We start from the raw sequence: 142,818 nt of genomic DNA on the forward strand, positions 1-142,818 counted from the left end.
CTCACAGATAGCAGGGGAGGCCAGTGGCTTTCAGGATTACTGGAGACTTACTGGGCTCTGGGAGAGGCCCAGAGGGAAACCCAGCTCTCCCTGGGTAACACTAAGGTGAGGAGCTAAGTGCCATCAGGTGTGAACAGTTGGCCAGGAAAGGAGCGAAGGTGAACTGGAGCACAGATCTGCGTCATTCATGGGATGAAACAGGTTCGTGTCACCTCCTATCCCCAGAACCAGCCCCAAGGCAAGCAACTTGTAGAGCCCTCTACCAAGGCCACAGGGGTAAAGCCTTGTACCAAGGCTACAGATATGGAGCCCTGCACCAAGGTCATCTCCAGAACTGATCGAGCCCCATAGCCACCATTACCATGAGCCTCCTGGATCTACTAAACTGGCCATCTCCCTGGCTGCATTTTAGGTAAAAATACCCACCCTATAGCACCTAACCAATCACCTAATGCCACCCTTCCAACAGGAACTTTCTTTGTCTTGAAGTTATAAAAATTGGCTCGTTGTTGTTGTTTAGCCCCTAAGTCATGTCCAACTCTTCGACCCCATGGACTGACTACAGCATGCCAGTCTTCTCTGTCCTTTACTGTGTCCCAAAATTTGCTCAAATTCCTGTCCATTAAGTTGGTTATGCTATCTACTATCTCATTCTCTGCCTCCCCCTCTCCTTTTGCCCTCAGTCTTTCCCAGCAACAGGGTCTTTTCCAATGAGTTGGCTTTTCCCACCAGGTGGCCAAAGTATTGATGCTTTGGATTCAGCAACAGTCCTTCCAATGAATATTCAGGGTTGATTTCCTTTAGGATTGACTGGTGTGATCTCCTTGCAGTCCAAGAGACTCTCAAGAGTCTTCTCCAGCACCACAGTTCAAAAGCATCAGTTCTTTGGTGCTCAATCTTCTTTGGCTTCCCTGGTGGCTGGCTTCCCTGGTAGCTCAGGTGGTAAAGAATCAGCTTGCAATGTAGGAGACCTGGGTTCTATCCAGGTCTGGGTCAGGAAGATCCCCTGCAGAAGAGAATAGCTGCCTACTCCAGTATTCTTGTCTGAAGAATTCCAAAAACAAAGGAGCCTGGCAGCTGCAGTCCATGGAATTACAAAGAATTGGACAAAACTGAGCAACTAACACTCACCCACTTACAGCCTTCTTTATGGTCCAACTCTCACATCCACACTTGACTGTTGGAAAAACCACGGCTTTGACTATATGGACATTTGTCAGCAAAGTAATGTCTCTGCTTTTTAATATGGTGTCTAGGTTTGTCATAGCTTTCCTCCCAAGGAGCTCGTGTCTTTTAATTTCACGGATGCAGTCAGCATCTGCAGTGAGTAGACCATGAAAGTGTCAGCTTTCCGTTGAGCCCACTGTTCTAACAGCGTCTCCCACTCTAATAAACTATTCTATTCTCCTCTCATTCTGCCTCATGTCTGGAAATTCTTTTCCAACCCATGCACAGGCAACACAACTCACATTCTCTGTCCCTCAGACATCATCCCTCCTGCTTCTCCCCAAGGCAGACACAGGGCTGGCAACTCACTTGGGGGCAACTTGAGGGTTTGGGGGAAAATCAGCAACCTCAAGCCACGGGCAGGTGTCCTGGAGGAGATCTGCCTGGATATGTCTCTTGGGGGTGTGGCCTGAGTATATCTGCTTTCTGGACATGTCCACCCGGCTGTCCTTCCAGTAACTCAGACCCTGACCAAAGCCCAAGCAGAAATCGGGTTTCAAATCTGAGACTGATGCTGTTGATCCACACTGTTGCCCAGGCTGGAAGCTTCCTGTCTTCCTTGACCCTGCTTCCTCTCTCCATATCTCCCCATTTCCCCCTCATTCTCACCAGTCCCTCTCTTCTCTCGGCACCACCCTATCTTCCATGCAGGCTGTCATCATCTCTTGCACAACTTCCATAGCATCCTGCCATCATCTCTTGCACAACTTCCATAGCATCCTGCAATGTGTTACCCAACCTGGATTTGGGTCTGTTTGCCCTGCGCACAATAAAGCCAACTCTAGGCTGTGGTTGTTTTTTGTGTTGTTTAGTTGCTAAGTTGTGTCTGACTCTTTTGCGACCCCATGGACTGTAGCCTGCCAGGCTCCTCTGTCCATGGGGTTCTCCAGGCAAGAATACTGGAGTGGATTGTCATTTCCTTCTCCAGGGGATCTTCCCAACCCTTGGATAGAACCCACATCTCCTGCGTTGCCAGGAGGATTCTTTAACACTGAGCCATCTGTAAAGTATAGTCATTTTGTTTGGGTTTTTTTTTTTTTTTTTTGGTTTTGTTTTGGGTTTGTTGTTGTTGTTAACAAAGAGCTTTATTTTCATGTTCTGATTTCTTCATGTCCTAGGTTCTGCTAACAACCTTGATTCTTGCACTATTGAGTATGTCAATAGTCACAAATACATCACCTTGAGGAAGAAGCAAGTAGCTTTTTTCTAAAGTCCACTGGACACAGCAGGAAGGTGGCCAGCTCCCTGACCCCCTCACCCCCGACCACCATTTCTCTCCTTCTCCTGGTGTCTCCATCCCATAGGAAGGATCCAGGTAGGAAGCTGAATCTGAGCACTACTCTCCCATTAGGCCGTTCTCATTCTTGGATCCATCTTGGGGAGCCAAGAAGGGTAATTCCTTTTCCCTGGTTCTCCAATGGAGAGTCTTAACACCAGCTGATGTTTCAAAATCAAAACTGTTAGGTAGGTAGAACAGGGAAAAGGAGTCTAAAATGGCGGTGGCTAAAAGGCAAGGAAGGGAAAAGCCCGCGGAAATGAAACAAAGGTCTGAGGACCAGAGTGAGGACCTCGGGTAAAACAAACAACACTCCTGCTGGCCCAATTTACACAGGACAGGCCCAGGGGGAGATAAACATAGAAATAGAGGAGCCAGAGCCAGCTCTCTCCCTCTCTCCTGCGCGCTGGGGCACTCTTCTCCTCGTGTCTTTAGATCGAGGTGCCCTCACGCCTCAAGATGGATTTTCCTGCTATCTTCTAAATAAAATAGAGCTGTAACACTGAGCTGTAACACTGATTTATCTAAGCGCTATAACACGGTCCATTGGCGACCTGAGAGCTATAACAGGGTCTATCCAAGACCTGAGAGCTGTGACACGCCGAGGGGGCTTTAATGTCCGTCACTCCAAATCTTTGTTGTGACGAGACAAAGAATCGAGGAACATACACTTGTGTGACCAAACCAAACCAAACACCTGAAAAGCAAGGCTGAATGTAACTGTCTCCAGTCAGGTCCCATTTTCATTGCCTCATTGTCATTCTGAGAGGTTTCTCCTTACCTGCCATCCTGGTCTGTCTCATCTTTCACATTGGGGAAATTACGTAGGAAGAATTACCCAAAACTAGAAAATAACAGATTCGAACCCTGTGGAAATTGCCTGAGACTGAACTCTGGGGAGTTGGGGGTGCAGCGAGGGGGTAGTCGGTGGATGCCAGAAAATATAGTGTTTATTGCAGATGCCAAGTAGGGAGAAAAGGCAGCTCATGCTCAAAAACCCTAACTCCCTGAGGTCTTTCAGTTCAGTTCAGTTCAGTCGCTCAGTCGTTTCCGACTCTTTGCGACCCCATGAACCACAGCACGCCAGGCCTCCCTGTCCATCACCAGCTGCTGGAGTTTACCCAAACTCCGGTCTTTCAGGGGAGTGTTATTAAAGGCAACAGTAGGGATATGGGTAACAGGGTGCCTGATCAACTCTCATTCCTCTGTACTGACTGGTGGTGAGATAACAGGGTGATATTTCAGGAGTCAATACCATCAACCAGCTGGTCCCAACTGGTCTGATGGGCTTGTGATCAGCAGTTTCTTTCTGGTGGGAGTCAGGTTTCTATAAAAACAATTCAAGAATGTGCATCAGATTTTGTTATCTGTGTCCTTCTGGGTGGAACTAGAGGTTCTGTGACTCTGCTCTATCGCTGATCTACTGTTTGAACTTATCACCAGTTCTCCTGGCCCAACTACAACTCTTTGTTGCTACACGTTCACATCCTTTTCAGAGATCAATCCTTGAAGCTGACTTTCTGAGAACTCGGAGGCAGCCTAAGGGACTAAAGCAAAGTCTTTTACTGCAAGGAGTTGGAGCGACAGGGGGTGAAGTGGGATCATACACCTGAGAGGGTCCCAAAGGGCCCTGCTTGGCTTCATATACTGTCTAGGCTTGTGTCCTGTGGTCCTTCATTCTACCCTCCTTGCAGCAGCCAAGGGGATCTCTCTAAGAAGCAGATGTAATCCTATCAGTTTCTGGCTTAAAACCCTTCCCTGAGCCTCTTCTGGCTGCTGAGATGTCTGCGACCAGCCTGGAGGCCCATTTGGAGGGAGCATGTGAGCAGGCCCAAACCTGTTCTGCAGCCTGAGGGGCAGGGACACAGCCCATTGATTGCCTGAGCTGCTGCATGGGGCACACCCAAGGACCTGGGGCAAGGGCAGGCTGGAGGCTGGCCTGGAGATGCCCTGTGACACCCTGTGCTTTCCTCTTGGGCTCTTTATGTGTCTGGGCTATGCCCAGGGCTCACAAACAAAGTTGTTTAGCAGCAGTGGGGGAGCAAAAGGGTGATGGGTAAAGATCAGACTCTCACACAGAGTTTAGAAAGCCCCTCCCCAGAGCCCCCCACTGTTGTCCAGCCTCATTTCAGCCAATCTTCCGCCCTCACCCCTACACTCTCACGTTAATACTTTTCTCCTGCTCTCTTTGCCCTCCTGCCTTTGCATGGGCTCTTGGTTCTTAGAAGTCTCTCTTTATATCTGCCTTCCTTCCGCCTCCTTTTTCCTGGCTACCCTCCTCCTCACTACTGAGGCCTGCTAAAATGTCACTGCCTGCTGGAAGCTTTCTCTGACACGGTCACACAGACCAGGGCTTGACTTCTGGCCATGGTGGTGGTTTATAGGCCCAGCCTTTGGAGACAGACTGCCCGGGTAAACTCACTGTGGCACTTGATGCTATGTGGCTTGGGGTGAATTATCTTCTCTTTCTGTAATTCAATTTCTCCATCTGTTAAATGGGAATGCAAGACTTAAGTCTGTTGTGAGAATGATGTGCAAAGTGCTTAGGTCAGAGTAGTAAAAAAGCATGATATGTATGTCTTAATAATTACATTTCTACTCCTATCACATTGCTTCCTAAATGCCAAAACCCCATTAGATTATAGGAGGTATGTGAGGATATCTGAAAGCATATACATGTTGTTGATTAACGATGGTTATCTTTGGCTTGTGAAATCAGGATGTGCATGTGACCACGTTATGTCGCTTTTTCAAAAGTGTTATGCATTAAGCCTATACTGTGTTTGACATTTAGAAAAAGGTGATAAAATATTTTAGACAGGCAATTATTAAAAAGAATCAAAATACTCAATTATTTCTACACTATGGTTACAAATACGTGTACAGAAGCAAAGACACAAAGGAGCAGAACAAGAAAACTAATATGTATTGGGGTACAAGATTGTGAGTAAATTAATTTTCTTTTAGAATGTCCTGGAATTTTAGTATACTATCATTTCTTTATAAATTAATTAAAATCAGGAGAACAGACAGGAAGCAAAAGGGAACTTTCTCTACAAACAGAAGAGAAGAAGGGAGAGACACGAAACTGCACATCGTGAGAGCTGTGAGTTAAGTTTTATCTGGGGCAAAATGAAAACCATAGTCCAGGAGACAGTCTATCAGAGATCTCTGACAAACTGCTCTGAAGAGGTAAGGGGGGGAGGTCAGGATGTATGTAATTTTAGTGAGGAGAGCAAGGAGAGGCGGCCCCTTCAGCTAAATGTCCAATGGCTGCCTAATCCCACCAAGCAATTTACCAGCCCCGCCCTCTAACGTGCCCCCTACCCCACAGTACTCCAAAATAGTCAAGGGGCCAGAAAAATCCCCCACCAGCCAATGGGCAGAAATTTCACTACTCCTGTACATGGACACACCTCACATTATCATCTAATAAAGTAACTTTTGGTGGTCATTGGACTCATTAGCTGCTCATAGATATTCCATGAACACATACATCTAATGATAACAGACAGAATTATGGGAAGGACATGCACAGTAGAGCACCTTGTTTTATAACCTGCAACTATCAATCAAGACTGTCAGTCAATGACCCCCTGGATTATGCAAATGACCTTGCCTTAAAAACTCTGTACCTTAGCTTTCCAGGACCATTTTCTCTCTTGGTGTGGCCCAGTTTTCTCTTGAGATGTTCTCTCTGTTCTTTCTTTCAGTATTGTCAGTAAACTTTCTTGCAGTAAGTAAGACCTTAGATTCTTCTTTGCATCCTTACCAAGAACTGAGGCCCAAGGAAGGAGTCGTCCCCAAACTCTCCTCCATTAATGGAAGCAGCACTCACTTAACCTTGGCACAGATCCACACAGTCCAGCGTCGCCCTATGTCATGGAGCCTGGCACAGCTTTTCAGGACAGCACACCATATCCTGAGTGCATTAGTGCTGGGCAGAACGCACATAGCATGGGCCCCACTCCCACCCAATCCTGGACGCAGGCTTTAGCTTGGCTTTGCATTGCCTTGTATTAGCTTAGCATGTCCTTGTAGCTCACCAGTTATGGTAACTGTACACAAAGAAGTGTGGGGCGTTGAGTTCTAGGCAAAAAATTGTCTCAATCACTAAGGAAACTTGGAAAGTGGCTTACCATCTCTGAACCTAATCCTTCATCAGTAAGACTACTGCGATGTTTCAAAAGATAGTATGTGTGAAATGCTTGGCATACAGTTACTCACAATTGCCCATCATCATGATCATCTGCCTTTTGTGTTGACAGAGGGGAGCTATATGCACAAGTAGCACCTTAACCGCAAAAGTTTCTGCCTCCAGGCCTCAAGCGGTAGTGTTGGAGAGAGGGTGATGGAGTGGGGTGTTTGAAATGCTGGGAGAGACTTTCCAGGAGAATTTCACAAAAAGAGGGGCAGAGCCAAGGCAAATAGGAGGTTATCAGAAAGGCAAGTCCACTCTCAGGGCATTCCTCGGAGCAGTGCTCCTCCAGCTGTGCTTGTGAAAGAATTCCCCAAGGACTATAAAAGCACAGATTGTTGCGCCTCCTTGAGCAGAGGTTCCTTTTTAGCTGACTCAGGAATGGGGAGCCAAGGATGTGTATTTCTGTCCAGTCATTGGAGAAGGAAAGCTGTGACATTCCCAGGAGGGACTTCTCCCCCTTAGAGACACAGGCCAAGGCAAAGCAAACAACCGTCCAGTCTCCTGGCTTCTGCCCAGTATGTAAAGAGCAACCAGTTTTTTCCTTTTACAACACAGGTTAGAAATTCCAAATTCATTTCAATAAAGTAGTCTAGAAAGAACGTCTATTTCAATATCTCTCCCTTCTGCTACACGGCTCTCCTGTGGAAATAAACAATTTGAATCTCTTCAGTCATCAAACTGGTGTCTCTGTTAAAGCCAGATGCTGATGGTGTTAGGTTGAGAAGAACCACACCAGATTTGGACCCCTGGCAGGACACCCCTCCCTTCCCTCCTCGGGACAAAGTGCTTGGAAGTATGCAGAGCATGAAAGAGGTCACAGAAGGTAAAAGAGGCCTACAGGCATAAATGGAACAAGGTGACCCAGAGTGGAATGCAAACCTATAGGTCAAAATGTCTATGTTAAGAGAAATTGGGCAAGCTGGAAACCAAAAGCCAAAGTCAAAACCTTGACTGAAGAAAAGCAAGTAGATTTGATATTTTAATCCAAGCTCTTCTTTCTTATTGTCTTGAAAAATTGTTTCCTTAATTGGAACCCAGACCCCTAAGCTGGCATCTTCAACATTAAGAGCAGGGACTGGCCTTGCTACTGATTTGACTTTAAAATCAAATTAAACTGCAGAAGCAACACACTTCATAAAATTGGTATTCTTTACCTTTATAATTATTCAGATATTATTAAATATATATACAACTTGTATGAAGTGAAGTGAAGTGAAGTCACTTAGTCGTGTCCAACTCTTTGCGACCCTGTGGACTGTAGCCTGCCAGGCTCCTCTGTCCATGGGATTTTCCAGGCAAGAGTACTGGAGTGGGTTGCTATTTCCTTCTCCAGTGGATCTTCCCAACCCAGGGATCGAACCCAGTTCTCCCGCATTGTAAGCAAATGCTTTTACCATCTGAGCCATCAGTACAACTTGTATAATATACCTAATAAAAATAAAGATTAAATATATATATACATCAATTTGGGAAAAAATACTGCAGAAAAGTTCGATTTCCTCTCACCAAGTTGCCCATCTGAATAGAATGGGCCTTCTTGCCTCTGCTGACCTCTAGTGGTACCAGCGATCATGGTTAAAAGGAACAGAAAAAGCAGGTGGAAATAGAAGAGGGAAAAAAGGACATGCTTCTTGTGGAATGCGTTCAGTTCAGTTCAGTTCAGTCGCTCAGTCGTGTCCGACTCTTTGTGACCCCATGAATGGCAGCACACCAGGCCTCCCTGTCCATCACCAACTCCCGGAGTTCACTCAGACTCACGTCCATCGAGTCAGTGATGCCATCCAGCCATCTCATCCTCTGTCATCCCCTTCTCCTCCTGCCCCCAATCCCTCCCAGCATCAGAGTCTTTTCCAATGAGTCAACTCTTCTCATGAGGTGGCCAAAGTACTGGAGCTTCAGCTTTAGCATCATTCCTTCCAAAGAAATCCCAGGGCTGATCTCCTTCAGAATGGACTGGTTGGATCTCCTTGCAGTCCAAGGGACTCTCAAGAGTCTTCTCCAACACCACAGTTCAAAAGCATCAATTCTTCAGTGCTCAGCTTCACAGTCCAACTCTCACATCCATACATGACCACTGGAAAAACCATAGCCTTGACTAGACGGACCTTAGTCGGCAAAGTAATGTCTCTGCTTTTGAATATGCTATCTAGGTTGGTCATAACTTTGAATGTGTAAATTGCCCCAAATATGTGTTAGCTAGAAATGCAGTTTAGACCACTGACACGAAAACTTATTGATTGGTGGTAGTTAAATACGATTTCTTCTTAAACAAATGGTTGCCATAGTTGCAAAAATTACAGCTATGTTCTAAACATATTACCTGGGAAGCTACTTGAATAAAGAATCGCAACCTGAAAAAAAAAAAAAAAAGAAGAATCTCAGCCTAAATTTGCAACTTAGGAACTGCCTAAATCAGAACTGAAGGCAGACCAGTAGCAGATGCTACGTGGAGGCGACATTGGTTTGTATCATAAGTGCTGTTCACATCCTGTTTTGGAGTTGAAACTGGAGAAGGATATGGACCCAAGGACAACAGTTATCAAAAGTAACCAAGGCTGCCAGGGAGATGGGGCGGCGGAGGCATTCCGTTCCAGGCACTATCTCCACGGCACTGAAAGGACCAAGGTCCTCATTCTACAGCTAAGGAGATAGAGGCTCAGAAAGATAAAATGTGCTTGTCATCCAGCCGGCAGAGCCAGATCCCTGTTCTTTTTGATGCCAAAGTCTGTGCTAGAGTCTCCACATGCCTCTCACCCTCACGGAAGAAAGGAAGCAGACCATGAACTGGGGTTTGAAACTTGTACCAAGGCCACCACCACTGGGAGAAAGAGAGGGTCTCAGACATAAAACAAGCAGAGACAGAGTGGGAAGGTGGACAGGGCAGCCCGGGACTTCGACTCCTGAGTAGATAAAACACAGGACATGGGCAACATTTGGGACCTATTTGTACCAAAAAAAACTATTCATTGCTAATCTGAAATGCAGATTGAACTGGCCATTTGGATTTTTATTGGCTAAATCTGCAACCCTATTCTTGAGTATCTTTTGTGTCTGGTTAGTTTGAGTCAGAGGCAGAGTCTTGAAACTGTCCTCAATAAGCAAATGTTTATATATGTTTATATGTGTGATATATGTTTATATGGCTCTTATATGGTATAGACAGCAGATAGGGGGTGAAAGGAGATTAAACATTCTCAAACCTGCTGAGGGTCACATTCTATGACCCAGTCTTGGGGAGCTAAGAGTGTGTTTGTTTGCAAAGATGAGTAAGAATACAAGGCCGGGTCTAAAATATCAGTGGGCACATAGATATGTGGGATCTTGTTAAGACGCAGGTTAAATTCAGCAGGTCTGGGGCTGGGCTTGAGACTCTACATTTCAGCTCCCAGGGGATGACCACACTGCTGGCCTAGGGCTGCACTTCAGTGATATGCGTGAGCCATGTGGGTAGTTCAAGAGCACGCTGCAGATGGAGTCATTCATACCACTATGAGCAGGAGGCAGTGGGGGCCCATGGCTGAAGTCTCAAGAATCAGTGCTTCAGACCCATCTGCTGTGTTCTGCCACAGTTACAGTCAAGCTGTTGGTCTTAATCATTCACTTTTGGCAACAGACACACACAGCACTGTTCAGCCAGAATTGCTGACCCAGGGATGTTATCTCTTTTCTGTCAGCGATTTCTGCAGTGGTCAGACTGAGCACTTGTGGACTGGTGGGGCAGAACATTTATGTTCCCACAGATACCTGTGTTAAAAGGTGCAGAGAACTCATTTCATCTTTCTGCCTCTAGAGTAAAGGGACCCCTTTCCCACAATCCCACTTTTCAATGCTTAATTCTTTTTGAGTTACAGGGAGCAGGACTGAACTGTGGGGCCAGAACTACAGAAGCTGCTAAGGGTCAGACCCTCCTGCAGGAGGTCCAGGCGGGCATTTGGGAGCAGAGAGGCTTCCCTGCCCAGGGCCAGCCATGAGGCTGCCATGGATAATGCGTCCCTGTTGTTTTTGCCCTCCCGCCTCATATTTGGCCAACTTGGAGGCAAATGTCATCTTCAGTTCTTTATTCCTTCCAGGTTTGGAAGGAGAGAAAAACTGAAGTTTATGAAGGGTCACTAGCCTGAATTCACCATTGCATTCACACGCTTGTCCAATTTTTAATTTTTGTTAAATTCATTTCATTTGTGTGAATAAGCATCTGTCTTTAGAGTTTATAGACAAACCAGACGCTGCAAGGGTATCTTCTTACTTTTCTTAATGTGGATGCCCTGATTAAACAGAAGATGATTTTGGAAACTGTTCAGATAATCTTTCATGTGAAAAAGGCTTTGTAATTCCATTTCCCAGGAGAGACTGGGGCTGGCCCTCCCTTTTGGCAGATGCGTCCCTGGAGGCATCATCCGCTTCACTGAACTCCGGCATTCCTTCCAAACCCTGACTCTTCTCTCTGCTTGTTTCACACCTGAGTACCTAAAGCCATTCTCTATGAAGCCTTCTGGAAATAATAAATGCAGCCAAATTGTAGTTGTAAATTTGACCACAAAGACCTGAAAGGAAAAACAGTCCAATAAAACTAGATTATCAGATTCTTTTGCAATTGTAAAGGGACAACAAAGTCATTTAGACTATTGGGAAAGAGCAGCTACTTCTAGGTGTACATTACAGCTCTGTGAATAGGTGATCCAGCTTGAAGCGGAACTTGGGGGCCATTCTGCACACCCCATTCACTGTACTGGTTCCCTGTTACTCACAGTCTAATAACAATGCAGGTACTTCCCAATCCTTGCGCTTCCTCTGTTACTGAGATTGACAACAAGCATTCCTGGTCTAGGCAGATCAAGATTCTTTTCAGCCTCTTATTTGCCCTATGACTGTGGAAAATTACTTTAACTTCTCTGGGACCTACCTTCTAAGACAGTTGTTAAGAGGTGGAAACTGTCTAGAACAGAGCTCGACACACAGCAGGCACTCAAAGACAGTAGCTATTATGATTATGGTGTCATTGTAAATAGCAGAGGCAAGGGAAAGAGAATTCAAGAGAAAACAGAAAGTAGGGATAAGTGAGGTAAGCCAAATGCCCCTATATCCTCTGAAAAGGCTACTGTCTCAAGCAAATAGAAATCTAGCCAGAAGCTGACCTCTGTTTACCAGGCAGGACTGGGGATACCCCAAAGGAGAACAAGCCACATAACCTCCCCCCGAGGACTCCCACAATTATTATTTTAAGCAGATAAGGAGAGAAGCATTCCCAGAAAAAAGAGCCAAACATGTTCTTCTTGACATAAGAGATGCCATCTTGGGCTGAAACCATTTTGTGGTCCAAGCTTAGCCACAATGATTACCCTTGAACAGGTTTCCTTGATTAATAATCTTAGGGGACCTAAATGGAGAAACAAAGGAACAGCAGACAAGAAACAATAATTCAGTGATAAGACACAGTCCCAGTTCCTTCTTAAGGGATAAATATTACACTTTGATACATTTCTTATAGTTCTGTAAGAACTAAGGCCTCCACCCGGGTAGAAGATGGTATAATAACCACCTGCTGAGAGCCCAGACTGGTTGGAACCTAAGAAATGATGATGGTGACTTTTGTATGTGTGGCCATGCTGTAGGGCATGTGATCTTAGCTCCCCAACCAGGAATTGAACCCATACCCCCTGCCTTGGCAGTGTGGGATCTTAACTATTGGACCCATCTTAACTTAACTTGTCTTAACTAATAATGGTCTTAACTATTCCCAACATTGCAAGTCCCGATGTTGATATTTTCTGACCCTCATGACTTCTATCAGCTAAAGCCTGGTCTCTGGCAACCTCTGCCCAATTCTACGCTGAATGATCTTCTGCTCAAGCCCCTTCATGAACATGTGTGCACCCTTAGCTTAAAACGTCCATAATATTGCAGTTCAGGGACACACTGCTTTGGGAAAGATCCCTAGTGTTCTTCTTACTGGGAGACACTGCAAGTAGTAAATTCTTCTTTCTCCCGGGCTGTCACTTGACTGTGTCCTTCGGCTTGACACCCACCAAGAAGGGAACAGCAGATGACCAATCTGTCGTGGTAGTCTGAGCATGGGTTGGAAAAGAATTTCCAGATGCAGTATTTGAGAAGGGAGTGAGTTTATTAAGAGCAAGAAGCAGAGATAATGAGAGCACTGCAAATGCAGTGGAGGCAGGGAAACCTGACGCATGGGCTATGTGCGTGTGTGGCAAGTCCCTTCAATCGTGTCTGAGTTTTTGTGACCCCACTAACTGTAGCCTGCCAGGCTCTTCTGTCCACGGAATTTCCTAGGCAAGAATACTGGAGTGGGTAGCCATGCCCTTCTCCAGGGGATCTTCCCCACCCAGGGATCAAATCTGGGTCTCCTGCTTTGCAAGCAGATGCTTTGCCATCTGAGCCACCAAGGAAGCCCAGGGAAGCTAGAAGGGTGGCATTAGAAGATTGGTTAGGGCGCTATGGGGCGAATACCAGGGTGGGTATTTTTATCTAATTTGGGGTCAGGAAACCTGCTGGTGATGGTCAGGAGGATTTTGGCATTGATTACAATGGGGTTCAATCAGTTTTGAAGATGACTTTGGTTCTGGGCTCTGCATCTGTGGGCTCTGCCTCTTGGTACAAGGCCTTGCACCTGTGACCTCAGTATGGGACTCCACAAAATCTGACTCCAGGTGGGCTCTATTCCTTTAGCTCTAACCCTTGTGTTCTACAGCCTGTGCTTAGTCATGCTGGCGCTGCACCGTCTATAAAAGAATGTTGCCTGTAACCTGAAGTACGCAGGATAGCCCATTCTCAAGGCTCTGACCTTTAAAGTATGAGGATTTTCCATTCGCAGAGATAAAAAATTTATAGAACAGAGAACAACATTTGTCTCCTTGGAGATTTATGGTAACACTGTGACCAGACCTACATAGACAGCTGCAAGAACAAAGGCTTTTACCTCCCTCTTGGGGTCTGGTCGGCACCAAGGAGGTTGCAATCACCAGCCACACTCCCATCCCCCTTGAGTATAAAAGAACCCTGAATTTTAACTTGGATAAGATGGTTCTTTGGGAAACTAGTCCACCATCTTCTGGTCTGCTGGCTTTCCAAACAAAGTCCCCGTTCCTTGCCCCAACACCTCATCTCTTGATTTATTGGCCTGTTGTGTGGTGAGCAATAGGAACTTTGACATATAACAGTAACACCATCACCATTACTAGGAAAATGGATCAGCTCTCTCTTCCTGCTGCTGAAATTCAGCCTCTGTTCACCAGTGCCAAACAGAAATGCAGAGTCAGAGTTCCGGCTGAGATAGAAAAGAGTAGCTTTTATTGCTTTGCCAGACAAAGGGGGCCACAGTTGGCTAACACCCTTAAGACTGTGTGACCCACCTTGGACGGGGACGTGAGTTTTATAGTGTTCAAGGATCAGGGAGTAATCAGCTCATGGATAATTCTTGGATCGACTGGCCACAGGGTAAAGTTTCAAGCATCATCAATTTTCTGATTTTAACCAGTTTTGGGTCTACATTCTTGCGGTCAGCAGTTTTCACCTGGAGGGGTCTGCTGCCTATAAAACAACTTAGGAATGTGTGTCAGGCCTTTATCTAATCTTTCAGGGAGCTGTGAGTTTGGGGATTCTGCTATGTGGCAGAATTATAGTTCAAATTGTTACCAGTTCCCTAGTCCAACAGCTATTCTTTGTTTCTACATCTTCCCATTTCCCAATCATTAACTCTTGGCTCAGCATTTTACTTCAAAAGACAAGGACACAGGGGCTTGTCACAGTTTCATTCCCAACCTGGGCCACAGATCTGGAGGACCTGCTTATTAGAATGCCCTCACCAGAGGCTGAGCCAAGCAAGGAGGTCCCTGCAGGCCTGGACTCAATGTTATCAGAGACCATGCTGAGAAATGAGATGGGATAATCGCTCCTCAACAGTATCTGGATCTGTTTTATGATGTGTTTGTGCTTGTGTTTTATGTCATTTGTTGTTAACTTTGGAAGAAAAAGTGTCTTGGCCCTGGCAGGAGCAAGCCTGGCTTCTCACCCTCAACCCAGTCCCAGGTCTGGGAATCTTGGTCCTTGGGCTTCTCAGGGCCTCAATTTCCTCACCTGGACAGATGCAAATGATCATATGTCTCTTGGAAGGTTGCTGAAAAGATGGAATCATTAATGGATATAGAGCTCCTGGAAGAGAGCCTGGTCTGCAGAAAACGCCCGGTAGATGTTCTTTTTTCTCATGACCTTCGTCTAGAGCAACCTCTAATCTCGAAGCAGCATATATGGTTGGAGCCTGAGGGACCCTTGATCCCTGATACATCCGTACCTATTTCCTGATCCTGAAATCCCTTTTTGATCAGATAACGCTTTTACCACAGTTAAATATGAGGCATAAAGGACACACTGCAGAGAGAGGTTGTGTAAATCTGAGAACTAATTGTGAAGGGGAAAAGGGCTGAAGTTGGAGAATCCAGGAAGAACAGGATCCTAGCTGGCTTCTTCGACATGGATGGCTGTGTGCACAGGGTCCTGCAACCCAGGGTCGGTGTCAGCTCCATGGGTCCTGAAACCCTGCTGCGTCCTGCGTCAAGTGCCTCTGGGGGGTCACACAGCAGGAGAGAAGCTAACCTTTGTTAAAAACAAACAAGACAGAATTTCCCCTGATAGTCCACTGGTTAAGACTCCGTGCTCCCAATGAAGGGGGCGTGGGTTCGATCCCTGGTTGGGGAAACTAAGATCCCATATGCGGCACTGTGCAGCCAAGCACAGATAAATAAATAATAAAAACAACCCCCCTCTCCCACCCCCACAAAAGAACAGGAAAGAAAACAAGACAGCTTTGAAAAGAAGTGACATTTTGACACACGCTGCAACACGGAGGAACCTTGTGAACATTATGCAAAGTGAAAGAGACCCCAAAGGACAAATAATGTATGATTCCAGCTGCTACTGAACCAAACTTGGATCTGCTCGCTTTTAAGCAGTAAAGCCAATCTACTGACACTGGGTTGCAGGGAAGAAAAGTGCAGTGCTTATTTTAAGGCGCCGGAGGAGTCTAGGATAACTCATGCTCTAAAGGCCTGAACTCCCTAGTGGGTTTCAGGGAGGCTTTTTTTTTTTTTTAATTATTTGGCTGTGCTGGGTCTTAGCTGCAGCACACTGCCTCTCAGTGGTTAAGACTCTGTGCTCCCAATGCAGGGCACTGGGGTTCGGTTCCTGCTCAGGGAAGTAGATCCTAAAGTGAGGCATTTTTAAAGGCCAGGTGGGAAAGGGGAGTCCCAAGGTGTGTGATCAACTCACGTACAATTTTCGGATTGACTAATGGTAAGATATAGGGTTGTGTCACAGGGATTAACATTATCAACCCTCAGCCTCCAGTAAGTTTCAGGATTAAGCGCTCATGGTCATAAGTAGTTAACATCTTCCATTTGATGAAGGTTTTAGCATCTGTAAAATAACTCAGGAAAAAATGCATCAGAAACTGTTAGTTAGGTACTTCAGACAGGAATTAAGCAGAGAACCTGGGGGAGGGGGTGTCTGTCCAGGGAAGTCCCTATAGGGTCCTATTCTGTTACACACTCCATGACAACCCACTCCAGTACTCTTGCCTGGAAAATCCCATGGCCGGAGGAGCCTGGTATGCTGTGGTTCATGGGGTAGCTAGGGATCGGACACAACTGAACGACTTCACTTTCATTTTTTACTTTCATGCATTGAAGAAGGAACTGGCAACCCACTCCGGTGTTCTTGCCTGGAGAATCCCAGGGACGGGGGAGCCTGGTGAGCTGCCGTCTATGGGGTCGCACAGAGTCGGACAAGACTGAAGCGACTTAGCATTAGCAGCAGCAGCAGTGAGGTACCTAGAATAGGAAAACTCATGGAGACAGAAAACATGATAGTGTTTTCTATTAATAATGCTATTAATTTCTATTAATAATTCTAATAATACTCCAGGGCTGGGGTGAGGGAGATGGGGAGTTATTAATGGGTATACAGTTTCAGTTTGAGATGATTAAAATTTTCTGGGAATGGATAATGGGGATAGTTCTGATTCTCTGTATGCTGAGGCCCAAACAAATAAACAAAAATAGGCTTTCATTGCAATAGGGGAAATACATAGCCACCCAAAGGAGACATTCTCATTTGTCAAAATTCTAGACTTCTGAAACGGGAGAGCGAGGTTGGTACCAGGATCTCCAACCAGCATTCCCTGGGGGAGAGGACAGGGACTCACAAGGCCCTGCCCTCTGTCTCTTGGGACAGGCTGAGTCCATGACCTTCACTTGCCCTTCTTTTTCTGTCCAAAGCTAAGACTCACAGGTGTGGGGCATAAGAGGTAGGATCTTGAATGTTTCTCGGGGGGTCATTGTGATCTCCAAGGCTCACTTGCTTGGGCACCCAGAGTTACCCTACTAGCTTGTGTAGCAGGCCCTGGGCCCAAAGAGAGCCCTGCAGAGAAGGAATTATAACAAAGACATGAAGTTGCACTTAATGGGATCATCATGCAATGAAAATTGCTCTGGCATCAAGGCTGAGCTTTTGTCAGTGCCTTTGGGGTACTTGCCAGGTTGGGCTCAACCCTACGGCTTGTGTTCAAAACCCATGAAGCAAAACAAGGCAAAACCAGCTTGGAGCCATGGGAACCCAGCCATGCGATGCTCTGCTTCTCAAGGCAGGTGCCAGGACAAGGAGTAAGGACCCAGGAAGTGGTTGTTTTTAAAAACAATCTAATGAGGAAAGGATTTTATCTTTCAGTGTAAAAACCTTCCAAACAGAATTACTTACCAAGACCATGCAATGATCATTAAAAGAAACTGGGTTATAGGTTTGAATATTCCCCCAAATAATTTCTTTTTCTTTTTCCTTAATTTCTATCAGGACAGACTCTTTGCTTTGGCGGAAGTCAGAGGAAAAAGTCATCCCACACAGACAGGGCCAGGCTTCTTCTGAGCACCCATTGTTCCCTCTCTTCTTCACCATCTTTTGGCCACGGCTGCCCAGGTCAGGGATGAGAAGGGGCCCATTTGCTAAGTGGGATCCCTAGGTTGAGCTTTGACTGGCAGCAGGGTCTCAGGCTCCACCCTGACTGGGCGGGGGTGTTGACTGGCCTGGGTTGTCATAACTGATGAGCAGTCTGTCGTCTGAATGGGCAGGAGGAAAGGATGGGACAGGGTGTAGCATGGGAATGCTCATGTCCTGTGGTTGGTCCTGAGGAAACCGCAAGAAGTCTGATGAGTCATTAAGTCATTTCACAAGTCAGGTCATGTACCGAGGTGTACACGCAGAAACAGATCCAGTGTGTAGCCTGGGCAGACATCCCAGTAGCAGTTTAGGGCTCGTAAAGTTGTCTACCTGAAGTCATTGGCAGGGGCCCTGCTCCAGTCCAGAGACCGCTGCCCCCACGGGAAGGCTTGGAACATCACCCTAAATAGCTCTTCATCCCTCCCCCAGCAGAGCCCTGGACTGGGGTTGAGTTTCAAATTTCACAACTTGGGAACTTAATAATCACCTTTAAAGAAAGTATATCAAGGCTAGGGAAACTTTGGGTCAATCTGTATAATTATTCATCGGTTATGTTTCCGTGTGGCTCAGATGGTAAAAAAATCTGCTTGCCGATGAGGGAGACCCAGGTTCAATCCCTGGGTCAGGAAGATCCCCTGGAGAAGGGAACGGCAACCCACTCCAGTATTCTTGCCTGGAGAATCCATGGACAGAGGTGCCTCGTGGACTACAGTCCATGGGGTCACAAAGAGTCAGACACGACCGAGCAACTAGATTAACTAACACTGCGTCTAATCTCAGTGTCATTGTAGTTGGAATTGTTCAACCAAGGCAAAACCTAGCCTCAGGTGTCTCTGTTCAGTGGAATAAGGTTGTCTAATCATCCACGATTTTTCTACTGCTGCAAAATGTTTTCTGGACACTCTCTGTCCCCCATGCTTCCTCTTAGGATTAACTAGTGTCACCATCATCTTACTCCTGATTTGTCGTTTGCCACTTTTTTCTGTCCCCAAAACTCAGAATCATTGTGGGTGTTGGAGAGATCCTGCCCTCTCAAATCACCACTCACTGGCTTCCCTCAACTTGTAAAGAATCTGCCTGCAATGTGAGACCTAGGTTCGATACCTGGGTTGGGAAGATCTCCTGGAGAAGGGCAAGGTTACCCACTCCAGTGTTCTGGCCTGGAGAATTCCATGAGGTCACAAAGAGTTGGACACGACTGAGTGACTTTCACTTCCACTTCCCTTAATGGTCTTGGTTTCGATGCAGACAGCAAGAACAGTGCCCTCTGTAGGCCTCTGCCTGAAGAATTTCATATCAGTGTGTGTTGACAGTGTTAATCACTCAGTTGCGTCTGACTGAGAAGGCAGATTGTTAACCATCTGAGCCATCAGAGAAGCTCTTGTTTTGTTTTGTCTTCGTATCAACCTCCTCTTTATTTACACAGAGTAGTAATTTAATAAAAGTTGTAACTATCATCCACAATTGACAAGCTTAAAAATTTATCACACATCAGAATGGCTTTTTTTAAATTGCATTTACTTGGCATTTGCTGCTGATGACAATATGGTTTTGTTCTTTTTGGACACATTACTCCTAGAATCTACACTTAGATTACTCCTAGAATCTACACCATTTGCTTTGCTTCGACAGGAGCCAGTGAGGCAATTGGTTTATTAGTGTGCCATCCCAAGACTGCTGCCTTTAGAGTTGCAAGACGTTCCTGACAGCCTCAACATAGTGGCTATCCGGGGGCGGCTTCCTCTGACTCCCAGGCTGCAGGAACTTCTTAATGGTAGGAATGTTGCTGATTCTTGTCTTAAATTCCTGAAATGAGAAATAGTAAAATCAGGCTCTTAAGAGCAGTCACAACCTTTAAGGGAGCCCAAAACTTTGTTACAAGAGGTAGAAAGCTTAGATCCTCCATTGGTGAGGCCTAGAATGTTGAATATGTCACTCCCTTGAATCGTATTTGCTGGGTATTCCTGAGAAAGTAATACAACTGCAGGCCTGTTTGGCATAAGTGAAATTTTCTTAGTGAAAAATCATTGACACCGTTAGGTAGTACATATCAATAACTCTAGAAATTCATATTTTTTGAAGTACCAATTCTTTTCTAGAAATTAATTATAAGAGAATAAGTAAGAGTGTGAGATAACTATAAGAATATTGCCACAATGAAAAATTGGAAATAATTTATATTTCTTGGAAAATAAAACTATATAAATTATGTTATATCCCTAAAAGAAAAAGGTCAGTAATTTTTTTTCATAATTTAAAATTATTTAATGATATATGTGGTACATACGACATAAAAGATTGTAACCTAAAGGTGGATAATGCGCTGAGACATACTCCTAACTGCAGACCTACATGCCACAGTTTCTCCCAGACTTTTTAATGGGTATTTTTTCCTTAAAATGATAACATCAATGTTACTTGATATTCAAAATGTTTTGAACTGCTTTCTGTGGTAGTAGGAATAAAAAAGAGAAAACAGAAACGGACATACCCCAATGGATTTATTTATTTATTTATTTTTTCCCAATGGATTAAAAAAAAAAAAAGCAGGGGGAAGATTTTGGCTTCTCTTTTAAGAGGCAGTTTGTTCCTTCCATGAACCGTGTTCTTTCCTTAAAGCTCTGGGGGTGGGGGTGGGGGTGGGGGTGGGGGTGGGGGGGGGGGGCGGGGACCGGTCATGGCTTTCAGCGCTGGACAAACCGAGGGTACAAACACACATCTCGGATGTGATACCTGTCCAGAATCCAGGTTACGAATCGTTCCAAGCCCAGGCCATAGCCGCCATGTAGACATGTGCCATATAAACATACGGAACGCTTCACAAATTTGCATGTCATCCTTGCTCAGGGGCCATGCTAGTCTTCTCTGTATCGTTCCAATTTTAGTACATGTGCTGCCGATGAGAGCACAGGTCAGTAATTTTAAATGATATTTTATATATAAAAGAAAAAAGGAAGATCCCTGTATTGACAGGGATTGTACTGCATTGCATTGTTTAGTTAAAAAAAAAATAGCCCAGGCCAGAACACAATATACACAATTTTCCATTTTGTGTGAGAAAGTGGGAGGAGGGGAGACAAACATATAACTCATATTTCCTCGTATCTGCATAAACACTGGACAGGCACACAGGAGCCAATAAAAGAGCTTATAGAGGTGAGAATGTAGGAGGGTGGTGGTGAGAATGAAATTTCACAGTTTATGCCCTTTTTATATAAGTTCTGATTTTTCAAAAAAGATGAGACTCTCCTGCCTAATAAAAATAAAAGAAAATAAAATTATATTGCAGAAGAATATGTGTTGACTGTAAATATATTTATGATAAGTGAAAAAAATGTTAAAAGCAGGCCACAGAACGATATTTAGCATGATGCCATTTAGGAGGAAATGTAAAATAAGAGGTCAGGAAGTCTAATGCATAACCATTTGGTTGGTTGGATTATAGGTCTTTTTTTGGGGGGGGCGGTTATACAAATGTCTTATGTACTTTTGTTATTAAAAAGTGTTGCTCTGGAACTTCCCTGGTGGTCTGGTGGTTAAGACTTTGCACTTCTACTGCAAAGGCACAGGTTCGATCCCTGGTCGGGGAACTAAGATCCCACATGTTGTGTGGCAAAGCCAAAAAAATAAAAAATGCTATTCTTGAAGTACAAAACCTGTGGTCACCTATTAGAGAAAATCTTTGTAAGGAACTGAAACAGAAGCTAGGTAAGGTCTGGCAGTGTCAGGATTCAGAGAGAGGTCTGAGGACTGGCAGTGTAGCAGGAGAGAGGCAGGCACATAGGCACACAGACACACACACAGACACACACACACACCCATATGTGTGTGTTAGTCGCTCAGTCGTCCTGACTGAGCAGAGGCTGTACCCTCTGAGCAGAGGCTCTGAGCAATTGAGGGCCTTCATAGCTCAGGTGTTCAAGGTGGATTTAGAAAAGGCAGAGGAACCAGAGATCAAATTGCCAACATCCGTTGGATCATCAAAAAAGCAAGAGAGTTCCAGAAAAACATCTACTTCTGCTTTATTGACTATGCCAAAGCCTTTGACTGTGGATCACAACTGTGGAAAATTCTTCAAGAGACGGGAATACGAGACCACCTGACCTGCCTCCTGAGACATCTGTATGCAGGTCAAGAAGAAACAGAACTGGACATGGAACAACAAACTGGTTCCAAATCAGGAAAGGAGCACATCAAGACTGTATATTGTCACCCTGCTTATTCAACTTCTATGCAGAGTACATCATGGGAAATGCTGGGCTGGAGGAAGCACAAGCTGGAATCAAGATTGCTGGGAGAAATATCAATCACTTCAGATATGCAGATGACACCACACTTACGGCAGAAATCAAGGAAGAACTAAAAAGCCTCTTGATGAAAGTGAAGGAGAGTGAAAAACTTGGCTTAAAACTCAACATTCATAAAATGAAGATCATGGCATCTGGTCCCATCACTTCATGGCAAATAGATGGGGAAACAATGGAAATAGCAACAGACTTTTTTATTTTGGGGGGCTCCAAAATCACTGCAGATGATGACTGTAGCCATGAAATTAAAAGATGCTTGCTCCTTGGAAAAATAGTTATGACCAACCTGGACAGCATATTAAAAAGCAGAGACATACTTTGCCAGCAAAGGTCCATCTAGTCAAAGCTATGGTTTTTCCAGTAGTCATGTATGGATGTGAGAGTTGGACTATAAGGAAAGCTGACTGCCGAAGAATTGATGCTTTTGAACTGTGGTGTTGGAGAAGACTCTTGAGAGTCCCTTGGGCTGCAAGGAGAGCCAACCAGTCCATTCTAAAGGAATATTCATTGGAGGGACTGAATATTCATTGGAAGGACTGATGCTGGAGCTGAAACTCCAATACTTTGGCCACCTCATGTGAAGAGCTAACTCTTTGGAATAAGACCCTGATGCTGGGAAAGATTGAAGGCAGGAGGAGAAGAGGATGACAGAGGATGAGATGGTTGGATGGCATCACCGACTCAATGGACATGAGTTTGAGTAAGCTCTGGGAGTTGGTGATGGACAGGGAGCCCTGGCGTGCTGCAGTTCATGGGGTCACAAAGAGTCGGACATGACTGAGTAACTGAACTGATTGAACAGATAGCATCAGGGGAGGAAAGGGGACAAAGTGGTCTGGTAGGAGCTGGAGAGGAAAACAACACAAGCAGACCCATCAGCCAGGAAAAACACTCAAAGCACCACAAAAACAGAAAGCATTAAATGTTCATGGTAGAAATCAGAATCTTCTTTCTCCTTCCATAAGGATTTATTTCCTAATCATCCTATTCTGTGAGCAGGAGACAATTACCAAAATGAGTGAAGTAACGATTTTTAAAACAGCCTTTTTAACTTTCTTTGGAGATTGGCCTGGGGGCATATTTCGTTTCAGTCTTTGTGTCTGTTCCTGTTGCCCTGGACTCTGGGTGGATGCTAAAACTCTACCTTTAGCAGAGGAAAGTCGCAAAGAACAGAACCATCAAGTTCTTCCACCATTAAAATAGCTTCCAGGAGCTGTATGTCTGCCCAGCTGAATTTGTTGCCAACGAGAAAATCCTCTCCGTGGTCTTTCAAAATCTGCAGAAAGAAAAATAAAGAATATCAAATAAAACTAAAGACTGTTTTGCCTGGCTAAACACTTAACAAAAGCATGGGGTTTTTTGTAGAGATCAAATTTACTTAAGAATCTTTTTCTTGATAATCTCCAAGAATGCTTGCAAGGATAGAATGAAACTAACACCTTTACGTGTGTGTGTTAGTCACTCAGTTGTGTCTGACTCTGGACTCTGTGGACTATAGCCTACCAGGCTCATCTGTCCATGGAATTCTCTAGGCAAGAATACTGAAGTGGGTAGCCATTCCCCTCTCCAGGGAAGATTTCTGACCCAGGAAGACTGCTGGATCGAACCCACATCTGTGAGAATCACACGACTGAGCGACTAACCCTTATATATTGCCGCAATCCACACAATCTTCTTGGAAATTTGACAGTGACGATCAAGACAATTTGGGTGGTGAAGTGCTGGAGTGGAACTCCTGTTACGAGCCTAGAGCTGGTTAAGTAAAACTGTACCCACCAGCAGAGAAGACATAAAGGTCATAATTAACTAGAATCTGGCTACTACACCACAGATAAGGTACCAGTGGGATACCAGAAGCTCAAACATGAGCCTTTTCACCATCCAGTGAAAAACAAATATAAAAATTCCTCAGGTGCTGCTTTGAATAGCAGATGTAAAATGCACAAGTTTATTCCATAAATAAGAAACAAAGGTAAATGTTGTTATTCAGTTGCTCAGTCATGTCCAACTCTTTGTGACCCCATAGACTGCAGCAAGCCAGGCTTCCCTGTCCTTCACCACCTCTTGAAGTTTGCTCAAACTCATATCCATTGAATCAATGATGCCATCCAACCATCCCATCCTCTGTCATCCCCTACTCCTCCTGCCCTCAATGTTTCCCAGCATCAGGGTCTTTTCCAATGAGTCTGCTCTTTGCATCAGGTGGCCAAAGTATTGAAGCTTCAGCTTCAGCATCAGTCCTTCACTGCCCTTGGTTTATTCCAATTTTGTTTGGTTAGAGGTTCCATAATTTTACATCATTTATTTGGGAATCCTTATTAAAGTTTTGGTCCAAATGCAGTACAGCACCAACACAGCTTCTGCCTTTTAAGATTTCACTCTTTACTCTTATCAGCAATGGGGAATGTCACTGTCCCTGATCCCTGCAGCTGGGAGGTAGACCAGGGGACTTGCTGCGCTGTGTATGCCCCTCCCCCATATCTCGCCCTCTCCCCACCCCCACTGCTGCCTGGGCTCAGGGGGAGGACCCGGGGGCGGGGACTTGGGAGGGTCACCCTCGTAGATGTCAGCCCCGCCCTGCTCCGCTGGAGGATCCGAGCTCCCAGCTGTCACAGACCCTCACGCTGGGCCTCACTGCCTCGGCCAAACTGGATCCCCGCAGCCTACCTTTTCAAACACGGGAAAGTACCGGGTTTTAGCTTTCTTCACGACTAAAGCCAGGCTCTCCTCTTTTTCCTCCGGGGGTTTGAACGCAGCCAGCGCCACCATCAGCATGAGATCCAGAGTGCCGTCAGCGTACATGTCGATCCTGACAAACAGCGAGAACTCTCAATCCAAGAGAAACCTTTGTGTAGGGGTTTCCTGATCCACTACTTTTTTTTTGGTGTGACTAGCAAGTATGGAAAACTCAGCAGTGGCCACAGGACTGGAAAAGGTCAGTTTTCATTCCAATCCCAAAGAAAGGCAATGCCAAAGAATGCTCAAACTACCGCACAATTACACTCATCTCACACACTAGTAAAGTAATGCTTAAAATTCTCCAAACCAGGTTTCAGCAATATGTGAACCATGAACTTCCAGATATCAAGCTGGTTTTAGAAAAGGCAGAGGAACCAGAGATCAAATTGCCAACATCCAATAGATCATCGAAAAAGCAAGAGAGTTCCAGAAAAGCATCTATTTCTGTTTTATTGACTATGCCAAAGCCTTTGACTGTGTGGATTACAATAAACTGGAAAATTCTGAAAGAGATGGGAATAGCAGACCACCTGACCTGCCTCTTGAGAAACCTATATTCAGGTCAGGAAGCAACAGTTAGAACGACATGGAACAACAGGCTGGTTCCAAATTGGGAAAGGAGTACATCAAGGCTGTATATTGTCACCCTGCTTATTTAACTTATATGCAGAGTACATCATGAGAAACGCTGGGCTGGAGGAAGCACAAGCTGGAATCAAGATTGCCGGGAGAAATATCAATCACCTCAGATATGCAGATGACACCACCCTTATGGCAGAAAGTGAAGAACTAAAGAGCCTCTTGATGAAAGTGAAAGAGGAGAGTGAAAAAGTTGGTTTGAAGCTCAACATTCAGAAAACAGATCATGGCATCTGGTCCCATCACTCCATGGCAGATAGATGGGAAAACAGTGGAAACAGTGGCTGACTTTATTTTTCTGGACTCCAAAATCACTGAAGATGGTGATTGCAGCCATGAAATTAAAAGACGCTTACTCCTTGGAAGGAAAGTTATGACCAACCTAGACAGCATATTAAAAAGCAGAGACATTACTTTGCCGACAAAGGTCCATAGTCAAGGCTATGGTTTTTCCAGTAGTCATGTATAGATGTGAGAGTTGGACTGTGAAGAAAGCTGACTGCCGAAGAATTGATGCTTTTGAACAGTGGTGTTGGAGAAGACTCTTGAGAGTCCCTTGGACTGCAAGGAGATCCAACCAGTCCATTCTAAAGGAGATCAACTCTGGGTGTTCATTGGAAGGACTGATGCTTAGGCTGAACCTCCAATTCTTTGGCCACCTGATGCGAAGAGCTGACTCATTGGAAAAGACCCTGATGCTGGGAAAGATTGAGGGCAAGAGGAGAAGGGGACGACAGAGGATGAGATGGTTGGATGGCATCATCGACTCGATGGACATGGGTTTGGGTGAACTCTGGGAGCTGGTGATGGACAAGGAGGCCTGGCATGCTGTGATTCATGGGGTCACAAAGAGTCAGACGCGACTGAGTGACTAAACTGGACTGAACTGAGATATTAGAACAGAAGACTTATTTTTTTTTAATTATTGAAGTATAATTGATTTACAGTATTGTGCTAGTTTCAAGTGTACAGAAAAGTGATTCAGTTATAAGTACATAAGATATATTTATTTTTTCCTTATAGGTTATTACAAAATTTTGAGTATAATTTGTAATAGGTCCCCTGAACAGGTCTCCGACCACAAATCCAGGAAAATTTTTACTGTTGCAAGTCTTCATTTTAAGTTTACTCATTTCTTGCAAAATTGCAATATTCCTGGGAGAAAGAACCCAGCCATGCTCAGCCAGGCCTAGCACAATGCATAGCACAGAGTGGATCCCTATGGTGTAGAAATGCAAAAAAAAAAAAAAGGCCACAGATCTTCACTCTTCAGTATTTGTGATAAAGCTTGGCAGCTCTCCCATTAGTAGATGGGGTCTGCTGCTTGGGCTGACCTCATGGCTCGATTTGACCGCTAGAATGAGGTCCCAGTTCTGAGCCCAGAAGCTAACAGCCTGTGTGCTTTCACTCTCTCTGAGAACCCTACCTGGCTGCAATAAGAACAAGCTTGGGAAAAGAAGACAGAGACAGGTGGCCACTTGCTCACCAACTGATGGTCAGCCAGCACCCCAACCAGATTCTCCTTGCTGACTACCAGTTGACCACAGACCTAGGAATGAGTCCAGCCAAGATACATTAAGCCTGGCCTGAAAATGCTGACACCCAGATGACCTATTGACTGGTGGCGTTGTTTAGTCACTCGGTCGTATCCAGCTCTTTTGCAACTCCATTGACTGTAGCCTGCCACGCTTCTCTGTCCATGGGATTTCCTAGGCAAGAATTCTGGAGCGGGTTGCCATTTCCTTCTCCAGGGGATCTTCCTGGCCCAAGGATCAAACCCAAGTCTCCTGCATTGGTAAGCAGATTCTTTACCACTGAGCCACCAAGGCTTCCCCCATAGACCAGTGAGCAATAACAAGTCCTTGCTGACTTAAGTCCCTAGGCTTCATGGTGACATGTTATATAGCATTATTTGCAGGAATAGGTCATTGATACAATGCTCAATATTTGTTTGCTGAATCAGTCATTGCCACCTTTGTGCAGAGTAGTTTACGAGATCTTTTTATGAGAACAAACTTTGTTAGGAGTGGGGAGAGAATATGAGAATGTCGAATGCAGACCTCTGTGAAGAGTAGAAGGGGCATCCAGGAGCAGGTGTTCAGAGCATGCGCAAGACATACTGGGGTAGCACAAGCACCTCCCCTTGTCCCCTTGTCTCCTCCCCTCCCTCCAGGGTGAAAGGCTGCATCTGATCTGGGTCTCGGTGTAGGAAGGCAGAGCTTGGTTGCCAAAACCAAATATTGGCACGGGCATTCTGGTACCTGACTGTCTCCTTCGGGTCCTTCCCATGCAAGTTGTACTTGGCAGCAAGGTAGCTGAGGATGGCTCTTGTCTGTGTCAGCTCCATTCCATCAATTTCAACCAGAGGCACCTGGCCGAAAAGCAGGCGTCCATCTGTGGTTTGAGCGAAGAGATTAGGTTAAGAGACTCTCCCTCCATGGTTGTGGTCAGCCTGCAGGAGGGTCCACTTCTAATTTTGTTGAGTGATTCTTAGTTTTCATCCAAAGGGATGAGTTTAAGACCCCAGTTGCTGAGGAAATGCCTACCATTTGTTTAATGGAAAATGTGAGATTTGCTTGATAGGTTCATGGGTTTTTGCATGTTGGCTAATCGTGGTTATTTAAGGCTTTCTACATTTGCTCTGACTGAATTATAGTATCAGTGTTTTTGGTTTTCAAAGTTTCAGGTGTATAAGAATCACCTGGAAGAAGTGGTTGTTAAAAATACTCACCCCACCCTCCAGATACTCTGATTCAGGGATGGAGTCTGAATTCTTTAAAAAGGACAACAGGTATCACTCTAGGTCTGCACGGCAACGGGATGGATGTGACAGCAAGAACCCAGGTCCTGGGCCCAAATGTCAGCTTTGGCCCTTCAAGCCCTGTGACTTTAAGCAAATGACTTATCTGAGCTCCAGTTTCCTTTTCTCTAAAATAGCTGTAATATCCACCGAGCAGGATTTTGAAAAGATGAAACATCATAACATAAGTAAAACACTGAATACTGTCAACAATCAAGGTTCAGTAAAATCAAATTTTTCTTCTTTCTGAGTGAACTGCCTGTATAAATAATGCATTTAAAGATGTACTTTTTCATGGAGTCCTGAAGGAATGAGTAGCCTTTAAATTTTCATTAACACCTGTACATTAATGAGAATAAGGAATTTTATCCAGAATAGGAGTCAGATTTCACTAGTGCACTGGCAAAGGCCACAGTTCATTTCCCCAGCTTCCAATAGTTGACCTAATGAGATGTGGGAATGTGGTGGCAGAGAGCTAGCACAGGCACCGTGGCAGCTTTCCAGGGAGCCAGTGTCCCTGTTTTGGAGAAGGCAATGGCACCCCAGTCCACTACTCTTGCCTGGAAAATCCCATGGACGGAGGAGCCTGGCAGGCTGCAGTCCATGGGGTCCCTAAGAGTTGGACATGACTGAGCGACTTCACTTTCACTTTTCACTTTCATGCATCGGAGAAGGCAGTGGCACCCCACTCCAGTGTTCTTGCCTGGAGAATCCCAGGGACGGGGGAGCCTGGTGGGCTGCCGTCTATGGGGTCGCACAGAGTTGGACACGACTGAAGCGACTTAGCAGCAGCAGTGTCCCTGTCCTGTGAGGGTGATGGAGGACTTCAGACACGTCTTTCACTTCTCTGAGCCTGTTTTCTGATCTGTAACAGTATCTGTCCTGCCCATTTTACTGAGTTTCTTTGGGCAAGATGGTACTTCAGAAATATCAATACTATTTTTAGTGGAGAGACTATGAAACCTCCATTTGCTAAGACAATTCTACATTTGTCCAAAACTGAATAAACATCTAAAGCTGAGCTCTATGTTGCTGTTTATGAATGATGCAAACAGCCATTAGAAATGATCCCTGCTTCTAGGAGCTGATGATCCTCTTCAGAAGAATTGAAGAAAGTCTCAGATCAAGGACACAGGAGAGGACCTTTGAGATCATTTAGTTCAGTTTGTTCATATTATGTACAATGCACTGTGGAGGCCAGTGGGGCAAAGTGACTTGCTCGGACCCAGAGGGAACAGCTAAGCCGGCAGAAGGGGGCCTCCTGACTCTCAGTCCAGTGCTCTCTCTGGCTGCCCCTGCTTACAGATGGCAGCAATCCCCAGGAGACTGTCCTCAACAGCCTCACAGACCCAGGGAGGGATGGAGGGTTCCCTAGGATTTCCTGCATTTCTAGGGAATGCTAGGAATGCTAGGGAAATCCCTAACATTTCCTGCCAGATTGATCATGGAAGAGTTTATACAACAACATCCATTTATTTATTCAATGCATAGGTATTTAACCACTATTATGTGACTGTCCTTATTTAGAGTAAAATGGGGCAGAAATGAAGAGGAAGAGGGGAAGAGGCGCTTCAGAGGGATTCTATCTAGATAATAAAGGTCCTGGATGAAAATTAGGGAAGGGCTAAGCAGGTCTTCCCTCTCCATGAGATTTGCTGGTACTCTGCAGTCAAGACAAGAAAGATTCTCTTACTGTATGGCAAGGGGACAGGATGAAGAGAAATGAAAAGTCCTGCCCAAAGCCATGCCGTTTGTAAATGGCACGTCAGCTGATGATTCGATGAAAGTCTTTCTCAAAAAATAATCTCTGGTAATTTCATGACTGCTCATCAACAACAATAGGGACCCTGGGTTTCCTTAGATAAAGAAAATAACATTATGGCTGTGAGAAGTAGGACTGGAGAAGTATCAGTCTTCTCTCTTAGTGGGAGAAAATCGGGGAATTGTAGGGATTAAGAACTTCTTCCGAATGTAATCAAATTTGGATCTTTTCTATAGTTTTGATTCTACAGTTGTGACCTGGTAAAATGATCTCTGTTTATCTACTAAAACCACTAAGAAAAAGTGAATATGAACCACGAGAACCAGGGAATATGTTAGATCGAATTCACCCACCCTTTTGTTCCCTCTCCTCTGGCCCGCTGGATCATTGTGAAGAATCCTTGAAGGCTTCTCTGGTGGGATGGGGATTACTGAACCAGTTGGCACTGGATCAACCCAGGCTGTCGCTGAGTCGAGGCCAGAGTCATAACCTACCTGATACATTTTTACAAGGCTAAGGAGGCAGAGCCGATGACACCTTTAGCTCTATGCTGGGGGCACAGTGAACAGTCAGTGTTAGCAACCCTGCTCTGTGCCTTTTCTAATGGTTGTCATGCTAGAGTTCTGTGCTGAAACGAATATTCCTGGGAACGTATCTTATTTTATTTTTCCCATAAGATAACATTGAATAAATCTAGGCTCACCCTTCTGCAGCTTCTCGTATTGTTCTCTTGTTTCAAGAAATTCCTCTTCAAACTAAAAAAAAAAAAGATACATTGTTATAGACCTAAGGTGAGAGAAAGAAAGAAATGCTTACAGTATAAAGTTCCCAACAGCTTCTAGAATGAAAATTTTGTAAAAAATAGTTTAAAAAATTAGCACTGGTTCAAGAATTTGTTACTGAGAGGATACCCTCCTTTAAGTGGATAAGTGTGTTTTCATCTCCTGCATAAACATACAAATTCATTTTCAAATAAAAAATCACCTTGAACCAGAAAAAGAAAAGAAAGAAAGAAAAGACCACAAAGTTATCAACTACCATGTGGCTGAAAACTCTGACAGACCATGTATGTAAGAGTAGCTTAGGCTAACATGGGACTGGCAGCCCTTCTTGGGTGCTGCCTGATTAAAGGACCCCCAAGCCCCCATTCATATTTTCCCTTGTCTGCATCTTAGCTCTGCCTTCTCTCCAAACTCTTGCCCTTTCCTCCAACTGCCCCCTGATTTCTCCTCTTCCCTTTCTTCTCTTTTTTTCTTCTCTCTCTTCTGCATCCTCCTCCCTCCATATCAGGTCAAATTAGGCATTTCTTTTTGTTCACGTACTCAGTGAAAGGGACCCAAAGATCATTATTCAGGTAGGGGTACCATCATTTACTGATGGAGTTTCCAGAGCTTTTGTGGGACAGAGTGACTTTTTGTACACCAGACCTTGAGATGGGGGTTAAGATAAGGGGAGTAAAATAAAGCAAAATAAAGAAGATCCAAGTGCGTGTTCTAGAGGAAGTGGCATTCAAATAGGGACAAGGGAGTCTACACCTGCATGAAACAGAACAATTCCAAAGCAGTTGTAAAAAATCTATGAAAAAGTCAGAGAGAGGGTTAAGAAAAAATACTGAAGTTAGGGAAAGATCCCTGTGGGGTAGGCCTTTAGGAGAAGGGCCAAGGGTTGGTGGGCAAGCTGCAGCTGGGGCTGAGGTTCCAGTGGACAGCCATGGGTAGAACAGGACTGAAGGGCTGACCAGAGTTGGAAAGACCCTGGGAAATGAGCTGGTCTCAACTGAGAGAATGATTCAAATGTGAGTCTCCTCTCTCTCCTCAATCTGTGATCCTCCAAGATCTTTCCAGGCTCAGGAAGCTTCCAGAACACCTCCCTAGGCTTCTCCCTTCCTACCCCTGTTTAAGCAGAGGACTATGAGCCCACCTTCACCTCAGGAAGGCAGTTGGAAAGGGAAAGAGTGGATACAGCTTGAAAGGAACCATCCTGACTTTTGAAAGGTGAAGAGGACCACTTCAGTCTCACCCGGATTACCCGTCCTTCCATTTCCCAATCGGGAACCAACCTCCACACCAGCTGCAGCCAGCAGCCAGCGGATAGACTCCATTCTGCCTCGGCCGTGGAAGTACCAGAGCTTGGGTTTGGCCGCCATGAGTGCTGGCTTGGGTTTTCTGAAGGGCAAAATAAGAAAATATATTTAAAAGAACAAACTAGCACAGACTACATGGTGTATCTCCCCTTAATCCCAAAATTGGTGGAACAAAACTATTATTTAGGGATACATACATAGGAGGCAAAAGTATGAAGAGAAGCAAGGAAATAATTATGACAGACACAAGATGGTGGTTACCTCTAGTGAGGAGAAATGGGAGCTGTGATTGGAGTCGGGGTATGGGGGTTCTGGGATGCTAATAACATTCTGTTTCTGAAACAGAATTAGTAATTAGCCATTATAATTAATTTTTAAACTGTATAGAAATACGTTTGCACTTTCCTGTGTGTACGCTCTATCTCACAATTTAAGAAATAGGGAAGGAACAAACAAACCAGTTAAGCACCAAACTGCCCCGCACTAATGTGCTAGCCAGGATCCCACTTAAAGTGGCTGCTTTTGCTAACAAAACTCGCAAGGAAGTAAAAAATCAGAATAACAGTAGTCAGTTTATGATGGGAAACATAACTGTTAATACCCACAATCCTATGAGAACAGAGTCACTTGGGTTCTCAAAGTCTTGCAGGTTTTTGAAGCCATTTCCCCCACAACCAGCCACTTCTCTGCGTTGGATTTACGGTTTAACTCTTGGAGAAGTTTGATTCCTTTCCTGCTGTCTTGCCACTTCCTGGGCACTGCCTATGTTCGATTGTCAAGATTCATTCCTTTTAAACTGCCTGGTTAGCTCCTGCATGAGAATTTCAAGAGCTTCTTGAAAACCCACCACTGTATTGTCCTGGGAGACACAATGATTAAAAAGGTACCACAGTTCTGATTAGAGAAGCTATGCTTAGGTCTAGCAACTCACTACTAACAAACCTTGAAACTAATTGCACAATAAACCGAATGTAGAGAAAATATGAGAAAAGGAGACGGTGACTATGTCTTCTTAACCTCTCTCCAACAAGATAACTGCTGAATCCTCTGATCTCCTGGAGTATCCCTTGTAGGATGATTAAGGACCAGATAGAAGCAGCCCCTCACACTCTTAGAAATCAAAAGGAGGAAGGTGCAGCCACACAGATGGTTCCTGTGCCCGGGACATTCACATCCAGATGGCCAGCTTCCAGACCCTGATCATGTGTCAGGAGGCAAATGAAACTGGCAACTGACAAATGGGTCCTGGCTCAGAGGACCCCCTCCAGGTCTGCAGGCATTCTGCAGCTTTCAGATAAAAATCAAGCAATACTGGTGAAGTCGAATGCCAGTGTCTCACTTGGGAAGCTCTGTCTCTCCTCTCTCTTGGGTGCACAGCGCTCCCACCATTTGACTCCTCTCTACCTGCCCTGAGAAACAGGGATGAGGATGTAAGTCAAACTGGGGCTGCTCTGAGGTTGCTTCCTGTCATTCTGTCTTCCTGAAATGTTTGGTCCAAATTCTGTTTGAAATAAACCCAATGGGACAAAGGAAATCCTGGTAAACCTCTTTTTATAGTGATTCTATTCTGCTCCCCTAGTTAGCCAAAGTTGAAAGCTACCCTTTGGTTTAGAAACCGTGGATCTAAATACAGTCATCTCTGGTAGCTTCCAGAAAGCTGTTTCTGAGCAGTGGGTGCTAAAGTGTAGGCTGAATAGTCTTTCTTCTGTCTGGTTATTCTCTTAGTGAGATGAAAACTCACAGCCCTGGACTGCTCACAGGAGATGGGCACCTCATGTGGCCACTGAGTGTCATGACTTGGAGGCTCCAGATTATGTGTTAATTCTTGTCAAGAGTGAGCTACCAATGGTGCCAATGATATAGAACTCTCTCAGACAAAAGGACTGTAAGCAAAATGCCATTCTAAACGTGTTAGGAACGGGACAAGCTTCTTGCTGGCATCGCAGTCCACATTCGAAGGGATGTAGAGATATGTGCTTTCGAGGTGGAATCAGTGAGAAGCTGCAAACTTTGGACAAGTGGAGAGCAGTCTGGCATCAGGAATGGAATGAGGGGAGAGTCACTGAGTGAGAGGGAGGCCTGGGCTCCGTTGAGTGCAACCTCCTGGATGTGGGTAACAACCCCTCGGGCCTGTCCAAGAGAATGAACATTGAGAAAGCTTGTGACTCGCTGTAGGACTTTGTGGGGACTTCTGGGAACAGACCCCCTTTCTCCTGTCCTCTGTTGTCACTCCTTTCTGAAGTACCTAACTAACGGCATCTGATGGACATTCTCGAGTTGTTTTATAGATGCTAAAACCACCACCAAATGGGAGAAACTAACTACTTGACGATCATGAGCACATAGGCCCCAGACCTACCAGAGCCTGAGGATTGATAATGTGATACCAGCCCCCGCCCTCACCTGGCCTTTAAAAATGCTTTGCTGAAATCCATCGGAGAGCTTGCGCTTTTTGAGCACTAGCTGTCCTGGACGCCTCGCTTGGTACCCTGCAATAAGTGCCACTCTTTCCGTCACCACAACCCAGTGTCAGTAGATTGGCTTTACTGAGCATAGGCAAGTGGACCCAAGTTTGCATCTGATTCTGTTCATGTACAGCCTGCTCTGTGTTAGACATGGGGTTGGATGCTCAAGCAGAAGTGATAAGTGAGTGTGACTACTCCCGTCTTTCAAAGGCTGGGGGCTCTGCGCTTTAGAGTCACGAGTCCTCACTATTGTACAACCTTATTCCATCTCTCTAGGCCTCTGTCTCCTAATCCTTAAGATGGGGGTAGTGGTTGTATTCCCTGCCTCAGAGAGTTGTTGTGAAGACCAAGGATTGAAAAAAATTAATAGATAAAATACATACCATAATGTCTCACCCATATCAACTAGAGTCTTCCATGCTTCTTTAATCAAATTACAGGTGGATGTGGTCTTTTCTTAGAATTTTTTATGCTAAGATTGGCTTGTTTTATACATGATTTATGTTTGTCACAAATGCAACTGATATTTGTAAAAGAGAGGTAAAACTTCAGGAAATTTGACCAGATATTGCAATAGAAGATATTTAAAATGTAAAAACTGGTGTGGTTTTTGCCTTCATTTGTGATTATGAGGGTAATTGGAGCACGTATATGGTTTGCTGCTGTAAGGAAGTGTATTTGGGAATTTTACGTGACCCTTTGTGTTCACAATTTCCCTCCCCGGCTCACTTATTTCTGCCTGACCCACAAACATTCTCAAGATGTGTAGGAGGTTAAAGGATGAATCACTCCCCTCGCCACCACTACCTCCAAGTCTTCCCTGGTGCCCAAGGGAACCCCCAAAGCCCAGGGTTACAATGAAGGAGAACTCATTTTAGATAAACAGGACCATAGCCTGCAATCTTACCTTCCAGTTCAAAAGTCGGAAACTTTTTTTCTAGTTGTTAGTAACCAGGCCGGAGAAGGCAATGGCACCCCACTCCAGTACTCTTGCCTGGAAAATCCCATGCATGGAGGAGCCTGGAAGGCTGCAGTCCATGGGATCGCTGAGGGTCAGACACAACTGAGCGACTTCACTTTCACTTTTCACTTTCATGCATTGGAGAAGGAAATGGCAACCCACTCCAGTATTCTTGCCTGGAGAATCCCAGGGATGGGGAAGCCTGGTGGGCTGCCATCTCTGGGGTCGCACAGAGTCAGACACGACTGAAGCGACTTAGCAGCAGCAGTAACCAGCCACCACTTCTTATAAAAATCCCAGCAAGTGTTCACGTGCCCCACTGATGGCTGCCTCTAGCCAACCAGCCGCTCTTCCTCACCTCTCAGCCTGCGCTCCACAACATTCCGAATTGGGCTCTCAGGTGAATGATGGAGTCTCAACAGGACTCTGATCCCCACCCAACCCGTCCCAGGGGGTCTATTCTAGAATAGCAGAGACAGACAAGGGGCCCAGTACATCTTACGATCTCACACCATAGCCCAGGATGAACTGCTCCCCTGGATTCAACACCACAATATATTAAACTCCTGGTAGGCAAGAGTCATGGCATAGTTCTTCCATCTCCTGCAGAACCAACCTGGCACTATCCGAGACACATGGCAGCTGTTACCTCAATGAGGCATATACGGAGACCAGTTTTTTCATTTGTTAAGGTTTCTGTGTTTGCTCTTTCATTCTTTCAACGTTAAATGTTTATGGATCTCCTTCTATGGCTACAGTCCCAGGTTGCACACTCCAGTCATACAAAGATAAATAAGATGTGGTTTCTGCCATGGAAAACCTTATATGTAGTGATAAACATATCCAGACCCTGAAGAGGTAAGTCAGAATAAGTGTTTAAGAAATGCATAATATAGTATCTCAGGGACAGAGCCTTACAGATTAGGTATATATAAAAACGTTTGGTTCCTTCAGCCCCACCTCTCCCTACTCCCAAAGCATTATAGATTAATGGCCTAAACCAACTTCTTTAGTCCTTTATCCTTGACCTCTAATGAATTTCAATAAAGATTAATTTCAAACCACAACTTGGTAACACAGAGGCCCAAGTTTATGCTTCAGAAAGTAAACCCCATTCTCATTGTTTAAAAAAAAGTACATTGTCAAAGCTTGAAAGAACAGGTGTGATGGAAATATTCATCCTGCTCGTGGGAAACAAAGAAGCCAAGAACAAAAGAATTCTTTCTGGATTTCATCCCAAATGCAAACAGCTCTGAGAACACAGCTTGCTGAAAGAACAAGATCCTGAGGGGTCATGCTGAGTAGAAATTCACTCGCATCTCTTCAAGTCTGCTTTTTATGTTGACCTCGACTTACAGGTGTGTCCTGAATTAAATACACCTTGTTCCCAAAGTAGACTCCTTGCATGACTTCTTTTACAAAAATGATTTTTTAAATTTATTTATCTTGGCTGTGCTGGGTCTTTGTTGCTATGAGAGCTTTTCTCTAGCTGTAGGGAGTGGGGGCTATCTCGAGTTGTGGCGTGAAGGCTTCTCACTGTGGCGGCATCTCTTGCTGAGGAGCACAGACTTTAGTGCACGTGGGCTGCAGCACTTGCAGCATGTGGGCTCAATAGCTGCGGCACACGGGCTTAGTTGCTCGGTGGAGGGCTTAGTTGCTCCGCGGCATGTGAGATCTTCCTGATCAGGGATCGAATCCATGTCTCCTGCATTGGCAGGCGGATTCTTTACTGCTGAGCCACCAGGGAAGCCCTTCATACATGACCCTTTTGACATTAGGAATTGAGACTCATCTCTCAGGGGTGTTGAACTTCTCCTGTGTGCGGCTTTACCTGAGGTGAGCAGGGTTACGCATATCCCACTTAGAGCCCCACCTGCCCAAGGCAAGGTGGGCAGAAAAGCAGTCATGATGGTATGACAGCCTTTGGATATTTGGTGTGCGGTCTTTCAGTAACAAGCATGCCCTAAATTTCTTTTTCTTTTTCTTTTTCTTTTTTTTTTTTGTGATTGTAAATTAAGCAATGACTGATGTGATAAACAGAAAGCAAAACCCACAAATTTAAAAAAAATTGCACTTACCAGTATTTAAAACTTTGCTTTTCGAAAGGTATTTTTTAACAAAAAGAAAAGGCAAATCGAATATTGGGAAAAATTATTTACAAAGCATACCTGATTGAGGAACTCATCCAGAATATATAAAGAACACTTATACCTCAATAATAAAAATAAAACCAACTGGTGTTGTCCAAACCAGTGGACAAAAAAAAAAAAAAAAAAAAAAAAAAAAAAACAAAACCCAGTGGGCAAAAATTTGAGCAGATAAAACTAAAATTAAAAAAAATTTTTTTAGAAAATGTGGAAGAACATGTATCCGAGTCAGGCCCTGGATACCAGGAAAAGCAACGACCTGTGTCTAGATTTCAGCTCCTCTTCTCACCTGAGTAAGTTTTTAAACCTCTCTCAGCCACAGTTTCCTTATGGTCCCTAAATCATTTGTAGTGGTAGAAATGTGATAGTGTACAAACTGCCAAACATAGTAAGGACTCAAAAATTGGCACATGCGCCCGCACGCACACACGTGCACACACACACACCTATATCTCCAGATGGTAGCAACAGTCACATGTGAGAAAAAAAAATCAGTGGAAGTGGAAGGCATTCTTTAGAAGAGTGTTGTTGTTTTCTGCTTTGCTTCTTTGGCCGTGTGGCATGCGGGCCCTTAGTTCCCTGACTAGGAGCTGAACCATGCCCCCTGCTGCGGAGGCACCGAGGCCTAAACACTGGACCACCAGGGAAGCTCCTACAAGTGTGATTTTGGACCAGCAGCATCAGCTTTGTCTAGAAACTTGTTAGAAATGCAGAATCTCATTTCCTGGGCCGGATCTACTGAATTAGAGGCTGCATTTTTCACAAGACACCCCCCCCCACCCCCTGCCAGGGGATTCATTTGTACACAGGCAGACCCTGGAGAAATTGAGGATTTGGTTCCAGACCACAGCAATAAAGTTAATATTGGAATAAAGTGAGGCACACTTTTTTTTTTTCGTTTCCTAGTGCATATAAAAGTTATGTTCATACTAAACTGTATTTTTTAACTGTGCTATACCATTATGTCTAAAAAAATGTACATAGCTTAATTAGAAAATACTTTATTGCTAAAAAATGCTTGCCATCACCTGAACTTTCAGCAAGTCATAATCTTCTTGCAATAGTAACATCAAAGATCACTTATCACCATAACAAATTAATAATAATGAAAAAATTTGAAATATCACAATATTTACCAAAATGTGACACAGAGACACAAAGTGAACAAATGCTAATTGGAAAAATGATGCTGACAAACTTGCTTGAAGCAGGGTTTCACAGAAATTTGTGAAAAAAAGTAAAAGAAACAGTGCAATATCTGCAGAGCACAATAAAAACGAGATGTACCTGTACTAAAATTAAATTGAGGAGCCAGAGCTAGAGTGAAAGCCAAACTAAACTACACCTGGGGCTGAGGGTGTGGCCCCAGGTTCTCCCAGGGTTTGCTGAACAGGCACGAAATGCAGAATCTGATGTTTAAAAAGCAGGCTGAGCAAATGGTGATGTGCAGGAGGGTGTGGGGCCAGAACAGAGAAAAGGAAGGCGAGAGGTAATCAGGCAGAATTCTAAATCCATTTCCTATGTTGAATCATTTACACTGGCCCCCTTAAAGAGAGGAATCCCTAGAATGCAAGGCCTCCTCCAATCTCCAAGATTAACCAAGTATCAGGTGTGTAGATTCAAGCCTTGGGCAGATCTGGAAAAACAGATGTCAGTTTCTTCAACTGTAAAATGAGGAGCTGGTTCAGAATTCAATCATCTTCCTTTTCTCAGCTTTAACAGTCTTTCTAATCTTACTTCTTTCTCCCTATATTCATTCGCCCTGTACTTCTATCTGCTGAACACACATGTTGGGAAATCAGCCAGTCTTTCGAGGGTGGTGGGTGTGAAATTCTGCTGACAATGTTAACAGTTGTTCTGGATGATTTAGGCATACCAACGCACATTTTCCTTGATTTCAGTTAGGCAAAAAGCAAGCTTTTATTGAATTTTCAAGATAATGGAAGTTTTGAGAGATTAACTTAAGAAGTTGCCAGTTTTAGCAGATGTTTTGGGCCAGAATACAAGAGGCGAATCTATTATCACTAGAAATATCCTTGACATTTATTCTGCTTCTCCAGTGGATCAGAACTGTTTGCCTTCATGACAAAGCAGGGCAGCGCGTGGGATCTTCGTTTTCCAGCCAGGGATCGAACCTGTGCCCCCTGTACTGGGAGCACAGAGTCTTGAACACTGGACCCCCAGGGAAGTCCCTGGATCTGACACCTTAATTAGTTGGATTTGACATGCTATCAGAGGGAAAGTCTCCTACATCGAGCCGCCCCACCCTCACCAAAAGAGCTGTAGCTAGTGTTTACGTGACATTTTAAAGACACAAATAGCTAAACCCTATTCCTGGGTGGGGCGGGAGTGGGGATTACTTATACGATGATGAGGGAGGTAATTTTGTTCCAAGTTCACATGCTAAGCATCTTCTATATTTCAGTTACAGAAATGAAATTTCCTTTGCATTAAAGTCTAACAGATTGATTCATGTTGACGTCTTCCCGCAAGGCTAACGAACTTACTTAAATGAAAAGTATAGCTGAGCGAGGAGACTTTCATCCCAGGCTCCTTGGAGGATAAACAAAGTGAACCACACATGGCCCACTGCTGTTAAAAACTGGGGCAAATTCTAGAAAAACCTGTGTCAGGGTTTGACTTAGAGACTCTTGCTTTCAACTTGGCGCCATCCCCTGGGGAAGCAAGACCCCAGGGGAAAACCCCACTGTCAGATCATTTGAACTGAATCTTCCGAGCATACAAGGGGCGCAGGAGGTTGAGTTTACCTGTTAGGCACCCGGCACAGGGTGGGTGATTTCTGTGTTCTTTTCAGCTGTGTTCAAAACGATGCAATTTGTACAAGGAGGAGAAAATGTAATGGCTCAAAAATTAATAAACGCTTAAGTTCCACCAAGGGCGTTATGTTCGTCAGTCAACTGAAATACCACTTGACTCTTACATACTTATTTTTGAAATTACACTTAATATGTAACACAGTTTTAAGGGCATTTGATGTCTGACATTATGCACATTTCATGCACCGAAATGATAGTCTTCAAAGGCCTTGTTTAGATGTACATTTGCTATTTCATTTTCATTTGTGTATCTACTCTGCAGAAAAAAATACCCGTTCCTTTTGTTTGATATAGGCAAGTTTAGAAATAGTCATTACTGCAGAGCAGAGAATGGAACAGCATTTTAAATCGACTATACTTCGACAAAAATAAAAGGAAATAATAGTCATTAAGTTAACCATAAAATTTAAAAAATTTCTGACTACAAGTGACAAACTGGTCACAAAATAAACTATCCAACTAAGCCTAAAAAGAGCGGATAAGAACTTCACCACTAACCTTATCTCTTCCTGGCTCTCCTCTCTGGGGTGCTTCAGGGGGATTAAGTGAGGGTTTATAACCCTTTCCTTTGTAATTGAAAGCTCTACCCCCTCAAGAGATTGGCCAATGAGCATTCCAGTTTGTACATACCTCTAGGGCTTCACTTTACATCCGTTGTTTGGATGTTTGATCAAGTTACTCAAGTAAGTAGAAAGAAAGATTCCACTGGCTCATTCAACAAATATTTACTGAATACCACTCTGTGCCAGGTACTGTTTTAGCCCCAGGGTTATGTATGTCAGACTCAATTCCTGCATTGGTGGTAGTGCTTACATTCTAGTTGGGGAAGACAGGCTGTATGAATATATAAGCAAATAAATGCAGGGTGTTCAAAATAATAATGCCAACAATGTATCAGATGATTATAGCTTATGGATAAAAGAAATCTATGACAACAGTGTTATAAGGGGTAGGACGGAGGAATTATAAGCAGTTATAAGGTACCTGAGAAATCTGTATGCAGGTCAAGAAGCAACAGTTAGAACTGGACATGGAACAACAGACTGGTTCCAAATTGGGAAAGGAGTACGTCAAGGCTGTATATTGTCAACCTGCTTATTTAAACTTATGTGCAGAATACATCATGTGAAATCCCAGGCTGGATGAAGCACAAGCTGGAATCAAGATTGCCAGGAGAAATGTCAATAACCTCAGATACGCAGATAACACTACCTTTATGGCAGAAAGCAAAGAACTAAAGAGTCTCTTGATGAAAGTAAAATAGGAGAGTGAAAAAGTTGGCTTAAAGCTCAACATTCAGAAAACTAAGATCATGGCATCCGGTCCCATCCCTTCATGGCAAATAGATGGAGAAACAGTGGAAACAGTGACAGACTTTAATTTTTTGTGCTCCAAAATCACTGCAGATGGTGACTGCAGCCACAAAATTTAAAGACACTTACTCCTTGGAAGAAAAGTTATGACCAACCTAGACAGCATATTAAAAACCAGAGACATTACTTTACCAACAAAGGTCCGTCTCATTAAGGCTAATGTTTTTCCAGTGGTCTTATAGTTGGACTATAAAGAAAGCTGAGTGCCAAAGAATCGATGCTTTTGAACTATGGCTTTGGAGAAGACTCTTAAGAGTCCCTTGGACTGCAAGGAGATCCAACCAGTCCATCCTAAAGGAAATCAGTCCTGAATATTCATTGTAAGGATTGATGCTGAAGCTGAAACTCCGATACTTTGGCCACTTGATGAGAAGAACTGACTCATTGGAAAAGACCCTGATGCTGGGAAAGACTGAAGGCTGGAGAAGGGGACGACAGAGGATGAGATGGTTGGATGGCATCACTGACGCGATGGACATGAGTTTGAGTAGGCTTCAGGAGTTGGTGATGGACAGGGAAGCCTGGTGTGCTGCAGTCCATGGGGTCTCAAAGAGTCGGACATGACTGAGCAACTGAACTGAACTGATAAGGTACCTACATCACCTGTGAAGTGATACAGTGTTGTTGGAAGTGGCCTTAGTGTTGTTGTATATAAATATTACAAACTTCAGAACAACTACTAAAACCAGAAAAATACAAACTATAATTGACATGCTAAGAAAAGAGAAAAAATAGAATTGTATAACATGCTCAATTAAAACAGAGAGGGAAGAAAAAGAGTAGAAGACAAAGCAAAAACAGCGGGGGGCGAAGAACCAAGGCAACAAATAGAAAAGAGTCACACAAAGAAGAAAAGAGTAGAGATTAATGCAACCACATCAATAATCAGTTTAAATGTGAATTGTCGTGGTCTATGCACAAGTTGGAAAAGAATCTCCAGACATGAGACAGAATGCGAGGAGTATAGAGTTTATTAAAGCAGGAGACACTGTTAGAACAGCGGGCTGGCTCAAGGAAGAGCTGACTCCTTTCATGGATTAGTAGCCAATTTTTATAGTCTCAAGACAAAGAAAATTCCTGCTGGAAGGGTTGCATTAGGTGATTAGTTAGGGTGCTATAGGGTGGGTAATTGGGTGAGTATATGTTCCTAATATGGGGTCAGGGAGCTGGCCAGTTTAGATCAGGGAGGCTCATGGCAATGGTTACTGTGGGACTTGGTCAGTTTGGAGATGACCTCCACCTCTGTGGCCTCCATATAAGGCTTTACACCTGTGACCATGATACAGAGCTCCATATGAATGTTGTAAACATTCATGAGTGGATTTTAAAACAAGACCTTATTTTTGGTTTTCTGCAAGAAATCCACTTTAAAGACACAGATTGGTTAAACAGAGAGATTGATGGTGGGTGTCAAGTGCTTTGAAGAAAATAAAATAGGTTGATGAGAAAGAAACATGGGGTGTGGGGTTGGGCCAGAGTTCATGATCAGAAGATTCCCTTAGTGGGAACGCTGAAGCTGATGAAACAAGGAGCCTGGTACGGAATCTTCTGGGCAGACAATTTGGGTTAGAGAAATAAAATGCACATGCAACAAAGTGGGAACACCAGCAGGTATGAGAGCCTGGGCTGGTGGCCATTTGCTGCAGACCCTGCCCCCTGGAATTCACCTTCTGCTGTTCCTCCCCCGGGCCCTTCCATACCCGCCCTCCTCAGGGACCCAGGCAGTAGTGTCTCGTGTTCCTTTGGGCACCCAGTCTACCAAAGCCCCTCTAAGCAGCTTATGTTGGGCCCTGGGCTCATTAGTTGCTGCGCCTCCTTCTCTGACAGATGCCAGAACCTTACACCCTTCAGCTCCTCCTTTTGTCCCAGAGGACACTGGAGCCCCCACAACTGCCCTGTTTATCTGCAGGGTGCCCTTCCACCCCGTTGGCTGAGCTGCTGTGGGGTCTAGCCCGTGGGCCTCATGCGTCCTCTCTGCCCTGTCTCCCTGCCTCACACGGCTGGTGCCTTCCTGAACACAGCATGCTGACATCTTTGAGGACAATCATCCGCTGCCTGACCTCCTGGCTCTTTAACCAGAGTCTGGTGGCTCGTGAAGCTGGGACGGTGGAGGCTGTTGAGACTAAAAGGTCTGGACCCCCCAAAAAGGTTATGAGAAGGCCAGGAAACTGCACCTGTGAAGGATGGGGGAGGGGGAACTTGTCTCCAACATGGGAAGTGAACTGAATGATTTAAGGTCGTGTAACCCTGAGCAGCAGAGAAGGCAATGGCACCCCACTCCAGTACTCTCACCTGGAAAATCTCACGGACAGAGGAGCCTGGAAGGCTACAGTCCACGGGGTTGCTAAGAGTCAGACACGACTGAGCAACTTCACTTTCACTTTTCACTTTCATGCATTGGAGAAGGTAACGGCAACCCACTCCAATGTTCTTGCTTGGAGAATCCCAGGGACGGGGGAGCCTGGTGGGCTGCCGTCTATGGGGTCGCACAGAGTCGGACACGACTGAAGCGACTTAGCAGCAGCAACCCTGAGCAGAGCAATGTGGGAACCTGTCTTCACTGGAGGCAGCTTGGCCTTCATCTTTATTTTCGCTAATCCTCCAATTCAGCGCTTCCTGACTGGTTGTCTTCTCCAAGAGCCAGCCTTGAGGGCCCCCTTGTGTCTGAGAGAATTAAAACCCCCAAAGCACTGTTTGCACAATGGCTTCTGGTCTGCTCGAATAACATTATCAGGCAATGGCCCTGGGTATTGAAATCCCAGCCAGTCATATAACAGCTGCCATTTCCTGCTGTCCTACACAACTCAACGACAGAGATCCCTGGTTGGTACCAAGTCAGTGTCTGCTCCCATGTATAAATTAATCTCCAAGTGAGGGTGAAATGTTTGCCCTCACTGAAGCGTTGGAAGGGAGCAATCCAAGACCGCCCTTGCTCTGACACCAACTGCAGGTTCACGGTGGTGGTGGTTTAATTGTTCAGTCGTGTCTGATTCTTGTGACCCCATGGACTGTAGCCCACCAGGCTCCTCTGTCCATGGAATTCTCCAGGCAAGAATACTGGCGTGGGTTGCCATTTCCTACTCCAGGGGATCTTCCTGACCCAGGGATCACACCCATGTCTCTTACTTCTCTTGTGCTGGCAGGTGGGTTCTTTACCACTAGCGCCACCTGGGAAGCCCACAGAGTGTCCCCCAAATGGCCTCATACCCGAACAGTCTGCTGGAAAGACTCACAGAACTCACAGAAAACGGTCATACTCACAGCAACGATTTCCTACGGAGAGGACACAGATGAAAATCGGTCAAGGGAAGAGACGCACAGGACTGAGTCCAGGAGGGTTCCAGGCTCGGAGTGTCCAGATGTCCTCATTCGGCAGAACTGGAAGTCCAGGGTTTTATTGGAGGTCCATCACGTGGGCATGACTGATCACCCACGTGGCTGATCTGTCTCCAGCCCCCTCTAGAGTGGGGCTGACACCACATGACCCAGAGCCCCGCCCTACATCCCATGGTTGCTGTGACTCAAAGCCTATGCCTGAAATGATAGAGCCGTTGTTATCTACCTGGCCCAGGGCCTCTGGCAAACAAAGATACTCCTATCAGGCACATCTCCGAATACTAAATGGTAAGAGAGACTCCAAGGCTTAGCGATCAGCTTCCCGAAGCCAAGGCCAGACCTGTATGTGGAGAAGGTGATTCTTTCCACACCCCCATCCCCACACCTATTCAGTTTCTTCTTTTTGCTCCTTTGCTCCCAGGAGGCTGGTGGGAGCATCAGCCTGGACACCAGTGCTGCCCAGGCCTGCCCGATGATGCACGTGCTGCCAGCCCTTGCTCCTTCAGCAGTCGTAAGTATCTAGTGATGACTGAGTATTCAGATTGTGAAAATGTGAAGGCAGAAAACCATCTCCACCATCTCTAATAAAACTCCAAGGGGCTTACATTGATTGTGACAGGCATGAAGGGTCATCTTGGGACTGTTTTTTTACATCTGGGCAGAAATCCTTCTTGCAGTAAGAAATGAGTGTGTTTTCTTTATGAGACATGGATCAAATACTTGCCTTTCTCCAGTTTTTAAATTTCCAAGTATTAGCTACTCTCAAGTGGCAATTTTTTCTTTCCTAAAATTACTTCTGCTATTGATGTATCTATCTTGCCTACTGCGTGGTGACTTTTTTCTAAAGCAGGGCTCTGTTTTAGGGTTCTGCCTTCTGGCACCCTGCCTGGCACATAATTGGAGCTCAATTAATATTTAAGACACAAGTCAACACATGTTTAAAACAGTACTAATAAGTCATACTTTTAGTTCTGAAGTGCGAAAAAACTAGAAGCCTCTAAATAACCATTTGGGTAATAACAGGATAAAAGTTATATATATTCCTATTTTCTTACACTTATGTCAAATATAACTGGAAGGATATACAAATGATAATGATGTTTACCTGCAGGGAGCAGAACTGAAAACAACTGGGAGGCAGGGCTGGAAACACTTCCAACAATATACGTTTATTTATTTTTGGCTGTGCTGGGTCTTTGTTGCGGCGCACGGGATTTCTCTAGCTGCAGCGAGCAGGGCCTGCTCTCTAGTTGCGGTGTGTGAGATTCTCACTGAGGTGGCTTCTCTTGTTGTGGAGCATGGGCTCTAGAGCATGTAGGCTTCAGTACTTGTGGTGAGTGGGCTTAGTTGCTCCATGGTATGTGGGATTTTAGGTCCAGGACCAGGGATCAAACCTGTGCCTTCATTGGTAGGCAGATTCTTAACCACTAGGCCACCAGGGAAGTTCTTGTATAGCCTTTTGTATATTTTTGATTTTTGAACCATGTGAATGCATTATATATTCCAAATAATTTAACTTAAAAATTCTAGAAGCAGGGCAATGATTTGTAAATCCTTTATTTTAGTGAATATCAAAGTCATTCATCACTACCACAGATCTATTATAGCTCAGAGGAGAGTTGCTCGCTATCTAGTAAAAACTCCATTGTTATTAGACACTAAAAACAGGAAGATACTGGAGGGGGTTGAGAATGGGATAAGGAGAGGACAAGAGCTCAGAGGACAGACGATACAAGGGTCCCACCTATCCTTGTACCAGGAAATGAACAGACAGAGCAGATCTAACTTAAAGGCTGACCTCTCCAAAAATTTTTCAGAAGAGGTCCTGTAATACTCACTCACTGGACAAAAAAACCAGGTGGATGTTTCTCAAAGAGATATCAGGACATGAAAGACCAACTTAGGAACAATATACACAGCACCACGACAGAGCTGGATCACGGCAGCCTGGCTTCAAATAAGACACTACTGCAGACACAGCAGTCTCCGGGGGCAGTGCTCACTCACAGCTGTACTGCTGTCCTACGGCATGAAGATGTTGTACACGGTTCTCACGTAGATGTCATCGGGGGGAGGCTTCTTCTTGCTGCCAGGCTCAAGGAACTTCTTAATTGTAGGGATATTACTGATTTTCACTGTGTACTCCTGAAAAGAGAAAACGCAAAAGTTCGAGGATAAAAGCAAAGGTGTTTGTTTCTATGAAAATTGAACTTGAACTTGAAAGTTGCTCAGTCATGTCTGACTCTTTGTGATCCCATGGACTACACAGTCCATGGAATTCTCCAGGCCAGAATACTGGAGTGGGTAGCTATTCCCTTCTCCAGGGTATCTTCCCAACCCAGGTATCAAACCCAGGTCTCCTGTACTGTAGGTGGATTCTTTACTGGCTGAGCCATTCTATGAAAATATGGTGCTGCAAAATGGCCCATCAAAATGTCTGCAATAAATATTTGTTACAGGCATCCAAACAGAGCCATAATCCAACATATGTTGAGGGGCTGATCTGTTGGTATGATTATTTACAATTTCTGCCACAGTGGTTGGGATCTAAACCAGGCTTTATGCAAATTGACACCACGATGTCAACTCTTTTCAGAGACAGCAAAATAAAAAAGATACTTAGGATGGGATTATACTTGCTTAAAGAGAAAAAGAAGAAGCACAAAAAAGACATGAGAAGTATCTCAAATGTATTGCTTAAGAAAAAAGTTTAAATAAAAATACTTTTAAAATTCATCAGACATTACAAGTTACATTTTAAGGTTCAGCTTCCTTGGACATTTTTACTCCTATTAACAAATGAATTCTCTTTCTAGCTATGTGTGGAAGAAGGCCAGTTGCATTTTTGTAGCCTAGGGTTCAGACACCAGATATTCATGTAAATGGCAATGGAAGAAAAAAAATCCGTTTTCATTCATAGAGTCAAATCTTAACAATTTTCAGTAATTGAGAGGAAAAATCCATTTGATCTGGTAAAAATTCTAAATTATATGGGAACTGAACATCCATTGTCTATAATTATTCTAATAAAATCTTTCAAAATAAAGAGGTCATTTATTTAAAAAGCTACTATTTACCAAATGTCTCCTGTGTACAAAGCACAGCCTTAATTAAGCATGTTTACAGAAGTATTCACACATGTCACTAATATTAACAAAAATTCTAGTATGGAATTTGTTCCAAGAGTGTAGTCATGCAGCAAAATCAAGAGACAACTTGTTTCATATGTAAAAAACTGCTCAGCTCTAAGGGCCAGGGAACCAGAAAACCAATTTCAAGTCTGTACTTTTGCTTCATTTTAGTAACTAGAATCTAGCTTCCCCGATGGCTCGGTGGTAAAGAACCTGCCTGCCAGTGCAAGAGAAGCAGGTTTGATCCCCGGATCTGGAAGATCCCCTGGAGAAGGAAAGGAAATAGCAACCCACTCCAGTATTCTTGCCTGGGAAATCCCATGGACAGAGAAACCTGGCGGGGTACAGTTTATGGGGTCACAAAAAAGTTGGACATAACTTAGAGACTGCACAACACCACCACCATAATGAGAACCAAAAAAATTACATACACATACAAATACAGAGCCAGTCAACCAATAGACATTGAAGGACGGCCCAAGAGTTGTGGGTCAATCTTCTAAAACATTAGTTTATTTACCTGGAGGTGAGGGAAGGCAGACAGGATATTAGGAATTTTCTCTTCTAGAGCCAAAATGGTCTGGAGTAGAATTATGTCTGCAAGACTCAGCTGATTACCAACAAGAAACCTTTGTCCATGACCCCGTAAAACCTGCAGGGTATAAATGTTTTATATCGGTTACAATAGTCGACACGGGGAAACTAATATAGCTATGGAATCGGTGCAGCATCTGAGAAGAGCTGAAACCATGGCCTTTTTCTTTTATCTTTTTACAAATAACATCAATTAAGAGGAAGTTCCCTAAGAGAGAATCAGCAAAAAAAAGGTGTAGAAATGACAGCATCCATAGGTCTCTACTTTATAACAGAATGAGACCCTGAAAAGCTGAAGGAAGTATTAATTCTGGACTTAGCATCTGGTGCTTTAAAAGGATACAGCTGTAAACGTGTTTACAGAAAAGAATTAGTCCTCACGCATTCAGGAGATGGTGGGAAGGATGTAAGAAGTAAGCCACTGGTCCTGTCCAAGGAGTCTAATCTCATTTCCCAGTTCTGTGTTTCTACGACTGTCAGGACTCACAGTCGTAAACTAGACACAATAGTAAATAAAAAAAGCAGGCTTCCTTTAACATCTTCTAAGATCCCCTGGAGAAGGGAATGGCTGCCTACTCCGGTATTCTTGTCTGGAGAATCCCATGGACAGAGGCTAGTCTGTGGAGTTGCTAAGAGTCAAACACGATGGAGCGACTAACATTTTCACTTCACTTTCAAGACCAAGAAAATTAAAAGAATGAGAATTTATCCTGACTCCCATACTGAGGGTTAGGTGCAGAGATTCATAGGAATAGATGGCAATTAGAAAGAAGCAAGGAACAGGGGGAGACTAGGGGAGAGCCCCTTTGCAGATATGTGTATGTGCGTGCCTGTGTGCGTATGAGAGAGAGAGAGGGACTCTAAGATGATTCCAAATCAAACAGAGTGACTGGAGCCAGACTGGAGAAAGACATAGAGTCTGGAACTGTAGTCAGAGGCCAGAGTTCCAGTCCCGGCTCCCACCTTAGGCATGCCAGTCTCTCTGTGTTTCTATTTCATTACGTGTAAAAAGAAGGTAACAGGACCAGTGAGTAAGAATCTGCCTGTTAATGAAGGGGACACGAGTTTGATCCCTGGTTTGGGAAGTTTCCACATGCTGCGGAGCAACTGAGCCCTTGTGTCTCAACTGCTGAAGCCCACGCACCCTAGAGCTCCTGCTCGGCAACGTGAGAAACCACCATGATGATAAGCCCCCACGCTACACCTAGAGAGTAGCCCTCATTCACCACAACCCAAGAAAGCTGGTGTGCAGCCACAAATACCCAGTGCAGCCATAAATAACTAAATAAATAAGAAAGTAATAACTTTTAGCTCGTATGTTTGGCAGAGTTCTGACACAGTCTGACTCACAGGGAGACAGAAGCTGGCAGTGCCTTTATCCGAGACACCTGTTCCTCCCTCACCACAGCCCATTTCTGCATCATCATATTTACATTCACAAAACTCCTGCAGGCAAGAGACCATAAAACCAAGGACAGAAACGCTCAGAAAGTACCTCTCTTCCTTCTTATCTACTTCCACGTCAATGGCCAGAGGAAATCTGCCAATTCCCGGCTTTTACGTGCTCTTGTTTTTTAACTGAGGCATTTAAAATAATCCTTCTCCGTTGAGGAAAAGAGAGGAGGAGGTGAAGCTCAGAAAAACAGAAAGGAGACAAGGAAGACAACAAAAGAGAACAAAAGGGAAGAGAAATAAAACAGCCATGGTTCTTCTCTTCATATGCAACTACCAAGTAGGATGGAACGAAAGAAGGGATGAAGGAGCTGATTTCTGCGTGTCCTGTACAGGGTGGCCCCTGGCAAAGGCAAGCAATGACAGTGCACACAGGGGTGAGCCTGCATCTTTGCCAGAGAGCACGGAAGACTCTGGAAGAGTTGGGGAGGCTCCAGGACATGCTGGCTTTGTGCTGATGCAACTGTCAGCTCTTTGGAACCCAGGAGGCTGGTCTAGCAGGGCTCAGCTTTTACTCTGCCTGAGCAGAAGAGGGGTGTTTTGTAGTCTAGTGATGCTGTCTTCACAGGCTTCGCTGTCACCTACCTTTTCAAACACAGGAAAGTATCTAATTATAGCCTTCTGGGCCATATTAGCCACTTCCTTTTGCTGATCGTCCGGTTTGAGGAAAGGATGCATGATAAGCAGTTCCAGAAGATCCAGGGTCCCCTCCACATACATGTCAATCCTTCAAAACACACACAAAAAGCATTTTCTCAGTGGCCCCTCATTGGCTCGCACAGCTAAATATCCAGAGTGCTTTGCTCTTACAGCTCGGGCTACTTAAGTATCAAGAAACATTCATCTCCACCTGTCCCTTAACAGCAAAGATGCAAAGTCAACTCTAGTTATAAATCAGAAAACTTCTTCAGAGAAACCCATCACAAATCTTGAAGTACCAGAGTTATGGATGTCCTTTCTCCTGGCCCCTCACTCCAGCACCCATGCTCAGGATGTGTACAACTTCACATTTATAAAAATAGTGGGTACCATTTACAGAATACTCGGTGTGAACGAGGAGTGGTGCTAAATACCCTACATCTAACATTTCACTGAATCCTACAGCATTATGAGGAATATACTATTAGCAACCCCATCAGGACACTGGAGCCTAACACTTTGCCCAGGGGCATGATCCAGGAGGTATAAAGACCAGGCTCTGAGTTCAAATTATAAGCCAGTGCGCAGTATTCTGGGCCTTGAATGTCACAACAGCTTCCGATTCCTAACACTCAGTGATACTAGATTTGCAAGAATGGTAAAAAAAAACATAATATCAAAGCATTTAAGGATGTTGAAACCTGCACCACACCCCAGACACAATCTCTAATATCCGAACTCAATCCTTTGCTCTCATTTTACTCAGACTCTCTGTACTGACTTTCCAAGTGGTCTTGATGACCTTTCTGGAGGTTTGTTCCCTGTTTGCACTAACGATATAGGCCATGCGGTGGACCAGGGGGCTGTGGAGGATGGCTAATGAGCTAAGCATTGGTAGAGGTACAATTGAGAACACTCCGGAGGAGCCACAGTACAGGGTTCTCTCCTTGAGGTCTTTGCCGAAGAGATGGTGCTTGTCTGCGATGTAGTGGAGGATGCTCCGGGTCTGCACCAGCTTCATCCCGTCAATTTCAACCATTGGCACTTGCTGAAACAGCAGGTGGTTACCTGGGAACAGAAGCCCGGAGTTAGAAGTGCTCTCTCCCCTTTCCCCCATCCCTCGAAAAATGCTCTCCTAAATGGGGCCACAGCCTTAAGAAATAGTGTAAAGCTCCCCCAACTTCATTCAGGGGTGCTGATTTAGCCATAAAACAAGACTTAAAACTAGCATGGACATAAAGCTTTCAATTTTCACCCCAAGAAAAACACTTAGTCTCAATGTAAAGGTTGAGGGGTAACACAGTGAAGACATCTCTTTACAGAGCTGTGCTGGCCAATACAGTAGCCAGTAGTGACATGCGTATAGTTAAGCCTAAATTTAAATTGAACTTTTTATTTATTTTTTGTGTGTGGCTGAGGCATGCAGCTTGCAGGATCTTAGTTCTCTGATTAGGGATTGAGCCTGGGCCCACAACAGTGAAAGCCTAGAATCCTAACCACTGAGCAACCAGGGAACTCTACATCAATTAAAAATTTTAAATATTTTTTTGACTGTGCCTGTGCCATGGGGCATGCAGAATCTTAGTTCCCTGAGTGGGGATTGATTCCAAGCCCCACTGCAGTGGAAGTGCAGAGTCTTAACCACTGAGTCACCAGCAAAGCCCTAAAACTTATGAAACATCTACAAGTCACTTCCTTCATCCCCATGGGCACAAATGCTCAGGAGTCACATGTGGCTGGCGGCTCCTGCAATGGCCAGTGCAAAACAAAACAACCCATCCGTGTAGAATGTCTATGATACTAACGTATAGGCATCCACTGCCACAGCCCACCTACTGCCAAATATGCAGTCACTGGTCAAAAAGTCACCCCTTACTTTCTTCAAGAAGACTGTCTCAAACACTTTACCTACAGCAAACCCCAGGAACAGTCACAAGTATAGCACACAGCCCAGTCCTGGAGGGCTGGAGGCGGGTTGAGGGCAGATGAATACTCAGCACATGCGCAGTGTCACTCATGATGGAGACATCACAGCACTGCCGAGCTGGTCCCTCTCCAGGGATCCTTGAGTTGGGCCTCAGGACCCTGCTGATGGCAAGGAAGGAGGCTGCTTACAGGGGTCAGGGTGTGACCAGGAGTTAAAGGCAGGCCTTTCACTGCTGTCTCATCTGTTTGGTACTTACTTGAGAAAGCAGCCCAGTGTAAACGGGGACTTTTATCTGCACACTTCAAGCAGATGCCTCAGGTAATATGTAGGAGGTGGAAATTGAGGAGAGACGGGATGAGGAAGTGGAAGAAAGAGGGGTAAAGGTGGAGGAAGGTCGGGGAGGAGAGAGAGATGGAGAAGGGCTGCCCAGTGCACAAAGGGAAGAACTACTCCCCCTTTGATTGGCTTTTATAGAACTACTGAAAATCAAGTGACTTTCTAGCAATTTTGGCCAATGTTCCCTCTTGCTTGTCTGATTTTAGGATACTGTTCTGGACGTTTAGTGTCAGCTGGATCTTTGTCCTTCCACTTAAACATCGTTTCTTTAAAAAATCAGCATTATCGACAGTAATACATTTTTATACTCACCATCCTGCAACTTCTGCAACTGTTCTTTTGTTTCTAAAAATTCTTCATCGAACTAAATTTAAAAAGACACCCCCCCAAAAAAAGAAGGGAAATGTCATTACGGTTTTAGGACCAAAAATACCAAGTTAAACTGCCCAAAAAACAGACAGGAGAACATACTCAGTACCCATATCTTGGTTTCTAAATATCCTTGGGCTCCCAGGAGTAAAAGTTGATTCTGTTATGTCAAAAAGTGAGGAAGTACTCAAAGACTAACAGATATATGTCAAAGGCAAAGACACGTGGGACCCTACCTAAGAGGGCTTCCCTAGCCACATTTGGGACAATTCAAGTGATATCAGGCACAGATGAGAATATCATCAACCAAAAAAATCCTTGTGTCCATAAATGATGGTTCAAAAGAAGGAAGAAAGAAGGCTCTCTTTTCCAGAATTAGCACTAATTAATGCAGAATTGTTCCTAATTAACAATAAAATTAGAAAATCACCAATTTTCACCCTATAATGTAATAACTGACTCTGATAAGGATCAAGATGCTGAAATCGTTGGGTCATTGGGCATAGAATATTCACACAAAGCATCATCCCGCAGGTTACTTATTATGACCAAGAAAAAATGTCTCTGCAGATGTGGGAATCCCACCACCCACCTACCCAAGTGGTCAAGCTCAGTTCCCCACTGGGGCCACCCTGAGGCATCTCACAGTCCCTGCTGTGACAGTGAAGACACAGCAACACTGCAGAAACAGCATTCCAACCAATTCAACCTGGATGGAGCTGCAAGGTGAAACGGGGGCGTATCCAGAACGTGCGACACTCTGCAGTATACAAATGGTCTGCGCTCTTTCCAACCTACAGAACTGTTGTTTTCGAGCTCCTCCAGGATGGGCAGGTTTGGAAGCCAGTTGGGGGGACAGACTTTCTGCCTTTGCGGCTCCCGCTCCGTGGTCTTCATCACTTGTCTGGCTCCCGCTTCCTAGACATCCATCCACTTCCCGACTGAAAGCATGAGCCCTGCTCTCAAGGGCAAATCTTTATTTACAAGGGATTCGACTGTAGCCAGGTAAACCGCCTCTGAAAATTCTCCAGGCCATTTGGCCTCCAAGTCACATTACTGAGTCTTTATTTCTCTTGGCAGAAATTCATGCAAGAGATTCAGTCCCTCCTTCACACATTCCTTCTCTGTTAAGTGACAAGTATGAAAGAAAAGAACAAAATGTAGATTCTGTTCTAGATGAAAAGCGACTAGAGACATAACCACCAAGTGTCTAAATCTTGATTAGATCTTGGATGGGGGAGTGGTAGTTATAACTACTAAAGAGATACATTTAACAGTTATATAGACATTTGCGGCACAAGAGGCAACTTCTGAATTTGGATTGTATATAAGATGTTGTAAAACTGATGTTATTTCCTTAGTTGTGACAATGATATTACAGTTATGGGGACAATTTTATTTTTTTCTTAACAGGAAGACACACGCTGATGTCTGCAACTTACTTTCAAATGAATAAGAATTAAAAAAGCAGAGACAGAAGAAGGAAGGAGGCAAAAAGCAAAATGTTAGCACCTGGTGAGTTTAGTTGAAAGGTATACATTTTACTATTACAGCTTTTCTGTAGGTTTTAAAGTTTCCAAACTAAAAGTTTGGGAGGAAAAGAAACACTGGAAAGTCCCTTTTCTTGTGACATATACAGCTCGCTCGAATACACTGATGTCCTTCTCATGCCCACCGAGGCCCCAAGTCCATGGGTGGTTCCCAGTCGAGCCTGCGCCCTGCGCCCTGCGCCGCCCCTCACCCCATGTCATCCCAGGAAGGACAGAGGCGTAGCACAGACCTGGCCATTCTTTCCTCTACTTCACCTAGTCGACCATATGGGCATCAAGATGACGGGGTGAAGGCATGGCTTCTCCTATTCCCAGCCCTCCTGTGTGAGGAGAGGGCCTTGGTGCCCCTAGAGGCACTCCATCTGGGGCCCAGGAAGCAGTAGCCTCAGGGTAAGAACGTTCTGGGCGTTTGTCCAAACGCCCAGCCAGTCAGCTGTGAGGCCAAGGTGTTTCTACTGCACCACTGCTCTCACACTTTTATGACCCTGATCATGTATAAAGCACATGAGAAACCGTGTGTATGTGCCAGTCCCCAGGCCCATCCCTCAAAGATTCACCTCCAGTAGCTCGGAGAGACCAGGAATGTACATTAAAGAAAAACAAGCCTTTCCAAGCAACATGGATGGACCTAGAGATTAACATACTAAATGAAGTAAGTCAAAGAAAAATATCATATGACATCATTTATATGTGAAATCTTGAAAAAAAATGCCACAAATGAACCTGTTTATAAAATAGAAACAGACTTTCAGACACAGTACACAAACTTATAGTTACCAGCGTGGAGGAAGAGGGTGCAGGAGGGACACATTAGGAATTTGGGATTAGCAGATATACAAAATAGTAGTATTAGCAGATATACAAAATAGATAAACAAGGATCTAATGTATAGTGCAGAGAACTACATTCAGTAGTTCTTATTATCTTATTATTATCTTATAATAACCTATATTGGAAAAGAATCTCAAAAATATAACTGAATCACTTTGCTGTACACCTGAAATAGTATAAATCAACTATATTTCAATAAAAACTGTTTTTTAATTCCTTCCAAATGGTTCCAATTCTGATTTCTGACTCCTGGAAACATGTAACAAAATGCATGCTCTCTCTCACTAGAGAAACTCTCTCGTGTCAAACTTTATAAAACTATTGGTCTGTAAAAAGAAACTGGCACCAGAACAGGAGATGAGATGGCGAGAGACGAAGGAAGGTAAAAAGCGCACGAGGCAGAGCTTGGAGGAGCTGGCGACTGTCTGGGGGCTGCCCCGGGGCTGTAAGGACAGACAGTGTGCAGTTTCTGTCCACACAATCAGCGGTCTCTGTTCCCTGACGGGGTGCTGGTCCCCCAGGGGATCCTCTGGAGAAGTGCCCCCATCCACGTCATGCACTCCCTCCCTCTCCACACACCCTCTTCTTCCGAGCGAACTGCCCAGAAGTCCTGAATGGGGAGTGTGTGGCCTTCATGTCTTCTCTCTCTCTTTTTTTTTGTTGTTATTTTTTAAATATAAATTTATTTATTTTAATTGGAGGCTAATTACTTTACAATATTGTATTGGTTTTGCCATATATCAACATGAATCCGCCACAGGTGTACACGTGTTCCCCATCCTGAACCCCCCTCCCACCTCCCTCCCCATGCCATCTCTTTGGGTCATCCCAGTGCACCAGCCCCGAGCATCCTGCATCATGCATCGAACCTGGACTGGCGATTCGTTTCACATATGATATTATACATGTTTCCATGCCATTCTCCCAAATCATCCCACCCTCGCCCTCTCCCACAGAGTCCAAAGGGCTGTTTTATGCATCTGTGTCTCTTTATGTCTTCTCTTTTACACTGTTCATTCCTCCTCTTCACAAGGAGGATCTGACCGGGCGTGGGGGGTCTTTGGGCAAATGAAGGTCCAAGCAGCCAAGATGCAGCATCCAGCACACAGCAGGGTCTGAGGACCCAAACCAAGTATGCGTTGGAAGATGCTGACTCCTGCAATTAGGCCAGGCTGCCTCTCAGCAGGTGTGAGACACCTGGTTACTGGGATGTGTGTGCTTTACACGTCAGGCTCTACCTGACACTGTGACCCTGGAAATCATGAACTCACCCAGCTCTCCCGCCTATTGAAGATCTGACTGAACACAGATGTGGCTGAAAATGCCTTTGGGCACAGACATGGGAGGGATCCCCGGTACCAACTCTGGGGCATTGCTTAAGTAAACCACGTGGTCAGCCCTCATGAGGGAGGCCAGTCTTTCTCCTGGTTAGAGAACCTGGTCAGAGTGGACTTGAGACCCACGCCCCACGCTGGGCTAAGTAAGTACTCTCCAGAGTACTTACTACCTGCCTGCCTGGTCCGGGGGAGGTGGATCATAGGACCCATGTTCCCTTCTATTTAACTTACTTAGGGTTGGGTTGCTATGACTGTAACCAAGAATCCTGACCCACAGCTGAGTAGGAAGCACAGAATGAAGCTAGGGAGGAAGGGATTCGGACACGGGCTTCCAGTATCTACACACACAAGACAACAACTGCAAGCTCAGAAGCCCACAGGGTTGGACAGGTGACATAAACAAGCTGAACAGATGCAAGTCAAGGGATCAAGAACTGTTGCACTCTCTTCTTAATACAACTAGAGAAAGTGTTCTGAATCATAGGGAATGGTGGAGACTACGTAAACTAGAAAGGTCCATCTGTAGGGGCTGACCCTCTTAGAGTCAGCAACGGCTGCCCTATGAAAATGAGGCCCCAGGAGCATCAGACCTTCCAACTTCTCAAGTCAGAAATCAGAATCTGTATATAAAAATGGTATCAACTAACTTAGAAAACTGTAAAATGCTGTGTGGTGAAATATAATGACAAGCAAGGAAAGCAAAGCCTAACCAAACCAACAAATAAAAAACAAAACCCCAAACCCAACTATCTTCATTTATCACCTTTGGAGGTTGGTAGGGTAATGACTCATTATTCTGAAAATTGACAGAGAGAAAGAATCAAGCATTTATCCTGCTTTTCTTAAGTGAACTGTAATGTGCTTCAAAGTAACTAAGAACATAACCAGTGAACAAATACTCTTTATAAGAGAATCACAGGTAAACTTAGGTGAAATAACAGAAATAGAAAAATCACCGTTTTGTAACCCCTAACAACGGTGATGATCAAGGCTGCAAAGACAGTCGCTGAAAAGGTAACAGAGGAAAACTTCATACTGTGGGAACAGGCTGATGTCACGGAAACACAATGATCACCCTCAGCAACGCTGAAAATGAGACAGGCTGATGTCACAGAAACACAATGATCACATTCAGCAATGCTGAAAATGAGACAGGCTGACGTCACGTGCCTGTGATGTCGCATAAGAGAAATATGTCCATACTACCACCTTTGCTGCAGTCTGGCAAGGAAATAAAAAAAGAGACAGAAGGAGGAAAAGGAGCCTGGATTTGATCAGACTTCTGGATCCAATTAGTAGTTTACAGGAAACAGAGAAGAGGGAAACAGGTTAAAATGAGAGCAAATCCATCAAATTCAGAATGAGGGGCATTCAACAAGCAGTTACTTCCACAAAGGGCCCCAGGCACAACCACAGACACGCACCCAAATCGTGACTACTAATACCTGTTTTATGTTTCTATCAAGAAGCAGCTCCAAGAAGGGAGCAAAAACAAGACCAAAACCACTGTGGGCCAAAGCATAGGGGCATGCAGGGGCTTCAAGCCTGAAGCCACTCAAGTAAATAGGAAACAAACCTAAACCTAGAGATTTTATGGTCACCAAGTTCTGGGTGTAACTGGCAAATTGCAGGTTCATGCCTGTTTTCCTCATTATAAATATTTATTGGTGCTAGGTCAGAAGCAAATGATTAAGGCGAAAGTAAAACAGAATTTCATCAACTACACTCCATTTAGAAAAAGAAAAATTCTTGAGAGGAAGGACTCTTCTGACTCACTGAAGCAGGTCTGTAATATTACTGGGAGAGGACAGAGCTCAACATTATAAGGCAAATCTGTGCAGAAACACCAGTATAGCTAGGGTACCTCGACTCCGGCAGCAGCTAACACCCATCGCACAGATTCCATCCGGCCTCGTCCGTTGGGATAGTGGAGCTTGGGTTTCGTGGCCATCACGGCCTTTTCAGGTTTTCTGAAATACAAACGCAGCACTCCTCGCAAAAGAACAGCCCCAATTTCACGTTCTCAGCCCAGTATTCAGGAGCTAACTGAATATTCAGGGTTTTGACAAACTGGGGGGGGGTTCTGTGGGGGTTGGGGGAGGAGGGATTTTGTGGGGGTTTTGTTTTTTGTTTTTAAACTGCGTTTTCCCTCAATCAGTAAAAACAGACCACCATTTTAAAACCTTAAAAAACAACCACCACATTTGCCTTTCAAATAGTTTCATAGCTTTATGATTTATTATTCTGGATCATGGAAAGCGGGGGGCTATTTCCTGTTAAAGACATTTGGGCTAGCAGCACAGGACTTCACAGAATCAGAACATCATATACTTTGACCTTGAAAATCTGAGATTTCCCAAATTCAGCCTGTACAGGCCAGACCAAGGACCGCGGAGGAGACGTCCACACCCATGGAACCTCTGCAAGAATTCACTTTCACACGCATCAGATTCGAGCCTCACAGCAACAGAAGGAGGGGTCAATTATTACTATTGTCTGCAAGACGTGCGTCTGCGGGCAGGCCCGAGGTGGTGGCCCCGGGCCCTGCACACCCCCGCCCCGCCTGGACAGAAGCCCCCAGGCCCTTGTTGCGCCCAGGCCACCGCTCGGCACCGGAGACAGGCTCTTACCGCTCCGCGCGGCCGCTCAGTCCGCGCTGGGAGACCATCAGAGCCTTCCACCCAGGGCTCTGAACTGCACAGGGCGGGTTAATAAGGATACGCACGCCGACCAAGCAAGACCCCCAACCCCAACCCCAACCCAGGGGGTTCCTGTCTGCCCCAACAGGGACAGGGCCGCAGGAGGGAGACAGAGATAGGATGAATGCAGGGGTGATTCCAGGATGGGGAAGGAGCGTGAGAGACTCGGAGCCGGGAGAAACAAGAAGAGGGGGGAAGGGGAGGTGGGAGTGACAAGAGGGAGACAGACCTGGCTCCACTTGGAGTGACCAGAACCGCACAAAGCCGCCCAGCGAGCGGTCTGCAGCCCGGGGACCAGTGGGCGGTCCGAGGCGCCCTCGGTAGGCGAGGCTCCAGAATATTTCACCAATAGAGACGGCAATATTTAGCATGCTCCACCCATCTGCAAGGCATGCTGGATAATACGCAAACAACTCCAAATCAAGCCCTTTTTAATAGCAAGTTTTGCAATTTAAGGGAATAATTTTTAAGTGTTAGTTAGGTTTGAACCTTAGTTTAAGATATAACTTAGAGATCCAGCATTTAGAAAGCAAGAAGAAAGTCGACATATGCATAAAGATCGAAATTTCTTGTAGTTTATATACTGCGTGCACTACCTCAGTCTCTCGGATGTGAGGGCGATCTGGTTGCGACATCTGTCACCCCATTGATCGCCAGGGTTGATTCGGCTGATCTGGCTGGCTAGGCGGGTGTCCCCTTCCTCCCTCACCGCTCCATGTGCGTCCCTCCCGAAGCTGCGCGCTCGGTCGAAGAGGACGACCATCCCCGATAGAGGAGGACCGGTCTTCGGTCAAGGGTATACGAGTAGCTGCGCTCCCCTGCTAGAACCTCCAAACAAGCTCTCAAGGTCCATTTGTAGGAGAACGTAGGGTAGTCAAGCTTCCAAGACTCCAGACACATCCAAATGAGGCGCTGCACGTGGCAGTCTGCCTTTCTTTTGACAATTCTACAATTTTTATTATAATCTATTATACATTGTATACACACATACTTGTATATATTTTATTCCTCATGTATTTTTAATTTATATGTATCTTCTCTTCCTTGACTCAGTGAATCTTCTTGAGTCTCTTCATTTCCTACACTTTCGACAAAACTGCTAGGCTAGGAAGTGCGGGCCTTGGGATAGGGGTGTCAGTGGGGCGAAAACTATAATCTGGGTGGTAATTAAGCTGGAACTTTAAAAAATATTTTAAGACTATCAAAATTATTATAGAAAAATTCACACAAATTTTAAGGTTAAAAATATATGCCTCCAAAAGGACTATTTCTTGTTTCCTGAGGCAGCCTCTCCTATTTCGCAGACTATACTGCTGCTGCTGCTAAGTTGCTCCAGTTGTGTCCGACTCTGTGCGACCCCATAAACGGCAGCCCACCAGGCTCCCCTGTCCCTGGGATTCTCCAGGCAAGAACACTGGAGTGGGTTGCCATTTCCGTCTCCAATGCATGAAAGTGAAAAGTGAGAGTGAAGTCGCTCAGTCGTGTCCGACCCTCAGCGACCCCATGGACTGAAGCCTACCAGGCTCCTCCTCCGTCCACGGGATTTTCCAGGCAAGAGTACTGGAGTGGGCTGCCATTGCCTTCGCAAACTATAAATGTTGATTATTGTTTTCACCCAGGAGGGGTTCTTGAAAATACCTGGCTTGAGAAGCCTGTGCTGCTGATCAATTACAGCAACTGACAAGATCAGATTCATTTTCTGTAGATTTCTCTGGCAAAAACAGGGAGAGTGAATTGAGACTGTTCAGGGTGGTGAAAGAGAAACCTGGAAATATCCGTGTGTATTACAGTAGCATCATAAATTAGAAGATAGGTAAGGAAAGGTAAGATATTAAGGGGGTGGATGGGAGGAAGAGAAGTCTAAACTGATGCCCTCTCCCTAAGCACACACGCTTTCTTTTCCATCCTTCTTGTTTACTTTTCGTAACATTTATTGTCATATAATATACTATATATTTATCTTGTTATCTATCTGGAATTTTGATAGAATGTAAATTCCAACAGGTTAGAGGGTTTTCATATTTCTTAAAATGTACCTTTGTATACCCTGATCCTAGAATAATGCTTAGGGCAGAGAAGACATTCAGAGAACACTTGTGGAAAGAAACAATGAATGATGCTTTGGTTTCTAGCTCCATAAAGCTTTGGAGGGCATAATAATGAATGGGTTTGTCTTTTATTCTCACAAGCCACACACTTGTAAATGTCACTAGACAGTTGAAAGGCCAGCGGGAGGTTAGGGTTAGCAGATATAAGCTATTACATATAGAATGGATAAACAACGAGGTCCTATTGTACAGCACAGAGAACTATATTCAATATCGTGTGATAAACCATAAGGGAAAAGAATAGTAAATAAGAATTATGTATAACTGAAGCACTTTGCTGTATAGCAGAAATTAACACTGTGAATCAACTATACTGTAACTAAAAAAATAAAATTCCTTGTTTTTTACATTTAAAGAAAGAGGCCAGTGACAACTCAGAAGAGAGGACTGAGATGGATTAATCTGGCAGTAAAAGAAAGTATCCAGAAAAAGTATGTAAATAAGAAGAAAAGCAAATAAGAACAGCTGGGCACCCCTAGAACTGGAAGTCATTTTCACACAGGGATAATAGTATATATTCAATTTCATGTTTCTAATTCTGACAACACAGACATTACTCAGTTTGACATAGGTAGGCAAGCCATATTTTTCAGACCTGCTGGAGGTGGTGATCTTTATCAGTTTTTTCCTGCTCACCTTTCTGCAAAGATTCACTTTCATTGAACTATACAGGAAAACCACTATTATCAACTTTGTTGATCAGTTAAACCTCTATATCTATTTGCTTCTTCTAATTGGTTGAACCGTATCAAATTGCTGGTATTTTACTATTTTCTTCTAACCAAAAAAAAAAAGAAAAAGGACACTTATACGTCCAACCTAATAAATTAGAGGTTACATCATCCTAGCAATCTTGTTTACCTGAAAGAGAAACTAAGGCAGTGTCATAAGACTCTCATTAAACAGTCTTGTGGAGAAAAAAAAAAAAATCCTGTTATAATTCTGCCATTCTATGAAAGTACCCTTAGGTCATTTTGCTCCATGGAAGCCCCTGAAATTATTCTGTTCTTGGAGACCCTTGGAGTTGTTCTCAACCTGGGACAGTCTTATTCATGGTGTCTTTCTACCTACTGGATATATATATTTATATTCAGAGGCCATGGGAACTTGTCTCAGCCTTTGACCCTTCCCCCCAGTAGCAGGTAACATTGCCTTAACAAAAATCAAAAGCTTTAAAAATCAGTTTAAGAGGAGCTTTTGTAAGTAAACGATAGAAAGAGTCACAATGGTTTAAATTCAGTCTCAGCTGTTCTAACAGCAGGCTTTGACAGCAGGATGACTGAGAGCTTAAATCTATGGGGCATCTGAAAAGGTGGAGGGAGGGCTGAGGGGAGACGGGGGGTCACTAGACAAATGGGGTGATGATACACTGAGGTTGGGGGTGTTCTGATAGGCTAGGGCACATCTATGGATTCACCAATACAAGGTTGATTGGTAAATCATTTTCCCTCAAAATTCTTTCAAGGACTCAAAGAATGTTTGGTAAATGAATTTCCTGTGGAATCCTGTATGGCATTCATGAAGATATGAGCTTCTTTTGAAGGTATATACTGTACATGTTTATATTGTACATGTGAGTGTATTGTGAAAACTAGAAAAATACAAGGTAGGTATTTATCATGATGAAATCAGTAACAAGCAATTGTTTTGATGTGCTTTTTGTTTTGTTAAAATATTCCTAGTCACCTAATCTGCTAAAAGCTAAATTTAAATAGTCTCCACATTGCAAAATATGGCTTCCTACTGCTGGTCTAAGTATATGCTACCAATTTCATAGCAGTAAACACTCTAATAGGTGTTAAGAAGTTATAAAATATGAAAATTTCAAATTAGGAAATAGTACTGTTATTGTTTCATGGAAGAACATAACAAGAAAAACAGAACACTGAAATCAATTTTTCTTAAACTGTAACTTTATTTGGAGCAGAATTTTCCTTAAGTAAAGTTAACGTCTTTAAACACCTTAGGACAAACTATTCAAAAAGGAACATTTTATTTCAGAAGGGGCTTGAGTAAATAGTTTTCGGTCCTCCTATCTTCTCATCATTATGAATATTTGCTTTATAATTAAATATATTCTTAGTTGCTCCCTTGTAATCAAGTCAAGTGACGAAATTGCTGTCAGTACTGAAATGTCCAGAAGACATTTCAGAAGACTAGTCAGGCCATTTAAAATTCACACTAGCAGTGTCTGTAAGAAACTGATAATACAGATTAATGTGATATTTGCCCCCCAGTTTGTCTTCTGTTGGTTTCCATGAGAAGGTCCTCACAATAAATTATATAAAATACAGTACTTTGGTTGGAAATTGTAAAAATAATTCTAAAAATTAACCACATATCTTAAACAAGTTGCTACAGTATGCTTTAAATGATAGAAAATAATTAGTACATCAAACATTTTCTTATAAACATATTGCTTTGGATCACACACTGAGCTAAAACATACAGCCTGTATTCTTTTTCTCTCCTAAATGGCACAAAACAATGGCTTGATGCCACTTCGTAAGAAAACATGGTACCTGTGAACTCCAACAGTTCTGGTGATTTGTACTTAAAAACAATTCTGTTTTACATCGCTTGTCTGGAGTCAAGTGTTTTTTTATCATTCCAGAACATGACACAGCATCCATTTACTAGATGTTTATGGTCCTTGAAGCAAGAGATCTGTAAGAAACTGCTTGAGAAAATCGGTTTTCTTCCTATTTAAATCATATATGAGCTGGGTGAGGGGCTTAGTAATTAACGGCAGCTTACTGTGAAATGAACAATCACATGAAGAATAGCTTTTAGCTCATGCAACTTTCCCTGCAGTTCACACACGTACCCTTTGGCATAACCACTGTCACTGAACCCTTGGGCACTATACCATCTCCTGACGTCCCATAAAACTTTATGCCTGACATGAGGTACAGTCGTGGATAGCTATAGTTAAACTTATCATTCCTCTTGGTGTCTTGTAGTAGATTTTATAATCTTATAATAACTAAAAATACAGGCAACAGGCAATATTTTCTTTTTACTTAACAAAGTATTGGTGACTTTTCCCTTTCTATAGTAAACAGCTTGTATGCTCAATGCATCCTTTACCCATTTCAGGGTGAGAATCAAAGAGAACTTCAGAGGATTTTGCTAGTTCTTTAGAACTGACCTTGTTGTTTCTCAGCCTTCTAGTTTACTCAATGCAGTGTCAGCTTCTTGACTTTCAAATGAATAAGGGAAATTGTCTGCTGATAAACAAAGGAAAGAGGAAGAGGATGAAAAGAGAAATATTTTCTGCATTGAGGCCCTACAAAAGTAATAGAAAACCAATTCTATAATGTATAGTAACCAGGTAAGTAGGTTTTTCAATTAAAATGTAATGACCTTAACATAAGCTAGAGGACCAAGAATATGGCATTCATAATCCATCTGGTTCTCTAGAGGGTATTTACGATTTTTAACCAGCTTTCTAGCAAGGTGGGTAAGCTTTCAGATTAATTTACTTTTTATTCCTAATACAGAAAGGGGAAATAAATAGTAACCGCATAGTAAAGGACTCATCTCTGAAAACACATTCTCTGTTGATTGAGATAATGAGAATATAATACAGAAATAAATTCAGCTTCAAGTTGTGCTTACATATACATATTTATTTCCTGAAGCTTTGCTGCCAGTTTGTTAACAGGAAAATATGACCTCTCAAATCCACATCCATCATTTGCTTTTCGCATGCCCCCAGCAATCATGGTGCTTGGTCAAGTACCTTTTTGAGTCAGATTCTTGAAAACACAAATTGCTTCCTGATTTTAGGTGAGGGCCCTTTGGGAACCATGGGCTGCAACATATTATTAATACATCAACACAAAAATTTACCCACTTATTAGGCTGAACCCTATCAAAGTACCAATATTCATTTTCACCTAACATTTTAACTTACAAAAATGACAATTTCATTGACTCCACTTGCTATATCCTAGAACCAAACAAAAGTGACTTGAGCCCTGGGAGAAAGTGAGTCTATGCACTCTAGAGATGATGTCACATTCACTGGCTGTGACCTTCTTTCTTGTCTTTCGGATAATCACGAGTGGAGGCGAGTGTGCCTGACAGAGGTGGATCAGAGTGGACTTCCTTTTTCTGTCTCCAAACTAGCTTTGTCATTTTCAAAATTGCTGTAAACATTCCTCTCAATGGAACAGCCTCTGCCCAATGGAGTTCTCACTGTTGAAAGAAACTACACAAGGGTTTAGAGTTCTTTAAATGTGGCACGTGATGGACACTTGACATATGGTAACTGTGGCTTCACAGACCAGTGGGACCTCTGCCATCTATTTTTTCTTGCTCCCCAAATTGCCCTGATAATTGGACCAGAGGGCAGACAATGATTATTCATCGTCTATCTCTGGCCAGGCCTGGAGAACTGAGCTAAATGCAACATTCTAAGGGTTGTGCTACTTTGAAACTTTACTTTTGGGTCATGCATCTTGGCAGGGATGTAAGTTTAAGTCACTGTGTTAACCTTTATGTGGAGAACCTTTTGGCTTCAAAAGCTTCCCTTTTATGGGTACTTATAGAAAGTGACTTCAAAAATGGAAGAAAATAGAATGTGATGGCATAGCTTGGTTTCAGCTGGATTATCACCAGCCACCAAAAAACGTGTTGTAAACATTTCTAAAAATATTTACTTAGAGTTCTTTCATCTGGGGAGTAAAAAGAAAACAAAGTGAATTATGTAATAGTACTTTCAGAACATCACGGCGGTATTAAAAAGTCAAACCAATAACACGGTATTGAGAAACGGCAGATGGTCAGTTTTCTAGCACTGACGTCAGTCCAGAAAAGCTTAAAGTACCGAATATGCCACATTTAAAATTTAACCACTTCACAAATATCCACACACGTTGAGGAAATAACCCTTTATCGCGTAGCTGTAAATTGCACCCCTGTTGCAATACTGCATCAATATTATTATATTTTTAAAAATCTGTATAAAATATTATCTGGAACCCCAAAGGAAAATCAATTAATCTTTAAAAAGTTCCTTACAAAGTTGACTGTATAAAATGCTAAAACATAATCCATATATACAAAATGCTGCTGTTTAAGAAAATAATGGGACCCAGTTTTAGAATAAAATAACTTTGTACAAAAAAAAAGTACTGCATTCAAATCAATATTAAAAAAAAAACTTTAAAAAAGAATATTGAAATGTCTCAGTTCAGAAGAATAACTATAAAGTGTTTGTTTTTCCACCAACTGAAAGTCTCTTGCAGGTGGAATACCAGCTGGCCAAGGGACAGGGTCCTACTGTTCCCTACAAAAGGTTTCGTGACAGTCATCGCCGAGACGCGTACTTAGCAATCCAGTCCGTCCTGCCATGTACAGGCTGGGCGGCTGGAGGCCGGGGCAGCAACCCAGGAGTGCTTCTAGGCTGGGTGTGGAAAAATGGTCGCCCAGGGTGAGGTCTCACAGCCTTCAAGGAAGAATAGCCTGTAGGGAAAGAGAAAGGTGGGTCTGATTGATTGGGTCCACATAAAGTATAGCAAAGAGCATCTCAGTGACATAAATATCAGAAGAGCAGAGCTCAAGAGAAGCCACGTTCTTGGAGTTGGCCCTCCCAATTAAGGGCAACCTCGTCCTATAGCAGTCAGGCCAGAAACACCAGTGTCATTCCTGCGTGTGCTCAGTTGCACAGTCATGTCCAGCTCTTTGCAGCTCAATGGACAGTAGCTCCCCAGGCCCCTCTCTCATGGAATTTGTGGTGGTTTAGTCGCTGAGTTGTGTCCAACTCTTGCAAACCCTTGGACTGCAGACCCTCAGGCTCCTCTGCCCAAGGAATTTTCCAGGCAAGAATACTGTAAGTGGGTTGCCATTTCCTTGCATCTGCCAGGCCCGTTCTGCCTGCAGGCCCATGCACTAACAGCCCAAAATACAGAGTTTGCTTGTTCACCTCCTGTCGATCTTTACCCAATGGCTCCTCTGCAGTGAGGTCTCCCTCGGCCGCCCTGTGTAAAATGCCCGTCTGCACCCTACACTCCTGCCCCGTGCTCCCTGCTCCCCTCTTTCTTTTCCCCTTAGCACTGTGGAGCATCTTATTTGGTTTACTTGCTGTCTGTGGAGTACAGGTTCCAGGAGGACAAGGAATTTTGTTATCTCCTTCATTTGTGGACCCTAGGCCTACCACGTTTGGCACAAAGCACTTGTTTAATAACTATTTTTGAATAAATTCACAAATAATAATAATCCCAAATAGAACTTACCCGGGGAAGGGTCGGGAATAGGTGCCAAGTGGACCCTCTGCAGAGCAGAACTGATTTCTTTTTTCAGAAAGGAAGGGATATAGTTTCCAGCCAGTCCACTAGAACTTGTAGAGCTGGAACCAACTGATTTGCAAAAGAAAACGCTCATTACTGCAAAGACATGCACAGGACACCAAAAAGGGTAAAGGACAAGGGCACAGGGCAACAGAGAACTGGGTTTTGATTTTCAAGGGGAAAAGCATTAGGATAAAGAGTAAATTCGGAGCAGAACATTCTACCACACCACACTGTTAGAAAGACAGGAGGATGGGGTGTGAGGTGTACAGACAGTGTTGAGACTATAGCCTGTACCCGCAAGGAGGCTGGTGGGTTGGTTTGTTAAAAAAAAGGAGACATTTAGAATTTTCTTGCTGTTTGTAATAATCAGTTTAACCTGTTCTGGAATTTTCTTTTTTTCACTCAATAATAGAGAAGAGTTAGCCTTCCATGTTAGTATGGACGAATTTCAGAGTATGGTTAAACCATAACTCATTTAACCATTCTCTTATTGATCAGCATATAGGTTTCTCTTATCGATTAGCATACAGGTTATGTTAATTGTTTAGCCATTATAAGTAATTCTAACCAGAGATATTCTTGTTCAGAACCAGAAAATTAGTCATTATTAAAATTCACTAAATACATTCACTTTTAATGTCATTTCTGCCTTGAGAGTGTTTTAAGGGCAGGAACTGGGTCCTACTCATCTTAGTGTTCCAGGCGGTCCATGGAAAGCCTTATTCATAGCAAGCAAACAATACATGTTGTATGGGTGAGTATCTATAGTGAGCCTTATTACGAAGGCTTAAAGGTGCATGTGGAATAATGAAGGATGTTATACAAATAACACAGATCCATTAGGAAGTTAGACCCATTAGGAAGAGCACATGAGAGGAAGAGTTGTTCTGTGTCTTCCCAACACAGAGCATTCTTGACAACTACTTAAGGCAGAGTGGAAAAAACAGTCTGGAGCTCATGTATCAGGAGCTGTGTTGGTCAGCTGAAGCACCTTTTGCAACTCTGGTGACTAAATAAGAAAAATGGAAAGAGGATCAGAACAAGGAAATCACAGACAGAAAAAAGGCAGAGTCAGTAAACACAAGGGAAAATGCTCAACCCTCGTTAGTCAGTGGGGCATGCGGGTTGACGCCATGGTAAGATGCCATTGCACACCCTCAGATGAGCACACATCTGCAATCTTGATGGTATCAAGAGGCTTCAAGGACACGGCACAACTCCTGCACCCTGCCAGACAGCAGTTGGGCAAAATCTGTGAAGTCAAAGATGAGCACAGCCTTTAACCTAACGTGATCATGTCGCAAGTGCACACCTATAGGGGGCGACAGGGTTCACTCCAGCACTCTTTCTAACTGTAAAAATGATTAACAGCCTTCATGTTCACCAAGAGGAGACCGGATGAGTAAATTATGTTCTAAGTGTCCATCAACAGATGAAAGGATAAAGATATGGTACATATATACCATAGAATATTCTGTTCAGTTCAGTTCAATCGCTCAAAACAAAATCTTGCCATTTGTGGCAACACGGATGGACTTGGAGGGCATTATGCTAAGTCAGAGAAAGACAAATACTTTACGATTATCACTTACACATGGAATATAAAAAATACAGCAAACCAGTGACTATAACAACAAAGCAGACTGACAGATATAGAGAACTAATCATTGCCAATGGGGAGAGGGAAGAGGAAAGGGACAAGAGAGGGGCAGGAGATTAAGCAGTATAAATTATTAAGTAAAAAATAAGTCACAAGGATATATTGTACATGACAGAGAATATAGGCAATATTTCATAATTATAAAAGGAACATAACCTTTAAAAATTGTGACTATAACACACACCTGTAACTTATATAATATTGATCAGCAACTATACCTGAACTTTAAAAAAAGTTATATTCTAGTATGAATAATAAATGGTATCATACACATATACATTGCATGTCATCCTACACAAATGTGAAATATATTCTATGTGTGTATAATTGCTATATATATTATTAATGCATATATGCATTATAATGCATTATTAACATGAGTGGAGATCCAGGATTATATGCATATAAATTTTAAAACATGCAAAACCATGCTAGGTATTTCTTGTATTCTAAAAAAAAAAAAGTCATGGAAATAATAAATACCCAATTTAGACAGGGTTGGGGGTGGAGGGGAAGGCCACAAAGAAAGGAAAGGCAATCATGTGTTTGCAGAGTCTGACTTTACACGCTGGGTGGTGAGTACGTGGGTGTGGATATGTTCTTTCTTTCCCTTTCAAACTCCTTAAAATACATGAACACGGAATGGACAAAGGCAGAGAGAAGAGAAGCCCAGGGGTTTACTTGGCATGTGGAAGGGGAAGCTGCACATGGTAGGGGCTGCCTGTGTGAGGTGCATCTGAAATTCCTTCATCTACTACAAAAGCGTGGGCAGCGCCTTCCAAACTGTCTACCTCCCAGCGATGCCCTGGGCTGAGGCTGAGCCGTGAGATGGAAGGGACAAGAACAAGGCAGACCCTGTGATACCCCAAGGGCACAGACCACAGAGCAGGGCCTCAGAAACCAGACTCTGTGCGTGCGTGTGTGCATGTAAGTCGCTTCAGTCACCTTTGACTCTTTGTGACCCTATCGACTATAGCCCACCAGGCTCTGTCCATGGGGATCCTCCAAGCAAAAGTACTGGAGTGGGTTACCATGCCCTCCTCCAAGGGATCTTCCTGACCCAGGGATCAGACCCAGGTCTCTTATGTCTCCTGCATGGGTAGGTGGGTTCTTTACCACTAGTGCCACCTGGTAAGCCCACCAGACTCTGTAAGACTGTTTTTCCCTCAAGACAGGGAATTCTGCTGTCCTCCCCTGCTACTCCCGATGGCAGAGCCCGAGGGAGCTGGTCAAGCCCCCAGGGCCTGCTACCATGTGAGAGAAAGGGGCACAGGCCTGGAAAAAAGGTCAGGGTTTCCACACAGAGAGGCCCTCCTGGTTCCACAGCTTGTCATCCTGTCTCTCTGCACTCACCCAGCCACACCGGGAGAACCTGCTTCTTATCATTTAGGGAGTAAACGTCATTACTCACCTGAAGTTATTTTGCTGATCACTGATACGGTCCCTGAAGATTTTCCAGACAAACCAGAACTGGACCACGGATTAGCTGGAATAAAATCCTTGCCTGGATTCGGGAGTACACCGTTTCTTATATTTATTCCTAATAGGGCAAAAATGTTTTTTCAAATGCAAAATTTATATTCAGTCTTGTACTACATGTCAGAGATGAGATGAATGCAGAGTCCAATTTGTCAAAGACCTCCTATGGCTCAACAATCAAAAGCTAACCGTGATGGTGCCGCTGGATAGGTGGCAGAGGAAAGATGCTGTCTCTGGGGTGAGTGGGTTGTCTCACTGGTGGGTGGCCTGACAGAAGTGTCTTCACCATCTACCAACAGATCTGTCCACATCTGCTGTCTTGACCTCCTGGTGCCTTCCTGGGCTTCAGTGCCCCATGGCCTTCCTACTCACCTACCTTCGCAGACCACTGCCTTTCCATCAGCTGCCCAAGTTCTTCTCTGTCCCTCCAGAACCCCACGCCTGCAGACCTCTGCTCACCTCTTTCTGAATTCTGAGATTCCACCCCTCACCTCACATGGACCATCATTACTGTGCTGATTCTGGTCTCTACCAACAACCATCACTGACTCCCTCACTTCTCAGGCTGCCTTCATCTCAGCTGCAAGACAAACCGCTGCCCCGCCCCGCCCCCGGACCACCCACTTCCCATGGCCATCGGGCATCACTGCCATCTTTCAGAACAGAAAGACTGAATCCATCCTTTATCCTTCTTCCTCTAGAGTCAAGAAGAAATAGGTCTCCCTTCAGGCCAGTCTCCTAAGGCCACAGTGCCACCCCCCTAAGGCCACAGTGCCATACCTGACGAGGTCTGGCAGTATTTAGGAGGCCTGTTCCCAATCAAGGCAGAAGGCAGGGGGGAAGCAGTGAGTCAGCCGGGCCTCCATCCCTTGCCCTGGGACTCCACCCCCTCAACCTGAGCACCACTGCCCGCGTCTGGATGACAGTGACAACCTTTGGGTCCCTCGCCCACACAGCACATAGACGTTGCTAACACCGTGTCACTCCTCCAATTACAACCATACAAGAGCGTCCTGTTGCTCATGAAATAAAATCCAAATTTCTTACAAGACCCCAAAGATGCCTCCTATGTCCTAACACATCCTCCACCTCTGACAGTGATCGGGCCATGTGGCCTCTCACAAGCCCAGCCCTTTCCTGCCCCCTGGCCTTTGCACTGGCTGCTCCCTCCGCCAGGCATGCTGTTCTCACATCCCTCTGCACATGGAGTTCCCTGCTAATCTCTGGGGCCCAGCTCCTGCCACCATTACATCACCCTTAACAACCGCTGTCACCACCTGCAACTACTGTGTACCCACTTATTTAGGGTCTGTCTCCCACCACTAGAATATATGAGGATGAGGATACTGTCTACAGGTTGCTGGCTAAAGTCACTGCATAGACTGTGATGTGAACAGAGACCCTGGAAAATGGGCAACCCAGTGGCCCCAGTTGGCTGTTTTGTCCACCATATTCTCAGCGCCTGGCACAAAATGATGTCAATACAGATTGACTGATGGAATGAATCTGTGAATGAACAGCGGGCTAATGCTATATGTTTAGAATACAGAGAACCTGGAGAGATGCTTGGGCACTCTCCAACTAGAGTGTCTTCACTTAACCCCTGTGGTACATTAAGCCAGATGGGGGCGCTAAGCTCCCATCTGGTTTCCTGAGAGCACTCAGGGCTGGAGAGACCCCAGGTGAGCTGCCTGGCTCTCCCTGGTTCCTCACTCGCTCGGACTGGACCCCATTTCCTCTACCAAATTTCTTATCTTAGGCAAGAAAAGAATGGGAAGCCTGGGACTTCCCTGGCGATCTAGTGGTTAGGACTCTGAGTTTCCACTGCAGAGGACACGGATTCCATCCCTGGTCAGGGAACTAAGATCCCACATGCAGCGAGGTGCAGCCAAAAAGAAAAAGAAAATATAAAGCCTGTGTGTACTAAGTGGCTTCGGTTGTGTCCATCTCTTTGTGGCCCTATGGACTATAGCCTGCCAGGCCCCTCTGTCCATGGGGTCCTCCAGGCCTGAATACTGAAGCCAGGTTGACTGTGCCCTCCTCCAGGGGATCTTTTCCATTCCAGGGATCGAACCCGTGTCTCTTACATCTCCTGCACTGGCAAGCGGATTCTTTACTACTAGCACCACTGGGGAAGCCCAACAAATATTTCTATGGTGGTGCCACCACCGTCCAAAACAGAAGCTTTGCAAAACTCGAGATTCCGGGGACACGATTTCTCATCAGGGACCAGAGCACGGGCAGGAAGTGTTATTACCAGGCAGGTACCGAGAGTGCTTCAGGTAGTGTTGCTTGGCCGCCGACCTCAGGGTGGGCGTGTCGCGCCGGGGATAGGACGTCTGGGTGGGGGCGCTGTTTCCGGTGCCCACAGGCTCCGAGGGCTTCAGGTCCAGAATGCTCTCAAATCTGAACGGGGAGAAGAAGGTTCTGGTCAGCACAAGCTGGGCAGCGCATGGGATGTGAAGACAACCTCACAAACCCAGAGACAGTCAGTGCGCAGATGGGAGCCCACGCTTGCCTGCACAGCGTCTCGTCGCTCTGTCTCTTCTTATTTTTCAGGTCAATCCTGGTGAAGGATGGACTGAAGTCCGAGTCATCCAAGTCAGCCCAGTCATCGGAATCCTTTGTTGACCTGGAAACGAGACCCCACCTTCTCCTACTCTTTGGCTTGATCTCACCATTTTTGTGCTCCAGGCCAGTGAGAATTTTCTGTGTATACAAGGGGGTGGGGAGGTGGGGAGGAGAAGCGATACTTGGCATTAGTGAAGCTCACCCATGAGTAAGCCCCATTGTGAACTTCCTCGGTTGTGTAGAGGAGGGTCCTGGGGTGTAGTCTTCCCCAATATGCACTGCTTATTGGAAAAGGCAATGGTGGAAAACATTCCCTGATCTCTCTCACTTATCCTGCACAGGTTACATCAGTTTCCATTCAATGGGGACACTAGGCTGTTTAAGTAAGGCTTTAAAAAAGGACATTTAGGGTACTTCTTGCATACGAGGAAGGTAGCTGGATTCTCATCCAGGGCTCATCTCTGAAAGAGTTAGCATGATTGACACTGTCCTAAATAGAATAGAAGAGAATGTAACTAAAGTGTCAATCACCTGTTCTTTTATAGAAAACAATGCAATTAATACCTTATTTGCCTTCTCAGCAGACCTGGATCCTATTTCACTACCGAATTAGCTACAATAGGAAATTTATAAACACACATTGCTGTTTTAGGTGGGTTGGGGTCAAGTGGACAGTCTGGAGACACCACCCCCATAATTCACAAGCAGAGCTAGAACCTGAATTTGGACCCTTAACTACAAAGCCAAGGCTCTTTCCACAGTTCCATGATATCAAAAAGACCAATCTATTATAATTAGACCTTACATGCTAAAAAGAAAATACTGCATGCAAGAAGTATGGTCAGGGCCTTCCCTGGGAGCTCGATGATGAAGAATCCGCCTGCCAATGCAGGCGACGTGGGTTGGGTCTCTGATCTGGGAAGATCCCACATGCCACAGAGCAGCTAAGCCGTGCGCCACAACTACTGAGCCTGAGCTCTAGAGCCTGGGAGCTGCAACTACTGAGCCGATGTGCCTAGAGACTGTGCTCTGCCAGAGAAGCGACTGCAGTGAGAAGCCCATGCGCGGCAACTAGAGAAAAGCCCACCCAAGCAGTGAAGACCCAGTACAGTCAAAATGAATCAACAAAATTATTAAAAGAAGAAGAAGAAGTGGGGTCAGCAAAGGAATAGCCAGACAGGGCTCCTGAGGGAACTGTCTTGCTTACTGCCTGAGGATGCTTGGGGTGGAGTGACGGCAAGAGCAAAGGGCTGGGCTTGTCCTCTGGTAGGTGGTCCGTCCTGGGAGCCTCGGCTTTATAGGGGTACACGAGATGCTGAGGGGGCTGGCTGGCTTGATGCTGTCTGGAAGAAATGCGTGTGTGGGGCTTGACTGGGGGCTGGGCAGGAGGGACCGGCTTTATGTGAGGCGGTGCGGCTGCCTTTTCCAGAACGTCCTTCTGAGATTTTCCTGACTCCTGGAGGCTTTGCACGGTGCTGCCCAGGGGGTGCCCCACCTGGAAGTAAGGATATCGAAGAGCCTGGAATGACACATGAGGCTGTTTCAGAAGAATAATCTGACTGGGAAGGTTGACACCATTCAGGGTCACAGGCTAGCTTTCGCATTAACCAGTCTGCTGCAGTAGTTTGCCCAAACCAACTAGAAAACAGCATCCTGAATCTGTCACACCCCTTGCGATTCTCCTTGTCCTAAATAGTGTAAAATGTATGGACTGGCTGCCACACTCAAAATTATCTGGGTAAAGCAGCCAGGTTCACTGCTATGCCCTCTGCTACTTCTGCCAATATTCTGGCTTTGTAACTTATTTGCTCTGTGTCTTAAATACAATATTTCACCATTATAAGTCCATTTCTTCATTCCATAGAAAGAAGATAAATAAGATGGAGAGAGCCAACATAATGTTCCAAGAGGACTCTGAAAAATCAAATATAAAATAAGAAAATACAGCAGACAACAAAGGTTTGCTGTGTATCACAGGGAACTGTCTCCAGTATCTTGTAACAACCTGTCACGGAAAAGAATTGAGAAAAAAAATATGCAAAACTATCACTTTGCTGTATACCTGAAATTAACACAATACTGTAAATCAGCTATACTTTAATAAAAATAAAAATAAGCAGGTCCATCCGCTTTAACATCAGAAATGCCACGAGCGTCAAACATATTATAGTTAAACCTTGTCCATCAAGATAACTGTGCTTTCTGCATCATCAAGGAATAAATCGTAAAGTGCTGGGGTTTGCAATTCTCTCTGAAATATTCACTAGTCTTTTGGAGTGGAAGTCACTGAATATAACGTAACCTTTCTCAGTGACTCTGGGACCTAGCCATAACCACCTGTAATGATGATAAGGAAGTGCAGATATAGATGCGAATAACATGGACACCCCCACAGAGGTCCTGGGCTCTGACGTCTAGCTCAGGAAGTCTTCTCTTTAGTCCCAGGTATTTTTGGCAAGTCTCAACTGAATTCAGGGTATTTTTAGCTTTTCTGATACTATTCCTAAAAAGTAAACATTCTCTCTTGGTTCCTTGTTACTGAATCTTTTTATTTTCATAGCCGCTGTGTATTCTTTGGAAAGCTGGGTTCATCAGACAGCTTCCTTCCGTGGCCTGAAAACACTTGTGAATTTCATCACCAGAAGTGCATTTCTGAGCACTCTCTAACCTTCTTGAGCCATCTAGAGTTCTTGGCTCTTTCTTCTTTGAACCATTGGAAAGCTGCTTTCCTCCCATACCTCAGCCCCCCCAACTGTCAGCTCTCAGCTCTCTCAAATTCTAACATCACATGGGCCCTGTCCTCAAGTGACTCCGTCCGTCACTTTTGCTCAGCCAAGTCGTTGAACCTGATTACAACTGTTCTCCTTTTTCATCCTCTGGGTAATGGATTTATCAATGAGACAAGCTGAGAAGGGGCCAGGTACAACACAAAAAGAGGCTGGCAGGGGGTCTAGGAGTGGCTGAAGTCCACAGCACCACATGCTTCCTTTGGGTGTGCTTTATACTCTAAGTCAAAATGGCCTGAAGGAGGACAGGTTGGAAAAACAGGAGCCAGAAGGCATGTCAGCCACATGACGGAACTGTTGTTGATGGTACACTGTCTGTACTAGCTACTGGTGGAGTTAATAAGGCAAATCACATTAACTTCCTTTTTTTTTTTTTATTTTGCAAATCACTTAAACTTTCTGAGATTTAATTTTCTCTTTTATAGACTGAAACCAGTAACACCTATCTCATGGAGCCTTCATGGGATTAATATCACAGAAAAACAAACAAAAGCATCTGCAAACTGTCAAGTGCTATAAAATGCTAATTACAGTTATTTTCCTAGCTCTCTCCCTCTGTCATCTATAAAATGAGTGATATGGATCTTACAAGATATTTTCAAACTACCTTTCAACAACCAGTACTGCCTTATAAACACACTGTTACATATCACCCTAACTCAGAATATATTTGAAAACATTTGCCAAAGACAGGTGGATATATCTGTTTTCATTTCCACGTTTATTGACATATGATGTGAACCGTACAGCAATTTTCAAAGGAACTATGTTGTTTAAACCTGTACTGCTTTAGACATAAAGAGTTTCAAAGTATTTTGAATTTTTACACCTTATATAGTTCACGATTACTGGTATTCAGTACTATTTTTCACTTATATTACCTAATAAAGCACTTCCCATAATCTATACAGGAATCATTCACAATTAGACATGAACTTCATGCGAATGCATCAGAAGAAAATGGAAGGAAACCTGACTAGCTGTTGGCCGTTTCTTGGGATCCCACTGTAGCATGTCTCTCAGGAGCTGAACTGCTTCGCTGCTGGCATTTGGAATGAGGGTTTTCAAGTTATTGGGCACACACTGGGGCCAGCGGAAGTTCATCGCATTTGACAGTTGGTAGCCTTCAGGCCAGTCAGTCTGAAAGAAAGAAAAGGTAGAGAGCATTCCCCAGCCAACTGCTGAAATAAGGACTTTATATTCCGGCACATGTGCCCATAACAGAAAGGTGACTTGTCATTACCACATCCCTACTCACTATGGTGGGCCATCCCAGAGGCAGGTGTAAATTTGTGACTGGGGTTATAAAGGAGCGGAGGAGGGCTACGGATCACATTGGGGGACTTCTGCATGGATAAGAGATGTGGCCATGAGTGCACAGAAGGGAGCAGAGAGCAGAGAGGCGTGGGGAGAAAAGCAGAGGGAGCCAGGAAGTTTGCCACTGCAGGGTAGGAGGAGGGGGCGGAAGACTACCAGGGCGAGGAAGACTCCAGAACGAGGCCGTGCTGCCCAGGGAGGCGGCCGGGAGCATGGGAAGCTGCTGCTTTGGCCCACATCATTTACCTTTTTGGGTGTCCCCAGTACTTGGCAGATTTTGAAGATAGTATCGATCTCACTGGCCCCGGGGAAGAGTGGCCGGAGGGTGTACACCTCTGCCATGATACAGCCCACGGCCCAGATGTCGATGGGCGAGCTATAGCTGGTGGACCGCAGGAGCACCTCCGGAGCCCGGTACCTGCAGGACGGAGGAGAAGCTAGCTCCCATCCAATAGCCAGGAGAAAACTAAACACACAACGAGCTTTCCAGGACAGCGTTTGTGTATTTGTTTTCTGTCTTGTTCAGGGCAGTGTGTTAACTTGTAAAGCCAACAGCTGTGGCTGCAGCATAAAGCTGGGCTCTTCTGTATCACAAAATTTTCTGTTGAGCATTTCTCAACAGGTCTCTTCTCTACAGCATCTTTGAGAAATACAGATAGTGAGAGAGAGCAGGCAGAGAGTGAGCGGGAGAGAATATAGAGCTCGTCATCTGTAGGCTCTTCTTGGTCATGGCCAACTGCTTAAATCAAATGCTTAGGGTCTGAAAGTTTTAATAACACCAGTTAGCTAATTTTCCAACAGGCCTTTGCAGAATCTTTTACACAACTCTTTTAGGAAACAGTCTTTAGGATGCTCTATATACAGACTATTTAAATTATAGAAAAGCATAATGGATTTCCTATAATATTTTTTACTGAAGTATAGTTTATTTACAATGTTGCATTAGTTTCTGGTATACAGCAAAGTGATTCAGATACATATACATTCTTTTTCAGATTCTTTTCTCTTATAGTTTACTACAAGATACTGAATATAGTTCCCTGTTGGACTTGCTTCTAAAATTATTTACAACACAAGCTTTTAAAGCTTGTACAATACCAACATTCCTGCACATAGGTGTTTTCAAATGGTGCTCTTGGTGGAAAGTTAGTATCTGTGACATTAATACTCTCCTCAGTATAATCGCATGGTCTTTAAATATAAGAAATGCAATTAAATCTTCTTGAGGAAGAGTGTACTCACCATCTGGTAGATACATAGTCTGTGTATGGAGGTCTTGATCGGATTTCTCGGGCCAGTCCAAAGTCTGCGATTTTCACAAGTTCGGGTCCCATACAAAGGAGGTTCTCTGGCTTTAAGTCCCGATGGAAAAAGCCTGCAGAGGAAGTGGAAAAGGAATTCAGAGGCAGATCGTGTCTGCATCACTCTTTGCAGCTTTATTGCTCTTTTCATGACAGTGATAGTCTGGTATGACACCGAAGGCTCAGTACATTCATCCCAGTGATAATGATAATACAAAGCCCGTTGGGCCATTCGTTTTCCTTGGATGAATTCAAAATGTCAAGTCCTTCAAAGTTGTCTTCATAATTTTTTTTTTCCCCAAGAGAACAAACTTCTTTTAAAATACCAAAACTCCATTATGGGCTGAGATAACCCAGCAAAAAGAAATTGTCACTCTAGGGAAAAATACCATGCGTACGTTGCCCAAGTCAGCCGGAAAGAATCTGAGATTAAACCCATTAAAACCATGGTACTGGGATACTAGGAGTTTACACTGCTGCAGAAACACAATCACAGTTTTTGTTTAAGAAACAAAGGATTTATGAATATGACCTACTCATATCTGAGATCATGATGTGTATTGCAAATATGTTTAAATGTCAAATATTGATTACTTTGCCCAGTGAAAAAGCACAGTGTAGATCTGTAATCCACAGCGTAAAAGGCAGAGATAACTCATCAAGTGCGAAGCCTGTCTCAGCTACAGCAGGGCTTCAGGGGTACAGGCAGGAGAGACCCAAACACCCACTGATCAGCATCACATGCCTTCCTCCTGCGGAGAGTATCACTGGCAGACATCATTCTGCATGAGTCTAAACCTGAATGGGTCACCAAAACAGGGAATACAACTCTGTCAGTGCTGCTGATGGGGTTATTTGTCATCTACTATCACAACCAATGCTGTGAAGCTGGATTCGAAGTAGCAGATTATGGGAGGAAGTAAGAGCCATCCCTGACATGCTGACTGTTCCTCAACCACCTCCGTGTTCACGTGCTCACGTCTCCATCTCTAATGTGCCTGCTGCCCCTCTTCAGACCCCTATCTCTGATAGGAGGGACAACAGCTGATGTCACCCCCATATTAACCTGTCCCAAACCACTCTTCTCTTCTCCCAAATCATCTCTCATTCTCAAACTTTTGATACGACATCCAGGTAGCTTACAGTCATGTTGGATCGATCTTTCCCCAGACAGTAACAGACTTGGGTCACAGTTTTCATCAGAATACTTCCTTTGGGTCCTTTCTGCCCTTTCTCTGACTTAAAAATGTGTAAATATGCATACAGTTATGAGAATGGGATCTTTTGCCAGTGCACCCAGGAAGCCTCCACGACCCCTGCAACATACGATCTATAGATGATGGTTTCTCTTCCTAAACACTCAGAGCATCAAAAGCATGAAAAAAAGAGACCACAAACATCATTTTCTTACCGAACAGATGGGGAAAGTGAGTCACAAGGGGATGAGGGCTGAATTAGTCACAGTCCCACCAAGCAGTGTGTCAGAGCTCTTGTACTATCTGGCTCTGTTCTGTCCCTCTCAATCCAGATGGCAAAACCTTGATTTGTGGGGCTGGTCCTTTCAAGTCCGGATTAACCCTGTTTCTCCTCTTTGACTGCCCTTTTCTCTAGTTGGGCTACATTGTTATTTCCAAACTTAAGTGGCATTTCTCTGACACTGAAATGTCCTCCACATCCAGGTGCCACTGCCACCTTCCCTGCCACCGACCATAACACTCACTCAACAATCCTGCAGCTTCTCTTATCCAGTGCATCCTATCACATCAACTGTACTCAGATACAAGCATCATTCCTGCACTCCAGACCCTGTAACTTGCTTCCACCCAGGTCATGCTCCGGTACACGCCGACAAACTGCTCCCACCAGGCAAGCTTTACCCTTTCCTGCTAACTGGTCTTTAATCCTACTTCCAGAAAAGGTGAGCACTAATGAAATGAGGAGGGGTAAGATTCTGGTTCCTCATATCTCCCTCTAAGCAGCTTTCCTTCGATCCTGAAGGATCAAACTTCAGACCCCAAATAAAGTATCAGAGAAAAAATGGCTAGGGAAAAAGTTTAATTGCAAACAGACTCTTAAAAATGACTAACGAAAACTGTATTTGTCAGTTGACATATGTCATCTGTCATACGGTATTTGAAGATAAGCCTTTATAACTAGGAAGCATTTGTGAATATGTCTGTAGAATATCTGGCCTGAGTAAAAGCAACAACTATAATCAACCTTAAACTCATGAGTTCTATTCATTAAAGGTCTAAGGCCCTCGTGTCAGGTACCTTTACTTTTCATCTCTATTTTAACAAAGCATCACTATTTGATCACTATGAGAGGCAATGCTTCGTAATAGTTAAGTAGGCAGAGTGATTGGGTTGCCTGATTTCAAATCCCAGTAGTGTTCACTGGCTGGCAAATGAGTTGCCCCCTATAAAATGGGGACATAACAGCATCTACTTTGTGGGGTTGTTTTGCAGGATTCACGTGTTAATATTTTGCAGAGCGTTTAGTGCAGTGCTTGGCACATCAGCACCTTGCAGGAGCTTGTCATTGTTTGTGGTACCTCTCCTCTCATTTTATAGTCTCGACAACCTGGCAAAGGGGGCAGGCAGACACCCTAGCTCCATTTTTTTGCTAGAAGAATTAAAGTTCATGAAGCTGGTGATGTGCCGCACCATCCCCGCCCCCCACCACCACCTGTGAGGAGGTGGCGCTAAGCTCTGATCTGATTCCTGGCCCAATCCATGTTCTGCTGATGTGTGCACTCAGGCTTGTAACAATGAGCCCACGTCTTCCTCTGCACTTCTGATTCACAATGAAAACCCTTATAGCTGGGTTGTTCACAGATCATGAAACAGCAAAGTGCTGTTCACACAGAATCTTCCTGTTTGAAACTGTTTGGCTTTCAGAACACAGGAACAGACCTTCAATTTAATTTCAGGGTACCCCATGTCAGTCGAATAACAGAGGGATTTTCTCTTTCATCCTGGCAGAAAATGTGTCGTGCTTTCTTTTTCACTAACAACCCTTGGGCAAGAAAAACATCAAGCCACAAAGAAGGCTTTCTCCTCTCCACATTCTGTTCATGAGGAATCTGATAGGAATACATGAAAATAACCAGAGAATACTTACACACTATGGATTTCTATAGTGCACTTTCCTACTGGGGAAGTTGTAATTTCACAGATATTACTGAATTTAAACCGGCAGTGCTTTTATCAAGAAGGCCGGGAGGGATACCAACATACAGAAAGGCCAAGGGCTGACTCAAGGCTATGTACAGCAAGACAGGGGTGAAAAACGAAGCAGAGAACCACCTCTTTGGGCCAAACATTTTCCTTTACGCCACCTAAGGCACTTTAGATTTCCTGCAGAGATATTTTTAAGTGCAGGGCAAGGATGAAACTCACTTTGCATTCATTATTTAACTTCTGCAAAGTACATATGCCTTGGCATTGCTCTCAGCACCAATGGAACTGTGTTTTCATTCCCAGTAGGGGGAGGTAATCACTGACACGGCCATAGCAACCACCTGCGGCTCTGTGCTCTGCTCCCCAAGGAGTCTGCTCCCAGGGACAGACAGCACCTTCACACAGTGAGAACCAGCCAGCAGGCAAGAGCCTGGAACTCACAGAACAAATCTGTGAAGTGCTTTCAATTATTTTTTTTCCATGACTGGACGAAAGGAACAGTATAAAGCTCCAAAGTTCAGTCAACACCATACAAAACCATTCAAAAGTTTTCAAAAATCATTTATGAATGAAAATGAGATAGAACCTGCAAAATAAGTATCTATCCCACCTCCAATTATTTTTAATTAATTTAAAAATCAATTAATTGATTTTATTATTTATTTTTGGCTGCACTGGGTCTTGGTTGCTGCGCGTGGGCTTTCTCCAATTGCAGCGAGCAGGGGCTACTCTCTAGCTGCGGTGCTTGCGCGTCTCACTGCGGTAACTTCTCTGGTTCTAGACAGCCAACTCAGCAGACACGTGGTCTTAGCTGCCCCGTGGCATATGGAATCTTTCCAAGTCAGGGATTGAACTGTGTCCCCTGCATCGGCAGATGGATTCTTTACCACAGGACCCCTGGGGAAGTTCCCCCACCTCAATTATCATCACGACTTCCTTCACCTCCGATTCTCTGCTCTCTGTGAGAGCAGGCAGGTTTTTCTAGAGAAGCATGGCAAATGGACACAGATATGGGAACTAGTCTCCACTCTATTGCTCTAAGGCAGTGGGGCCTTTGGCAGGTCTTTAAACCTCTCTGAACCTCTTCCTCTTCTTTGAAAGGAAAAGACGCCATTTGTTCTCTCTACCTGAGAACCTGGCAAGGAAACACAATAGGCAATGGATGAAATAACATTAAGCTCAAACCAGAACTGGCAGTTAGCTGGGGGAGAGTGTCCATGAGAATCTGAGGAAGAAGCATGGTGCTGGGATCAGAAGAGCAAAGGAGGTCTGACCACCATAAACTGAGCCTTCCCTTGCACCATTTCCGAGTACAATCCAAGTGTGTAAGGCATGCAAGGGAGACTGATAATGCAAGGTTCCAAAGAGCTGTTTTCACACAATCATTTATGGATGCTAAATTACTGGATATGAATATGCATTGTGCGTATGTGCATATATGTGCCCTGGTGGGTGTTGGGAAGAGTATATATGTAAATGCATGTGTGCTCACAGATGTGTGCATGTGTGTGCACATATGGGTGCATGTATGTGTGAGCATATGCGTGTTGATTTGATGGGATTTGGTAGAGACCTGAATAAAAGGATGTAAGTTCTTCCTGGCAACAACCAAGCCTCACAAAAAGCAACAAAAAGGAAAGGAAGAGAAAGCCAACACATGTTAACTTTCTTACAGACCCACCACGCAGTCCTCTGAGCAAAGAGCCCCGGTAACTGAGACACTATGATGGGTCCCTATTGGAATATGTCTAGTTGACCCTTCTCTTTGGAGATTCCCTTTGATTTCTCACCATTTCTTTCTCCTGAACTCTCAAATCTAGTAAGTACTCCTTCTCCTCCTATCCGTCTGCAAGACACCACACCAGAAGTTTTCAGCATTTTGCAAACTCATACCATCCCTTGGGAATTCTTCTGTCAAAAGTGTTCCTTCAACCTGTGTCAGTGGAATCAGAGATGATACCTTTTACCAAAGAGTTTTTATAGATTTGGTTCATGGGCTTGCGTATCACTCTTGAATTATTCAGCACATACCCACGGCTTCCACAGATGGACAGCCTCTGTCTGTTTGTGTTTCGTTTGACCTCAAGTGTGAGGTGCTGCTTAGGGGTCATAGAGAAGACTGGGAAGGGTCCCAGACTTACCACGTGGCACAATGTCTTTTCCCCTCGCTGCCAATTTGCGTCAAATCTGAACTGGCTATCATCATCGGGCTTCTGCCCAGCTTCCTTGTTGGGTAATGAATCGGTAATATTGCATTTGCTGGTGCAGTATTTGCAATGGCAGTGATACCTTTAGACTGGGAGGGAACAGATTTCTGCCTGTGTAATATCAGCCTTTCCATCTGTCTGGACGTCAAAGCCACCCCAAATGGCCTCCTGAGGGACTCCCTACTCCCCTGGTAGACACATATGCCCATCCCAAGGCTCTGTGTTCATAAGGTATCAACCCAACCTCAGCTGGGTCTGTGGCCAGTTAATAACCCAGACTAGTAATGCCTACTAATGACTACTAATCCTACTCAATACTGTACAAAAGCCCAGCTAAGAACAGCAGTGACAGAGGATTTCCTGATGGGTATGTGACCATCCATTCCTCTGGATGCTCTAAATCTCTCCCTGGACTAACCAGACCATCACTAGAGTGAATCATACTGGGCCCCACTAGGACCATTTTCTCTGATCAGGTGATGTAATTGGCCTATGTTGAGGGAGATGACCTGGAACTATCTCATGCAACCCATTGCTGTGTTTACTGTGAGGGTAACGTTATGTAAAGATCCATGAGAGAAACCTCCCTGGTATCAGTACCAGGAATAGCTCTGCTTCTCTTGGGCAACTGAACCGTTTATATATTGGAGAGACCAAGTAGGTTGTAATTAGTCATGTTTCATGTTCTGCATTGTCTAACAAACACAGACTCACATCTGTAGCCTGTTTCTTCTACTTAAATAAGACTTGCTGACATGTATTTCATGGAGTAACCTCACCCCTGGCTATATCCATGCCTTGTTTTGCTTTTTCTTTGCTTATTTTAAGTGTATTTTATTTTCCTGGATTGCATAAATCTTATTAGACCACTTTGCACCCTTCTGAACAAGCTGAAATTAAATATACTAAGAAAATGAGAAACCACAGTAAAGCGGTGCTAGGTAAGGGGGGTTAAACATCATATGTGGACGGAGCTTATCTGAATTCTAAATGAGGCTTCTCATTAATACGCCCATTAATGGTCAGGAATAATTCTTCAACATATAACTAACAAGCTTGATGTTAAAGCCTAGAGAATAAGAACATGCAGAAATGATAAATAATGAGGGAAATTCAGAAATCAAGCTACAGAAGATAACATATTCCAAAATCCATTATCAGCCTCACAACTCTTCAACTTCTTCTGGGAGTCAGTTACAAAAGACACTGATGCATCCTACACCTTCTACCTGAGGACAGCATTTCATTGCTATTCAAAAGCACAATGCTCCAATCACCTACCGTGTTTGTGAATAAATGCAAGTCCTTGCAGTATCTGATACATGATATTTCTTATAGCAGACTCAGGAAACAACTTATTTCTGTGTGGGGCAGAGGAAAAAAAGTTATAAATCTCAATTTATGAAATTTGTTTATCAAAACAAATCCCCTGTCCTCAAATTCTTAGCATAACCAAAAGAATATAAGAAAACACTTGCTCACATGCTAATTTGATCAGATCCTTGGATCATAAAGACCAAAGAAAAGCAAATGTTTATCCATGTAACAGAGCATACCTTATAAGTACCAAATATATCCAGTTATGTTACAAAGAAGAAACGATCAAACATTTAATAATAAACCTAGAAAAATTCCTTCCAATATATCTTACAAAAAATCGCCTCTCTCCATAATATAATTAAAGCGTAACAAATTTTTGATGGGGAAGATCTGAGGTGTTTCACTTGAAGGTCTTAGGAGATGCAGTGAACAGTGACATTTTCCCTTGGTTGTGCAGGCCATACAGCTTCACTGCTATTCCTGACAATGAAAATGATATTTGTTCACTGAAATTACTCAGAGGGATGCTCCAAATGGCATTCACCTGCTACCAAGAAAACGTGCCCAACAGGTTCCACACGGTTCACTTTTAAAGTTCAAAATGACCATTGCAGGTAAATTTTTTATTTGTGTCTTTGTCTTCCCAGCATGCGAGCCCTGAGCACTGTAGCAAGACAGGCACTGTAAGGGGCCTGGAAGCGTCCGGCGGATGGCTCAGAATGAATGAATGTGCTGTACTTTTCACCTGTAGTCACTCAGCCCACACTATCCCGTGGAAAGGAGACCCGCAGAGTTATCTGCAAAACCTCTGAGTCTGTTTGGATAAATCACCCATTAAGACATTCATAATGACTACTCTGAAAGCAGTTTTCTCCCCAGCTATCCCAGGGCCTCCCAAGCAGGACTGCAGGTGGGGGCCCCTCATCTCCTGGCAGCTTTAAACAGCCAAGCTCAAGCAGCATGCTCACAATAAACAAAAGAAGAGGGAAAACACATGCACATTGCAACATTTGTTTCTAAGAATATGATGACCACCCTGTACCTTTCTTTAATGAGCTGGTAAAGATTCTCCTTCATGTACTCAAAGATAAAATAAAGATGATCATTTTCCCTGATAACTTCTTTTAATTTTACTACATTTGCATGGTTGAGCTTCTTTAAAGACTGAAAGGCAATGAAAAAAAAAAAACATAAACATTAGAGTTAATTTTTGAATTTTAATGTTGTTGAAAAAAGAAAAGCAATCCCACAAATCAAATCCAGAGTTGGACTATAAAGAAAGCTGAGCACCGAAGAATTGATGCTTTTGAACTGTGGTGTTGGAGAAGACTCTTGAGAGTCCCTTGGACTGCAAGGAGATCCAACCAGTCCATCCTAAAGGAGATCAGTTCTGGGTGTTCAATGGAAGGACTTATGTTGAAGCTGAAACTCTAATACTTTGGCCACCTGATGCGAAGACCTGACTCATTGGAAAAGACCCTGATGCTGGGCAAGATTGAAGTCAGGAGGAGAAGGGGACGACAGAGGATGAGACGGTTGGATGGCATCATTGATTCGATGGACATGGGTTTGGGTGGACTCCGGGAGTTGGTGATGGACAGGGAGGCCTGGTGTGCTGTGGTTCATGGGGTTGCAGAGAGTCAGACACGACTGAGTGACTAAACTGAACTGAATCCCACAAACAGGAAGAAGCACCTAATTCTAGAACTGCAGCAAAGTGGCACAATTCATATTATACTGACAATATTTTAATAAACGGTATTTCTCTGACTTGGTAGTAACTTTACATAGAAAAACTATTTCAATTGATGAACCAAGAGATGAGAACGTGAGAATAACTGGAGCTGCTGGCTTCCCCTAGCACAAGGTACAGGGCCAGGGCTATTTTAGCTGTACTCCCTCCAGGTGATGGAACTCACGCCATGAAAGTGACCAGAGAGGAAACCACTGAGGCTGTGATTGATATTAGAGAGGCAGCTGCTGGGAGCTGAGGTCACCAGCCAGCAGTCTGCAGACATGCTGAGCAGGAAATTGCTCAAATAGACAGAGGCTGACAGCCCAGTTTTCTCAACTTTCTTCTGACTCATATGTGTCCCTGGGACGTATAGCTCTTCTTACAAGGTAAGTGTTAAAGAAGAAGGCAAAGAAGGAGGGGAGAAGGCGGAGAAATTTCACTGGCAAGACCGTGAAGTGAGATGAGAGAGACCTTTGCTTCCAAGAACAGCAAAGGCAAAAAAGTCAAGCGGGGGATGAGGAATGGAGTGGGAAGCTCAGAAAACGGTGAGTGACCTTCTGATTATCCCCCATGCACATGTGTGGTTTCCTCTTCCTGGAACATACACGTGAGAGCAGCCATGTGCAAGCTTGTATCACTAGCTCTGTCTACAGTGAACAAATACACTTTCATAACGGTGAGCAGCAATCCAGTTCATATGCGATGACCAGACACCCAACTGCGGGTTTGCTCACCAGCTGATCTGAATTTGACGGACCGTCTCTTTCAAGAATGCCTCACGGAGTCACTGTGGCAATGGGTTAAGCCCTTTAACTCAAAAACCCTTTTCCTCATGGAGACGTGAGTCTGACAATAATAAATTGTAAAGCCCTCTTTATCTCTGAACTTCCTTCAAAAGAACATTCCTTCTATAAAACAAACAACCAGGATGTTTGAAGATGAAAGTGTTAACGTGAGTGTCCAAACCTGGAAGGGCACTCAATAACAAGACACCCAAGGGGAATGTGTAATGTGACCGAGTTACTTAAGCAGCTGGGAAGAGGGAGGAAATATGGCCAGTGAACTAGGCACAAAATAAGACGTCTGGAACCTCTTCCCTGAAAGACAAGCTTTTGCCAAGCGCCTCTCTGGCAGGAAATCCTCAGCTGTTTTGGCCAAATGGCCAGATCCTGATTACTGCTTCTAGTTGCGTTGGATTTCTGGTTCTCCGTGAGTAGCAAACATTACTAACTTGTAAGCATTCACCAGACTCTCATGGACTGCAGTGTGCCTTTCCTGTCCCTTTGCTTAAAATGCACCACCAGCCATGGCTGAGGCCTGTGGTGGACGAGCAGCAGGATGAACTGGGCAGATTCATTCGGAGGAAGACGAAGTCGGTTTTAGAGCTCTGAGAGAAGAGACTTCCAGGCAAGGAGTAGGATACCTTCTGCTTTTAGCCAGATGTTTGTTTGAGCGTGAATTACCAGTCCAAGTCTAAGAGTGGCTGCAGCTCTTGCATCTAAGTGAGGTTCAGGGGCCAATTAAAGTCTCTATCAGTTTAACAGAAAAAGAAGTAATATAAAAAAAGGACCAATTTTGTGGAGGACCTCACGTGACTCATTTTCGAGAGACATACTTCCAGAAAGAAGGCATCTTGTTTTTGGCTTGGCAAAGGCTTCTGAAGAGAGAGAGGCAGGTCAGCTGCATCAGGCAGAGAAGAAGGAGCACAACAGAGATGCTTCAGGGAGGGGTAACCTGCAGGCTCTGAGTGGTCGGTGTGTCTCATCCACGTCACTTAAAGAAAGAGTCAGGCCCAGATAAGCTAGGTAGGGGGCAACGATGTGTCAGGAGGGAGACCCTCAGAGGTCGGGTGAGGGAGCAAGTGGCCACCCTGTGTCTGACAGAAGAGAACTGCCTGGATGCCAGACCCTGGGCTTGAGACCAAGCCTCGCTGCTGAGAGCTGTGTTTCCCTCCAGCAAATGACTGAGTCTCTGGGTCTCAGGTCTTGTCATCATGAAACTCAAGATGCTAAGACTTTCCTCATCAGGTTGTTGTGGGGATGAAATAAGACCGAGTGTGTAAAACACCTAAGGTGCTGCCTGGCCCACAACAGCTACTCAGTAAATGGTAGATGGTGTGTGAATAGCTGAGTGCTGGGGAGACGAGACGTGTGGGGAGTGGGGTCACACAGGCCATGCCATGAGCTGTGGTTTCTGAGTGGAGGAGTAAATGGTAATTACGACAGAAGAGGGAGCAATGATGAGCCCTGGGGGAGGCAGACAATCTAGAAATTCAGGCACTCATGTCCACTAAGCAGTTGGACATACGGACCTGAAGCAGGGGTCGGCAAACTTTTCTGTCAAGGGACAGACAGTATATATCTTAGGCTTTCCTGGTCATATATAGTCCCCACTGCAACTACTCAGCTTGGCCAGTGTAGCATGAAATCAGCCATCGACAACATGCAAACAAATGGACATGGCTGCATCCTAACGATTTTTTAAAATAAAAACAGGCAGTAGGCTATTTATTGACCCCTGATCTAAACGCATAAGTGAGATAAAAGATGTGAAGGGGCTGCTGAAGGAAGGGGAATGAATAAAATCCCTTGGGAGGAGAAGTCAAAGCAAAGGAAAAAGAATTGCTGAGAAGAGAGTGTGAGAGATTATCATTATTTAAAGGGTGAACCCATACAACCATTGGTGAAAGGCAAGAAAGAAGGAGAAGAGGTGGGTCAAAGCAGAGTCCACAGACATGGGAGAGGAGGGGAGGAGAGGAAGTGGTCCACAGACAAGAAAATGCCTGAGAAAATGATCCTGGACTTGGCAGCTAGGAGAGCAGCTTGTGGCTGTTAGGAGAGCAGCTTCAGCAGAAGGCCTGATTCAGTGAAGTGGAAAGTCAGTGGTGGGGGGAAGTGATGGCAGAAGGGGAGCCTGGAAAGTGAGGTCAGGAAGAGGGATGGGTGGGAAGTCCAGGGAAGGGAGGGTTGAGTCTGGTTAGAGAGAACAATGGGCACATTGATAGATGGAAGACAAGGAGCCAGTGGAAAGGAGTTTAAAGATACAGGAAGGTTCATAATAGCCAAAGGAGTCTCAGTGTCCATCGACGGATGAATGGATAAACAATATATAACAGATCCACACGATGGGCTGTTAATCAGCCTTAAAAAGGAAGGAGATCCTGACACAGGGATGAATCTTGAAGACATTCTAAGACATTCTGAAATAAGCCAGTCACAAAAAAGACAAATACTGTATGATTGCACTTATATGAGGGACCTAGTGTAGTTGAATTCACACAGATAGAATGTAGAATGGTGCTGGCCAGAGGCTGGGGGGAGGGATTCATGGGGAACTTTTGTTTAATGGATGAGTTTCAGCTTTGCAAGATGAAAAGAGTCCCGGAGATGGATGCTGCTGATGGCAGTACAATAATGTATATACTTAATGCCACTGAACTGTACCATTTTTAGGTCAAATACGCAATTCTGAATCTATTTTGAGCCCTCTGGGTTCTAGCATGGGACACCTTTGTCATTCCAATAGTGTCCGCTATTTCTCCGACTATCTACCTGGCAACCTGCCATTTTCCTTTGAGTTTCTGTTAACCTTAATGCACAGGCTTTGTTTGTGGAAAATGTGCAAAAAAGCTTTCCTCAGAGACAACTATACAATCTGATTACTGCATATTTCAATTTCTGGATGGTATAACAGATTTTCTAATACTGTTTAGTTTTTACTATGTAAACAAAGTGGTGCAAATCTTTAAAAAAGTGTTTAAAAAGGAAAATATTATGTTATGTACATTTCATCATAACTTGAAAGAAAAGGGACATTAGTGAGAAACTAGTGAAAGCTGAATAAATCTGTGGTTAACAGTCTATTACCAAGATTTAAATAAAGTACATGAATACACACGAAAAAAAACTTTTACAAAAAGTACACGCACTAATAGAATACCACAATCTTCCTCTCTTAGCTGTTAACCGTATTGTTATCATCTGCCTCCTTTTTCAGCTTCAGTGAAACAATTCTAACTGTATCAACTATAAATCTACTGTGTATAAAGCAATTTTAATCAACCATATGTAAATTATTCCCTTATGTGTTAATAAATACCTTGACCTCCCGAAGGTTCATGCATTCTTCCCAGGAATAAAACTTTCTTTTCATTCTAAAAGAGGAGAGAAACAAACAGCATGCTTACTTCCAGTAACAGGCTATGCTTTATCTTAAAAAAAAAAAAAAAGTTTTCATTCTGGACCTAATGAACAGTGCTTAAAGTGGGTTCCAATTTTCTACCAAACAGTATACTATCCAAAACAGCACTTTACTTAGAAACCTGGCAGTGCAATCAATTTTGCAGCAGAAAAGTTCCCCAGGAGAGTTAGTACAGGGTACTGCAAAGAGGTCTGGACTGATGTCGTGCTCTGTCACTGATTAGCTGACCATGGGAAAATTCCATGGGCTTATTTTATCTAGACCAGAGCTGTCCAATCGAACTTTCTGTATTGGTGGGAATGTTCTGTGCTGTCCAGTATGGGAGCCATTAGACGCACGTGACTACTGAGCAGTTGGAGTGAGGCTAGTTAAACACAGAAACTGAATTCTTAATTTAAATTTTAAATTTAAATGACACATGATTACTTGCCGCCATGTTGGACTGCACAAGGGCAGGCCCTCTGGTACAGGGGTTGGCAAACTATGACCCATGAGCCAGCTCCCCCTGACCATCTGATTTGATACAGCCCACAAGACAAGAAGGGCACTCATCTTTTGTTTTATTTTATTGTAAAAATATGTATTTATTTGGGTCTTAGTTGCTGCACATGGGACCTTCACTCTTCACTGTGGAATGTGGGACCTAGTTCCCTGACCAGGGATTGAACTTGCATTGGGAGCAGGGAGTCTTAGCCACTGACCCACCAGGGAAGTCCCTCACCAATGTTTCTAAACGGTTGTAGAAAACAAAAGAAAAATAGTAAATCATGACATGTGAAAGTGATCTGAAATTCAAGCTTCAGTTTCCACAGATGAAGTTTTGCTGGAACACAATCACACCCGTTTGTTTCTATATGATCTGTGGCTGCCTTCCCAATACAACACCAGAGCTGGGTTGTGACGGAGACCGTATGGCCTACAAAGCCCAAAATATTTACTGCTTGGCCCTTTGCAGGAAAAGTGTGCCAACCCCTGGCCCAGAGCCTGAGGAGAGAGACAGAGAGCCCAGTGAGCTGGCCAGAAAGCTAAGGGTTCCCGCTTTCACAGCACTTCAACCACATCCTCTCATTTGAATCTTATGGCAGCCCCACGAGACAGATGGGATGGGAAGAAACTAAGAAACAGAGAAGTTATGCCATTTCCCCAAGGTCTCGTCGCTGGCTACTGAAAGACCAACTCTCATCTCTCCTTCTCACTCTGACAAGTCTGTCCCCAATGTCACATTGCTCCTCAGTTGAGTGACCAGTCCCTTTATTCATGCCCTATGTATTTTTTTAGCCCCTGCTACGTGGCAGAAGCCCAGGAACTAGAGAGACATTCCTCATGGCACCGACCTCGGAGCAGGAAGGCAGGTGATCAACCATCTTCTGTGTTGACTGCTATGGAGGAGAGGGTCAGGGCATCGTGAAACTGGGCCCCAAAGCGACCTAACCTTGTCTAAGGTATCAGGGAACAGTTGTCCAGGGAAGCGGTATTAAACCAAGACCTGAAGGATCAGGGGAATTTGGCCCAGTTGGTGCGTGGGGTAGGGAGTTGCATAGGAAGGCACAGGGCAGAAAGGGATCTGCTGAGTTCAAGAAGCCAAAGGCCAGAGTGGCTGGGATGAAGCAGACAAAGTGGCTAGTGGGAGGAGATGCACCAAGGAAAACAGGAAAGGGCAGATTTGTAAAACTGGGGGTTTGATCCTACAACTGATAGCAAGAGATTAAAAGCTCCTAGTTTGGGTTCTTTGAAAGCACAGTCTGAGGCAAGGACTTGGATGCAGGGAGTTTACTGGGAAGTTAATTCCAGGAAACCAGGGCAGGGAGCAGGGAATCTAAGAACAGACATCTGGGGTAAGAACCTCGAGCATGTAGGATAAAACTCACTTTTTAATAGCAATCAGTTCCCCAGACTCGATGCTTCTTCCCAGCAGGACGGAACCATAGGTTCCATCCCCGAGTTGCTTGATGGTTGTGTATCTATTCATGGTGTGCCCGCTCAGGCCGGACACTCATCTCAGGGCTGAGGTGGATCAGTCCTGCAGCCGCAGCCGACCTCCCCAGAGTGTAACCAGATTTTTCTATGGCAGCACCAGCACAAGGTATTCAATAGAACGTGACTATCTTCCAAATACATATTTTCCAAGATGAGTCTTCTGCCTGTAGAGAATGATAAGAGACAAGGATAAATGTTAATGGACATTTCTGAGTCTGTCTAAATCAGGAGCCGGCTGTAACCCCCCAGCTCACCATCCGTTATTTGTAAATAAAGTTTTATTGGCACACAGTCATGCCCACTGCATATTATTGGCAGCTGTTTTCATGCTACACAGCCAAGTAGCATGTGACATGGACTGTATAGTCCACAAAGCCTAAGGGACGTATTACTGTGCCCTTTACAAAAAAATGTTTGTCCACTTCTGGTCTAAATAATGCTCTTTTCTAATTTTTTATAAAACAAGAGATAGAATTCTTGGAAAGTGATTTCACCACTGACTCAGAAATTAATCAGCTGCAATTTAATACCTTTCTGCTGACTAACCACTGTAGGCAAACACTACATGGTAACTACAGCCGAGGGAAATTGCTGATCTACAAAACTCCATGCTAAATATGCTGTGTTCTGTGTAATTGAGCTACAATTAACAATATAAACATATAAAAGCCAAGAAATGCTTAAATTAAGGTTCTCCTGATATAGAACTTACATGTGCTCCATGAACTGTTTGTGGCTAGGCAAAGATAGTATTTCAATATTTTTATTACTAGACATTCGGAAGCTGAACAAAGAACTAGTAATTTTTTTTAAGGCCTGCATGCTGGGTGTGTCTCTTTTAAAGTCATTCATTTGTGTTTTTTTAAAAAGATAAGTCATTGATTTGTTCATTTATAAAATAAGTGTCATTCAGTCTGCCTATAATGAAGAAAATGTAGGACATAACTTAAGTGATTGCAATGTCTTTAATAATAAAATGTAAATACTTTAAATAAGAATACTAAAGGCATTAAAAATACATCTGTCAAACTAATAATCTGAAAATTCAAAAGATCAGAAAAGAATGGTTAGAAGTACATGACATTCTGCAACTAAATCCAGTCAATGCAACTTCTCCTTCCAAAAGAATTCCAATCAATAAATGTAGAAGGAAAGAGGGAATTAAGAAATTCACAATTTGTTACAGACAAGATTCGCAGATGGATGCAAATATTGGTCGATGAATGTTTGGGGGAGAAACAGGGGACATAAAATCAGGTGAAATAAGTCCGAGAAAGATAAAGACTGTATGATACCACTTAAGGTGAATCAGGGTAAAGGTGTCTAGGTATTCTTTGTATTGTTCCAGCAACTGTGTAGTATGTTTGAATTATTATAGACTAAAAGTTGAAAAAAATTCTCAAAATGGTAGAGGAATGAAATCTTTAAAAAGATAATATGTATCTTAAGCATTTTTTTTGGCCTAAAATATTGTAATGTAGATTTACTTAATAAAACCTAATATGAACTTGTTCGTAAGACAGAACACATCATACATCATGGCTTCTCCACGTCACGATTAGTGCACTATGGACTATTTTGGATTCAAGTTGTGTCTCAACATAGAAAAAGCATTTGGGCCACAACATAAGCAATTTGGGGCTCTGTGTTTTTCCTTCTTGTTTATATTTATCTCCATCTATTTTTAATATGGGGTTTCCCACGTGGCTCAGGGGTAAAGAGTCTGCCTGTCAAAGCAGGAGACACATGAGATTCTAGTTCAGTCCCTAGGTTGGGAAGATCCACTGGAGAAGGGAATGGCAACCCACTCCAGTATTGTTGCCTGACTGGCAGGCTACAGTCCACGGGGTCACAAAGAGTCAGATATGACTTAGAGATTAGACAACATTTTTGATATGACAATATGGTTTTTGCATTATTCATAATTTCATTTTCCAAATTAAAATTCCCAAACCATTGTTGTATGTCATCTTCCTTAAAAAAAAAAATCACTGGAACTTTGATTTGTCACAAATCAGCTAACTAATAAATTACATGCTTTTTTTTTTTTAAAGTAGCCTTTGACCTAGAACAGTGTGAAACCATTTTTTTTAACAAGAAAATAACATGATCAGATTTGCATTTAGTAATCCAGTTAGTTAGAATATTATTCTTAATGTCCAACTTAAACTTGACTATTCTAATTTCTTCATGCTGCATTTTTTGTGGACATTAAAAAAAACTATGTCATGAAAATGTGTATGATCATCAAATTAGTAATCAGATGTGTACCTCTCAGCCTCCTCTTGCTGTAATTACACAACCTTTCCTCATAGGACCCATTTTTCCACTCCTTTAATTATCTTTGGCATTCATCTCTGAATCCTCACACATTTTTCCATCTCCTTGATGAACTATGGTGACCAAAATTTAATAACGATCTACATTCCAGTAGCATGTGGGCTTTCCCTTTTTTTTTGGGGTGGGGGGACAATGGGCATTATACTATAATAATAATAATTCATATATATTATTAATCATAGAAGCCTTTCTTTGTTAGTTACTTCCTCATCGACTAAAATTGTATAATTGGGAAAATGTCTTCCTAGATTACCATTGAGAAAGCTCTCTGGAAAAAATTGAGAGCTTTATCAAAATCACGATAGAGTGGGTCATTCATTCAGTATACAGTTCCCCTATGATTCCTCCTTGCTACCATCAGTCACACTATCATAGAACAAAACTCAATTACTCTGGCAAGATTTGACCCTCAACACACCATAGCAGTTGCTTTTTAATTTTATTTCGAGTAATCACATACTGTTGTAAAATGGATCCGACTAGAGTCTCTTCGGGCACTGAAGTCAGGTTGACAGAGTCTAATTTTATTCATACCGAGATGTCAAGCACTATGCTAGGCTTCTGGGGTACATTATGGATAAGGGAAGGTCCTTCCTTTAAATGACTCACAACTGTCACGTACGTGGAAGTTGCCGGAAACACTGTGAGCCCACAGTAGAGACAGCAGCCAATTCTTGGGAGGAGGGAGAGACCTGACAACCCTTCAGAGCAAAAGCAGTATTGAGGTTTGAAGAATGAGGGAAGTTTTATTACACAGAAGAGAGAGAAAAGAGTTACAGATGGAAAAAAAACTCTGCCAAGGTTAGTGGGTATTAGAGCTTGGTATGCTCACAAGGCGGCAAATGCCTAGTCGCTCCTACCCTGTGTAAACTGTAGAATCACTTGGGAAATTTTTAACAGATATTGATGCCCAAGTCCCATTTCTAAGAGAAGGTCAAGGGTAGGGGCTGAGTTCTGGTAGTTTAGAAAGCCCTCCAGGGGATTCCAATGTGCAACCCAACTGTGAAGTACAAGGCTAGGGCATAAAAGCCACGGAGGGCAGTAAGGAAATGCAGGCTACTTTGAGTGGGGTCTAGTTGTGAAAAGGTGTATTTGTCATGCAGGAATTTGGTCTTTACCCTGCACAGGGGAACTCTCTGGGGGTTTTTAAGTTGGGAAATCACATGAGGAAGATCCCCCCCTTGACTATTCAAACTGATGTTAGAATAGAGAGACTTGAGGCAGACAGACAAGTTTGAGAGTACTGCAATAGTTAGGTGAACTATGTGGAAGGTCTGAACAAAGGTACTGGACAGGATGAAAGTTAGAGTGGGAGATACTATGGGATCTATTTTCTATGGTGTTGAATTTGAAGTGTGCACAAAACCTCTCATTGGAGATGCTCTTAGGCTGTTCTATTTTTTTTTCCCCCAAAGATAGTGTATTACTGGAGTTCTTAGGAGGACAGCATTCAGACAAGGCTAATATACTGCAAAACTCTGGAGTATCATAGAGCACTACATGGATGGTGTCCACTGGAGTTTTGCAACATGGCAGCCGTGGGTCCAGAATAAGGGACATGTGACAGTCTCAACAGACACCTGAATTACTGTTCAACTCTGGGTGACAAACTTCAAGAAAGATATTAAAGAACATACTAAGGGTCTAAATGAAAGCATAAGAAGAGTAGCTGAAAAAACAACAATACAGAAGAAAAGGAGACTTAGGCAGCCATGTTGATTATTTCAAGTATACAGAGGGGTACTGGAGAGAAGGATTAGTTGCATTATATATGAATCCAGAGCGCAGAACCATGACAGCTATCTGAGTTGTCTATGCTCTAGTAAATTATTTCCTATCCTAAAAAAAAAAAAAAGGAAGTGGCATTATGCAAATTAACATTAGACAAAAAGTATCACTTGACCACAGTCAATTCTGAACATAACCTAGCAAGAAGTGGTTAATGACATTTGAGATCAGTATTGTTCAGTTGTTCATCATTTTTGTGGTGGCCTGAATGTAATGACTCACGTTATGCTCTGAAAGGAAACGATAAAAACTCACTGCCGCTCTGGGAAAGCAACAGGGTGATGGACAACACTCTAGGAGAAAGAAGGACCGTATGAGATGCCAGCACCAGACAGCCATGCTCCTCTTGCTGCTTAATTTATAGAGCTCTGATTTTATTCAAGATTCAGTATAATCAGGGATGGCAGCCACCTACTACAGCCTCAAGGCATGAACTAGGATCAGTTGAAGCCAAGCCAAGCAATTCTACTTCTTACTGAATGCTGTTTAGGAGTGGGACGATGGGAAGGGAAAAGTGAGCCGGCGAGGGAAGAGAAAGTCTTCTGAGGGGGAATCTATTCCCTGATAGACACAGCTGGGGCTTCCCTGGTGGCTCAGCGGTAAAGAATCTGCTTTAGAACCGGGTTTGATCCCTGGGTCAGGAAGGTCCCCTGGAGGAGGGCATGGCAACCCACTCCAGTATTCTTGCCTGGAGAATCCCGATGGACAGAGGAGCCTGGTGGGTTACAGTCCACGGGGTCGCACAGAGTTGGACACGACTAAAGTGACTAAGCAGCAGCAGCAGAGACAGTTGACCAAGAGGTTGCCCTGTGTTTCTGCCTTGAACATGGTTGTATAAAGCTGTGATGTTTAGAGCTGAGACAGTCTTCTGGTGACGATGAGATGCCAGCTCTCAAGATGAGAATCCCAACTGCTGAGGATGGATGCAAAGAAAGAAGCTGAGTCCTGGACGACACCACTGGGCTGCTGCATGATCCCTGAAAATATCTGCTTTACATTTCTTGTTCTATGACCTAATCAAGTCTTGGTGCTGAAGCCACTATCAGGTATTCCATCAAGGACAAATGAAAGCATTCCTGCGGAACGCGTACAGTGACTGGGGCATGGCAGCTGGGGTAAGTTCCTGGCGGGGTGGAGACAACCACGGTGCTACAGCTGCACAAGGAAGAAGTCACCGTGTGGACCACTGGCCAGGAACCTCAAGGAAGGTGCAGGGCCACTGATTTCTAAATAATGGCTCATTTCTCTTGTCAAGGACATGTCAGTTACTGATCCTTGCATGACTGACAAAAACCAATTTTTAAAAATTTTCCTTACCAATGATGTTAGTTTCCCACAGCGGCTGTTCACAAATTACCATAAATTTGGTGACTTAAAACATCAGAAATGTATTCTCTCACATTTCTGGAGGCCAAAGCCTGCAACCACGATCACTGGACTGAGGTCAAGGTATTGGAACTTTCTCCAGAGGCTCAAGGAGGAATTCATTCGTTGTCTCTTCCAGCAACTGGTGGCTGCCGGTGCTCCTCAGCACATGGCCACATCACCCCAATCCCTGCCTCTGTGGCCACACTACCCTCACTCTCTATGTCAAATCTCCCTCTGCTTCTCTCTTATGAAGACTGCTGCTGCTGCTGCTGAGTCACCTCAGTCATGTCTGACTCTGTGCGACCCCATAGACGGCAGCCCACCAGGCTCCCCCGTCCCTGGGATTCTCCAGGCAAGAACACTGGAGTGGATTGCCATTTCCTTCTCCAATGCATGAAAGTGAAAAGTGAAAGTGAAGTTGCTCAGTTGTGTCCAACCCTCAGCGAATCCTATGGACTGCAGCCTGACAGGTCCTCTGTCCCTGGGATTTTCCAGAAAAGAGCACTGGAGTGGGGCGCCACTGCCCTCTCCACTTATGAAGACTAGTGTTTGCATTTAGGGCTCACTCTGATAGGGCTTCTTCGGTTGCTCAGTGGTAACGAATCTGCCTGCCAGTGCAGGAGACACAGGAGAGGCGGGTTCGATCCCTGGGTCAGGAAGGTCCCCTGGAGGAGGGCTTGGCAACCTGCTCCACAGTATTTTTGCCTGGAGAATCCCACAGTCAGAGGAGCCTGGCGGGCTACAGTCCATAGGGTCGCAGAGTCGGACATGACTGAAGCGACTAAGCACACACACTCACCCACTCAGATAACCGAGGCTTATCTCCCCATCTCAAATAATTTAATCACATCTACAAATAAGCCAAAAGGTTGGTAATAATTCTAGAACTTACTATATACACAGTAGTATGATAAGTGCTTTTATATATTCAGTCCTCACAATGGTGGCAGGTAGGTACTATTATTATTGCCCTATTTTACAGATAAGGAACCAGAGACACAGCTACTTGTTCAAGGTTATGCAACTAATCAGTGATGGCATTGAGACAGGAACCCAGGCCGACTGCACCAAACTCAAGGGAGCGATTGCAAAAGATCCAAAGGTCATGAAATCTTTTGAAGATCTGAAAACGAGAGGAATTAAAAGGAGTACTTTGTAGCTCAAAGTTCAAATACGGAAACCACTGATGTGGCCATGCTCCAGTTGGCCTCATTCTACAATCAAGCTTCGGTGGACCCAGCAGGGAATTTGCCAGCACCCACTGCTTATAGCAGACGTGACTGATTGTGGACAAAGAGGGACCGAGTTCCAGTTTCCACTCGGCTCAGACCCCCTGTGCCTCAGAGCATCTCTCTGTCCTCAGGTTAATTTCCGTGAAGTTAGGAAGAGAGACTTGATGAAGTGAGGTTGTTTCCTGCTCTAATGCTCTGTGGTCCTGTGACTCTCTGGGTCAGGAATCAAGCTAGCACTTGACTAGGGGGAGAAAAAAAATGGATCGACATTTCCACCTTTCCAATCACACGCACAAAAGCTAGCGAAGGGCAGATGATTCCCCAGAGGAAACCCATGTCATCTCCCATCCAGAGTGGGACAAGAGTCCCACTGCCTCAGACAGACCCCAAAGCTCCGAATCTACTCCTTCTCCCCACTCCGAGTCCTGAGACTCCTTGTCATATGCTATGACGTGAATGAACTTTGAGATGTTCGTGCTCAGTAGTTCAGTTACGTCTGACTCTTTGCGACCCCATGGACTGTAGCCTGCCAGGCTCCTCTGTCCATGGGATTCTCCAGGCAAGAATGCTGCAGTGGATTGCCATTTCCTCCTCCAGAGGATCTTCCCGACCCAGGGATCGAACCCACGTCTACTGAGTCTTCTGCATTGCAGGTGGACTGTTTACATCACCTCCTCAAGGCCTCCTGTCCCAACCCACACAGACACAGCCAACAGCTCCACGAGAGGTCACAGCACCCTGTCCCCCACGTCCTCAGTGGTCAGTAACACACAACCCCACCCCAGACACTCACCATACTTCCTTCATCTCTGTTCTCACACCTCCTGATTTGCTTTCACCAGCAGGTTCTCATGGTTTGAATGGTCAGAATATGAATTTCAGTTGTTGGCTAGGTATGTCTTATACCATCCTTGATAAGTACCTCAAAACACAGTGCTTCTGTTTCTTCATGTGCAAAGTCATGGCAACCAGAGGGTCTGCCCTGAGCAGAAATGTTCTGAAGTTCTGAGACAGGAGCATAGTAAATACTGCAGAAAGATTGGAGAAGGCAATGGCAACCCACTCCAGTGCTCTTGCCTGGAGAATCCCATGGGTGAAGGAGCCTGGTGGGCTGCAGTCCATGGGGTCGCAAAGAGTCGGGCACGACTGAGCGACTTCACTTTCGCTTTTCACTTTCATGCACTGGAGAAGGAAATGGCGACCCACTCCAGTATTCTTGCTTGGAGAATCCCAGGGATGGGGGAGCCTGGTGAGTTGCCGTCTATGGGGTCACACAGAGTCAGACACGACTGAAGCGACTTAGCAGCAGTAGCAGCAGAAAGATTAAAGTAGGCAGGCTGCCTGAGACCTCCCATCACAGTGCTGGAATTACTGGGTCACAGAGAGTCACAGCAAAGCCCCTGCCGGGTAGTCAGGTCAGGCCTGTGGCCTCTGGGCTAGGCTGTACCCAACTCACAGAGTGATTCAGCTATATTTTGATTTCAAAGGGTTCCAGTCAAACTTTGAAATGAATGCTATGGATTTGGGGGCTACGTGACTTTGGGGAAACCTCCCTGCAGTCTGTCCCAATTGCCCCTCACCCCCGGTTCCATCCTCAGAGGGACACTCCATCTGCTCATGGCCAGCAGTGCATGCTGGGTGCCCTGCTCATCCCCAGCCTGGGACACCGTCTGGACACAGGGTGGTCCACTGTTTAATTTTGAAAACTTGAGAACCACTGAGTAAATGACACAATTACTCATTTTTTTAAAGATAGGAGGCAGCAAATTGTATGCACAAGTGGGCATCTCTGGAAATTGCAGTTTACCAGCCCTCTTCCCCCATTCAGACTTGTATGGCATGCTTTTCTCTCTGAGCCTTGATTGTTTTCCACTGAAAAGATGCCACTGCTTTCACCTGTCCTCACAGGAAAACTGGATTATGTGCAAAATAACTCAAGGGCCCTTGTCCTGGAACTCTGAGTTCCGTTTTACCTCAAGTGGCATGAAGTCTAGGTTCACACGAGTCCTAACTTTACAAGAGTAAAGTTAATACTGTTACATTTCTTTTAAAAGGGTACTAAAAGTAGTACATCTATTTTTTTTTCCCCCGGGACCTAATTCTGCTCCCCATATATATTTCAGCAAAAATGTCCTTTGGGTATTTTGCCTCTTGGACTAGTGCTTTTTTCTGCACTGGGGGCAGCAGCTACAAGGCCAAAAGTGGGTCTTGCTGTGCCATTTCTGTGCCAAGGAGCATATCAGAGATGCTTCCAGGTACTGTCTTGAGCCTCCCTGGTGGCTCAGTGGTAAAGAATCCACCTACAGTGCAGGAGATGCGGGTTTGATCTCTGGGTTGGGAAGATCCCCTGGAGAAGGAAATGGGAACCTGCTCCAGTATTCTTGCCTGGAAAAATCCCATGGCCAGAGAAGCTTTGTGGGCTACAGTCCACGAGGTCGCAGAAGTCAGACACGATTGAGCGCCCAATCATGCACGCACTGCCTATAACTGGAAGGATGGAAGAAGAAAACCGTTACCTGGGTTGCCCTCTGCTGTTCCACAGAGGCTGTTTCATACCCTGACCTCCCTTTCCTCCTTCAACCTGAGCTCCTGAGAGAAGAACTCACACACCAGGTCTTGGATCCCAGGAGAAAGTTCCAGAACCTTCTATCACTTCTCCTGCAAAGGGCCAGATGCCTTGATCCCAAAGGAAAGTCTTCCACTGCTTGTAGATTCTTTCTAGATTAGGACCCATAGAAGCTCCAATACTTTGGCCACCGGATGCAAAGAGTCAACTCATTGGAAAAGACCCTGATGCTGGGAAAGATTGAAGGCAAAAGGAGAAGAGGGCAACAGAGGATGGGATGGTTGGATGGCATCACCTACACAATGGACATGAACCTAAGCAAACTCTGGAAGACAGTGAAAGAAAAAGGAGCTTGGTGTGATGCAGTCCATAGGGTTGCAAAGAGTCGGACATGACTTAGCAACTGAACAACAGGAATCTTCATTCTATGTAGGTTGTGGGCTGTGAAGAACCAAAGAGAAAGGAAATATTGAAGACCCAGAGGAAGAATAACTTGCCCCTGACTAATGGGAAATTGTGTATGAGCCCGGGTGACAGTCTCCCAGCTTCATGGAGGCGGTGGTCGTGGTCTGGGCCTCAGCTGCTCACGTGTTGACCACCCTCTGTTCTAAGGGTGGGCAAGAGAGGTTGAGGTGAAGATGAGGGAGGGAGTCATAACATGTCTCATATTCAAGCTCTACTCAAATATCACAGCGCGTTTAAATCAAAGCAGAGCTCATGCAACATTAAGATGCTTCACAATCATGCATAATAACAAAACAAATCAATGACACGTGTTAAGGAAGAAAACGCTTAACATAAAACAGAGCAGTGATCCACAAATGTTTTCTGTGAAGGGCCAGTAAACACGTTGGGCTGTGCGGGTGACATGTCTCTGTCACAACTACTCAAGTCCTCTGCTGTAGCACAAAAGCCATCACAGGTGACACGCAAACCAATGGGCATGGCTGCATCCAGCACAAGTCTGTTTTCAAAAACAGGCGGCAGGCAGGACATGCAGGGCATGGTGTGTGGACCCTTTAAACACAGGGAAACCCTGCAAGGAGGCAGAGGCACTTGAGCCTTTTCTGCATAACCCGCGTTTACCCCTGAGTCACAGGGTTACATATATAGACTGTGTGTATCTTGGGACTATAAGCTCCCTAAGGGCAGAGGTTTTGTTCCTTTCACAACTGTATTCCTAGCACCCAGTTGGCCTGAAGAGGTGCTCATAATAAAGATGTGTTGAATGGATTAATGAATGAATGAGTAACTTACGGGTTTGTAAAGGGTCATTCTGACTGTTGTAAATTTGGGGGCGCTAGTGGTTTCCCTGGTGGCTCAGATGGTCAAGAATCTGCCTGCAATGTGGGAGACCCGGTTTGATCCTTGGGTTGGGAAGATCCCCTGGAGGACAGCATGGCAACCCACTCCAGTATTCTTGCCTGGAAAATCCCCATAGACAGAGGAACCTGGAAGGGTACAATCCATGGGGTTGCAAAGAGTCGGACACAATGACTGACCAAGCACAGGTCACAGTGGTAAAGAACCCTCCAGCCCCTGCAGGAGACGTAAGAGATGCGGGTTCAATCCCCAGGTCAGGAAGATTCCCCTGGAGGAGGAAATGGCAACCCACTCCCGTATTCTTGCCTGGAGAATCCTATGGACAGAGGAGCCTGGTGGGCTACAGTCCATAAGAGTCTCGAAAAGCTGGCTCTCAAAGAGTTGGACACAACTGAAGCGACTTAACACAATTTTCCTATACCATCAACCTCACTTCTGCTGCCATCCCTCATATATAATTTGCAAAACTGAACAGCTCTGTAGAGACCGGGGCATAACAATTATGAATCCTTCTCAAAAGTTTCACAACAATTTAGGAAAACATGTGCTTTTTAACAGCCAAGGTAATATGTATGTATATATGGCTTACTTTTTCCTCACTCTTGTGAGTTAAATCGATCATTAATAAATTCACTTTCAAAGCAAAGGGTGCCCAGGAGGACACCTGGACACTGTTTCCATTGGTGATTAAAAATGCCTACTTCCTCTTTTGTAAAAAGTATAGGAAGGCTGCTGCTGCTGCTGCTAAGTCACGTCAGTCATGTCCGACTCTGTGCGACTCCATGGACTGAGGCCTACCAGGGTCCTCCATCCATGGGATTTCCCATGGAAGAGTACTGGAGTGGGTTGCCATTGCCTTCTCCGATAGGAAGGCTGCTGCTGCTACTGCTGAAAAGTCAATTCAGTAGTGTCCGACTCTGTGTGACTCCATAGACGGCAGCCCACCAGGCTCCCCCGTCCTTGGGATTCTCCAGGCAAGAATACTGAAGTGGGTTGCCATTTCCTTCTCCAATGCATGAAAGTGAAAAGTGAAAGTGAAGTCGCTCAGTCGTGTCCGACCCTCAGTGACCCCATGGACTGTAGCCTTCCAGACTCCTCTGTCCATGGGATTTTCCAGGCAAGAGTACTGGAGTGGGTTGCCATTGCCTTCTCCAGATAGGAAGAAGAACTAACCCTGAAATGACATACAAAAAAAGTGACAGCTCTCCAAAGATGTGTTTTTTTCAAACTCTGAGTTGGCTTCACAAGTCAGCGCTCCCAGGATCTGAAGCCAGCTGCACACATGAGTTCAAATCCAGGCACCCTTTCTATGAAAGTTTCAACTTTCAAAGCATAGCGAGCCAGGTACTTAATGCGCAAGGATGCTTGTTTTTCTTGCAAGGAATCAAGAAAGGAAGCTCTCTGCTTGGACTGAGAATTTCCCTTGAATTCTAGTAAGCAGCAGCATTTTCCTAGCATTGGACAGCACCTCACGAAGAGCAGAGACAGAGTGTGAATTTTTCATCAGCCTTGGTTACCATCTCGAAAGGACTCTCTGCTGCTGCTTCTACTTCTTGGCTACCGGTAAAGGTGTTTCTGATTTCTACCTGCCATAACACTTAGCAGTTCAATGTAATTTGCCCCTGAAATAGATTTGCTTCAGTAAATTGTTTTCACCAGGTAATTTTCTCAAACACTCTGTACACATAAAGATGTTAAAACTGTTTCAAAGTAAGCACAGTCAGTCTAGGACCCAGTTACACTGTGTAAGTCACCTGGCACACATCTCCATTTGTAAATTTTCCCAGTCACCCACAGAAACCACAAGCACTGAGGTCCCCAGATAGGAGGTTTCTGATGCTCTAGTTACAGGCCTTTCTCAGAAGGCCATGGTCATCCAAGAGAGCTGATGAAACAATTTATGGTGAAGTAAGACCCTATCCACAGGCTGACAGATCAACATGCACAGAAAGGTCACTGTGCCCAAAATTCTGCCCAGAAACCGCTAGGCAACTCGCCCTTCCATAAATACACACACTCACACATACCCCCACGATCAGAAAGACAGAAACGCTATGTACAACTCCAACTCAGCAAGATCCTGCAAAATGAAATGGAGGAGCTTGCTGCAAAGAAGCAGTGAAAAAGAAGAAAAAAATTTAAAGGCGTCCTTGTTCCTGGCAAGGTTCACATGGAAAAACAGCAGCAGATCCCAGAAACAGAGCTGTAGCCAGGAATAACCTAAGCTCAAGCCATTTTAAGTAAGGGCAGGATAACACTTACTAAGGATTCTACATGGTTGTCATCATCTAGGCCTCCAAGCCGAGCCATGACTTGACTCCAAGTCAGTCGACAAACATCTACCAAATATCTGCTACCTGTTCAGGGCTCTTCGAGTCACTGTGGAGGGATGAGCAGATTTTTTTTCAGGTGTATTCCAGGCACTGTTCAGATACCTAGACCATCTCCACACTGCAGCCAGATGGGGAGGCATCTCCCCTATCTTACATACGACGACTGGCTTCCCAGGTAGCTCAGTGATAAAGAATCTGCCTGCCAAAGCAGGAGATGCAGGAGACCCGGGTTTGATCCCTGTGTCCAAAAGATCCCCTGGAGGAGGAAATGGCAACCTGCTCCTGTATTCTTGCCAGGAAAATCACAGGGACAGAGGAGCCTGGAGGGCTACAGCCCATGGAGTCACAAAGAGTCCAACACAACTTAGCAATTGAGCATGAACATGCAACCTAATGCTTGAAGAATCCATAAGACCACATGAGTACAGAGGATGAGCCCCAATCTCAATTCTGCTTGAGTTCAAAGCCCACAACCCCACCTTACCATGCAGAAAAATACCACTCCAACCCTAAAGAGACTTTCCTGATGGCTCAGATGGTAAAGCATCTGCCTACGTGGGAGACCTGGATTCGATCCCTGGGTCGGGAAGATCCTCTGGAGAAAGAAATGGCACCCCACTCCAGTATTCTTGCCTGGAAAATCCCATGGACGGAGGAGCCTGATAGGCTACAGTCCATGGGGTCGCAAAGAGTCAGACATGACTGAGTGACTAAACTAAAACTAACCCTAAAGAGGCTTAAAATAACCTAAATCAATTAGAGATCAATACAGTCAAAATAACGAAGGCCTAACAAACAAGTATCTGGAAACTTGCTAGAGAAATGAACAGAGAAGATGTTATAAAAGAAGTGAAGACTTAGGTTCTTTCCCCGAAGAAGGGTAAGATTTGCACAGGAGAGAGGGGAGAAGTGTGGGGATTTCTAGGTCAGTGATCTGAGCAGGGACCACCCTGGCTCCCTTTAGTAGAACAGGCCAGTAAGAAGACTATGCCCACAGAGTGCAAAGATGTATGCTGACCTGAAAATCAGACTTAGATGGGAAGGGTGGGGCCTGGTTATGAAAGGGTTCAAAAAATCAGGCAAATTGTTTTAGACTTGGGATTGTTGAGAAGGGAGAGAACCTGAGGGTTGCAAGGCAAGGAGAGACATGAGGAAGTGATAGTTTTAAGAGACTAGATGGACAAGAAGCTGAAGAGACCAGAAAGGGGGTGGTGTCTCATTCATTCATTCATTCATTCATTCATTCACTCATTTATCCATCCACCCATCTATCCATCCACTCACTCAGCAAACATTTAATGAGGACTTACTAAGAGCTGGGCTTCCCTTGTGGCCCCACTGCCTGCAATGTGGGAGACCTGGGTTCAATCCCTGGGTTGGGAAGATCCTGTGGAGAAGGGAAAGGCTACCCACTCCAGTATTCTGGCCTGGAAAATTCCATGGTCCATGGGGTTGCAAAGAGTCAAGCGACTCTTACTTTTACTCTACTGAGCCAGCTACAGAGGCTGCCTCCATCTGCTGGGGAGGAAGGGTGAGGCCCTGGATTAGAATATGGAGGAAGGGTTCTATATAAACCACAGGTCAAAGGTCTTGATGACTCATTGATAGGATGAAGGAAATGAAGGAAAAGATGGCTAAAGATAATTCCAAATGTTCAAGACCGACAGGATTTCCACCATTACTAGGAACCTCAAAAAACAACTAGACGAAAACAATGGGAATAGAAAAAAGAGCTTTGATGATGTGAAACAGTCAACAAATAAAACCCCCAAAGGCTGATTTTTTTAGCTTCTTTACACACAGTCTATAGGTAAGAAGTCTCAGTGAGAAAAATCATTTCTCTGTGACTAAATATTGAGTTCCCTTGGCTAGGACAGACCTCTGCCCACTCAGACAGGCTCCATCAACCCTCCAACACATCCTTCCATCATCTGACATTAAATTGGTCTCACTTAGAAATGTGGCTGCCCATTCCTGCCCTGGCACTGGTTTTAACTTTGGAGAAGGGGACGAGGCAAAATGGACAGGCAGGGTCACTGTAGAGGGCTGGACCTTAGGGAGCAAGCAGTGGTATATTATTTTAAATAAAGAATCCCAACACGGCTGTTATTTCTACACCCACAATTACTTGTTCTCAAACAGACAGGAAGGCCAAATTCTTTACCAAATTGCAGGCTTTGTTCAGAAACTATTTCAAATGTGCATATTTATGAATACATTAACTTCTAGCACAGCTAACATATGGTTCAGGCACAAATTCTTCTTAATAATTTATATGTTAACTACACAAATTTAAAACTCGGTTTAATTTTATATTCGGCAATAGTACAATTCACTTTGGAGGCACATCCTGAAAACCCACTCACTGGAAAATGTGAGAAATGAAAACTCTAGCTATCAAACTGTACAAAAAGTGCTCCAGGCTAAAATAAAAAACACAAGTGCCAATACCTTAGAGAAATCTAGCCCTGGATGCAAAATTCAGGGTGATATTTTCTCTCTATAATCCAGCTTCAGCAAGAGCAGTTCTTTATTTAGTTATAAGTGGAAACGAATACTCTTTTCCGAAAAATAAGGCATTCAGCTACTTTTTTATTTAAAAGTAAAAGCCCTCAATGCTACTGTCAAACTTTAAAAGGTGCATTTCAAAAGAAACGGCGGTTCTGAAAAATCCTTCAACATGTCTCTCATAACATCTACTAAGATTAGTAAGAAAGAAATCAGAGCAGAAAGAAACCCAGTGAAAAATGGTTGCACAGAAATATGTGAAGATTTGCTCAGACCCCTTGCGGGACAGCCAAAGGCCTAGTCGGGTAAATTCCAAAAGCAAGTCCCTCCACCTTCTACTGAAGGGGCTTCATATCCGGCCGGGATCTTTCCCCTCCTTTAACGCTAAAAGGTAAACACCCAGCAAAATCTTCCAGACTCGGAGGAAATGGGAGTTTTTCTACCCAGAAGGAGAGACCCACAGGACCGCGGAGAAACACTACAACCCGAGAGCCTCCCTCTCGCCCTCCATTCCCTCGTGGGGCCACCGCAGGGGGTGGGGTGCGGACCCTCGCGGCTCGGGTCCATCACCCCAGTGACAGGTCACCCGGCGGAAGCCCCTCATCCCCGACCCCACTTACCGGCGCCGCGGCACAGGCGAGGGCCCGCCCCTGCGGGGAGCGCGGTTCCTCGGAGGGGCAGGCGCGGGGCCGGCCAGGGAGGTGAAGCCTGTCAGGGCGACCCCCGCTAGGACGGGCCAAGGGGTCCGCGCAGGGACGCCCGGGGGCGCCGGCGAGGGGCGCGGGCCGCCCGGCGCATGGTGAGCAGCGGGGATCCGGCCGCTCTCCAGCCTCCGGCAGGAAAACAAACAAAAGGCTGAGAGGCTTGTGGTGGGGACGACCGGTCGCTTTCCCTGGGAAAAGTTACCCTGCAGCTCCCCTCGCTGGCCCCGCGCGTCCCTGCACCGCGGCCGGACCGCCTGGGGCGCCGAGCCGCGCGCTCGGCTCTCCACCCGGGCCCGCGGTAGCCCAGGGGCCCTGTGTCCCGCCCACCGCCGAGGAGCTCTCCAGCTCCACACGGCCGCCTAGGGCATCAGGATGGAGAGATGCAGGCCGAGGATGCACGTTCGGACATCCCATTACAGATGATCATCGTGGACACGCTTTCCTGGCTTTAAAAAACATATCTGTAATGCCACCGAAACGTGGTTAAAGATGGCAAATTGCATCATACTTAACCATAATAAAAAATATTTAAAATAAAAACCAGACTGCGTGTTAGCATCCATTGGGACTTCCAAGAGTTTTTATGTTGTGAGCAACTTTAGTTTGGAAAACTGGATTGTTACTCAGGTGGAAAACACACTAGGTAACGCTCTACAGATTGGTCTCAGGGTGTAACTAGTTATTTGAAATTTAACACTGCTTAACCGCCATCACTTGTGTCGTTAGTTATATTCCAAAAGCAAATCATCCCTGTGAAGACTGGCTCTGAACCACTTTGAAAAAAGAAATTGCTTTGAGGTCCTCGTTTTAAATTCACATAATTGCCCCAAGCCAAGGGTTCTCACACTTTGAACTGGAAGCATCAGAATCACCCCCAAGAGCTTGTGAAAACAGATTGCTGGGTCCTCTCCCCAGATCGGGAGAAACACACTGCCCTAAGTAACACAATTTAAATTAATAAAGCAGTAATCCTTTCTCTGAGTTTAGATCTCCCAGCTCATATCAGTTTTCTCTCACTTTGTTTTTAAATTCTAAGAGCTGAAAAAATTATTTCCAAAAAGAATCTATGCAAAAGGCCCAAATCCCTCTTTTCTCTTGCTTCTGTTGAAGAAACAAGATACAAGACTGCCAAGCTTCCTTAGACTTCCTGTCCCAAATGGGAAAGGGTCATCTGTCCACTTGGCAATTGTATAACATTTATCTACACTCATGTTTACCTACATAACACCCAAAACATATGGCAAATGAGAACTGAAAGTCATTATCAATGAAAAGATATGGAGACAGGAGGCAGCCTAACAAATCATATAACCATCCCCATGAAAAGTGATTTTTGAAGTATTTAAAATGATCAGTTTTAGTCAAACTCAGTTGATCAAGCAATTGGCAAATGGACTGTCCTGATCTTTAACAAGGGTCCACTGGGCTAGTAAGTGGCTGAGGTCAGTAGTCCTAGCCTAGGGAAAATTATAACCATGTGAGTATTACATAATATGATGAAATAATACAACCCTGTAAAAAGGTTCAGTGGATAGAGAGGATACTTATCTAAAATTTTAAGATAACAACAGCATTTTAATAAAGTAGATGCTCAATTTATTGTTACAAATACTAATTATTTTATTAAACTTTATTATTTACTAGAATAATAGAAATAAAGTCATGAGCCTTCAACCAGTTTAATGAAATAGACTAGTTTTGAAAATATTTCAATATCCCATTCCTCATTTGCAAAACCGATCTTTTGTATTCATGAATCACATATAGCATTTCCTTCTACTTCTTGACTACATCTAGTCTTTCTCCCATTTTAATTTCAAAATATGATTTAGAAGAGGTCATGGGGTGGAAAATCATCATTTAAAGACCTAAGCCCTAGAGTCTCCTTTAAAAACTACAAACTGGTAAATTTTTAGTCTCCCTTAAGTAAGAATGTACTTTTTACAGGTAGCTGACTTAGGCAAATGAAAACATACCCATCAGAACGATGGATCCTAATATTAAACGACAGTAGTTGGGGCTTACATAATGTAGCTCACCATTCTGCACCCCTCACTTTCTTTTGCCTCTGTTTTCCTGCAGAAAAATGTACTGCATTACTAAGATCTAAATAAACAGAATAAAATAACGGATAAGAGATTTAAACTTGAGAATTCGTGCAATCACGAGTAGGGTCTTGGAAACCTGGTGACTGCTAGTAACCCACACCTAGTAGAAACCTCAGAAACTCCATAAATATTCGCTGAAAGAAGGTAAGACGGTCCAAGGCTAGGTTTACACATAGCATGCCAAAGTCAGTATTTAAAACAATGTCAAGTGTTGGAAAGTAATATACCGCCAGCCAAACCGGAATGCCTTCTGCGGAAGTGAAATCACCTGTTTGGGCTTTAAGAGGCGGAGCCAGAATAGCGTATGACTACAGGCGCTCTACGTGGAACGGCTGACTACAAATCCCAGTGTGCCACGGGAGCCGTCGCCTCAGTCTATCGGGACTGTAGAGCCCCAGCGTCCTCCTCGCGTTGCATGATGGGGTTTGCAGTGCGACGTCCGTTGCGAGGGGTGGGGGCTAAGTTTTCTCTCCTGCTTTTTTCCTGAGCGCCTCTTTTTCTCAACCTCCAGAACCGTGTCTTTGAGAAGCTTAGTAATTATGACAGCCTTACGATAGCGGAATTCCACTGTTTCCTTGCAGTCCTGGATTGGGATTCTAGCCACTGTCGCCGAGAACCATGTAGCGACCATCCCGAACACCCAATTCGATGCCTTAGGACCGCTTGCCTGAGGGTCTTAACTCGAAGTTTGAGCACCCCACTCCAGTACTCTTGCCTGGAAAATCCCATGAATGGAGGAGCCTGATGGGTTACAATCCATGGGGTCGCTAAGAGTCGGACACGACTGAGCGACTTCACTTTCACGCATTGGAGAAGGAAATGGCAACCCCCTCCAGTCTTATTGCCTGGAGAATCCCAGGGACGGGGAGCATGCTGGACTGCCGTCTATGGGGTCGCATAGAGTCGGACACGACTGAAGCGACTTAGCAGCAGCAGCAGCAAGTTTACATACGTTCTCTGAACCGAACACTAGGTCGAGTTTGGCCTTCGGAGACCCGATGACCTAACCCGGGCTGTGCCTCGCGCGCAAACCAAGCGAATGTCCCTCACCCTCCACCGGGCAGCGAGGGGGCCGCGGAGCCCTGCGACGGCGGGTCGGCAGTGCGCATGCTCGCCGCGCCGGCGCAGGTTTCCGCAGCAGACGAGCAGCTCCGCTGCGGCGTCCGGGGTTTCCAGCAGGGCCGGCACTCCGGTTCGCGCAGAGTCCTTGGCCTCGGCGGGCCCCCGGCGTCCCTGCGCTCCGCGAGTCCCCGGCCGCCGCCCAGCGCGCCACGATCTGGCCCTCTGCCCCGCGAAGATGGCTGCCGTACGCCGGGCCCGCAGTTACTGCCGATGCCTGGTGCGCTTCTCCGACCGAGAACTCTGCTAAGCCCCGCTGCAGCAGACGGCAGGAGTAGACACCGGACTCCCAGCGCACCTCCTCGCGGGGGCGGTGCCGAGGGGGCGCCGAAAGCCCCTCGGCCGCGGCCGGCCGGCCAGCCAGCATGGTAAAGCGCCGAGGGGCTCGGGCGGGCGGCGGACGGGAGGACCAGGGCCTGTGGGGAGCCCCAGGGAAGTGGGGAGGAGGAACCTGCGAGGGGTGGGGTCTGCAAGGCTACCACCATCCTGGGGTCCTGGCCTGAGGGAGAAGGAGAGGATAGTGCCAGTCTTGCTGGATCCCCAGAGTTACTTCTGTGGAGACCCCCCTCCCCCCGCCACACACACACCGGTGGGGGCTCCAGGTTAGCAGAGAGGGATTCCTGGACGGCCGAGAAAAATGCCTCTCTTCGGCCTGATGAGGACATTGAACCGATCTCTTGCCTTTATTAAAAGCAGCGAACATAGATTGAGGTGAGCCGTCGCAGTATCTGAAATCTGGAGGGAGCTTTGGCAAGTGGAGACACTTGTTGATCGCCGCCCCTCCCCGCAAAACACCAGAAACAAAACCTGCCCAGGGAGCCGCCGTTCTAGCCTTTTAAGGCGTCTTGAGTTTAGGACGCGGTTGTCCCAGGACGCGGCGGTGCCTGGGGCAGGGTTTTGGCTGGCGGTTTGAGGGATTCTGTCGCATTTCAGGGCCATGGAAGCCCGAGTGGTCCAAGTGGAGAGACAGAAAAGCTCCAGAAATTGACAAAGCAGGTTCCATGGAGCTATTGCGTGCTGGCACAGGTAGTCTCTGCCCCATGCTACTTTGCTTTGGCTTCCAATAAATTGTCGATGCGAGAAACTAATCTCTGGCCAAGTTGAATCTTCAAGAGTGAAATGATGCCAAACTCATTAGTTTATAGTAAACACCCAAGTGTTCATGAATGTATGAATGGTTGAATGAGTTTATGAAGTCAATTTGGAGAGTAAAAAACACTAATTAACTCTGCTTCTAAACTTTTAGAGAGAGTTCCCTGACCAGGATTAAGCACTTAACTTTGGGTATTAACCCCATCTGTGAAACAGTAAAATGATGAACGCATGAGCTACTCTGGTGAAAAGTGGTGTTAGGTCAAACTCAATTATGTAAAACAAAGTGAAAATCTCTGCGTGATAGCCGAAGACCTACTTATTTCAAGTGGTATTTGAGTTGAAAAATGCAGTAAAACCCCAAATTTGATTTGTTTTGTCATCGTACTGTCAAAGTCACAGTGGATTAGAGCTCTATTATAACACAATTCAGGGAAGAAGAAAGATGCTGTCTGTATTATCCATTTCCTGTCTCCTTACCTCATCCTTGAGCTATGCATTATATATTTTCATGGCATTTTATTTGTTAATTCAGCCAATATTTCGAGCACTTATCAGCTTGGCATAGTGCCAGACCCCAGATCTTGTTGCCAGTGCACTAATTCTAGTGAAAGAGATGAAATCTCAACAAAATTCTTCAGTGCTGTGATACCAGCACAAGTGTAATGGGAAAACAAAAGAGGCAAGTAAAGGGATCAGAAAATGTTTCCTACTGGGATAGTCCTTGAGCTGAGTCTTGAAGGATGAGCGGCAGTCGCCAAGTGGGAGGAAGAGGACACTGGCATTCCAGATGCTGAGAGAAGTAACATGCAAAAATTGGATGAGGGGTGGCAGGAGAGAGAGCAGGGGGAGCTCTTGAGGGCAGTTTGGGAGGACTGTTGGGTTGGAGGTGGAGGCTGAATTACTGAGATACACCAGGGACTAAGGTCCCCTTCCATTAGCTGTCCTTAAAGTTTACAGTAATAAAGCAGACCCTTATTTGGGAGAGAAATACACTTGTTAGATCTATAAATTCAAACTCTTTTATTGTGTAATTTGCATTAGTGATGTTCTTAGTAAGGGGCTTCCCTGCTGGCTCAGAGGGTAAAGTGTCTGCCTGCAATGCAGGAAACCTGGGTTTGATCCCTGGGTCAGAAAGATCCCCTGGAGAATGAAATGGCAACCCACTCTAGTACTCTTGCCTGGAAAATCCCATGGACAGAGAAGCCTGGTAGACTACAGTCCATGGGATCGCAAAGAGTTGGATACGACTGAGCAAGTTCTCAGCTTAAAGAGACCAAAAAAAAAATGTATTTGACAATACTTATATTTTCCAGTTTTCTGGAAGTTCATCTGAGTCTCTAGCCTTTCTCCTTTATTTCTTCACCAACTCAGCCTTCCCAGAGTGCCAAACACTTTAGCATATATTAACTAGTTCACCTCTTACAGGCCCCTCTGTGGTAAGTTCTGCTTGCAAGAGATAAGATGGGAAGCCAGGCTTGTTTGTGTTGTGCTGTGAAGTAGTGCAAGTGTATCTCGTTGCTGTGCTTAAAGATAGGTGCTAATACAAACATCTTAGTCCCAGGAGCAAATTAGAACCCAAACTGTCAACTGTAAAACTTACTGTGTTTGAAATGAGTAACATTAAATAGATTGTATTATTTTTATTTATAACTAACTTTCTAGATCACTTCCCTGATTGCGGCATTTCTTTATAGGATTGAACACTTAAAGTGTTGAGCAAGTCTTATTTGCTAAGAGGTGTGTTAGGTAACAGACTGCACCTGGGCAGCATTTCATTTTCAGTGGAAGGTAGGATTCAGTTTTATTTAGCAAACGTTTATAGAGACTAAAAGGATAAAATGGAAGGATACTGACCTGGGGCCTCTATTAAGTCCTAAGCCAGGCACAGTAATTCCAGCCCTTTATTCCACTTTAAGTCAATCCAATATATAATAAACCTGGATTTATTTTTTAAAAAAGGAAGGGTCTTCTTTATAAAAAACCTTCACTGTTAACATGTCTTTGATTTTAATGAGTTTTTCTAGTACATTTAAGATATTAACAAAGTCATTCACACATTAATAACATTCCCGTTTATATAAAGAAAGGACAATCATATATGGGCTATATGTTGTTGTGCAGTCACCCAGTGGTGTCTGACTCTTCGCTACCCCATGGACTGCAGCATGCCAGGCCTCCCTGTCCTTCACCATCTCCTGGAGTTTGCCCAAGTTCATGTCCATTGCGTCAGTGATGCCATCCAGCCGTCTCATCCTCTAATGCCCTCTTCTCCTTCTGCCCTCAATCTTTCCCAGCATCAGGGTCTTTTCCAATGAGTTGGCTCTTTGCCTCAGATGATCAAAATATTGGAGGGCTATATATCCTCTTTTAAATGATCCATGAAACAAAAGCTGTTTGTTGAACTCTGTACTGCCACTAACTGTTACTTTCTGAAACAAATCTGAAACAAAGTGTTCTTTTTAACCAACTACCAAACATTTTAAGCTGGAGACCAGTGAAGTAGTTTATTCTACAGTATTGAAAAGTTAGAGTACCAGATTTTTCCAACTGGAATCATTTTCTTCATCTGTGAAGAATTTATCTAGAGAGAGACATCTATGTGTTTCACTGGGCAGGTAGCTCACTGGGCAGGTAGCTCAGTAGGCAGTGTAGGTTACCCAGGGAAACTGGTGTCTTGCATGTCCTTCAGCTTTGTTTGTTTCCCTTCTCCTTAGGCAGAAGCTGAGGAAGATTGTCGTTCCGAAGCTGTCAGGGAAGGAGATGATGCTGATGAAAACGAAAGCCCTGCTGAGACGGATTTGCAGGTATGTTTCTTCATTTGTGCTTCAGTTCTTATTCTGTTGGTTTCCATACATAAGCAGGAGTTGGTCATAATTACGAAGATTCTTAGGTCCTTATTTGCATTGACTGTAGCTGTATTTTCATACTGGTTTTTGAAATGCTTCAATTATAACTATGTTTGGATTTCTTTTCCTGTAAAAAGGAATATCAGTGGCTACTATGTCATTCAGTATATGGATTTAAAGTGTTCAAGGCATAAGCATGAGTAACACCCATCACCTTAAAAAAAAAATGACAGATTTGACCATCTAAAAGTTTGAGACCTAGGTATAGCAATAAAATCAAGAGAAATATAAAGAGAAATAATTAGCTGGAAAAACTATTTACCATGTAGAGAGAGGGTTGATATCTCTCATGTAGATATAATATCCTTAAAAATTAGTAAGAACATAAGAGATGAAAATGGACAACTAATGGACAAACTGTATAATTAATTTATAATATATATCATATATAATTAATATATTAAACATTTATTAATTAAACATTTGAAGAGGTAATCAGCCACAAGAAGAATTTTATCAATCACTGATCACTTTTATTGATTAGTCCTTGGGTGGGGCCCACCTGGGAAGAAGTTGTGGTCTTGCTGAGGCCTTAACCACAGGGCAGACAGCTGAGGGCTGTTTTCTGGTAGCATAGCCAACAGTTCCAGATGTGGAGGTGGGTATCTAGGCAGCACACCAGAGCCCACCACACTGGAAGGCTTCACTTATTCTATATTAAAAAAATTTTTGAATGATGCATATTTAGAAAAAAATAATTTCTTAAAAAAAGAATGGTTATTACAGAGTTGAGGCTTACCCACAGAATTTTGAGATGATGTATTCCAAGTAGAAAGCTTAAAAACATCTAAGTTTAGACTCTAAGTGATGGCTTATATTTTCAATTCCAGTTAAAATTTGATTTCGCTGTACCATTAGATTTCTCCTGTATAGAAAATCTTATTTTAGCAAACTTTCACTATTTCTTCAAAGTCTTCAGCAAAAATTATCTTGGAAGATAACAAGTATTTAGTGGTAGTAATTTAAAGACCGTGTTTTCTCATCCAAGAATATGTATGTGTGTGGACATTGATGTTGGACTATTGACAGATTGTTCCAGAGGTGAGCTCCTCTTCCTCGGCAGGTCCTAAGGCATCCTTCTCCCCGTCCCAGGCACAACTCCAGAGGTTCCGAGCTCAGTGGATGTTTGAACTTGCCCCGGGTGGAGGCTCAGGCAATTTAGAATCTCGACCGTGCAGAGCAGCGCGAGGCTCTTTGCTGAGAGCAGGGGACACCAGAGGAAAGCAGGAGCTGGCGAAAGAAGAAAAGGTCAGTGTTACGGGCGTTGTACATGGAAAGATGTCGACACGTGTGCCAGTGCCTCCATCCCTCAGGACTTCTTGTAGGTCTTTGGATGATATGTTACTCCTCCTTTGCTGCAGGTACACAGTCTTGCTGGGACTCTTTAGTAATGCATACACCCCTGAGATTCATCTGGTCTCTAAAAGATGATTCCTTTGAATTTATTCATAGAAGCCTCAAAGAGGAAAACTTTGTACAAATGCTAACACCTTCCCAAAGGCCTTAATGTAGTATTTGGTTATATTTTGAATTGAATAAATTTAGTGATGCAGTGATCACTTCCTTATCCTGGAAAATTTCAGATGCTTTCTAGTGGTTCACCTCTTTCTCATACTTGATCACACAAAGCACACACAGCCCACCGTTTCAGATTTCACCACGTTGGTCCCTCTGTGTCCTTGGTTGCTCACCTTCCTTGTATGATACAGTGTAGTGTTTGTGTGTAAGCTTGTAAATCCTCTAGTATATGTTAAATCCTTTCTAGCTTTCTTGTAATACCCAGTGCAATGTAAATGCTCTGTAAATAGTTACAAGTACAATGTCAGTGCTACATAAATAGTTGCTAGTGCGCAGCAAATTCAAGTCTTGCTTTTCAAAACTTTCTGGAATTCTTTTCAAACATTTCTGATCTGCAGATGGTTGAGCCTGAGAATGCTGAGCCCAGGGATGTGGGAGGATTACTATATCCTGTTACTCCACAGGGGCTGTCATTGTCACACCCTTAGACCCAAGTTTTCGTTTACAAAAATTTGCCATTAAATAATCAACATTACCGTGACAACAAAAGACATCCATATTTGCTTTATTTCAGTTTAGTTTGGACATACTCACAGGTTCATGACCCAGGAGAGTCTCGTGCACGCCTCCCATCCTCCCGTGACAATGATGCCTTCCTCAGCTAGACTTAGTGGAAGTAGATAGAACCTTGGTACAATCCAGAGCTTATTCAGATTTCCAGGCACTTGACTGTGGGAGTGTATGTAAATAGTTCTCTGCAACTTTTATTACACATGTCCCTTAATGTAGCTACCATCAAAATCAAGATACAGAACTGCTTTGTCACCACAAGGCCCCCTTTCCCTACCTCCTTAGTTATATGCTCTCTTCCTCACCTCCCCCACAGCCCTTCCTAACCCCTGGCAACCTCTACTCTGGCCTCTATTTCTGTAATAGTCATATGATATTCAAGAAAATGTGTAATTCCTTTGCGGTCCCTCCCAGTTGTTGTGTGTGTCAGTAGCTTGCCACTTTGTTACTGCTCAGTCGTGTTGCATGGTGTGTACATACCCCACTTTGAGGGACCCCCTCACCTGTTGAGGGGCCCGTGGGTTTCCAGCCAGGGGCTGCTCTTCCTGGAGCCACTATGAATATTCATGTGCAGGTTTTTGCATGAACATACGTTTTCACCTCTCTGGCCTACGTAAGTGCAGTTGCTGAGTTTTGCGGAAAGTGCCTATTTGGTGAAAAGAAGCTGCACTCTGTTTTCTTGGGCTTCTGCACTGTTTTGTGTTCCCTCCAGCCGTGTATGAGTGACTCAGTGTCTCCGCATCCCCATCACCCTTGGTGGTGTCATTACTTTTTAATATTAGCCTTTCTGATAGGTCCTTGTGTCTCCCTAATGGCTAATGATGTACAAAACTTTTCATGTGCTGTTTTCCCATCTTTATAGGCCCCTCTGTGAAAAAATGTTTGTCCTTTCTAATCAGATTTGCTCATGTTTTTACTGTTGAATTTTAAGAGTTCTTTATGCATGCCAAATACAAGTCCTTTGTGGAATATGTGGCTTGTAAGTTCTTTCACTTTGTAGCTTGTCTTTTCATTTTCTTAAGAGAGCATCACAGAGCAAAAGTTTTTAATTTTGATGAGGTTCAATTTATCAACTTTTCCTTTTATGGACTGTGCTTTTGGTGTCAAGTATAAGAACTCCTCGCCCAAGTCTCCCGGGTTTTTTTTTCTTTCTAAAGGTTTTTAAAGTTTTACTTTTGAGGCCTTGATCCATTTTTGAGTTACTTTTTTCTGTAAGCTGTGAAGTTGAGGTTGAAATTCACTGTTTTGCTAGTAGATATGTAACTGCTGTAGCATGATTGTTGAAAAGGCCATCCGTACACCACTCAAACTCATTTTTAATACAGATTTTCGAATATTGTTTTTCACTGTTTTTATAGGCTCGAGAACTCTTCCTAAAAGCAGTAGAAGAAGAACAAAATGGAGCTCTTTATGAAGGTAAAAAATTCAGACCCCAGGTCATCTTGTCATGACATTTCTGAATAACATCTCTTCGTTACTGACCAGTTTTTTTAAAAACTGGGATATATTTGCTCTTTGTTACTGACCAGTTTTTTAAAAAACTGGAATATATGAGAACATCAGTCTCTAAATTTGAGATTTTTTTTTAAGGCATGAAAAATAAAAATTGTACTTTTATGTAACCCATCTCTTTCCAAAAAATATTGCTAAGAAACATTGTCATATGGGTAGAATGAGTAAAATAACCTTTTCTAATTTAGAGTTTAACATTTATTAATTATTAAAGTCTTAAAAATATTGTTACTCAGTGAAAAATAGGATATGCTTATTTTATAGGTAAGTGTTTCTTCAGAGCAGGAGAATATACAGGACAGGCTGAGGAACGTGTACATTTGTTCTCAATTTTAATTTACATTATACCAAAAGGAATACCCGTCAGCCTTTATTGTCTGTTTTGTTGGGTCTGTAGAAATATGTAAGTAAACCAAGAGATGAGGCTGTTTACCAGATTAGGTTTATAATTAGGCTTTCATTTTGTGATAGAGAAGCTATTAATTGGGGCATGGAAAAAATGCTAGTGCTTGAGTCGTTGGAAAATGCCCCCCAGATAACATTTTCAAAATTGTTGCATTTATTTGCAAGTTTCTTCTAGTGGTGTTTTCACTCTGACATATGAAAAGGGCCCAAATGATGACATCCCTCCTCAGTCTTTATTAGCCTATGAGAGCCCTATCTCTGTGTAGTGTACAGTAACTCACTCCAAGTGGCAGAACACGGGAGAGTGGATGAAATGAATGGGCCTGGTCTGAGGGAAAAGAACTAATCAGCTTCTGCAGCCCCAAGTTATATGATTTCTCACTGGTCTAGTTCTAAACCACCTGGCCAGGAGATTTATTTAAAAACAAGTTTTATAGGTTATTTAGCTGAATAACAGGCAGCTGGAGTAAAAGAAGATGGAGTTGAAGGATAAATTTAAAAAAAAAAAAAAAAAAAACCTTATCCTACTCAGGAGGAAGCATTTGATTTTCCTAAGCTCCACACACCAGAAAGTAGTTTGCTTAAAGTTGTTTTTGCTGGGGCTACAGCAGTGGCATTTTCAAAGCCCAGAGAAAGACAACTACATATAAAATCACTTCTGACAATGTGTGAGAGGCTGAGGAAAAAGATGGGCTAAAAGGGTAAAATGCAACATCTTAAGTTTCTGTAATGTGAGTGCTTCAGAAAAAGACTATTTCTGAACTAGTAGGGTTTGAAAATGAGTTTGTTCACTGCTCATGTTGCATGTAGAAAAGGGGAATTTGGCTGTTTGTAAAGAAAGTTACCAAATTAAACCACAGTTAGCGTAATCAAAGGAAATGACAAAAATGTATGGTCATAGCTAATTTAGCTTTATTTCTTCTTTTAGCCATCAAGTTTTATCGTAGGGCTATGCAACTTGTACCTGATATAGAGTTCAAGATTACTTATACCCGGTCTCCAGATGGTGATGGCGTTGGAAACAGCTAGTGCGTATATAATTTGATAGACAGTAATATATAGAATTTGTTAAAGTTAAGCGTCTTTGCCCTGTTGACTCTTAGTGTGATAAGAAGACAGTGCTAATTCTGTTAAGTTTCATAGTCTTTAGTATGAAGACTTGTTTGTAAAGTTGTAGACATTTTTTAATTAGGGAAATTTTAAGATTAAAGTATAGAAATGCACATTTTAAACAGCTATAACAAAAATAAGGTAATAAGAGGTTTTTTTTTTTTCCTTTTAATAAAAGCAGTGATTACTGAAAAGAATAAATTAATGGACATGTTTCAACTTTCTGAAATCTATAAAGTCAAATGATTAAAATGTAATCAGGCCAAAGCTGAAAAAGGTTAATAATGGTTGAAATTGGGTACACGGGGTTTTATTACACTAGTCTTTCTCCTTTTGTATCTGTTTGAAACCATACATTTTTAAAAAGGTTTTTTATTAGGAAAATGCTAGACTCTAGTCAGGCTTGGTTGTAGATAGAATATTGTTAAGACTAACATCTCTTTAAAAGCACAAGGGCCAGATATGCTTTAGTATGAAGACTTGTTTATAAAGTTGTAGAAATTTTTTAATTAGGGAAATTTTAAGATTAAAATGTAGAAATGCACATTTTAAACATATAACAAAAATAAGGTGATGAAAGAGTTTCTTCTTTCTTTTTTCTTGTAATAATAGCAGTAATTACTGAAAGGAGTAAATTAACGTATTTTTAAGCCAATACTTTGAAGTTGCTCATAAAAGAAACTTAGAAAAGTAGAATTTTTGTAATAAGGTATTATATCAGTCAGTCTTATGTTACCTCTGGCATGAAACGGTTAAGAAGTTACCTTTATCGATAACTTATGCTGACTGCCTTTTTTAACTGCTTATAGTATTAACACTTAAGCTTTGACTAAGCCATATTAAAAATATCCCATTGAAGTCAGCATTTGTTGCCTGTTTGAACTTTGGTGCTAATAATAATTGTTTACCAAATTAGATTTAACAACATGAGGTGGTTCATACTCAAAAAGACTTGTTCAAGGTTTTTTAAACCTTCTTTAAATTTAGGGAGAGTCACTTAGACCCAGGTCTTAGCCAGTTTTATAAATAGATGCCAGATGCTGTTAAGAAAGGCTGTATTAAAACATTAAAACAGCATTTCTTTCTCTCATATCCTGTCATACAGACCCAGATATTCTAAAAATTCTTTCAAAATAAGTTGTTTCTTATCAGACCTAATAGGCCCCAAGCCTCTGCTGGGTTTTTGCCTCCTGTAAAGAGCTGGTAGCAGAGCCCTGCAGTCCCTCCAGCCTCAGCCACATGTCCATTTTGTTGTCTTTTAATAAGCCCTTCCTGGTTTTCTAACTTCATCCTCATCCAGCTTTTTTGTAAGTCTGATCATTTTTAATGTTACCCTCAGCAAAACTGGAAAGCTAGATATTTTTCTAGAACTCTTAACTACACATTTGTTTATGCTGATAGATTACTCATGGACCCTGCTTTTTAAAATTATATATTTTCGTTTAAAGGAAGGGTTATAAGGTACATATATTAGAAAGCCTTCCTGGTAAGTAAGTACCTCAGATGACATCTGTATATGTTATTTTTATTCAATTAGAATGGATTATGGTCACTTAAAAGGATATATTTACATATGATTTTTAAAAAACCATTTGAAATTATCTTTTTTACTAATTCATGAAATCTCTACCTTATCATAAAACTAATTAATTAAATCTCAACACCTATATCCAAAAATTTTTAATTCTTCCTCTGTGGGAATTAAAATTGCTGAAGCTTTTTTCTTCAAAAAGTTGGTATGGTATCCCTTTGCAGGGCAGGGTAAACTTTTACGATTTTTTTTTTAACCATATTTTTGAAAAAGAGTAGTAAGAAGTTTGCTTTTAGATGACTCTTTCTAAAGCAAATTTGAAAGTACTGTCAAAAATCAATTTCAAAGCTGTGTTGTATAGCCTGGGGCACTGGGTTTGTTCACCTCCCTTCTCTTCTTAGCATTGAAGATACTGATGATGACAGCAAGATGGCAGACCTCCTGTCCTACTTCCAACAGCAGCTCACGTTTCAGGAGTCTGTGCTGAAACTGTGTCAGCCTGAACTCGAGAGCAGTCAGACCCATATATCAGGTGTGACTTCATGCTCCTTGTAACTCAGAAATACTTTTCCTTAGATTTAAGTTTTCCAAACTTATAAGGTCAGATAACTGTCATACAGCTGCTTTAGTTCCAAGGATAGTGGGGAGTCTAATTATAATTAATTTGTGTAGACAAGCTTCTCAAGGTCTGAGGTAGAGTGGAATTTGTAGTGTAGTTGATCGAGGATGCCGTCCTCTTTACGGTGATGGTCTAAGAGGGTGAATATCTTGAGTTAGTGGGGCAGCCCTAAGAAAACTGGAGAAATGCTGGTATCTTCAGGCACTTCAGCCAAGTTGGACGGGAGTCCTGAAACAGGCTGAGTGTTTAAAAATGAATGTTTTTCTCTTTCTTTTCATGTGTTAAGTGCTGTTTAATTAGCTATGGGAACTTTTCAAAGGAGGACAATTGAAAATTTTCAAGGAGATGAAAATAGTTTTTTAATGTTAGCATATGCACTGCAGCTCATACATATGTATACATACTAGATTATTTTTTCTAGCATTTTTATATATCTTGACAATGAAATGATCTTCCACGGGAAAGGGGAAAGTAGCTTCAGAGTGTTTTATATTGAAAAGACAAAGATATTTGTGTCTTGATGTTAGGAGCCGTTATTTGTTTTAGGTAGTTAAATATGCTTCTCAGCTCTGAGACAATCTGAAGGGTGGTTTATAAAATTTTAGGAATAAAAATATCCGCACTGAGAATGTGACAGTCAAGTGACAGGAAGGAGAGGAGAGGAGAGTCACTGAGGATGGTTTCCTTTGCAGCACTGCCGATGGAGGTCCTGATGTACGTCTTCCGTTGGGTGGTGTCCAGCGACCTGGACCTCAGATCGTTAGAGCAGTTGTCACAGGTGTGCAGAGGATTCTATATCTGTGCCAGGTATTTACTTTTTTTTTTTTTTTTAAAGCAACTCTGGCTGTGGTGAAAACCATGAAAAAGCAACCAGTGAACTGGGAAAAAATATTTTCAAACCAGATATCTGATGGGGATTGATATCCAAAGCCTATAAAGAACTCATACAGCAGTTGCAAAAATCCCCAAGGAACCTAATTAAAAAATAGACAAAAGACCTTAGATGTTTTTTCAAAAAAAGATATTCCATGGCCAACAGGTATACGAAAAGTTGCTCACCATCATTAGTCATTAGGGAAATGGAAATCAAAACCATAGTGAGATATAAGTTCATGCCTGTTTGAATGGCCATCATTCAAAAGATAAGAGATAAATGTGGATGTTGGTGGGATTGTAAGCTGGTATAGCTACTATGGGAAACAGTATGGAAGTTCCTCAAAAAATTAAAAATAGATTTACCATGTGAGCCAGCAATTCCACTTCTGAGTATATATAAAAAGGAAATGAAAACACTAATTCTGAAAGGCATCTGCACCTCTCATTCATAGAAACATTATTTATAGTAACCAAGACTTGGAAACAACCAAAGTGCGCATGGATGGATGAATGGATAAAGAAGATCCACATATATAAACAATGGAATATTACTGAGCCTTAAAAATGGAGAAATCCTACCATTTATGGTCATGGATAGACTTCTAAGGCTTTATGTTAAGTGAAATTAAGTCAGACAGAGAAAGACGAATACTATGTGATCTCACATATAGTAATCTACATAGAAAAAAAGAATTTGTGGATTTGTGGCTACCAGGGGTGAGGGAATAGGGATTAGAGGAAGATGGTTAAAAGGTACAAGCTTCCTTTGAAGGTAAGTACTAGGGATGTGATGTACAGCCTGGTGGCTATGGTTACCATCACTCTATGATAGAAGGTTGTTAAGAGAGTGGACCCTAAGAGTTGTGATCACAGGAGACCTTTTCTTTTCACTGTAGCTCTATGAGATGATGGATGTTCACTAAACATGGTGGTTTATTTCACAATAGATGTTAATCAAACCATCATGCTATATACCTTCAATTTTTACAGTGATGTATGTCAAATATTTTTCAATAAAACTGGGGAAAAGTTATCCTATACTTCTAAAATCTTGCATGTGAAGAATAATTGTACTTGAGTATAACATTTAAGACAGGTAATCTTTTATAAGGGCCGAGTGCCTTATATAAAAATATATACTTTATCCTTAGCATCTAGAACATTTTTTAGCTATTTATTTGGCCGTGCCAGGTGTTAGTTGTGGCGCTCAGGAACTTTGGTTATGGCGTGTGGGATCTAGTTCCCTGACCAGGGATCGATCCTGGGCCCCCTGCATTGAGAGCTCAGAGTCTTAGCCACTGGATCACTGAGAAATCCCTAGAACTTTTTATAATTTTGGTTCTTAAAATTCAGATGCATTGTTTTAAAATAACCTAATTTCAGTTGAAGTCCTATCTTTTGGGTAAAACATTTGAATTGCTTGAAGGCCTTGTTTTTTGATAGTCCTGTGTGTATTTCTATTTAACAAGTACCTGTCAAGCTCTCTAGTTATTCCATTAACTTTTCTTTTAATTATACATCAGAAAACATTGTAAAAAGGGAATTAAAACAGATCTTCAGGGGTAGGATAAAACTTGGTTGCAGAAATACTCATTAGAAAAAAAAAGTACATTGCAGTGTGTGTTTGGGGAATGTCTCTTTTTGCAGTCTGGCTTCTGTATAAATAGTTCCTGTGTCTTATTTCAAGTTACAGATGAATTTTAAATTATTTTGTGTTGTGTTAGAATCAAGTCCGTTGCTTTGCTTTTTGCAGTAATCCTGTAACAAAGTCTTGTTGCGATTAGGGTTGGCGCCATCTTCAAAATCTACCTCTGGGCTGAGCATTTCACTGTTTCTCTAAGTACCATTTTGGCTAAGCCACCGTTAGGCCTGCTCTGGATTATGGCATTGGCATCCGGTGTGGTCTCTGGACTTCCGCTCTTACACTTGAGCTCATTCTCCATAGACCACTAGAGTCATCTTTTAAAAGCATCAGTTGTACTTAGAACCGTCTAGTGGCCTCTTCGCTCAGACAGCCACTTCCACCTGCAAAACCTCCACCTCCCCGTCCCTAACCACCTCTCCACAGATGCCGTCTGCACTTCACCCAGTCACTTTGCCGCAGCCACACCATCCTCCTTGCCCCTTGTTGAGTACGCTGGCCACACTCCAGCCCTTGGGCCTCACCTGCTGTGGCGTCTGCCAGAATGCCCTTCCTCGTCACTGTAGACACCTGCCCGGAAAAGAGAGTGTTTCCCAGCCCCTTGTCTTTGTCCTTTACCCAGCTTTGTTTCTTCCCACACTGAACACACTGCCTAAAACTTTTCTCTCATTTTCTTGTTTTTTGCTTGCTTTCCCTGTAAAAAGGCAGGGCCTCTGCCCTGTCCATCAGTCTGTCCCAGTGCTCAGCACGATGCCTGGCTGGTGCGCAGCCAATGCCACTGAAAAGAAGATGCCTGTTGGCAGAAATGTTTCTCTTGTCTGAGTGCAGATAGGGCTTACCTGTTAAATATATTGATGTTGTGCTTTTATTCCCTAGAGACCCTGAAATATGGCGTTTGGCTTGCTTGAAAGTTTGGGGCAGAAGCTGTATTAAGCTTGTTCCGTACACCTCCTGGAGAGAGATGTTTTTGGAAAGGCCCCGTGTTCGATTTGATGGTAAGTTGAACTCTTTAGAGCAACAGAGATCTATTGTGCTGATTTTGATAAATACATAAGTCTTCATTTTCTATACCAGACCTGAGTGCTATCAGCATATTTAGAGGAAACCGCAATAAAAATAAAGCTGGAAACGTGTTACATGATGGTAAAAGTTTTTTATTAAGTTCTTTTTAAAAAATCTGTTTCTTTCTATAGGCGTGTATATCAGTAAAACCACCTATATTCGTCAAGGGGAGCAGTCTCTTGATGGTTTCTATAGAGCCTGGCACCAAGTGGAATATTACAGGTACAGCTGTAGTAATTCAGTGAGTGAAAATTTTCTCTCTCCAAGTGTTAGTGCATTAGTTATCAGACATTGAATTCGCGTGGCTTTTGCATTTATAGACAGAATGGTCCTCGGTGTTTTCATCCAGTTTATAACAGGAATTGCGGTCAAAGATCCAACAGGTTAAGATAGATCAGGGAATTCCCCTTGGCCTCCAGATCTAGAATTACTTTGTATTTTGGAGCTCCTCCTTATTTTCTGTCTTTTCAGAGCCCTTGGGCTGCTGTTTAGGCTTATCCTCACCAGATATCCATGTCACCGAGGAACAAGTCGGCTGTGCTGACTACCGTGGAGTAGACAGCATTGGGCCTCACTCTTGTATGACATTAGGTAGTGCTTTAAGGAGAAACATGCAGAACTTTAACAGAGCAATCTTTAATCCAATTTATTTCTATTCAGTGAGTGACACTAAAAGTTCCATGGCTCCCTCTAAGGAAAGTAATAAAAGGCTTTGTTTCTCTGCTTCCGGCCTCACGGGTCACATTCGTGTCAGTGATGTTTGCCAGTCCTTTGGCCCGTGGTGTCTCCCTTTTGGTTTCACAGCAGTGCAGGAGTAGGTCTGGGGACCAGGAAATAGGGACACGTTTCACGTTCGCGTGCGGTGTTCAGCGTCTGCCTTGTCCCGCAGGTACGTAAGGTTCTTCCCGGATGGCCATGTGATGATGCTCACCACCCCCGAGGAGCCCCCATCCATTGTTCCACGCTTACGAACCAGGAATACCAGGTAGTGGCTCTCTGTAGTTTTCTGTCCGCTTCGCATTTTAGGTGGTAGCTTGCAGATGATGTAACTTAATACTGGATAATTAAAGAAGCAATCATCTGGGGCACTTATGAAAAATAACTGATCCTGGGACTTACCTGGCAGTCCTGTGGTTGGGACTTGGTGTTTTCACTGCTGAGAGCCTGTGTTCAATCCCTGGTCAGGGAACTAGGATCCCACAGACGGCACAGTGTAGGTCCCTGCCACGCCCCCCCACCCCCCCCACCCCCCCCCCCACCTCCCCCCCGCCGCCCCAAACAACAACAAATACCAATCCCTGGGCCTCTCCCTAAAGGCACCCTTCAGTAAGTCTGGGCCCTTGGAAACTAGGTTTACTCACATCGTACCTGATTGTCCTCAGACTAATTGAGTGAATACTTCTAACCCATTACTTTCTCAGTTACTTAAATATAAATAACAGATAAATAGATTTAAAGTGTTTTTTGTTTTTACTTTTAGAACTGATGCAATTCTACTGGGTCATTATCGCTTGTCACAAGATACAGACAATCAGACCAAAGTATTTGCTGTGATAACTAAGAAAAAAGAAGAAGTAAGTATGCAGGTGGAACCGGCGGTTTTCTTTTAATTTCCTTACCCTGCTCGTTCAAGTCTTCTTAAAATTTTTTTCTTAAAGTGTAGTTGATTCACAATGTTGTATTTAATCATTCAAGCATTTTCAGTTAAAAAGGATGAATGTACTCTTTTTTACTAGTACACAAAATGAACGTTGACTTAACAGCGTATCTCTGAAGAGAACTGGAAGGTTTCTAAAATGTGGTTATTTTTTGATCAGATCAACTTATTCTCCAAGTTTCCTTTTTTGGCCCAGGTTTTTTACACGTAAAATGTAAATCAGGATTTCCTGTGAAATAACTAGTACGATTATATATGACTGTGTTTTTGGCTTTTCTCATTTTGAATCATAGGAGATTTTCCTTCTAAATTGTCTCATATGGATAATTCTTTCACAGAGATATTTTTAGAATTTCAGTTTCTACTGGAAATAAGCTAAAGTGAGATAATTTCCTCCTTCTTGCAAAAGGAAAAAAATGCCAAGCAAATACAATGGCAGAATCATGACATTCCAGAGTATTTTAAACTCTCTTATCAGATTAAGGGACTGATTTTTCCCAGCTTTTCTCCATGTGCATTTTTTTTTAACCCTGATTAAAAACCACAATGTGGACCCAAGAAGTTGTGAGGTAGTTGGAATAAATATTTCTGCTTTGTTCTTATAATGAATATAGTTTCTGAACGAAGTTTTGTCTTTTGTTGAGTCCCACTCCCAACGACCACATATGGAAATAGTTGTTGTTTTTGTTCAGTTGCTCAGTCGTGTCCAGCTCTTTGTGACCCCATGGACTATAAGCTTCCCTGTCCTTCACTATCTCCTGGCGTTTGCTCAGACTCATGTCCATTGAATCAGTGATGCCATCCAGCCATCTCATCCTCTGTCACCTGCTTCTCCTCCTGCTCTCAGTCTTTCCCAGCATTAGGGTCTTTTCCAGTGAGTCAGCTCTTTGAATCAGGTGGCCAAAGTATTGGAGCTTCAGCTTCAGCATCAGTCCTTCCAATGAGAATAGTTAGTCCTTCATCTGTGAGTCCTGTGGCTCTTGGCTGTGGCTTCTCCAGCTCCCTCTGGCTCCTGGAATCAGGGGCCACAATCAGAAGGGCAGAGATTCTTACTATCACGGTGATCATGGACTTGAGTTTCTTGAGATCAGAGCTGGGGAGTTGTGAGGCCCCCACTGTTAAAATGTTACCTAATAAGAGAGTTTAGGCACTCCCATGCTGATGACCAGTTTTCACTCCAGACTATGACACAGTGAAACTGTATGTAGTGTCGACATTCTTATGTTTTAGCAATATTCACAGAAGTGTGGTTCCAGTGAACCTTGTCACATCTGTTTCTCCGCAGACTAGCTTTCTGTTATTGCAAAAGATAAGTCATACTCTGTGCTCTTTCTGCCCCACTGTTTTGGAGTAGAAGGAAATATTAGGCCTAGAGATGGATGGGATTTGAGTTCCCATCTCTGACACTGACCCTGGGCTGCCCATCCTGGGTCCTCATCCCCTCAACCGTCACACAGCTACCGTGTGGTTACATGTCATACCTAAGGTCATCATCTCGATTGAGATAATGTGATGGAGGCAAAAGCCTTCTGTTTTTAAAGGCTCTCATGTATTTCTAGGCACTCATACACATACACTCATACACAAAGGTTTGTCTAGTCAAAGCTATGGTTTTTCCAGTAGCCATGTATGGATGTGAGAGTTGGATCATAAGGAAAGCTGAGCACCGAAGAATTGATGCTTTTAAACTGTGGTGTTGGAGAAGACTCTTGAGAGTCCCTTGGACTGCAAGGAGATCCAACCATTCAATCCTAAAGGAAATCAGTCCTGAATATTCATTGTAAGGACTGATGCTGAAGCTGAAACTCCAATACTTTGGCCACCTGATACGAAGAATTGACTCACTGGAAAAGACCCTGATGCTGGGAAAGATTGAAGACAGGAGGAGGAGGGGATGACAGAGGATGAGATGGTTGGGTAGTATCACTGACTCGACGGACATGAGTTTGAGCAAGCTCCGGGAGTTGGTGATGGACAGGGAAACCTGTCATGCTGCAGTCCATGGAGTCACAGAGTCAGACATGACTGAGCAACTGAACTGATACACATTGGCAGTTGATAACCAGTATAGCTGTTTATCCTGTGTGCAGATAACTCTGTGACTTAACACGTTGCTCAGGTATTTCCATATAGATGCAGCTCCGCCCGTCTCTGTGTCTGTCCGTGAAGTGAGGTCCGACTGTTGCTCACGCATCTCCCCTCTTACAGAAAGCACTTGACCATAAATACCGGTATTTTCGCCGTGCCCCTGTGCAAGAAGCCGATCAGAACTTTCACGTGGGGCTACAGCTGTGTTCCAGTGGCCACCAGAGCTTCAACAAACTCATCTGGATACACCACTCTTGTCACATTACTTACAAGTAGGTGAATGCTGTAAAAACCTCAAGGGTACAGATTCCATGTGCCCTTCCTGTCTAGCTGAGAACTCAGGGAGGGTTTGATTCCTCACAGTTAATGTTCGATCACAAAGGAAAACCACAGTATAATCTTCTGCAAACCAAAGAAACAGCCAACCTGAAGAAAACTAAAAGTGGGCCAGGTGAAGTGTCCAGAGCTCCCACTAAGGGTCCATGGACACGTAGGTGGGCACCTCCCCTGTGAGGTTGAGAGCAGCCCCCATGAGTCTGTCAGTGCCTGGCCACTAAGCTGCGCAAGTGTGGCTTCAGGCATTGGCTTTCCAAGGCAGCTGTGAAACACCAGAGCTTCTTTCTTCTCCCATGTTTCAGCCTCATCATTTTTCACCTTATTTCCATTCAGTTTATCCCCAGGGATTATGCACAGATTTTAAAGTAAATTGTAGTTAGGAAAGGAAGTCTGCTGAGATGATCACCAGTGTTTCAAAGCCGAATTAGTGGTTCCTGTTTAAAGCCGTTAGTGGTTCCTATGGTAAACTTTTTATCCTGTGAGTTAGGATTTACTAGTGTGAAACAGCGAGTGAACAGATGAGAATGTGTGAGAAAGGAACACTACAGAAATGAGTAAAATGTAAGAATTAGGAAAGTGAAACTCCAGTTCACATAGATACTGATGTTAGCTGTTGTGAGGTTTGAAAGAATATTGGTGTGTGCCCGAGGGTCATTCCGTGCCAGTTGAGTCCAGAGTTCTGAGAGGCAGGTTGGAGGTCGGTCGCCTTCCATCAGCCTCTCTGACGACCTCAGTCAGGTTGCTGAAGGCTTCCTCAGTCACGTTTCCACCTTAGGAGTAACTCTTCCCACTCATCTGGGAGTTCTTGACAGAAAAACCATTTTTTCTTGCTTCTCCCCCTTTTCTACTGGTCCTCCTGTCTTCTTTCTGCTTCTCTGAATAATTGTGAAGTTCTTTTTTTTTCTTTCCAAAGAAAGCAAACCCAGAAGTAGAGCCAAGCAAATGATATTTATGAAGTCACTGGAATTTTCTGTTTTTGTTTATTTCTTTCCTTTTCTTTTTTTAGGCGAAAAATAAAAGGCTGTGGTAATATATCACCTCCTTCCCCCTCAACCTGAAATTATGCTGTTGATTATGCAAATATTTAATCATTAAATTCTCTTCTAGGATTATAATTCTTTCTAAAATACGTTTTAACAAGAACCATAAAATATCTAGAGCCTTTGACTTAGAAATTGTTCCTTGGGAATCTTTTCAAAGGGTATAATGAAAGATATCAAAATCATTTACAGTTGCCAAACGCTGAAAACTAAATCCTCCAGCAAAGGGGGAATTAAGTAAATGTGGTAAAAAGCAAACAGTGAAATATGCAGCCACAAAAATGGCTTCTGAAGAAGATTTAATGATGTGAGGCAATGCTTTATGTCATGATGTATAAAGGAGCAAAGTATGACCTCAGCAGTGAAGCTCAGTATCAAGGTTGAGGCCCCATCTGAGTGGGAATGAGTGATTTTTCTTTACACTTTACTAATATTTTTTGAATTTTCCAAAATGCACCTATTTTATTTAGAATTGACTGAGATGAACTAAAAATGAAAAAAAAAAAGGCTAATGCCTAAAATTAAACTACCCCCCCCGCCCCCCCACTAAATGTAGACAAGAATTTTAAATGAGCTGAAATCTCCTTGTGATGAGTGACTGTGGGCTCTCTTTCCAGATCTACTGGAGAGACTGCGGTTACAGCATTCGAAATCGACAAGATGTACACGCCGCTGCTGTTCGCCAGGGTGAGGAGCTACACTGCCTTCTCCGAAAGGCCGCTGTAGCCCTCACGTCTGCCCCCACCGCGTTGCATGAGTAAAAGTATATAGAGAAACAGAGCAACCTAAGTTATAAATGTATATATATATGATATATATATATATATGGAATTGGAACTTATTTTACATTGTCGGAGTTCTTTCAAGAAGAGTATTAAATTGATTATTTTTTTTATTTAAAGGGAAAGTTGATTCTTGGGGTGTTTGTTTTGAAATTAAGTTGAAATTATTTTAAGTTTCAGGACACTTATGTTGTGAAAAACCACATGAGGTTTTAAATCATGCCCTTTTTCAAGCAGACCTCAGGGCAGGCTCCTGTCACATAACATAGGCTGTCTTCTGACCGGTCAGCCCAGTGTTGAAACGCTTCAGGGGGGCACCCCTGTGGGATCAGCATCTATTTCACGCATGACGTAGCGTCTTTTAACTAAAAGCTCAAAATGTGAACCCCTGTTCTGAATTTGTTTGAAACTGTTTGACCATTGAAGATCATAAATAAAAGGTTTCTTTCAAGAAAATGTATTTGGATAGCCTTTTTCAAACGTCAGAGTAATGAACGGACCTAAGGCAGCCAGCGAAGGCTCACAGATAAAGGAGTCATCTCAGTCTTTATAGGCAGCTACAGTCTGTAGTGTCTGTACCGGGACCCCCTCCAGGCTCCCTACATATGTGTGACATTAGGTGAGAAGGGCGGACTCCCTCGGGGCCAAAACTCTGAAAGAACAGAAAGTGAAGTGAAAGTTGCTCAGCCGTGTCCAGACTCTGCAACCCATGGACTGTAGCCCACCAGGCTCTATCCATGGAATTCTCCAGGCAAGAATACTGGAGTAGGTAGCCTCTTCCTTCTCCAGGGGATCTTCCCAACCCAGGGATCAAACCCAGGTCTCCTGCATTGCAGACAGGTTCTTTACTGTGGGCACCAGGGAAAGAGCAGGAAAGGATCCTATAAACCCAGGCCTAGCTCCTCCAGATCTCAAGCTGAGAAAAGAGCCAGCCTTGACCTGTATGTTGGCACCCTAGCTGCAGTGCTGAGTATTTCATTTCAGAGTTTGTGTCTGGCACAGTTCTACCAGGTTCAGATTTGTTTTTTTCTCAAATACAGCTCAAGTCTAGTATTGTGTACTTTCAGAAGTTGACACCTACCACCACGGTTACTTTCCAAGTTCAGAGTGGCATTAAAAGATTCTTCATAAGTTCCTACAATTCAGTGTGGGGACAGCCTTTTTAAAAGCTAATGTAATATTAAACATGAAAACCGGACTTCCCTGCCCCTTCAGTGGTTCAGAGACTTCATGCTTCCAATGCAAGTTCAATCCCTGGTCAGGGAACTGAGATGAACATGCTGCAAGGCACAACCGAAGAAAAAAAAGATGAAAACCATCCATCCGGTTGTGTTTAGGGAAGAGCATTCCATTTAGGTTGGCTTTCTGCGGTGGTCTGAGAAATGAGGAATGCAGGCACATTGCAAGCAAGTGCAAGCCAGTGAATTCTGTTCCAAGCTCAACCTCTACAGGAATGGGTGAGCCAAGACTGGAGCTAATTAACAGTTAGGCTCAGTGCCTTTGTGACACATTCCCTGATTCCACCAGGGAGGGTCCCTTTTTTGTTTTCCCAAAATACCCCATATTCCAACTATCCCAGCAGTTATCACACTGGTTGGTTGGTTGTTTAACATGTCAGCCTCCCTCCATAAAACTGGATTCTTTGAGAACAGAGGGCTATTTCTCTTAAATTCCTGATCCCAAAGCACCTCTGTGCTGTGAACATTTAATGAAATAATCCCTAGAAAACGGTACACATTCCAATGGGGCTCTAGATCTTTCAAATGAATGAATGCACCTTTTGACACTAGGGGGCGCTCTTGTCCAATTGTTTTGTTAGGTTTTTTTTCCTAATCAGGGTGAGGGAGGGAGCTGGTTTACACATTCACAGGAAAACAGGGGCATCCCAAATCCTTCTGATTGGCCTCCAAAGCTTCATATGATAGGAGCTAAGACAAGGGGTGTGTCCAGAATGAAACTCCATCCTGAGGACAGAGCCCTGACTCCGGCTATGCGTAACTCCTCAATCACCAGCCAAGAACCCCCAGTTTTCTTGGCCAGTGTTTATCTGGCAGTTTGTCTTGGCTGTTGGAGGAAACTGAATATTCTATTCGGAATGAATACAAAAAGAATCCTGGGATGAGTCATCTTGGGTCAGGTTAGAGGGGGTAGGCAAGATGGGAAGGGGCACAGAGTGGCCAGCCTATCCCCATTTCACACACAAAGGGCCTGATTGATAATTATTGTGTACTTGGAAGGCCCTGAGCCCTACTTCCCAAAGTCTTCTGCCCAGTGCATCACCCCTAAATCCGCTCAAAGCTTCCATAGCTGTACCTTCTGACTCTGATAGACACGTGATTGTGGAATTGAGATTCACAAAAGTTTACAAGACAGATCTAAGATTTGACTGATGCCAGAGTCTGGGTGGGTGGGTGTGTGGGTACAGCAGAGTGAGGGGGAGAGTGTGAAAATTTCCTCAACAGTATAGGCTTCTTTGTGTGTGTGTGTGTGTGTGTGTGTGTGTTTAGTGTTTAATTAATGATGTTAATCCCCTAGCTCAGACCTTTGTTATTCTCTTTTATGTTTTTTTTTTTTAATATACATTTATTTTGGTTGCACCACACGGTGTGTGGGGTCTTAGTTATCCGATCAGGGCTCAAACCCATGCCCCCTGCGATGGTCTTAACCACTGGATCATCAGAGAAGTCCCCTAGGCTTCTTGCTAATGAAATGGATTTCTGTGCAGACTAACTTTTATTGCAACGCTGGAAATACATTCAACCCAGTTAACTGTGCACAGGCCAAAGGGGCAGGAAGTTGAAACCTGCTATGGAAGCAAAGGTAACTATATAGTCATTTTATCGTCAAAATCAGGACACTTTTCAGGGGAAAGGAGAGTGTGTTTTGTAATTATGCTGAGACAACCAGCTAACTCGAGACTGTTCTGGGCAAGTGGGGATGGACGGTCATTCTACATACCAGGCATTGCCAAGGCTCTTCCACCAGCTTTTCATCAGATTTCACTTGTAATGAGCTTATTTGTCCTTATCTCTTTTTCTTCCTCTTGACAGAAAAGATGCTAATAGTTTCCTAGTATGTGAAGTGACTGCTTTGGGCTCTAATAACTGCTCTCAGAATGTCACCAATGCCTGCATTTGATTGATGGGCAGGAATCACTGACCGCATGAAAAAGTGCTGAGTCTGTTTGTCCGTTTCTACTTTTCTCACATCTAGGATTCTGTTCGGAATCCCAGGTTACTGTGAACGGCTGCCAAAAGATGTCTTCTTTTTGCCCTGTGACTCGAATTCCCTCCAAGTGTCCGGCTAGAAGCCAGGTTTCCTGCCTTGTCCCTGCCTTCTTCTCCCTTTGTTCCCGTCTGTGCACTCCTGCTCTGCATGACCATCAGGAGGAGTGGGCTTATTGGGAGCGCTGTGACGTAGTGTGGTGCACAGACCGCAGACTGGATGGAGGGCTTGAGCTCAGAGCACCTGGCGCAGAGCCTGAGGCATAGTAGGTGCTCCACAGCCAACTCCCATCAGACCACCCTCGTCACCCCAGGACCAGGGAGCAGGGGAGGGGCGGCCTCTCTGGCATCTTTACCAACACCGTGTCAGAGGACAAGCTCCCTGCCCAGGGCCCCCAAGTCAAGCCTCCAGGAATAGATGCTTGTACCATTCAGAGCAAGTGATAGTTACAAACACCCAGGCTTCTCTAGATTAAGGGTCTTTTGGTTAAGTATCCTTCAGACTTAAACGATTGCTTTGGGTCCCTGGGGTCTCAACAGGAGGGAAAGGATCTTATTCCATCAAATGAGAAGGCATAGCCAGAACTTAAAGGAAGAAGTAAGGAAATAGTGTAAAACAGTAGAAATGCCCTGGACTTTGGAGCTGGATAGCTCTGAGTTTGAACATCACTCTTACTAGCACTTATTATCTTAGTCAAAAACACTTAACACCTAGAGCTGTATTTGTAAACTAGGGATAATGGTAACTAACCTGCAGGGTTGCCATGACAATAAAGTACTACACATCTTAAACCTTGGCACAAAATAGGCTTTTATAAATGGAAACTATTATTACCTAGGATTATCTAAAAGAACAATAACACTCACAGAGGTGGGGAAAAGAACTCTGCAATTGTGAGCCCCCAGAAAGATTCTGAAACCATCAATCTTGAAACAAACAAAGCCCAAAGACTATACTTGTGACCTAATCTCAACTGGGCAGTTTATATCAGAAATCCTCTTATCCTAGGGGAAGTCAATTTATGACAAATCCATGACTGGACTTGATCAGTTGGTAGGGTTGCCTGGAGCATGGTCGAGAAAGATTTTGATGCTGAGTCTCAACTCAGGGAAGCATGCTGTGACTGACTGATTGCTGGTGACTGACTGATTGCTGATACCTGCCTGGGTGCAGGACTGGGGGGCATGTGGTTACCCCCTGTTCCTCACTGCTGCTGCTGCTGCTAAATTGCTTCAGTTGTGTCCGACTCTGTGCGACCCCATGGACGGCAGCCCATCAGGCTCCCCTGTCCCTGGGATTCTCCAGGCAAGAACACTGGAGTGAGTTGCCATTTCCTTCTCCAGTGCATGAAAGTGAGAAGTGAAAGTGAAGTCGTTCAGTCATGTCCGACTCTTCGAGAACCTATGGACTTCAGCCCACCAGGCTCCTCCGTCCATGGGATTTTCCAGGCAAGAGTACTGGAGTGGGTTGCCATTACCTTCTCCAGTTCCTTACTGACTGATGCATAAAAATGCTCTTAACCCAGGCAAGAGTCTGGACATCTAGAGCAGCACTCAGGCTTTGGGCAGCTCAGGGGAAGTAAATGGAAGGCAGTGATGCTCCAGAGGCTGATAGAAAAGGAATGGTATGAAGATCGTAGGAAATCCTTGACAGTATGCTGGGCAAATTTTCAGTGGTTTCCTAATTCCACCCATGAGCAGCCCAACAGAAGTAGGCAGAAGAGCCTGAGAAATCACCTGGGAGAGACAAGAAAAAACAAGTTTAGCGCCCATGATTATCCCAGCCGGCATCACGCAAACTTGCTTGGCTCTCCTCTCTCTGGCAGGGTCCCAGGAGGGCACAAATGAGCCACAGTGGGCCAGGTGGGCATATAGTGGCTAGTGGGTCTCTGGGTGGCTTGTCTGAGGGGAATCAGCTACTGGACTCCTGCTTGACTGTCTCCAAGAGGCCAGATCTTCCCATGTCTAAAGAAGCTGGGTTATTTGTGAAATATTTATACCTTAAAAATTTGGATCAAATTAAAAAGAAGGAAATGGCAATCCACTCCAGCACCCTTGCCTGGAAAATCCCATGGACAGAGGAGCCTGACAGGCTACAGTCCGTGGGGTCGCAAAGAGTCGGACACGACTGAGCGATTTCACTTTCAAAAAGACACACAAGTGCTGTACAAGCCAAACAAAAACCATCTGCAGGATGAGTGGAAGCAACCAGTATTTGACCTTCGGGGATAAATCCAAAATCATAAGCTTTGCACTCTAGGCTCAGATGACTTCACAGTGACCTACTTTTCCAAGGAGCCCTTTCTGCTTACATCCTCAGCCAGCCAAGAGTAGCTCTGGTTCCCAGGACACTCGAGGCAGCTCCCTTCCTCTGCATCTTTGCTCTGCTGGCTCTGGAATGTCTTTTCTCCCAGCTCCTACAGCTCCACCTTGAAAGTTCTATTCCTCTTCCTGGAAGTCTTCTCTGATTTGCCTCCAGCCAATTAATGATTAAATAATTACACACAATCTACTTGTGCTGGATGCTCTCAAAGGGTTATATTTCATCTCTGTTGTAGTTTCTATCGCCCAGGCATGACCTACCCATCAGAATGCTTCAGAGAAAAGGTTTGATAATTATAAGCAGCTTATGGGCAGAGCTCCCTTCTCCAGCTCACCCTCCAACCACCACCACCACCATTAAACCCCAGGATCTGCCATGTGAGTGCCAGATGAACATCAAGTCTTCTTGAGAGCTTCGACTTTGAGGGACTAAACTGAGTTTATCCCAGCCAGGCTGAACTTGAACCTGGAAGACCATGGCTGATCGCCTCACTGGGCAACCCCTCCACCCCACCTCTCTGCCATTCCTCCGCAGTGCTCCACTCTCCCACAGCATGGCCAGCATGTCTTAGCTGTGTCCTTGGTCACTCGGGGGCTAAGGCCAGGGAAGGTGACTGAGCAAAGCACCACCCCCCACCCCAGGAAGTAGATCCAGGTGCCAGTTCTGCTGAACTGATGGTGGGACACCAGCATCATCAGGAATGGGAAGAGACACCTGAGGGAGCAGATCCTGGATTCGGTTCATTCAAATTAGTACTGATGCAACCACCTTAAAGCATTACACCTGGACTTCCGTGGTACCGTGGATAAGAATCCACCTGCCGACACAGGGAATGTGGGCTCAATCCCTGGTGGGGAAAGATTCCACATTCGCTGGAGCAACTAAACCCGCGCACCACAACTACTGAACCTGTGTGCCTAGAGCCTGTTCTCTGCAACAAGAGAAGCGACCACAGTGAGAAGTCTATGCCCTGCAATGGAGAGTAGCCCCCGGCTGCAGCTAGAGAGAGCCCACGGGCAGCAACAAAGATACAGCGCAACCAAAAAAAAAAAATTAGACCCGAGAGGGCCCTAGACATTAAGATCAAAGGAAGAAACTGAGGCCCAGAGACGTGTGGCTTGCCTGAGGAAGGACAAGGCAGAGAATGTCTTCAACAGGACCCAGGATGCCAAACTCCAAACTTGAGGACCATTTTCCACTAAGCCAGAGATTTGCCGCTAACGTTTGAAACGTTCTGATAAAAACACAAGTGAGATATTTCAAGGCCACATTTTCCAACAAGTCCATTCTGCAGCTGTGCAAAGCTGGGACGCTGATTTGCTTTCTGTCCTTGGTGAATGGAGCGTCTGGAGAGTATCATGTGCTGTCCCAGCCATCCCCACCCTTGGGCCATCTCCTTACCAGAAGGGATATGACTGTGGTGTGTCTGCATCCACACGGTCCAAACTCTGAGCCAAACCTCGGTCACAAGAGTGGACGAAATGAGAAAACGCTCCCAAGTATTTTGTTGTGATGAGTCTTGCTCTGCTCTCCATCACATCTTGCCATGTTTCCTTGGGAACACTCAGATAAGGAAGAAGAGTCTTATTTGCTTGGTCGTGTCCGACTCTTTGCAACCCCACGTAGCCTGCTAGGCTCCCTGGCACAAGGGATTCTCCAAGCAAGAATACTGCAGTGGGTTGCCATTCCCTTCTCCAAGGGATCTTCCTGACCCAGGGATCGAACCCAGGTCTCCTGCATTGCAGGCGTATTCTTCACCCTCTGAGCCGCCAGGGAAGCCCCCATCTAAGGACGAGCTTCCATTTAAATCAAGAAAAAAGATTAAATTGTTTCCTTCTCGTGACCAACCTGGGAACGTCTGCTACAGAGTATATCAATGCAGGAAGGGATCTTTGGATGCTAAGACAAGACCTTTATGTTGGTCTTCTTGTTTTAGTTGCTAAGTTGTATTTGGCTCTCTGAGACCCCAAAGACCAGAGCCTGCCAGACTCCTCTGTCCATGGGATTTCCCAGACAAGAATACTAGAGTGGGTTGCCATTTCCTTCTCCAGGAGATCTTCCTGACCCAGGGATCAAACTCACATCTCCTGCTTTGGCAGGTGGATTCTTTACTGCTGAGCCACCTGGGCAGCGCTATCATCACCTTACAGACAAGGAAACGGAGACTCAGAGCAGCTCAAAGCCATTCACCCATTAATTAGCGGTCAAACAAATGGGCCAGGCCCTGTGCTGGGGTCTGGAGAACAAACAGACCCAGTCCTACCCTCAAATTGCTTCCAGCATAGCAGGGAAGAGACTGTCAGTAAGTTACAAGAAGCTGAAGGAACGCAGACTGTGCCTCCCCAAATATGCCACTTTGACATAAAGATTGCTTTGAGCTGAATGCAGTTGAGAAACAACGGACTGCAGCAAAAGCTCTCTGCCTTCCCCCTGATTACCTAAAAGTTGGGCATAAATTTCCCACGTGAAGGTGCCACTCTCCCCTCCAGCACCAGGAAGAGCCAAATGACTTTTCATCACTGGAGAGGACTCTAGACTCTCATTAGTTCAGGGATGGCATGGAGAGGAATCCACATCACAAACCTTCCTAAAATGACCCTCATCTTCCATGAGTTTTCCTGTATGTCTACCACCCCACAAAGCACCGCGCCTGGAAGCTCAGAGCCCTTCTCTGTCTTGTCACTTCTCCACAGATGTATTGTTCTTTGTATTAACCTCTGGGTCTGACCACCTCTTTGGGGTTTTCCTTTCATTCTGTGAGGCTGTCAATATGCATTTGAAATAACTCACTTTATTCCGTTCAACTGGCTTCAGCAGTTTTATCTCCAGGTCCCCAGCAAGAGTATTGGAGTGGGTTGCCATTTCCTTCTCCAGGAGATCTTCCCAACCCAGGGATTGAACCCAGGTCTCCCGCACTGTAGGCAGACGCTTTACCGTCTGAGCCACCAGGGAAGCGCAAAGATCTGAGAGGG

General features: G+C 44.1%; 5 protein-coding genes and 2 non-coding genes across 17 annotated transcripts; 2 read left to right on the forward strand and 5 right to left on the reverse strand.

Moving 5' to 3' along the window:
- Positions 1-19,202: 19,202 nt before the first annotated feature.
- On the reverse strand, positions 19,203-45,324 carry LOC138425490 (glutathione S-transferase A4-like). Of its 4 annotated transcripts, none has more exons than XM_069563440.1 (7): positions 45,080-45,324; positions 32,012-32,117; positions 30,656-30,707; positions 27,652-27,784; positions 24,680-24,821; positions 23,157-23,288; positions 19,203-19,511 (listed from the first exon to the last, which is right to left on the reverse strand). In XM_069563440.1, exons 2-7 carry the CDS (start codon positions 32,096-32,098, stop codon positions 19,389-19,391), a joined length of 669 nt encoding a protein of 222 aa, XP_069419541.1. In that variant the 5' UTR covers positions 32,099-32,117; positions 45,080-45,324; the 3' UTR covers positions 19,203-19,388. The 4 variants fall into 4 exon arrangements, with proteins under 4 accessions (XP_069419541.1, XP_069419540.1, XP_069419544.1 ...); XM_069563439.1 differs by lacking the exon at positions 45,080-45,324 and adding an exon at positions 40,944-41,063; XM_069563443.1 differs by lacking the exons at positions 19,203-19,511; positions 45,080-45,324 and adding exons at positions 20,194-20,598; positions 40,944-40,971.
- Positions 20,508-20,614, reverse strand: LOC138426104 (U6 spliceosomal RNA). Its single transcript, XR_011251528.1, has one exon. It is a non-coding gene; the product is annotated as a U6 spliceosomal RNA (small nuclear RNA).
- On the forward strand, positions 21,224-21,295 carry TRNAR-UCU (transfer RNA arginine (anticodon UCU)). The gene has a single exon. It is a non-coding gene; the product is annotated as a tRNA-Arg (tRNA).
- Positions 45,325-46,695: 1,371 nt separating the features above from the next.
- Positions 46,696-60,632, reverse strand: LOC138425488 (glutathione S-transferase A4). 3 transcript variants are annotated; one of them, XM_069563437.1, is made up of 7 exons: positions 60,249-60,632; positions 59,185-59,290; positions 53,546-53,597; positions 51,906-52,038; positions 50,917-51,058; positions 48,806-48,937; positions 46,696-47,299 (listed from the first exon to the last, which is right to left on the reverse strand). In XM_069563437.1, the coding sequence occupies exons 2-7, from the start codon at positions 59,269-59,271 to the stop codon at positions 47,177-47,179; spliced, it is 669 nt and encodes a 222-aa protein (XP_069419538.1). In that variant the 5' UTR covers positions 59,272-59,290; positions 60,249-60,632; the 3' UTR covers positions 46,696-47,176. The 3 variants fall into 3 exon arrangements, with proteins under 3 accessions (XP_069419538.1, XP_069419537.1, XP_069419539.1); XM_069563436.1 differs by having other exon boundaries at positions 59,951-60,272; XM_069563438.1 differs by having other exon boundaries at positions 59,185-59,777; positions 59,951-60,265.
- Positions 60,633-65,738: 5,106 nt separating this feature from the next.
- On the reverse strand, positions 65,739-94,153 carry CILK1 (ciliogenesis associated kinase 1). Of its 4 annotated transcripts, none has more exons than XR_011251233.1 (13): positions 94,053-94,153; positions 92,083-92,137; positions 87,292-87,413; positions 86,211-86,290; positions 79,482-79,614; positions 78,486-78,657; positions 77,895-78,062; positions 75,344-75,655; positions 74,084-74,274; positions 73,834-73,971; positions 71,498-71,626; positions 68,370-68,492; positions 65,739-67,599 (listed from the first exon to the last, which is right to left on the reverse strand). XR_011251233.1 is itself a non-coding variant. In XM_069563444.1 (13 exons), the coding sequence occupies exons 1-13, from the start codon at positions 94,151-94,153 to the stop codon at positions 67,445-67,447; spliced, it is 1,890 nt and encodes a 629-aa protein (XP_069419545.1). In that variant the 3' UTR covers positions 65,739-67,444. The 4 variants fall into 4 exon arrangements, 1 of the variants encoding a protein (XP_069419545.1); XR_011251232.1 differs by having other exon boundaries at positions 68,370-69,678; positions 73,823-73,971; XM_069563444.1 differs by having other exon boundaries at positions 73,823-73,971.
- Positions 94,154-94,182: 29 nt separating this feature from the next.
- Positions 94,183-94,302, reverse strand: LOC138425492 (uncharacterized). The gene has a single exon (XM_069563445.1). It carries the CDS (start codon positions 94,300-94,302, stop codon positions 94,183-94,185), a length of 120 nt encoding a protein of 39 aa, XP_069419546.1.
- An 18,463-nt stretch (positions 94,303-112,765) lies between these two features.
- FBXO9 (F-box protein 9) lies at positions 112,766-134,755 on the forward strand. Of its 3 annotated transcripts, none has more exons than XM_069563447.1 (13): positions 112,766-113,918; positions 117,360-117,449; positions 118,644-118,799; positions 120,998-121,055; positions 122,485-122,584; positions 124,599-124,729; positions 125,509-125,623; positions 128,211-128,329; positions 128,528-128,618; positions 129,286-129,381; positions 129,877-129,970; positions 132,262-132,413; positions 134,135-134,755. In XM_069563447.1, the coding sequence occupies exons 1-13, from the start codon at positions 113,916-113,918 to the stop codon at positions 134,241-134,243; spliced, it is 1,314 nt and encodes a 437-aa protein (XP_069419548.1). In that variant the 5' UTR covers positions 112,766-113,915; the 3' UTR covers positions 134,244-134,755. The 3 variants fall into 3 exon arrangements, with proteins under 3 accessions (XP_069419548.1, XP_069419547.1, XP_069419549.1); XM_069563446.1 differs by having other exon boundaries at positions 112,845-113,918; positions 118,581-118,799; XM_069563448.1 differs by having other exon boundaries at positions 112,859-113,918; positions 118,615-118,799.
- The last annotated feature ends 8,063 nt before the right edge of the window (positions 134,756-142,818 follow it).

Source organism: Ovis canadensis, chromosome 20 (genome assembly GCF_042477335.2).
Source record: "Ovis canadensis isolate MfBH-ARS-UI-01 breed Bighorn chromosome 20, ARS-UI_OviCan_v2, whole genome shotgun sequence".
Taxonomy (NCBI): Eukaryota; Metazoa; Chordata; class Mammalia; order Artiodactyla; family Bovidae; genus Ovis; species Ovis canadensis.

Excerpts from the sequence above, each read along its gene's own strand:
- LOC138425488 (XM_069563436.1), bottom strand. The coding sequence starts at position 59,988 with ATGGTCTCCCAGCGCGGACTGAGCGGCCGCGCGGAGCG. Across the intron at positions 52,039-53,545 it reads GTTGCAGAAGTTGCAGGATG|GTAACCACCTGCTGTTTCAG; the intron begins GTGAGTATAAAA and ends TTCTGTTCCCAG. Across the intron at positions 48,938-50,916 it reads ACTTTCCTGTGTTTGAAAAG|GTTTTACGGGGTCATGGACA; the intron begins GTAGGTGACAGC and ends TATACCCTGCAG.
- LOC138425490 (XM_069563439.1), bottom strand. The coding sequence starts at position 41,059 with ATGCTCATTGGCCAATCTCTTGAGGGGGTAGAGCTTTCAATTACAAAG. Across the intron at positions 30,708-32,011 it reads TGGCTGCAGCTGGTGTGGAG|TTTGAAGAGGAATTTCTTGA; the intron begins GTTGGTTCCCGA and ends TTTTTTTTTTAG. Across the intron at positions 27,785-30,655 it reads ATACGAGAAGCTGCAGAAGG|ATGGACGCCTGCTTTTCGGC; the intron begins GTGAGCCTAGAT and ends CTCAAACCACAG.
- FBXO9 (XM_069563446.1), top strand. Across the intron at positions 128,330-128,527 it reads GCCCCGTGTTCGATTTGATG|GCGTGTATATCAGTAAAACC; the intron begins GTAAGTTGAACT and ends TTCTTTCTATAG. Across the intron at positions 129,382-129,876 it reads TTACGAACCAGGAATACCAG|AACTGATGCAATTCTACTGG; the intron begins GTAGTGGCTCTC and ends TTTTACTTTTAG.
- CILK1 (XM_069563444.1), bottom strand. The coding sequence starts at position 94,153 with ATGAATAGATACACAACCATCAAGCAACTCGGGGATGGAACCTATGGT. Across the intron at positions 86,291-87,291 it reads TACCAGCTCATTAAAGAAAG|AAATAAGTTGTTTCCTGAGT; the intron begins GTACAGGGTGGT and ends TGCCCCACACAG. Across the intron at positions 71,627-73,822 it reads GCACTCTCGGTACCTGCCTG|GAATAAATATAAGAAACGGT; the intron begins GTAATAACACTT and ends TTGCCCTATTAG.
- LOC138425492 (XM_069563445.1), bottom strand. The coding sequence starts at position 94,302 with ATGTATTTGGAAGATAGTCACGTTCTATTGAATACCTTGTGCTGGTGC.